The 117,659-nt window shown below is 49.1% G+C and overlaps 3 protein-coding genes and 3 long non-coding RNA genes across 16 annotated transcripts; 1 reads left to right on the top strand and 5 right to left on the bottom strand.

Moving 5' to 3' along the window:
* The first annotated feature begins 9,962 nt into the window (after nt 1–9,962).
* On the top strand, nt 9,963–67,450 carry GPR55 (G protein-coupled receptor 55). 6 transcript variants are annotated; one of them, XM_054478450.2, is made up of 3 exons: nt 45,236–45,375; nt 46,037–46,147; nt 60,269–67,450. In XM_054478450.2, the coding sequence occupies exons 2-3, from the start codon at nt 46,105–46,107 to the stop codon at nt 61,234–61,236; spliced, it is 1,011 nt and encodes a 336-aa protein (XP_054334425.1). In that variant the 5' UTR covers nt 45,236–45,375; nt 46,037–46,104; the 3' UTR covers nt 61,237–67,450. The 6 variants fall into 6 exon arrangements, with proteins under 6 accessions (XP_054334428.1, XP_054334425.1, XP_063504160.1 ...); XM_054478453.2 differs by lacking the exons at nt 45,236–45,375; nt 46,037–46,147 and adding an exon at nt 9,963–10,193 and having other exon boundaries at nt 60,143–67,450; XM_063648090.1 differs by having other exon boundaries at nt 45,236–46,147.
* LOC129031771 (uncharacterized) lies at nt 12,698–27,377 on the bottom strand. Of its 3 annotated transcripts, none has more exons than XR_010122895.1 (5): nt 27,218–27,377; nt 26,161–26,345; nt 18,988–19,108; nt 13,976–14,074; nt 12,698–13,156 (listed from the first exon to the last, which is right to left on the bottom strand). It is a non-coding gene; the product is annotated as an uncharacterized LOC129031771 (long non-coding RNA). The 3 variants fall into 3 exon arrangements; XR_008501116.2 differs by having other exon boundaries at nt 12,699–13,156; nt 26,509–27,377; XR_008501115.2 differs by having other exon boundaries at nt 12,704–13,156; nt 26,161–27,376.
* Nucleotides 13,150–13,903, bottom strand: LOC129031770 (cytochrome c oxidase assembly protein COX20, mitochondrial-like). Its single transcript, XM_054478455.2, is given in 2 exon segments — nt 13,150–13,241; nt 13,243–13,903. Coding segments are annotated over 2 exon segments (192 nt in total). The 5' UTR covers nt 13,393–13,903; the 3' UTR covers nt 13,150–13,199.
* LOC129031772 (uncharacterized) lies at nt 41,266–45,945 on the bottom strand. Its single transcript, XR_008501117.2, has 4 exons — nt 45,532–45,945; nt 42,574–42,650; nt 42,027–42,118; nt 41,266–41,569 (listed from the first exon to the last, which is right to left on the bottom strand). It is a non-coding gene; the product is annotated as an uncharacterized LOC129031772 (long non-coding RNA).
* On the bottom strand, nt 66,707–84,645 carry LOC129031773 (uncharacterized). The gene is made up of 4 exons (XR_008501118.1): nt 84,224–84,645; nt 75,627–75,834; nt 74,140–75,271; nt 66,707–66,833 (listed from the first exon to the last, which is right to left on the bottom strand). It is a non-coding gene; the product is annotated as an uncharacterized LOC129031773 (long non-coding RNA).
* A 7,285-nt stretch (nt 84,646–91,930) lies between these two features.
* On the bottom strand, nt 91,931–106,222 carry ITM2C (integral membrane protein 2C). 4 transcript variants are annotated; one of them, XM_054478424.2, is made up of 6 exons: nt 105,943–106,222; nt 97,557–97,697; nt 95,307–95,495; nt 94,194–94,304; nt 93,611–93,761; nt 91,931–93,153 (listed from the first exon to the last, which is right to left on the bottom strand). In XM_054478424.2, the coding sequence occupies exons 1-6, from the start codon at nt 106,060–106,062 to the stop codon at nt 93,062–93,064; spliced, it is 804 nt and encodes a 267-aa protein (XP_054334399.1). In that variant the 5' UTR covers nt 106,063–106,222; the 3' UTR covers nt 91,931–93,061. The 4 variants fall into 4 exon arrangements, with proteins under 4 accessions (XP_054334399.1, XP_063504102.1, XP_063504104.1 ...); XM_063648032.1 differs by having other exon boundaries at nt 91,931–93,761; nt 105,943–106,199; XM_063648034.1 differs by lacking the exon at nt 97,557–97,697 and having other exon boundaries at nt 105,943–106,169.
* Between the last annotated feature and the right edge of the window lie 11,437 nt (nt 106,223–117,659).

Below are 117,659 nucleotides of genomic sequence, written 5' to 3'. Positions count from 1 at the left end.
GAGTTCTCTATATGTTCTGGATATTAATTCCTTATCAGATATAATCATGGATTTTTTTTTACATGATTTTGAAACTTTTCTTCCTTGTAAAAGTTTGAGATATAAAGAATTCCCAGGTTGGGCATGGTGTCCCATGACTGTAATCCCAACATTTTGGGAAGCTGAGATGGGAGGATTGCTTGAGCCCAGGAGTTCAAGACCAGCCTGGGCAACATAGTGAGATCTCATCTCTACAAAAAATTTTAAAATTAGCCAGTCATGGTGGTGTGCACCTGTAGTCCCAGCTACTCAGGAGGCTGAGATGGGAGGATCGCTTGAGCCCAGGAAGTCAAAGCTGCAGTGAGCCATGATCATGCCATTGCATTGCAGCCTAGGTGACAGAGCAACACCCTGTCTCAAACAACAACAACAGCAACAACAACAACAACGACAAAAGAATTCCCAAACTGGGCTCTTACTGGAATGACTTATGGTCCAAATGTATAACTGAATTGTGTAACTAAGAATTAAGTAGCCATCCTAAAGTTTATTTAGCTTAATATTAGAAATGCAAGTACACCAAATAATTTTTATAAGGATTAGATGTCATAAAGTCTAATGTCTCTCATCATACTTAACAGTCTCATTTAAATCTTTATATTGTGTTGCACCATAGATGATACATTGCTCTTTTTTTTTTTTTTTTTTCGTGAGACAGGGTCTTTCTCTGTCATCCAGGCTGGAGTGCAGTGGCGCAACCTTGGCTCACTGCAGCCTTGACTTCCTGGGCTCAAGCAAACCTCCTACCTCAGTCTCCTGAGTAGCTGGTGCTAGAAGTGCTATTGTTCTTCTTAAAGTTATCTAGTTAACGCATTATCTTAACCATCAATCTACTTCCCTATTTATCTGTTGAGAAGCTCTTAATAACTGTTTTGGTACATAAAATAAATACCTTTCACAATCATCACTAATTATTGGCGCATTTTGTTCCAGCAATAATAATGGTGCATTTATATTTCAATGGACTGATAGAACTTCAAAGCCTAAAGCACATAATATTTTCTCACTCCTCGTTACAACTCACGTGCTCAACTATAATTCAAAGTGAATATGCAGCCTTACCACCGAATGGGAACGGCCTGCCTTGCTGGAGTAACTCCAGATGATATGCAGTCTCCATATCATGATCATTTATGTGGCCACCTGGTCCCTGATGGACTTCAAGGCAGTGAAGCTGTTACCAGTGGAGGGTGTCCAGGTTCTTGGCATTTTGAACAAAGAGTTGGACAAAACGCACAAACAAAGCTAGGAAAGAATGAAGCAACAAAAGCAGAGATTTATTGAAAATGAAAGCACACTCCATAGGGTGGGAGCGCCCCGAGCGTAGGGACTCAAGAGCCCAGTTGCAGAATCTTCTGGGGTCCGAATACCCCCTAGAGGTTTCCCATTGGCCACATGGTGTTCACCCCATGCAAATAAAGTAGTGGCCTGAAATCAATCTGATCGGTTGCAGAAAGCAACTCATCAGAGACTGAAGTGAAGTTACAAAGTTACACTTCTATGCAAATATCTGATTGGTTGCAGAAAGCAACCAATCAGAGGTACTTTCAGTTTTCCAGCAGAAACAGGTGGGCGGTTTTTAAAGGGAGTCGCCTCTGGTCCTTTTGCTACTTAGGTACGGAAAGTTGGGGTTTTCCTTTCAATTTGGTTCTAGGAAGTCAGTGTGAATCAGCCTTAGGTTTCCTGCCTCCAGACCCTAGTCTCCTGCCTCAAAGTGGCCAGTCGGCTCTCGGGCCTTCCCAAGGCAGAAGGTGGAGCTGAAAAGCAGACTTCCCTGAATGCTGAGGCTAGGTTGAAAATTGGTGTAGGCTCCGTGCAGCCCACCTGAAGAACAGAGGAAGGGAGCACCAGAAAGCTGCTTGGGAGCTGGATCTCAGGATGCCGGGCAGAGGCGTTTGAGCTTTACCCCTTGGGTGGTAGAGCATGGACCACTGCAGGCTCTCCAGGTCGTGAGTGGGCGTGGGTGGGCCCGCGGGCCTATTTTACTTAGTTTCTCTCACCCACACCATGGGAGCCATCTTCTCCTTCTTGTGACTCCCTGTCTTATAAACCAGGGAAGATGACTAGTGCTTATGAAAAGCACTCTTGTGCTGACAGGTGCCCTAAGGCCACCATCATCATCCGTGAGGATTTCTCTTTTTGTCAGAGCGCTGCAGCAGCTGCAGCCTTATTCAGGGTCTGGCCTCTGTCCCCAGGTTGCAGAGGAGAAAAGAGCCAACATAACATAGGCCGGGCACAGTGGCTCACGCCCGTAACCCCAGCACTTTGGGAGGCTGAGGCAGGCAGATCGCTTGAGTCGAGGAGTTTGAGACCAGCCTGGGCAACATAGTGAGACCCCGTCTCTAAAAAAAAAAAAAAAAAAAAAAAAAAAGCCAGGATGGGTGGCATGTGCCTGTAGTCTCAGCTACTTGGGAGGCCGAGGTGGGAGGATTGCTTGAGCCTGGGAGGTCGAGGCTACAGTGAGCCATGGTTGCACCACGGCACTCCAGCCTGGGAGACTGCCGAAACGCCCCAAAAACAAACAAAAGAACTACCACAGACCCAACAGTACAAAATCCAACAGACCTGAAAAAGGTATACCCTTCAAAATAGGTATCTCTCCCATTCTGTCCTCAGGGTTCCTGTTTTCTTTTTCCCTGAAGGCAACCGGGCTTCCAGCTTCTTACAGTGTCCTTGCAAAGAATTTTTTTTTAGAGATTGTCTGTACAGTACCTCTACAAGCAAATAAGGATAAATAAGGCCTTGGTTTCTTTCTTTCTTTCTTTCCATAAACTATAGTGTACCATACACATTTCTCTGTGCTTTCTTTCCACAATATATTTTGGAGCTTGTCCTACATTTGGTCATAAAGCATTTCCTTTTTCTTCCCTTGCAGCTGCATGGCTGTCCCATCATTTTTTAACCAATCTCTTAATGATGGACAATTGATTGGTTTCTGCTCTTTTTGTAATCAACAATGTTGCAGTAAATAACTGTGGATTTGTCATTCCACACGTGAGTATATCTCCAGGATACATTCTTCCTGTAGAACTGTAGGGTCAAAGGGCCTGCACAGCTATAATCTTGATTAATATTACCAAAATTTCCCCCACTAGGATTGTACCCATTTACATTTCCACCGATGATGCTTGAGAGTGCCATTTCCCACTTTACTCACATCATGTGCTATCAAGCTTTTGAATGGGTGCCAATCTGATAAGATGAAACTGGTACCTCAGTGTACTTTTAATCCTGCATGTTTCTTATTAAGAGTGACACTGAGGCCGGGCATGGTGGCTCATGCCTGTAATCGTAACACTTTGGAAGGCCGCGGCAGGCAGATTGCTTGAGCTCAGGAGTTTGAGATCAGCCTGGGCAACATGGTGAAATCCTGTCTCTACAAAACACACAAAAATTAGCCGGGCACGGGGGCACTCACTTTTGGTCCCAGCAACTCAGGAGGCTGAGGCGGGAGGATCACCTGAGCCTCTCAAGAGGTAGAGGCTGTGGTGAGCTGTGATGGCACCACAGCACTTCAGCTTGGGCAACAGATCAAGACCCTGCCGAAAGAAAGAAAGAGAAAGAAAGAAAGAAAGAGAAAGAAAGAAAGAAAGGGAAAGAGTGACATTGGTTGAGCAATTTTCTATTGTTTAAAAATCACTGTATTTCCTCTTTTGTGAACCGTCTGTCTGTTCATCTCCTCCTTTCCCCCTTTTCTATTGGGTTGTTAGCATTTTCTCACTGATTTGCTTGTATATAAGTGGTGAGAAGTTTTTTTTTTTTTTCCTTTCAGTTTGGCATTTATCTTTTGACTGCTTATGGTGGCTTTACAGAAAGACTTTATTTTTGGCCAGGCACAGTGGCTCGTGCCTGTAATCCCAGCACTTTGGGAGGCCGAGGCGGGCAGATCACCTGAGGTCAGGAGTTTGAGACCAGCCTGGCCAACATGGTGAAACCCTGTCTCTACTAAAAATACAAAAATTAGCTGGGCGTGGTGGCTTATGCCTGTAATCTCAGCTACTTAGGGGGCTGAGGCAGGAGAATGGCTTGAACCCAGGGGGCAGAGGTTGCAGTGAGCTGAGACACACCATTGCACTCCAGCCTGGGTGACAAGAGGGAGATTCCATCTCAAAAAAAAGAAGAAAAAAAGAAAAAAAAAAGCTCATAGAATAAGGATACAAAGAAAATATTTTGTGCAGCTCTATATGTTGGTGTTTTATGCTAAGTATTATTATAAAAAAGTCCAAATGTTTTTAAAAATTGAAAAGTTTTTAAAATAAAAAAGTACAGTAAGCTAAGGTTACATTATTCTTGAGGAAAGAATAAAGTTTTCATAAATGTGGTGTAGCCTAAATGTACAGCATTTATAAAGTCTACAGCAGTGGTCGGTAACGTCCCAGGCCTTCCCATTCACTCACCATCCACTCACTGACTCACCCACAGCAACCTCCAGTCCTGCAAGCTCCATTCATGGTAAGCGCCTTATACAGGTGTACCATATTTTTATTTTTCCTACCATATTTTGAAAGGTATTTTTCTATGTTTAGATACATCATTGTGTTGCGATTGCCTACAGTATTCACTACAGAAACATGCTGCACAGGCTTGTGGCCTAGGAGCAACAGGCTAACCCGTATAGCCCAGGTGTGCAGTAGGCTATGCCATGTAGGCTAACACGTATAGCCCAGGTGTGCAGTAGGCTATGCCGTCGTAGGAACCCTACAATGTTCACACAATGAAACTGCCTGACAATGCAGTGTATTAGCTGGGAATTCCAGTATGATATAGAAAGGACTGGTGAGAGAGAACATCCTTGACTTATTCATGATTTTACGGTAAAACATCTAGTTTTATACCATTAAGTCTAATGTTAAATGTAGGGGTTTTTTGTAGCTGTTCCTCATCAGGTTGAGGGAGTTCTTCTCTGTTCCTAGTTTGTTGAGGATTTTGGGTTGCATTTTTATCATGAATGGGTATTGAATTTTGTCAGATACTTTTTCTCCAGTTATTGATGTGATCATATGATTTTTCTTTTTGAGCCTGTTGATGTGATGAATTATGTAAATTGATTTAAGAATGTGAGTCAGATTTGCATACTTGAAATAAATCTCAGTGTTGGACAAATCTGACATTATTGAAAGACTTGTTAACATTTCATTGAGGATTTTTGCATCTTCAATTCTTTTCAACATGTTTATGTTCCATATATGGCACAGAATGTGGTCTATCATGGTAAATATTTCTGGTAAGCATGAGAAGAATGTGTATTCCACTGTTGTTGGATGAATTCGTTTACAAATGTCTATTATGTCCTGTTGATTGATGCTGCTGTTTAGTTCAGCTACATCCTTATTGGATCTGTCAGCTACTGATCTCTTATGTTGAGGTATCCAACTATAAGAATGGATATTTTAATTCACCTTGCAATTCTACTAGTTTTTGCCTTACATATTTTGACATTGTTAGGTACGTGTATGTTAAGAATTATTCTATTTTCTTGGGGAATTGATCCCTTTATCACTATGTAGTGTTCCTCTTTCTCCCTTATAATTTTCCTTGTTCTGAAGTCTGCTTTATCTTCAATTAATATAGTTGCCCCACCTTTCTTTGATTAGAGTTTGTATGGTACGATGCATCCCATTACTTCTTTCATTTATTTACTTTTTAAAAGTTAGACATTCTTATTGTGGTGAAATACAAATAATGTAAAAATTACCATCTTAACTATTTTTAAGTGTATAGTTCAGTGACAGTCATATTTTGTGCACCCATCACCACCACCCATGATGAGTTCATTTGGGAGACCGATCCATACTAGAGCGCCTCAGAACTCTTTCACCTCGTGAAACTTAAATTCTATACCCATGAAACAAAAACTAATTATACTTTTAATCTCTGTGAATTTGACTACTCTAGGACATTGGAGAAGTGAAATCATACAGTATGTCTTTGTGTGACTGGCGTGATAACAAAACTATCACAAAGGGCTCTGTAAAAACCAAAACCTTGCACAAAAGCCATTGTAACCTTACACAAAAAAATACTTCCACAAGGAAATCTGCCCAGCAAAGCTGCGTGTTCAACCTTGGACAGGCATCACCTTTGTTACTGACCCTTGTAGCCAAGGATAATCATTTCAAAATAATCATATTGAGAGGTGACAGCATGCTGGCAGCCCTCGCTCCCTCTGGGCGTCTCCTCGGCCTCTGCGCCCACTCTGGCCGTGCTTGAGGAGCCCTTCAGCCTGCCGCTGCACTGTGTGGGAGCCCCTCTCTGGGCTGGCCGAGGCCAGAGCCGGCTCCCTCTGCTTGCCGGGAGGTGTGGAGGAAGAGGCGCCGGCGGGAACCCGAGCTGCGGTGGCGCTCGCGGGCCAGCGCGAGTTCTGGGTGGGCCTGGGCTTGGCGGGCCCGCACTTGGAGCCGCCGGCCGGCACCGCTGGCCCTGGGCAGTGAAGGGCTTAGCACCCGGGCCAGTAGCTGCAGAGAGTGCACTGGGTCTCCCAGCAGTGCCGGCCTGCCCACGCTGTGCTCGAATTTTTGCCGGTCCTCAGCTGCCTCCCCACGGCGCAGGGCTCGGGACCTGCAGCCTGCCATGCCCGAGCCTCCCCTGCTCCGTGGGCTCCTGCGCCACCCGAGCCTGTGCTGCTCGGTCCCATCGACCGCCCAAGGGCTGAGGAGTGCGGGTGCACTGCGGAACTGGCAGGCAACTGCGCTTGCGGCCTTGATGCAGGATCCACTAAGTGAAGCCAGCTGGGCTCCTGGGTTTAGTGGGGACTTGGAGAACCTTTATGTCTAGCTAAGGGATTGTAAATACACCAATCAGCACTCTGGATCTAGCTCAAGGTTTGTAAACACACCAATCAGCACCCTATGTCTAGCTCAAGGTTTGTAAATGCATCAATCAGCACTCTGTATCTAGCTAATCTAGTGGGGACCTTTATGTCTAGCTAAGGGATTGTAAATACACCAATCAGCACTCTGTGTCTAGCTCAAGGTTTATAAACACACCAATCAGCACCCTGTGTCTAGCTCAAGGTTTGTAAATGCACCAGTCAGTGCTCTGTGTCTAGCTAATCTAGTGGGGACTCGGAGAACTTTGTGTCTAGCTCAGGGATTGTAAATGCACCAATCGGCATACTGTCAAAACAGACCAATCAGCTCTCTGTAAAACAGACCAATCAGTTCTCTGTAAAATGGACCGATCAGCAGGATGTGGGTGGGGCCAGATAACGGAATAAAAACAGCCTGCCTGAGCCAGCAGTGGTAACTCGATGAGGTCCGTTTCTCTAGTGTGGTAACTTTGTTCTTTCGGTCTTTGCAATAAATCTTGCTACTGCTCAGTCTTTGGGTCTGCACTGCCTTTATGAGCTGTAACACTCACTGTGAGGGTCTGCAGTTTCACTCTTGAGGCCAGTGAGACCATGAACCCACCAGAAGGAAGAAACTCCAAACACGTCTGAACATCAGAAGGAAGGAACAAACTCCGGACATGCCTCACGGCGAGGGTCTGCAGCTTCATTCTTGAAGTCAGACCAAGAACCCACCAATTCTGGACACAATATAATCCTCATTCTTCCTTCTTGAATATGCAGTTAACTGTGGCACACACATCCCCATTGCAATGCTCTGTTCCTAAATAAATATCTTTTTCTTTTAGAGAGCCTCTCTCTGTTATTTAGGTTGACAGTTTTTGACTGCCTTTTAGTATGCCTTGCAAATTTTGGTTGAAAGCTGGACATGATGTATATGATAGTAGGACCTGAAGTAAATCGGCTTTATAGTGTGAGGTTTTATGTTAATCTGACTAGTAGCTGGGCCATGCTTAATGTTTCCTATAGCTGTAGGTGCTAGAAACTTTAGTTTCCTCTAGTTTCAGGTGGTTTTTTTCTCTTCTGTTTTGGCTTTCCCTGAGAACTCTTATTTATTATTATTATTTTTTTGAGATGGAGTTTTGCTCTTATTGCGCAGGCTGGAGGGCGGTGGCGCCATCTTGGCTCACTGCAACTTCCGCCTCCCAGGGTCAAGCAGTTCTCCTGCTTCTCCTGAGTAGCTGGGATTACAGGCGCCCAGCAACACATCCAGCTATTATATTTTTAGTAGAGACAGGGTTTCACCATGTTGGACAGGCTGGTCTTGAATGCCTGACCTCAAATGATCACCCTCCTCAGCCTCCTAAAATGCTTGGATTACAGGCGTGAGCCATTGTGCCCAGCCAAGAACTCCTGAATAACTTAAATATTTTAAATAACTCTTTCAGTTATAGTCTACTTTTATTATACTGGAGCCTGTTCATGTAGGGTGGGTGTCCCCCTTAAATTCCTGTTCACCTGGAAACTCAGAATATGAGTTTATTTGGAAATAGGGTCTTTGCAGATGGAAGTAGTTAAATTAAGATGAGGTCTTGCTGGATTAGAGAGGTCCTTAAATCCAATGACATGGTCTTATAAAAAGAGGGGAGGATACATGGAGACGAAGACACAGAGGTGAAGGAATTCAGAACATTTCACCCCAAAATGTGTCACTCTGATGCAAGGATTATTTTGCACTAAAGGCACTTAACTAGCAGGTTTAAGAAGTTACTCTGGCCCCCCCTATTTTTTTTCCTAAAAGCAGGAGATAAAACCCTCTTGGAAGGCAAAACCTTCCTGGTAGGTAAAATCCTCCTGGAAGGAAGCTAAAACCTTCAATATGGAAGATGTCTTCCCTATACCAGGAGGAAAGTAACGTTGTTATCATCAAGAACAAAAAGTTGAAGCTGAGACAAATCTACACAAACAAACTTTGTTAACCTGACCCTTATCTTCCTAGTCACTTTTCTACCCAATTAACCACGCTAGTACAAGCCCCTTTGCCTTATCATATTTTCACAGTTTTACTATTCTGTGCCCGACTCAGTATATAAATGTTTAACTCTGATTACTTTTTTTGAAAGGTCTTCATGTCTGTTGTCCCCAAAAATCATATATTGGAAACATAATTCCCAGTGCAACAGTGTTGGGAGGTGTTTAGGTCATGAGAACTCCACTCTCGTGAATGAATTAATGATGCTGTAAAAAGCATCACCCACTCTGCTTTTCTACCGCATGAGGACCCAGCGTTCACCCCTCGGGAAGATGCACCACTCAAAGCGCCCTCTTGAACTCAGAGTCTGGACCCTTACCAGACAACGAACTTGCCGGTGCCATGATCTTGAACTTCCCAGACTCCAGAACTGTGAGAAATAAATTTCTATTCTTTATAAATTACCTGGTCTGTGGTATTCTGCTATAACAGCACAAAATGGACTAAGACAATTTTCTTATGAAGGCTCCCATGACACATAAAGCTTATATTAAATACATTTGTATACTTTTCCTGTTCATCTGTCTACATCTGTTTAATTCTCAGGCCCCATTGAAAGCCCTAATAAGGTAGAGGTCAAATTTTGTCTCTCCTCCAGAGAGAAGGCCATGTGATGGTAGAGGCAGAGGTTGAAAGGAAGCAGCTCCAAGCCAAAGAATGCGGAGAATTGCCAGCAACCACAGGAAACTAGGAGGCAAGGAGGGCTCCTTCCCAGCACCTTCAGAGGGGACATAGCCCTGACAACTTCCAGGCTCCAGAACTGTGAGACAATACATCTTTGTTGGTTCAGCCACCCAGTGTGTGGTACTTCATGGCAGCCCTAGCAAACTAATACCATAAGGTACTGGGGAGGAGAGGCATTGTGTAATCTTACAATTCAATCTCAGTGAGCCAAGTCCCTGCTGTGGCCTTTCTCTTTTTCTCCCCCGATGGAGACTGGAAGGCTAGAGGGGGGCTGAAGTTGTCTTATTGCCTGCCCTTCCCCTAGGGCAGATAAGGCCCTGGTAAGACAGTGTCCTTTGATGAGAACACTTAAGGAGAACAGAATGCTCCCGGCTTTCAAAATGGTTACTTTTCCGCTGGGCATGGTTTTAAATGGTTACTTTTCCTCTCCTCTTGCCTGAAGCCTGGGGATTTTTCTCCTGTCTTCACAGTGAGAAACTGGTGACCTTCCTGGAGGTAACCCCAGGAAAATGTGGGGCTTCCCTACTACAGGGACCCCAGGAGTTTATGACACTTAAGCTAGCCCAAACACTCAGCCTCCAGCAATTCATCAGGTACCACGTAAGTGCTCCTACAAATTGCCGGCTCCTGAGTGGCTTCTGCTTCTGGAAGGTAAGTTGTGGTTCTCTGTATTCCTCTGTCTTTTCTATTTTTAGGGTGGGTGCTTTGCCTGTGACTACCATTCTCTGCAGAATCTAAGAAAAGTTCTTGCTTTTCAGTTTGTTCAGCTTTTTTCCTTGTAAAAATGGAAGGAATGACGTCCAGCCTCTTTACTGTCAGAGCTGTCTTACGGTGATTTTTTTTTGTTGTCATTCAGAAGTATTCGTGGTTTTATACTGGGATTCTATCTCCCTACTAATTCTTTTTCTCCTTCCCAAGGTATTTTTTTTTTCTTTGCTAAAGACTATAGGGAAACATTTGAGTAACAAGAGTAAGACACAGGAAAGTTACAGAGGCCCAGAATCATAAAAACTCAGAGTAATGGCTTTCAGCTCTACGATTCTGACTTCCCTTTTAGAAATTACTGGAAGACTCAGTAACTTCTGTATCTTACCTTCCTGGCTGATGGTCAATCCTCTTATACTGGTACTGCACATTTCTTATCTTGTCAGTCTCAAAAGTTGTTTCCTGTATGTTTTTGTCTTGAACTTACTTTGTAAGCAACTTGAGGTCCAAGGCTCAGGCTTCCCTGACCTTGACAGCTTCCTGGAATCTTGTACAAAGCCAGTTTGTGATTAAGGCTCTGGGACAATGGGCCATTGGTTGAATTATATTCTTTCCTCCAGTTGATTTGGTGTAGAATAAGTCAAATATATTGCTAAATTGCCTCTTGCCAGCACCTAAGCCCAGGCATGTACTGGTGGGTCTACTCTATGATCCAGGCTGTGATAGGGACGGGCAACCCCCAGGGAGAGCTTTTCTGAGTCTGACATCTATGTCAAATACATGTCCAAACCCATATTTCTCTTTAAAAACACTTCATATATCTGTCTCACAAAACCAATGCATGTGCATTGTAGATAACTTGGGAAATACAGGTAAGTGTATAAAGACAAAAATGAAAATGATCTATAAAACCATAGTCACTATTTTGATGCCATTCTTCTGGCCTTTTGCATTGCTAATACTCAGAGAGAAGGATGAAGGGTTGTTTAGCAATCAACAAAAATCAAGGATTACTATTGCTGTGATTGTTTTCTGTGCATGCAAAAAAAAGTAATGCAGTGCTTTAGGAATGTGGCTGGGCAGGAACATGACTTTTGAAATCAAATGCATCTGAGTTCAAACCTCAAATCTGTCACTCACTGGATGTCCTTGGGCAAGCTGCTTCTCTGTGCTTCAATTGCCTCATCTGAAAAATGGGCCTGCTATCACCTACCTCGTAGGGTTGCTGGGAATAACTAAATGATTTTATGTATGTAAAGCAACTTTTTCTTTTTTTTTGAGACAGGGTTTCACTCTGTTGCCCAGGCTGGAGTGCAGTGGCGCAATCACAGCTCACTGCAGCCTTGACCTCCCTGGGCTCAGGTGATCCTCCTGTCTCAGCCTCCTGAGTAGCTGGGACTATAGGCGTGCACCACCACGCCCAGCTAATTTTTTAAATTTTCTTCTAGAGATGGGGTTTCACTGTGTTGCCCAGGCTGGTCTCCAACTCCTGGGCTTAAGTGATCGGCCCACCTTGGCCTCCCAAAGTGCTGGGAGTACAGGCATGAGCCAGGTGCCTGGCCTGTTTGAAGCCCTTAAACCACAACACTGGCAACAAAGTATTCGATACATGGAGCAGTTGGAGGAGAAACAGCATGAGGAGGAGGAAGAAAAGTGGGAACCAAAGCTATGGTGATTTCCATTTTTGGAACTGCTGTGACCTCGCATAGCACACTGTGCTTCTCATTGGATTTCCAGTGGGAGAGTTCCTGCTGCTTGAAATGTGATTTATGACAGTTATAAACCAAGATTTCAGCTTGTCTTCATGGAAGAATGCCGGCTAATAAAGATAGAAGGAATGATAGAATTAGATCATCACTATTTTGTAAAGACCCTCGTTATAACTGATTCAGTCAATATGGTCAACGTGTGCTAAGGCCGTAGGGTGAGAGGTCCTTGGGTATGGGATATTTACACATTACCAAACTACCATGTTGCAGATTATGTGTTAATTACAGTGGAGAAACCTTTTGGACATCATCTTAACTAAATGATCAAAATTAGGTTTATAAAATAAAAGACAAACATTGCATGTTCTCACTTACTTGTAGGATCTAAAAATGGAAACAATTGAACTCATGGAGGTAGACAGTTAGGATGGTTACCAGAGTGTGGGAAGGGGAGTGGTGGTGGTTGCAGGAGTGGGGGCGCTGTCAGAGGGAGGTAGGAATGGTTAATGGGTACAAAAAATAGAAAGTGAATAAGACCTACTATTTGACAGCACAACAGGGTGACTATAGTCAATAATAACTTAAATGAACATTTAACAATAACTAAAAGAGTATAATTGGAATGTTTGTAACACAGAGGATAAATGCTTTGAGGGGGATGGATAACCCATTCTCCATGATTTTACAATTGCATGTCTGTATCAAAACATCTCACATATCCCATAAATATATACACCTACATTGTACCCATAAATATTTAAAAAAATTTTTTTAAAGTTAGGTTTACAAATAATGAGACTAACATTATATGCCTGCTGATGTGATAACAGTAGTACTCTCTTATGTGTGGTTTCACTATCCTGAGTTTTAGCCACAGCCTGAAAATGTTAAATTTAAAACTCCACAAATAAACAATTCAAAAGTTTTATTTATTTCTCTATTTATTTATTACAACTTAAACGAACTTTATTTACTTGATTGAGAGCTTATTGTACATAAAATGTTTTATGTGGTTGAGCTTAGCTTTGTTCACACTGACTTCAGGGAGTCTGATTTTCTGTGCTCAAGATTGTTCAATTGCTGCTGTTGCCCTTGGTTTCTTTTCTTTCAGGATCAAGGTGGATACTTTCGTGTAACATCTTATTTTTAATTCCTTCTCTGGCAATTCTTTCCTGGATTCTTTGCTTTGCATAATTATACCTACAATGAAACCAGCATCCCAAAGTCACCAAGATAAATCCTCCTACTCCAACATCACATGATTTTCAAATTCTACTAGTTAACAAAAAAAAATGTCCAAAGCCAGCCACAACAGATCCTAATGAACCATACAATATTGAATCCCGGGCACAGGGAATATTTTCAACAACTGAAATGCCTAGGAGCTTAAAGAGCTTCCCCTTCGCGGGCTCGCAGGGCTCCGGAGCGGGGGCCATGGGGACGACTCCGCGCCTCCACCCGCCCAGCACGGCTGGCGCCGCGGGAGAAGGAAGACCGGCCAGCCGCGCCCCTCCCCGTCCTCCTAAAATTCACAAGTTTTAAATCACGCGCTGTTCTGAGCAGCGCAATGAAATCTGTCGCTGTCCCACTCCATCCTGCTCAGGATGTGAATCATCCCTCTGTCCCGCGTATCCATGCTGGAGACACCACCGGCCGTCAGTCACTAGTCCGCTAGCTGTCTAGCTTATCAGATCGACTGTCATGGTATCGCAGTGCCTGTGTTCAAGGAACCCTTATTTTACTAAATAATGGCCCCAAAGCACAAGCGTAGTGATGCCAGCAATTCGGATACGCCAAAGAGAAGACCTCAAGTGCTTCCTTTAAGCGAAAAGGCAAAAGTTCTCAAGAAACAAAATCTTTTGCTGAGATTGCCAAAATCTATGATCAGAATAAAATTTCCAATTCTGAAATTGTAAAGAAAGAAAAAGAATGTGTGCTGGTTTGCTGTTGTACCTCAAACTGCAAAAGTGATGACCACAGTGCGTGATAAGTGCTTAGTTAAGACGAAAAAGGCATTACATTTGTGGGTGGAAGACCTGAACAGAAACTTCTTCTGATTGGCGGCAGTCAGGCTTGGTACTCTTTGCAGTTTCAGGCATCCACAGGGGCATCTTAGAACTAGAAAAAAAAAAAAAAAAAAAAAAAAAAAAAAAAAGGTTAATCTGAATTACATCACGAGGCAGTAATTAGGCAAATAGAGATTCCAGAATAGTCCATTAGGCTCTCCAAGAATGTCAACGTCATGAAAGACGAAAAAAGGTGGGGAGACAGCTCTAGATGAAAAGGTATTAAACAGTCAAATACAAGGCGTGAACCCTGATTAGATGCAAGATAAAGATTTTTTAAAAATACAGATTATTAGATAATATTATTGTACCCATGTTAAATGTTAAATTTCTTCATTGTGATCATGGTATTGGGTTATGTAAGAGAATGTTCTTCTTTTAGGAGCTGCAGGTGAAGTAGTATTTAGGGGTGAAGTGAGCATATGTCTGCAACTTACTCCAAACGCTTCAGCAAAAATATATATATATTTAGTGAAGGGTAATTGGGTGTTTGTTTAACTGATTTTCAACTTTTCTGCAAGTTTGATATTTAAAAAAAATTAAAAGATGGCCAGGAGTGGTGGCTCACGCCTATAATCCCAACACTTTGGGAGGCTGGAGGCAGGTGGATCACTTGAGGTAAGGAGTTCGAGACCAACCTGGCCAACGTGGTGAAACTGCCATCTCTACTAAGAATACAAAAAATTAGCTGGGTGTGGTGGTGCATGTCTGTAGTCCCAGGTACTCGGGAGGCTGGGGCAGGAAAATTGCTTGAACCCAGGAGGCAGAAGTCGCAGTGAGCTGAGATTTTACCACTGCACTCCAGCCTGGGCAACAGAGTAAGACTCTATCTCAATAAATAAATAAATAAATAAATAAATAAATAAATAAAGTAAATAAAATAAGTTTGGGAATAAAATCCTGCCTTCAGGTAAATGTTAGAACAAGACCTCCCACTGTCCTAGCTATTGGGATTCTCCTAAGAAGAATTAGGAATCCTCTAGTTTAAAGACACTGTATAGTTGGGCAAGGCGGCTCATGCCTATAATCTCAGCACTTTGGGAGGCTGAGGAGGGAGGATCACTTGAGGCCAGGTGCTTGAGACCAACCTGGGCAATATAGTGAGACCCTGACTCTACAAAAAAAATTAAAATTAGCCAGATGTGGTGGCACACGCCTGTAGTCCCAGCTACTCAGGGGACTGAGGTAGGAGGATGGCTTGAGCCCGGGAGGTCAAGGCTGTAGTGAGCCATGATCACACCACTGCAGGCACACTCCAGCCTGGGCGATGGAACAAGACCCCGTCTCAAACAAAACAAAACAAAACTAAACAACAAAAAGACACTGGCATAATCTTTTCTGGCTGCGTTTTCCCATATGAGTCTCTTTTATGGTCTACCATTTAAGTATAATCCTTCTCTACATTTGAATTGTATTTGGTTTGCTTTACAATTCTAAGAGGTTTCCATTGAGCTGATGTTTAATAGGCCCTTGAGTAGTGATACTGCTAATGTGCTACTAAATTTAGTCACTGGAAATGTCTTAACAGGCTGAAGAGAATGTAAGGTGAGAAAAACCTGTGTCTGTGTTGTGGGAATTCTGTACAGTTATGTAAGGTGAGCAAGGAATCTGTGTGAAAGCCACTTTCTTTCCTGAGAGCATCTGATGCACTGTCACGTGTGCCCATAACAAGGACTCAGATATGCTGTCACATCAAGGAGACATGGAAAATAGGAAGTCAAGACCTTTCTACTGGGTAAAAATGAGAAGAAATTTCCTTAAGGAAATAACACAAAATCATTAGACAGCTAACAACATTTGTTGTTTGTATTATCTGACAAAATTTCAACAGTGGATTGTGAATGATTCTTTTCTTTGCCACTCAAAGTAGATGGAGATTATAATTTCACAGAAATGGTATATGAGTTGGGATGCTAACTCTTGGTGACAGAGATTACTGTCACATAGTAAAGGGATAAACATAGTGGAAGGAATTCAAAAGATGACTCTGTCCCTAACTGTAATTGCATCAAGGGATGACATGTTAGTTTCTTTTCACTTGCCAATTCCAATTGTTGGATGAGGATTGCTTAGAAGACTATATTAAGGATTCCTGGGACACTCCAGGCTCAGGGAGAAAGAGTACAGTAATTGATTAGTGATGTCTGTCATGACTTTTTTTGAAAGAGTGCAAGTGGCATGGAAGCCATATTTGCTAACTTTGAATTCTAAACACAAACTAAATTGAATGCTTAAAAAACACTAACACCTTCAGGAAAGCATGTATTAAAGTAATGATCATTGGCCTTGGTTAGTGGGTACAAAAAAACAGAAAGAATAAATAAGACCTAGTATTTGATAGCACAACAGGGTGACTATAGTCAATAATAATTTAATTGTACATTTGAAAATAACTAAGAGTATAACTGGACTATTTGTAACACAAAGGATGAATGCTTTAGTTGATGGATACCTCATTTACCCTGATGTGATTATTACACATTGTATGCCTATATCAAAATCTCATGTACCCCATAAATATATACATCTACTATTACCCACAAAAATTAAAAATAAAAAGTTTAAGGCCGGGAGGCTTCGGCCAGTGGCATGGAAAGGAGGGAACTAAGGCTGAAGTCTGAAAGCCAAGCTTTAAATCCAACAGAAAATGGACTAGAAGAGAGTTAAGCCAAGCCTTCTTCAGGACACAGAATGATAGCCGGCCCAGAGCAGAGGCTTGGCTCTGTCACTGTAGAAACACAGAGAAAGTTCTGGCTTGGATGAGGTGTTGGCAGTGCCATCTACACTGTGTCAGGGGAAGGGGCAAGGAGACCAGGTGCAAGGATGCACTTGGTCCACCTGACGCCAGGGGCAGCTGTTGTGGGCATGATTACGGGGCTGCATAGCCAGGGCTGTGAAACCTTTGCATCTCGGAACTTGCTCAGAAGCCCTCTGTTATGATTTGGCTTCCTGGGCAAGACAAGGTCCTGTTGATCAGAAGCCAGGGGGAAGCTGTGGTTTCCAGAATGAGCTCAGCTAACATAAGCTTGCTCCACAGGCCTGCTCATCAGACCTTGGAGCCTCTCAGGCTGAGGACTCGCCTTGGGAATCCCCTACCGGGAAGGTGGTTCCAGGAGACTGGGGAGGTGGAGGGGACTGCCAGCCTTCATCTCCTGGCCGTGTGCAGACTCACACCTACTCATGCTCCTGGTTTTTAAGAAGATCCACACTGGACAGATGTGTATCCTGGATGCTTCCAGCCTCTGCAGTTTCCTAGGAGATCCTGCTCTTTAGTGCCCTCCTGACAGTCAGCTGAGGGACACAGGATGTACAGGGTTTTACCAGGTTCTTGTCCCCTGATAGTGTCTGGGAAGATGTGTTTATTTCCCCTTCCTGCTGTAACACATTGCCATATATTAAGTGGCTTAAAATAACACAAATTTATTATCTTACAGTTCTGTAGGTTAGAAGCCCAACACAAGTCTCACTGGGCTAAAATCAGGGTGCTGGCAGGACTGTGTCCTCCTGGAGGCTCTAGAGGAAAACCTGTTTCTCTGCCTTTCCAGCTTCCAGAGCCGGTTCTTTCTGCAGCCCTTGGCTCATGGCCCCTTCTTCCGTCTTCAAACCCAGTAACAGTGGGTTGAGTCCTTCTCACATCTTATCCCTCTGTCTCTTCTGCCCTACTCTCTACCTTCAAGAACTCTTGTGATTACATTGGGCCTACCAGGATAATCCAGGATAATTGGCAACCTTAATTCCATTGGCAACCTTAATTTGCCATGTAATTTAACATACTCATCAGTTCTTGAGATTTGTACCCGGACATATTGGGATGGGGGAGATTATTCTGCCCACCTCAGAAGCCCCGAATGATGCTCCAGGATCCACACAACCACCGCCCCCACCTGGTTGCTGCTGGTCACTTTAGCCAGCCACCTCTCCTTCCTTCCTTCTGGCCACCTGGGAACTAGCTTTTCTGGGGTGCACATGCTTCCTGAGCCACTGCACCCAAGGATGGACCCAAGCATCACTCTACTTCTCCAAGGCCCAGCTGAAACAGAGGAAAACATTATCATTGTGACAACTGGCAGCAGAGGTCCTCATAGCTGGGGAAACACCTTGGCAACTGTTAGGGCAAATGGTGGAGCAGAGGACACAGACATCAGCAAGCACCTGGGCCACCATGCAGAGGCTTCAGCTGCTGTAAGGAAGGAAAAAGGAGGGGGAGAGAGAAGGGCCAGGAAAGCAGAAGGTGAGAGAAGCCTGCCCACAAGAGGCTGGCTCCTGTGGGGGCTGGCCTGAGGATGTTCCCCGGGGACAGGGTGGCCGTGGGCCATTTCAGCTGTGCAGATGCCCAATGGAAGCTTGTGTTTCTGTGATGTGAAATCTCCCTGTCTCTCTGCAGTCCTCGAGCTTCAGAAATGCCCATGACACCTTGTGGGCAGGGGGTCTCTATAGGACTCCTGGAAGAGGAGACAAGTAACTGACAAGCGGCACCATGGGAAAGGCAGAGGCTGTGGAGGTGTCAGCAGCCCTGCCCTGGGAATGTGCAGAAAACTTGGGAGGGCATTGGCCATCCCCAGACCACACAACAGGACATCCCACGGAGGGCTGTGGCCTTCCTTAGCCCTCTGGGCTCACAAGGAGCCAACCTCAACCTCATGTAGAGTTCAAGGCACGGCCAGGCTCCAGCTGACTTCTGGATCACACCTGCTAAGACCAGGTAGTACCTTTGAATCCAATATTATTACTGAAGGCTTGGGCATAAGAGGAGAGCACTTTAGTATAGAGGGAGCATTCCAAAGTGCTCACCAGGATTGTGGCTCCCGGCACACAAGCTGCGCTCGCCCTCAGGCTTTCCCTGTCCCTATAGGCCTTGGCCTGCTGCCTGCAGGAGGGTTTGCCCACATGTCCTGATGAGAGTTCAGGTGACTATGTTGTCTCTATCTTTGAGGTCTAGTAACCCCCCTCCCTCTCCAAACGTACCTTCTCTTGCCGGATGTGGTGGCTCACACTTGTAATCCCAGCACTTGGGAGGTTGAGGCAGGAGGATAGTTTGAGTCAGGAGTTTGAGACCAGCCTGGGCAACATAGCAAGACCCCCATCTCTGCAAAAAAATTAAAAAAAAAATTAGCCGGGCATGGTGGTACATACTTGTAGTCCCAGCTGCTCAGGAGGCTGAGGTAAGAGGATCACCTGAGCCCAGGATGTTAAGGTTGCAGTGAGCCATGATTGTGCCATTGCCCTCCAGCTTGGGCAACAGAGCAAGACCCTGTCTCACACACACATACACAAAACCCAATAACAACAAAAAACCCACAAATGTGCCTTCTCCGGGCCTAATGAAAGGGAAAAAATCCCTGCTTACCCTCAGTTGTCAAGATCCCAGCCAACTCCAAGTTGTGAACGGTACAAAGTGGAGCTGTCAGCCTTTTGAACTCCTCTGGGTCAAAGGGTAGGCTATTTTTAAGGCCCCTGGTATGCGTTGCCAAGTTGCCTTCTAGAAACCACATAGGCTGCCCTCCTCCCTAGACATCTGCCAGCACTAAGCATTGCCATCTAATAAATCTCTGCCAAGTTGGTATGAAAAAATCTCATTTTCATTTTTAGTTCTTTGATTACGTGTGTATATTTTAAAAATTTGCATATTGTTTCAGGGAAACACTCTCAAACCATGTTCTTCCTCTGTTCTCACACCACCACAACAACAATCATCAACACAGAAGAAGAATTCTGGGACCAGATGTGTGGGGGGTTGTCCCACCAAGCCGCGGACAGCAGCGGGGTGTCCTCCAGTTCAATTCCAACACTGTCTACCTGGGGATAGTCTTACAGCCCACAGGCTGAGGGCTCAGTCCCAAGACTATCCCTGACCCAGACACAAGTCTGGCCCTTTGGAACTTCTGACCGACCAGCTTCAAGCTGGGGTTCCCACAATGCCCTCTTTGGGTTTGATCAATTTGCTGGAGTGGCTTACAGAACTCAGGGAAACACATTCGCCAGTTGATTCTAAAGGATGTTACAAAGGACACAGATGAAGAGATGCACAGGGCAAGGTATAGGGGAAGGGGCATGGAGCTTCCAGGAACCTCTGTGTGCTCAGCTTTCCGGAAGCTCTCTGAACCCTGTCCTCTTGGGGTTTTTATGGAAGCTTCATGATGTCAGCGTTCCTTCTCTCAGGGCATAGGACAGAACCCTCTCCGGGGAGAGTCTTAAGACCCACAATCAGAAAGGCGGGGGAAGATACGAGTCCTGCCTCGCGGCAGGTGAAAGGAGAGCAGCAGAAGGCCAGAGAGATTTTGTTTCCTGAGGCCTAACACAGCCACTGTCATAACATGAGACTGTAACAAGGGCTATGGGGGTTCCGGGCCAGGAACTGTGGACAAAAGCCAACACGTGTGTACTTATCATAACACCACACATGTCACTTCTTGTGAATGATATTAGTAATAATGAAAAACCTATTTCCAGTGTCACGAATCTCTATTTAGATGTGAGAAAAAATGTTTGACTTATGTGAAACAGAGAAGGTTTCCTTACGTGTGCAGCTCTCGTTATGAGGTCTGAGGCTGGAGTGGGGGAAAGAAGAGCAAAACGAGAAAAACAAAAAAGAGGGGAAAGAGAAGATGAGAAGAAAATAAAAGTGGCAAGAAGAGATAAAAAGACAAAAAAGCCAATTGCTCTGCGTCTTGTCCTGGGTGCCATGCCTGGGAGACAGGCAGGTAGGCGATGGGCTGAGCAAGGTCTGCCCAGCTCACCCTGCATTCTGCCACATCATGTGCAGGCCAGTGGTTCCCAGACCATGTGGCTTCAGGACACCTTTACACTCTTAAAAAGTGTTAAGGATCTCAAAAAGCTCTTATCTATGTAGAAATCTATCAGTGTTTCCTATGTTAGAAATTAAAACAAAGAAACTGGCTGGGCGTGATGGCTCACGCCTATAATCCCAGCACTTGGGGAGGCCGAGGAGGGTGGATCACGATGTCAGGCGTTCAGCCTGGCCAGCATGGTGAAACTCCGTCTCTACTAAAAATACAAAAAAATTAGCCAGGTGTGGTGGCGGGTGCCTGTAATCCCAGCTATTTGGGAGGCTGAGGCAGAGAATTTCTTGAACCTGGGAGGCGGAGGTTGCAGTGAGCTGAGATTGCACCACTGTACTCCAGCCTGGATGACAGAGCAAGACTGTCTCAAAAAAAAAAAAAAAAAAAAAAGGAACTATATTATTTACATAAATAACATTTTTAATTAAAAATTATATTTTTCAAAGCAAAATAAATTTAGTGAGAAGAGAAGCATTATTTTTACATTTCCACAAATCTCTGTGATGCTGGGCTTCATGAAAGATGGCTGACCTCTCCTATCTCTATTCAATCTATTGTGGTATCACACAGCATAGAGCCTCCGGAAAACTCCACTCTACACTCACTAAAGGAAGACAGTGGAAAAGGAAATACTAACAACATTTCAGTATTATTATGAAAATACTTTTGACCTCGTGGATCCCGGAAAGTGTCCCAAGACCACCCTTCCCCACAGAGTGCTTGAGCCACACTTTGAGAAGCGCTGATCTAGGCCAGGGAATTGATGGAATCCACCCCATTCTTCCCAGGAAGGCAATCTTACAATAGCTATCAAGAGCTTTAAAAGCAGGATGGGCGTGGTGGCTCACGCCTGTGATCACAGCACATTGGGAGGCCGAGGCGGGCAGACCGCGAGGTCAGGAGTTCAAAACCAGCCTGGTCAACATGGTGAAACCCCTGTCTCCACTAAAAACACAAAAATTATCTGGGTGTGGTGGCAGGTGCCTGTAATCCCAGCTACTTGAGAGGCTGAGGCAGGAGAATCGCTTTAACCCGGGAGACAGAGGTTGCAGTGAGCCGAGATTGCGCCATTGCACTCCAGCCTGGGTGGAAGAGTGAAACTCCGTCTCAAAGAAAACAAAACAAAACAAAAAAACAAACAAAACAAACAAACAAAAAAACCCCAAGAGCCATAAAAGCATTAGGGCCTATTGATGTAGTGATTCCCCTTCGGGGACTATAGTTCATATTTATTAACTTTATTTTTTGAGACAGGGTCTCAGTCTGTCACCCAGGCTGGAGTGCAGTGGCACCATCCCAGCTCTCTGCAGCCTTGACCTCCCTGGCTCAGATGATCCTCCCACCTCAGCCTCCTGAGGAGCTGGGACTACAGGTGCACGCCACCAAACCGGACTATTTTTTGTAAAGATAGGGTCTCCCTAAGTTTCCCAGGCTGGTCTTAAACTCCTGAGCTCAAGCAATCCTCCTGCCTCTGCCTCCCAAAGTGCTGGGATTAACAGGCGTGAGCCACCTCGCCCAACCCTCAGGGAATATATTTTAAAACAATAATTCCCAAAGGGAGGAAAAACTGCCTAAATGACCTATAAATGGGGAATGGTTAAATGAATGCTGGCATATATATTTAATAGAATATTATGTGGTTTAAAAGGATAATGATGAAGACTCTGCACTGGCATGGAAGGAATAGCTACAGCTCTAAGTGAAAAAATCCGTATTATATAACTGACTGTTCACCATGCCTGCCAATCTCACCCTGGCTCTGCCTGGAAACAAAGCCTCAAAGGCAATGAGAGAAAGTAGGTTCTATTCCATATATAGGGTAGGGACTATGGGAGAATTTTTCCTTCTTTTTGGTTTATTTTGATCTATTTAGTATTATTATTATTATTTTGCAATTAGTGAAAACAAAAATCAGGACTCTCGAATCTGTCTTGCTTCCCCAGGTCAGTGTGGTTGGGAGGTGTGTGGAGAGCAGCCACCCAGACCCAGAGGTCGGGAGATGGGGAGGGAGGAAGGAGTGGGGAAGGCTCTGAGTGGGGAAGTCAGGCCCGGAGGGGCTGATAGCTCAGCTGGTTCTAAGTTCCCTTTTGGTGCTGACTGAGAAAGCTCTCCTAAACAGTTATTGTCAGAGGCCTGCGGGAGACACAGACCAAGCATAGGGGCTGTGCTTTGCCTCAACAAGGGAGGAAGCTGGGGGGCGGCCGGGGGGTGAGCGGTGGTGGCAACTGCAGCACCCAAGACCTCTTGGAGAGAACTGAAGTCAGGGGCCACACCCATGTCACAAAGGAGCCGGGCGGGCACTGCAGGCTTCATCCACTGATGGGGAGCTTGATAGACACCAAAGCCACCGTGGCCTGGTGAGGCGGGATGCAGAGTTTCTGCTTAGGTAGGACAGGGCCAGATTTGTATTTTAGGAAGCCTCGCTGTAGCTGGGTGCAGGCTATGTTAGGAGTTGGAGGGGGGCACCAGTTGAAGTTGAACACAGTGGTACTTAAAAAAAATAGCACTAAAAGGCTGGGTGTGGTGGTCAACACTTGTAATCCCAGCACTTTGGGAGGCCGAGGTGGGAGGATTGCTTGAGCCCAGGAGTTCGAGACCATCCTGGGCAATATAGTAAGACCTAGTCTCTACAAAAGTTAAAAATTAGCCTGGCATGGTGATGCGCCCCTGTGGTCCCAGCTACTTGGGAGGCTGAGGCAGGAGGATTGCTTGAGCCTGGGAGATCGAGGCAGCAGTAAGCTATGATTGGACTACTGCACTCTAGCCTGAGAGACAGAGTGAGACCCTGTCTCAAAAAAAAAAAAAGATCATAAAGTTGACCAACAGACACTCCCTACTGGAGTAGGGAGTATGGGATGGGCTTTATTCCCCTGATTCCCCTGAGCTAAAAATGTAACCAGGGTCCCAATTACACCTTGCAACTTAGATGCAATCTTCTAGGATTGCAAATGTGCTCTTTCATCGTGTTCTTGCCCTTTGCATTGGAGCCCAATTGGCTGGTGCAAGTCCAAGGTGCAGCTGGCAGGCTCCAGCTTTGCTGCTGCAGCACACCTAACCAACCTCAGTAAGATCGCCCCATAACCAACAAAACTCTGGTGGTGCTGACCAAGGAGAGACTGATACACAAACTGGGTTGTTGGCAGCCAGGCAGATTCCCCCACCCATAGTGGAAAGGAGTGATTTGCCAGCTAATGGCTGTTTCTGGCTTGGGCATGATGAAGGGATGGAAGGCGTGGGTCTGTGGTGTGGCCAATGTGATGGGGCCGTCAGAAAGTTGAATACATTAAAGTCAAACATAGGAAATGAGCAATAGGGTTAGTTCAGCATGAACCTATGTCAATTCTTATTTACTTTTCAAGGTGCACTAAAATATGATGTGATTAAGATGTTCTGCTCTCTAGTTTGGTGTGTGTCTCAAAGAACCCCGGTGGAGTCCTAAAGAGCCACATGAGCACCCCCAGCCACAGCTGCCTTGCCCTGGCCCCTGCCCCGGTTAGGCCCTGGAGGTCCCTAAAAGGTCTGATGGGCTAGGCCTGCTTTCTTCCAGCTCTGCCAGAGCGGAAACTTGGCCCCAGCTATGGCCTGGTCCGGGTGTGGGCTGCAGTGGGAACTTGTCCTGTGCTATTGGGACACCCTGCTCAGCTTCCACAACCATCAGCTTCTGCCAGCCTCATTTCACTGATCTCTAGTTCATTGATCTCTACCCTCCACCACTTACACTGACCTCGTGGCATCTTGGCCTAATACTACAGGGTGCATCTCTTCTGATGAGGACACTTTTTTCTCCACACTCTCCAGTCCCCAGCTTTGTTAAGGTACACATGAGAAAAATTGGATATGTGAATGATGAACAGTGTGATGTTTTGATATATGTATACATTGGGAAATGATTAAATCAAGCTAATGAACACATCCACCAATCACATAGTTATCTTTTTTTGTGTGTGGTGAGAACATTTCAAATTTACTCTTGCAGCAATTTCCAAGTTTACAATACAGAACTATTAACTACAGTCACCATGCTATTATATACAATAGATCTCCAGAACGTATTCCTCTTAACTGAAACACCTTTGACCAGCATCTCCCCATTCCACACCCTCCCTAGCCCTCCAGCCCCTGGAAACCCCCATCCTACTCCCTGGTTCTGTGAGTTTTGACTTCTTTAAATTCCACGTATAAGTGAGGTCATGCAGTATGTGTCTTTCTGAGTCTGGTTTATTTCACTGAGCATAATGCCCTCTGGGTTCATTTATGTTGTCACAAATGACAAAATTCCCTTTTTTTAATGGCTAAATAATATTTCATTGTTTATATGTTTTTAATCCATTCATCCACTGATGGACACTTAGGCTGATTCCCTATCTTGGTTATTGTGAATAAAAAGGACACTTTTTAATGCAACTATCGTGCCATCATCTTAGCTAACACAATTAAAAGTCAATCTGTAGACCGGGCGTGGTGGCTCACCCCTGTAATCCCAGCACTTTGGGAGGAGAGGCGGACGGATCACGAGGTTAGGAGATCCAGACCATCCTGGCTAACACGGTGAAACCCCGTCTCTACAAAAAATTAACCAGGTGTGGTGGCACGTGCCTGTAGTCCCAGCTACTTGGGAGGCTGAGGCAGGAGAATGGCGTGAACCCGGGAGGTGGAGCTTGCAGTGAGCCGAGATAGTGCCACTGCACTCCAGCCTGGGCAACAGAGCGAGACTCCGTCTCAAAAAAAAAAAAAAAAAAAGTGAATCTGTAATATCGTCCACCACGAAATCCATATTCAGATTCCTCCATTGTGTCAAAACTGTCTTTTTATGGCTGGTTTGTTCAAATCAGGGCTCAAATAAGGGCGCGGGTTGCATTCTTTCAAAGTCACCCCTTTTTTTCTCCTTGCCTTTTCATGTCATTGATTTGTTGGAGAAACTGGGTCACTGTCTGGGAGTGCATTCTCAATGCACAGCAAATAATTGGAATCCTCTGTCCAGCGCTTGCCCTTGGAAAGGCCTCCACGCAGGAGGCAGCTGCCTCCCGGAACTCAGTCCTCTCTCAGCCTCTTTCCACCTCAAATCCCAACCACACACTCGCCACCCACGTCCCCGCTTCATTCTGCGAACTGTCTTTCCTCTCCCTCGCCGCCATCTTTTTGCGCGGATCACCTTAGCCTGTCTGTCTTCTGTAGTCTTCTATCTGCTTTGTCCACGACCAGAATTTGTTACTACCAAGGAGGACCAGCACACACAAATCCTTCCCCTAGAGGCTGGTGGGAGGAAGGAAGGCAGCTCCCAGCCCCAGGGTGAGACTCCTGCTCCTGCTTCATGGAGGGCGATGTGCGGGAACCTTACCTGGTTCTTCCCCGGGCAGCGAGTGTGGGTGGCTGGGACAGCATCTACGTTCGTTGTCGCATCTGCAGGGCCTAGCGCAGCGCCTGGTACTTGCAGGGCATCAAGAATGATTCTTGGAGGGCTGAACAACCAGCATGAGGGCAGGCAATGGGCCTTCTCTGTTGTCTTTGATACAGTGGCCAGGCCTGAAGAATCAGGATGAACAAGCGGAATGTGAATTTGTTATTTTTGTTTTTAATTTTTCTGGTACATAGTAGGTGTCTGTATTTACGGGGTACATGAGATCAAAGTAAATTTGTGACAAAGCATTCAGTTATATTCTCTCCACTCCTGAAAGATTGTCTTCACCTTCAGCGAAAGCTAATCATGCTGTAGGACGTCACTGTTGAGTCATTCTCCGGGGGCTCCCAGAGACACGGCATTCTTGTTTTCACTCTGAGAATTAAATCTTGTGCCGGGTGTCACAGTCATCTCTGCTGTGGACATTTCCCTCTGAGCTAACCCGCGATGGTTACTGGAAATCACGGCTCCTCCAGCTCCCTCCACAGGCTTTCTCCCCTTCTCTTCCACACTTCCGGGGTTTGCCTGGGGATCCGAGTCTCTACACTGGTGAAGCAGGCACAGCTGTCAGGTCGCAGACTCACATGTGCAGGACCATAGCGTCTGGGTCATCAAGCTCATGGAAGCCCCGGGGACAATCATGTGGGCACACGTGGGAGGGATGTGGATTTGCCCCTTTCCACGCCACAGCTTTGCCCCGTCCAATGTCCAGTGGTGGGTAATTTCCTGGGAAGTCTCCTTGAGGTCCTCTCTGGGACCCAGCATCTGCGACCAAGATGCTGTTGTGTGTGTAATGAATGGCAGAAGGCATCTTCATGGAGAGGCTTCTCACTTGGCTACTCTTGCTGGTCCTCCTCCTGGGCTAGGGCCAGGGAGAAGAGGGACAGCCCGAGGGCCCCTTCCTAAGACAGACCCTGTGTTAGGCCATTCTTATGTTGCTATAAAGAAGTACCTGAGGCTGGATAATTTATAAAGAAAAGAGGTTTAATTGGCTCACTGTTCTGTAGACTTTATATGAAGTGTGGTGCCGGCATCTGCCCTGCTTCTGATGAGATCTTGCTTGCAATTTTGGCAGAAGGTGAAGAGGGAGCTGGCATCTCACATGGCCAGAGTGGGAGCAGAGGAGGGGTGGGGAGGTGCTGCACACTTTCAAACAGCCAGTTCTCGCAAGAAGGAACTCGCTACTGAGAGGACAGCACCAAGGGGAGGGCACAAGATCATTCATGGGAAATCCACCCCCATGATCCAACCCCCTCCACCAGGCCCCGCCTCCAGCACTGGGGATGACAGTTCAACATGAGATTTAGAGGGGACAACACCCAAACTCCATCAGACCCTGAACGGGGATAGCTCTTAGCTCTCCAGGCTCTTGCTCCGTGACCTACTCTGGCATTGTTGCCTCTCTTGCTTGGCCCCCCGGCTGGGGATGCCCAGAGACAAACATGGGTACTGCTGCTCCTGCCAGGAAATTCCTGAGCCCAGACGTCTGTTAGCACCCACGCCCAGGGCTGGCTGGGCTTCTTGGCCCTCCATGGAGGGGCTAGTGGGAGAGGGGAGGAGGTGCACAGGAAGGAGGGGCTGCTCTGGAAGGCGATAGCCAGCCAAGCTCTCAGGCAGTCTCTGGGCGGGGAGCCAGCCAGGATGCTGTCCTGCTAACACGGGATGGCTCCGGATGTAGATGGGCCTTGACCTGGCTCCAGCCCAAGCACTGCCCGGGACAGCCTCTGCTGGGGCCTCAGTTTCCACCTCTCTACAATGGGCACAGTTGTGCTACAGAGAGTGCTCTCTCTCTCCTCTCTCTCTCTTTCTCTCCTCTCTCTCTCCTTTCTCTCTCTCTCCTCTCTCTCTCCTCTCTCTCTCCTCTCTCCTCTCCTCTCCTCTCCTCTCCTCTCCTCTCTCTCTCCTTTCTCTCTCTCTCCTCTCTCTCTCCTCTCTCCTCTCCTCTCCTCTCCTCTCCTCTCCTCTCCTCTCCTCTCCCCTCCTCTCCCCTCCCCTCCCCTCCCCTCCCCTCCCCTCCCCTCCCCTCCCCTCCCCTCCGCTCCCCTCCTCTCCTCTCCTCTCCTCTCCTCTCCTCTCCTCTCCTCTCCTCTCCTCTCCTCTCCTCTCCTCGTCACAAGGACAAACCCTAGGGGAACAGAAGCAGGATGGAACTCTGACTTCAAAGCCCCAGGGTCGTGCTCTCACTCTGTTCATTGGCAATGATGAAGGAAAAATGGGTCTGCTTTCACCCAGCTGTCCCTAGCCTGCCCCTTCTCCTGCCGCTTCCATGTCTCTTCCCCCTTACCCCATTCTTGTGGATGGGGGTGGGGGGTGGGCAGTGGGGGGTTCCTTCCTCTGGGTCTGGTGCCCACCCTCCCCATCGGGCCCTTCTCAACCAGCCAAGCTCCCTTCTCTCACTGGCTGCCCCTGGCCTTTGGACCCTGCCACCCTGCAGCCCCCTGAAGTCCCTTTCCCCGTGGCCCACTCTCCCTCTGCTCTTTCGGCTTGGCTCTCTCTCTGCTCTTCACTCCTTCTGTGCCCTCGACCTCCCTTTTGGCCTTTCTCTGGCCTCCAGCCACCAGGGCAGATGCTCTACCGCCCCCTCCCGCTCTCCCCCGGCACCTGCCTCTTCCACCTGCCCTCCCTTGGCCTTTCCTGCAAACCGTCCTGGGGGCCTGAGTGGGGAATGGAGGCCGGAGGGCAGTGGCTGGTCCCTTGTGGGGTTGGTCTGGGACTCCTGCCCCTGAGGACTAAGGAATTCTCTCTCTCTCAGCTGCTGTGCTGGGGACACTCCCTGAGGGAGGCAGGGCCAGGAGGCCTGGCTGAGGCAGGAGAAAGAGGCAGAAGAAGGAGGCAGGCCCTTGACTCTGTCCTGCGCCCCCTTTCTGTGATCTTCTGGCATTCTCATGGGTCTGCCCAGCCCTGGAGTGTGAGTGTGGGGGTGGCCCCGCTGAACATATTTGTGCTGTTCTGTTGGTTCTGACAGTGTCCTTCCTGCCCCTTCTGGTCTGTGTCACATTCACTTTGATCTCAAAATGTTTTCTGAAATTGCTCAGAAAAGAAAAGGCCCAGTATAGCCCCCATTACAGGGAGGGTAGCTCAGAGGGGGCCACTACCCTGGGCATTAGGCTCCCCTGCACTCTGGATCCCAGAATGTCCAGGACCCCTGGGCTGGAGAACAAAGGGCCATCTCTCAATGATCAGTCAATAACTCATCAAATATTTATTAAAGAGAGCAGACAGGATCCCGTAGATCTTACAACGTAAGATGCAAATAGATATCAAGCAAATACTTGAAATGTTTTAATGTTTAAGATATTTAAAAAGCACAACCTTTGGAGGAAGATGAAGGCATGACATGAGCTGACAAAGGGAACCCCAAGTTGAGTTGGAGGTTAGGGAAGACCTCCCTGGGGGAATGATGTTCAACCTGAGACCTGAAGGACAGGGAGTCCCTGGGGATGTGACCCAGAGCCAGAGATGAGACTGGGACCTCATTTGTCCCTGAGCTTCCTCCAGCCACAGTCCAGCTCTGCTTGGTGAGAGCATCGCAAATAGGAAAGTCACGAGGTGGTAGGTGGTGGTCCCAGAGAGGGAAGGCCAGGAGACCGTGGGAAGTGGTGGGCACACAGCTCGCCATGGCAGAGGAGGCAGAAACACATGTGGCCATGGGAGAGCCCAGGTTGAGTGTCCTGGGTCTGGGAGAGGGGGCAGGCCCCCCGGGATACCACCCTGGGTTCAGGTTCAAATGCTATGCTCAGTCTGAGGGACTCCTGGTACTTGTCTTTCTTCCAGCAAAGGGCCCTGCTCACTGTGGACTCTGGGCACTCAGAGGGCAGCTGTGCTGGCCACCAGCAGCCAGCCAGGTCAGGACTGCACTCCTGCAGCCTCCCTGGGAGTGGCTGTGGGCTCCTGTGGGGTGCTGGATGGAGCATCTAGAGGGTTCTCTCTGAGCCTGGAGGCATCCAGGCATCGGGCCCTCCAACCCCTTCTTTCATACTCTTAGATCTGCCCAGCTGGGGTGAGGTGGCCACCCAGCAGCAGCATGGGCCCCCAGGGAGGCAGGTGCTGCGAGTCCTGGCCCAGTGACCCCTGAGAGCTCACAAACAGGGCACAGGGTGCTGCCCACTCTAAGGAGGCACAGTGTGGACTGGCTCCTCCCTAAGCACAGCCTGGTGTGTGTCAGGGTCCAGAATGATGCTGTCTTTGGCCCCTGGAGACTTCTCAGTCTTGATAAGCGCCTTCCTGCAGGACGAGTTCATGCTCTGGAGACACCCTCCACTATCTTCAGGGGGCTGCTTCAGAATTCACAGCAGTTTTAGGCCCGGGGAGCCTGGACCCCTCCCACTGATGGCCTTGAATCTGCAGATGATTATGAAGAGAACGCAGCCTGTCAGGAAACCCCAGCCTTAAGCTCTGAATTTTAATGCCAAGGGTGGGTGCCAGGAGGGAGGTGGCTGTGTAAGCGCCGCCCCCGCTGAGACCCCATGAGCGGTTAGCCCCCTTCCTCGCTTTCTCCATCTGGCTGCTGGGCCCTGGTCCAGGCGCAGGCTGAAGGGCCTCCTGCCTGCTCCTGCGAGGCTGTAGCTGCCCCAAGCCATTTGCATCCACCCCTCAGGTCCCAGCATCGCAGGACTCCAGGGGGCCACGTAGCTCGGGGCGGACTGGCTCTTTCTGGTGCCTGGCAGGACACTTTGGGCCTACTGGGGGTGGCAGTGGCAGGCCAAGAAGATGCCTGGGGTGGGAGGATTAGCTGTCCCCCCCCAACACACCCCTTCTCCCAGGGGTGTGATGTCTCTTCAGCCTGTGGCTGGCTCTCCCCGCTGCAGCCTGCTTGCCCCTGGGTGGGGAGGGATAGTGGCACTGGCCTCCTCCCGAAACAAGGACTTCCTCTGCCCATCGTGCCTGGGGATGCCGGCTGGCCGTTCAACTTCCGCACTATCTCCTCACCTGGTTCTACCCAGGCTCCTTGTTCCCTTTAGAGCAAGCACTGGCCTGCACGCCAGGCTCTCCCCCTTCTCCAGGGGTACATGGACACACCTGGCCCTGTTATTGCCAGAGACCCACAGACGCCTTTCTTTAGGGGTTGTGAATCCTCTGGCCTCCTGCTCAGGTGCCCTAGAAGACCCCCCGATGCATGTCTAGGGAGCCAGTGGTATGAGATTCCAGCTCTTGCAGCCCAGGGAGCTGGGCAGCCAGGGAGATGCCAACTTCTCAGGGCAACAAAGTGGGCCACTTCCGAGAACACCCCCAGACTACTGTCACCCCTTCTGGTTTGGAAACTTCCCTGGGAAGCATCTAGGGCTTGTCATTCCCTGGCTCCAAACTGCCCCACCCTTGAAGACCCTCCCTTCTTTCTATGACCTGCGACATCTCCCAGCTCCCCCAGGCACCAGCATCTCAGACAGGGTTGACCACGGGCAGAGCTGTGCCATGCCCACCCCAGTAAGGAGATCAATGGCACAGCTCCTTGGAGCCACCGGAAAGAGCCCTGCCCCCCAGAACTCCACAGCCCTTCTGCCCGCTGGGGGCAAAGCGGATCTCTCGGTTCTCTGCACTCAGCCTAGGCCCCAGGGCTGCAGGGACAACGGAGAAGTCGTGGGTAGGTTGTGGCGAGTGCTCATTGTTGGCTAGTCGGCTTCTTCAGTCTCCATCTCGAGAACTGGCCACATGGCAGGAGCCCTCTGTGCTAGATGTTTCCATACCCCAGGCGGCGAGGTGGGAGCCATGCTGCAGCTGACTTTCTTCTTGAAGTACTACTTGGGGGCAATGTTTAATGAGCTCTTTAAAAGGCCATGCCCTCCTGGAGTTGTTTACCGAGACCCAGAAGAGATGCAGCTAGACTCGAGGCTGTCATGAACAAATAATGAGGTTTAGAGGCTTTTTGTCTCCTGCCCTAAATGACATCCTTCACGTCAGGCAAGGTTCCGAGATGCCACGGAGCCCACATGGCTGCCCCAGTGCCTCTGCCAGTGGCTGGACAAGAGGCTCCGGCTCCTTGAGCCTCCTCCAGCCCTGCCCTGCCCGCTGCTCCAGCCTCCAGGACAGCCTCGGAAGTTCTGGAGCTGGTGAAGTTAAGCCAAATGAGCACCTGGGATCTTTATTTACTCTCTGATCCCAGCATCCCCAGCCCCAGTCAAACTGCCCCAGTCTTTCCTTCAAGTGAAGAGACATCAGGAAATACTAATATTTTTCTAAGCAATATAAAATATTTGTTAAAACCATCTCACAGTAAAACACGGTAAAAGACTAGGTTCTGTAGGAATGGCTCAATCATTTTTTTTTTTTTTTGGTCATCTGGTTACAGAAAGAGAACTTTGATTGTATTTCTTACTTAGTTTAGAAGGAGTAAAAGGTATCACATTGTCTTTTGAAGAAAATTGATTCCATATAAATCCCACCCTGATGGCCTCATTTCCTCAAATGGAAGTTAAGGGAGCCCTTGCCTGGCTGGCTTCTTTTTATGTGATGTTTTACACAAACCCCCAATTATTAGTATAAGAATGAGTCTAACCTTGGTTTTTTGTTTTTTGTTTTTTTTTTTTTTTTGAGACAGGGTCTTGCTCTATCTCCCAGGATGGAGTACAGTGGTGCGATCACGGCTTACTGCAGCCTCAATCTCCTGTGCTTAAGTGATCTGCCCTAGTAGCTGGGACCACAGGTGCACACCACCATGCCCAGCTAATTTTTTTTTTTTTTGGTAGAGATGAGGGTCTCAATATATTGCCTAGGCTGGTCTCAAACTCCTGAGCTCAAGTAATCCTCCTGCCTCTGCCTCCCAAAGTGTGAGGATTACAAGCATGAGCCACTGTGCCCCAAATTTTAGATTTAAGTATCTTGTTCTACTGAGTAAATTTTCTCTATTCTGTTTGGTGATTGTGGCAGCATCTGTGTTTTGTAGTTTACAGAAATTAGCATAAACATTCTTCTAGATGAGGTCTCTACTGCTTGTCTTTTTGAATGAGCCAGGGCAAGACTTTTTTCTATGGTTTACATGTTTACCCCAAATCTACAAAACAAATAATCACAGTTTATCATATAATAACATTTTTTTGGTGACTGTTGGAAATAAATGCTCAGTCCACAAAGAAGAATCAGGACTCCAGCAAAAAGCTCTCTCAGTAAGGCAATTTTCTTCTGCAGAAGGGTGCAACTTGCACCAGTCATGATCACAAGAGCACACCAAGTGGGGTAGGGCAGGGGTTTTTATCCCTAACGCAATTAGTTCTTACTGCTGTGTTTTTTCCCCATTGGCTGGGGTTGGACTGCATAATCGAAGCTAGTCTGATTGGCTAAGGTTTAAAATTGAATAGGGTCAATTAGGCAGGAAGGTAGAGGCTGCCCGTTACTGGGTGGGAAGGCATGCCTGGAGTTGTCTGGGTGCAGCAAAGGCAGGGAGGGTTGTTTACAGAACAGGTAGCTAGGAGACAAGGAAGTACAAGGAAGTTGGTCTTAAGAAACAAAGAACAGGGACCTAAACCTTTCTGAAGAGGAATTTATCATCTCTGACAGTGACAATGCCTCACTCTCTTGCCCAAACTGGAGTGCACTGGCACAGTCACGACTCACTGGAGCCTCTAACTCCTGGACTCAAGTGATCCTTCCATCTCAGCCTCCCAAGTAGCTAGGACCACAAGTGTGCACCACCACACCTGGCTAATTAAAACAAATTTTGTAGAGATGGGGTCTTACTATGTTGTTGCCCAGGTAGGTCTCAAACTCCTGGCCTCAAGCAATCCTCCCACCTCAGCCTCCCGAAATGTTGGGATTACAGGTGTCAGCCACTGTGCCTGGCCTAGAATACATTTTTACTTAATGTTTCCAGTCATACAGCCCAACGGAAAATCAGAATCATTTTATTCAAGGAAGGCTATTGTGTTTTAAAGTTTATTAATAAACTTAGGAGACTAGGGAGGTAAGAAGAAGACTAGGGAAGCGGTATTTGACATAGGAAATCTGGCTCAGGTTAGATCAAGAGTCCTGACTTCTATTCCTTTGTATACAAGCATAAAAAGAATAATCATAAATATAAATTACTTTCCCCTTAGCCTCCAACCAAACAACTTAGTCAGCTTTTGACAACTTGAGTAATAACTCAAGAGAAATTCTAATAATTCATTTTTGTGTTAAGACAACTGTCACCAGACTTATCTCTGGGGATCATCCTGGCCTCAAGGGTTTTTATAGACAACTACCTTTCATGAGCCTAAATCCACATATTGGATGCTCTCCTTGGTCCCCTTTGAGCCACTCCTGCAGGCAGAACCTCTATGTACATTGCTGCTATCCAACAGGATGTTTGTATCAGTCCATTCTCATGTTGCTAATAAACACATACCCAAGACCGGGTAATTTATAAAGAAAACCGGTTTAATTGACTCACAGTTCAGCATGGCTGGGGAGGCCTCAGGAAACTTATAGTCAGGTGGAAGGGGAAGGAAACATGTCCTTCTTCACATGGCATCATAAGAGAAGTGCCAAGCAAAGTGGGGAAAGCCCCTTATAAAACAGTCAGATCTCATGAGAACTCACTCACTATCATGAGAACAGGATGAGGGTAACCGCTCCCATGATTCAGTTACCTCCCACCAGGTCCCTCTCACGACATGTGGAGATTATGAGAACTACAATTCAAGATGAGATTTGGGTGGGGACACAGCCAAACCATATCAGTGTTCTTGCTTTCCTCTGCCAAGATTCAGTACTGGCCACTGGCTTACCTTCAAGGCTCCTTCACATACTGGCCAGCCTTTGTCTGGAATCTTCCTTTGGCTTTTGCAATTCTCCTACCTCTGACTAACTCCTTTCCACCTTTGTGCATTCCGGTCTCTCTGCCAACCTCTTTAATATTCTCTCCCCCAGATTCACTCTTTATTTTCTCACACTGCATGTTATTTGCTACAAACTCACAAGCTTCCTCCATCATCCTGATACTGATGACTCCCCAGTATATACAAGCTGGGCATCCAAAGTCCAAAAATCCAAAATCTAAAATACTCCAAATCTAAAACTTTTTGTGCACTAACATGCACTCAAGGAAAATGCTCATTGGAGCACTTCAGATTTTGGTTTTAGGATGCTCAGCCAGTAAGTATAATGCAAATATTCCCAACTCTAAAAAATCCCAAATCCAAAACACTTCTTTTTCCAAGCGCTTCTGACAAAGGATACTGAACCTGTACCTCCATTCCCCTGTGTCGGTATTCCATACCCTCTGGTCCAAAATGGAACCCCTCTCCTCCCAGCCCAATCCCAGAGCCCAGGGCTGTATCTCCTTTTGAATTTGGTCCCATGATCCATCTAGGGCATGCACATGTGGATCTCTGGGTGTGTGTGTGTGTGTTGACATCTGGATGGGTGCGCACAGTTCTGGCTGTGAGCCTGTGAAAGCCTGAGGGAAGACCACAACACACAGCACAATTGTGCGAGACCCTAGGACTCAACCAATTGGGCAAAACCCCTTTTACAGCCAAAGCAAGTCACTCACTCAAAGCCCCCTAGGAGCTTCAGAAGGAAAGACTTCCTGATGGAGAAAATAATGAACAGGTCCATGGAGCCCGTCAGCCTTCGCTCCCTGGGCCCCTCATCCAGACAGGAGGCTGCGCTGGGGCTGGGAGTGGCTGCCGGCCTGGGACCACACACTCTAGTTCCTGAGAAGCGCCTGCCTCTGTGTAACCTGAGGCCCCTTTTCTGATGTGTTCCAGGCAGCCTGAACTAACACGCAGCCCCTTTGTCTGACCACAGCGCCAGAAGCCTTTTCTTGGAAATGTGGTCACGATGGTGCTGAGGCTGGGGGTCCTGCCAGCCATCTCCGAGGGAGAGGAAAAGTGCCCCCCACCCCAGGTGTTTCCTCTGAGACCCATGTGTCTCTGGCATGAAGGGGCCTGTGTGTAGGAAGGAGGTAACCCATGTGTGTCCTGGCTGCCAGAGAGGCTCTGGGCACCTTGGGCACAGTCAGTGGAATGCAGGGGTCCTGGGTGGGGGTGGGGGAAGCCCAACCCAACAGGACAATGCCCTTCCTTGGTGGGTGGAGTCAGGGTAGGAAACCCCGAATGAAGACAGGGCTCAATCCCCAAAGCTCCCTTGCCCACCTGCAGTGACGTCTCTTCACTCTTAGGGACTATCCGGGTTTAACACTGAAGGTCCAGGGTCCCCCCAGGAGTCCCATCCATCCTGGGCAAACCAGAACAGATGGTCATCCTCACCCCACCCCGGATAGCAAACAGGGTCACCCCGAGGAGCCCGGATGCTAACCTTCCCCAGGGGAGGCTGACTCCTGCCCAGGGGTTACCACAGGCCCCAGCATGGAGTGGGCCCCGGGGAGGGAGGCGGCTGGGCTCTAAGCATTTTGCTAAGCACCTGGGCTGGGTCAGGCTGGCTGTCCCTGGTTCTTCTAACCTGTGTCCTCCTTCCCCTGGGACCAATAGCTCAGGGTTGGGGCTTTCAGTGGATACTCGTGCTGTTCACAGACGCGGTCATCTCACGTTTGGTCCCTGGAACTAACTCCCATCCCTGAGGGGTGGAAAGAGCAGCTGTGCTGGGGTCGGAGAGGCCGGGGACCAGAAACCTGGAATCGGTACTCGGTGCTCGTTCCACAGCTTTTGTTGAGAGAGGTGTGGAGAGGCGCTGGCCATGATGCAGACCGAGGTTTTGTGATTCCAGAGCCAGGGCTGGGTTAGAAATCACCATATTCTGTCAGCCTTTTGTGTTGTAAGGGCAGGTGGAGAAACAGCCAGTGCAGGGAGGGGTCTCTCCAAATAAGCGGCCCATATGCCGAGGCCAGTGCCCCTGGGGGACAGTCCAGTCTGTTAGCACTGGAAAGGAAGGTTGAAAAGGTGGGCAAGGAAAGCACCCTGAGCCCAGGTGACAATAAAGGCGAGGAGAGGGAGGCAGGAAGTGACCACAGCCTGACCCAGCACCTCTGGGGTGGCCACCAGAAGATTTGGGGTGACTGCAGATGTGGCCTCAGAAACTGAAGTCAAGAACTTCAGAGGCTGAGCTCTCGGGGAAGACCTGGTAATGCCTCTCCTACCGGACACAGCCCCTGCATCCTGCATCCCCCACCCCCCACAGCAGAGCTTCATCTCGCTGCTGCCACTGCCCTACCCAGGCAGCCTTTGCCCTGCCAAGGGAGCCCCAGCCCTGCCTCCTGGAGACGCTGACTTCTAGGAGTGGGGAATGCTGCCGGTGCAGGGGCTGCTGCTCCTGGATAAGAGGCAAGCCGTGTAAGGAGAGAGGCCCTGAGTCCCCTGAATCTAGCCACCACCTCTATGGCCGCTCTGAAAGCCTGAGGGGACTGAGGGTGGACACAAAAGGAGGTTGCTCTAGTTTCTTTGGCCTGTGGACCAACCTGAGGAGGGACAGCCACCCACTGCCACAGGCCAGTCCCCAGGTGGCTGAGAGCTCCCTTGGAGATGGGGGCTTCCTGGAGGGCCTGCCAGGCTGCCCAGCAGCTGCACACCATGGGCTGCCCCCTGCGTTCAGTAGGTTCCCGACTTCCCCTGGCAGGGACACCAGGCCCCAGGGGACGGTTTGCAGGAAGGGCCAACGGAGGGCAGGTGGAGGAGGCGGTGGACAGATGGGAGGGAGACTGGGCAGTGGAGTGGTCTGCCCTGGTGGCTGGAGGCCAGAGAAAGGCCAGAAGGGAAGTCAAGAGCACAGGAAGAGTGATGAGCAGAGAGGGAGGCCAGGCAGAGAGGGTGGAGGGAAGGGGGGAGCTGGGCGGGGCAGGGGACTTCAGGGGCCTGCAAGGCGGCAGGCCTTCCAGGTTCCAAAAAGTCAGTGGGCAGCCAGTGAGAGATGGGAGCTTGGCTAGGCCCACAGGAGGGGACAGCGCACAGGACCAGAAGGCAGGGCTGGAGGGTAGCAGGGAAGGGGGAAGAGGCAGGGAAGGGGCAGGGAAAGGAGTGAGCTGGGAGCAGCTGGGTGAAAGCAGACCCATTTTTCCTTCATCATTGCCAATGATCAGAGTGAGAACACTATCCTGGGGCACTGAAGTCAGAGTTCAGTCCTGCTTCTGTTCCCTTAGGGTTTGTCCTTGTGACCTCACATGTAGCGAATTAGAGTGAGTGCGTACGAGAGAGAGAGAGACAGCAGCAGTCCCGCCTGTAGCACAGCTACAGAGATGTGGAGACTGAGGCCCTGATGGAGGCAGTCCCAGGCAGAGCTTGGGCTAGAACAGGGTGTGCTTTGTCACAGGAGGTGAGGAGGTGGTGCGAGAGTGGGGGAGAGGCCTGGTTTAGGATGATGACCAGACACAAAGCAAGAGATTGGGGCTCATGCAGACACAGCTGGGCAGCTGGAAGAGGCAGGACCTGGCCAGTTTCAAGCCCCACATGGAGACTGTCCTTGTAATGAACATGTCCTTCTGTTTGGAGCTTTATGTACCTTTATCGTATAAACATTCACACCCATGCTGTCTTCATTTAGAAGAGGTGTAGATCCAACTATTTTAATGAACACTGAAGACTTTCCTTCCATAGTAGCTTCCCCTTTATGTAATGTTATGTGCATTATGTGACCGAATGTAATGTACCTTTAGAGAAATCTCTGTAATTTTAAAATGATATAATACATAATTTAAGACTTCTGGTCACCTTAGATGATAGAAACAGTATCCATCCAGCTGGTGGTAATTTTCTGCCTTCAGCACCAATTATGTAGGGAATGAGTTTTTAATCTTGTGAATTCGTCTAACATGTTTCCTGCCCTCTGGAGACCTCCCACAAACAGCCGTGACCACCTGATGGGCAGGTGCCCAGAGGAGGTCGGCGGGCTGGTGGCGTGGAGGTGTTTCTGTAAGCAGCAGAGACACCATTGTCACTTGGTTGGGTGCAGACTGCGGCTGGTTTGTAGGACAAGGGGCCGGAGCTTCACGCCTCAGAACCGAGATTTTTTTCTGTGAAGTTGGAGGCCAGGCTGTCTGGGGATGGTGAGGAGCTGGAGGAGGGTCTTGAGGTGTGGAGCGGCCTCGACAGGACCGGGCTGGGGTGGGGCTGCCCTAGCACCAGGGAAGGGGTGGGGGGTGCTGGTTTCCTGAGACTGCCATTTGGATGGTTCCCTTTGGCTCCTGGAGCATTGTCCATGGGCTCAAGGGGCTGGGGTGGAGTGGGCAAGCAGGGGAATGGACTGGGCCGGGGGTGGCCTGGGCAGTGGAGTGGGGCACCACTCAGGGTGTGGAAGGAAGGGGAGCATCCGCATGCTGTCATGGGGATGGGGCTAATGGGCAGGGGTGAAAGCAGCAGGAGATCGCACCGTGAGGCCAGACTGTGAAGTGGGGCCCTCGTGGGTGCAGCGGTCGGGGCCTGTGGCAGCAGCAGGTGCACTGTGTTCCTGCTCAGCGTCTTAACAAGTGGGCTTATCAGACGAGTTGCCAAACCTCTCAATGCCTCCATTTCCACCCTGTAAAGTGGGGGTGCCCGTGGGTCCTGCCTCACGGGGTTGGTGAGGGTTCAGCAAAGTGGGACAGGTAGAAATCGGCCTCTCTAGGTGCCATCTCCTAGGCCCAACCCCAGCTCTGCATCAAGCTTGTGGTGCACATTTGGGCACAGGGCTCCAGCCCTCTGTGCTTCAATTTCTTCCTCTGTGAACAAGGCTGTTGATCGTTTGCACCTCCCAGGGTGTTTGGAGAATGAACAGACTTAATTTGTAAAGTGTACTGCCCTTGGTGTGGTCCTCAGGACAGGCAGGGTCAGTTTTGGAGGGAGCGGTCACCATCGGCAATGACGTCTCCTTGAAGGGTCAGGAGGACTTGGGGTGGAGATGAAGACGGAGCCAGGTACTGGAGTGTGGTGTGCCCTGGAAGATATTTGATGACATTAAAGAGCAGAGGTGGTAGCTCTGCATGTGGGGTAAGGCTCTCAGGACAAAGCGTTTTGCAGGAGAATAGGGTGTGAGTGCTGGCACAGTTCCCGGGGGAGTGGCAGGTAGGTAGGGCAGGTGGAGACCTCCCCATAGCCTTCACCTGTCAGCCCCTCAGTATTGGAGAAGAATTTTTACCTTCCACCCCAATATATACTTTTTAAAAATCAGAATTAAATAAAAGACTTTCAGGAAGGAAATGAATGTCCTAGTTACTCAAACTATGGAAGGGTGAAGATAGGTTCATTATTAAAGTGCTACAAGATAATTCATGGAGACAAAGGACACAATTAACAATTTCCATGCCGCAAAACAAAAATAAAAAATGGGCCAAGCGCAGTGGCTGACGCCTGTAATCCCAACACTTTGGGAGGCTGAGGTGGGTGGATTGCTTGAGCTCAGGACTTGGAGACCAGCCTGGGAAACATGGCAAAACCTCTCAATGCCTTTGTATTTTGTACCAAAAGTACAAAAATTAGCCAGGCGTGGTGGCACGTGTCTGTAGTCCCAGAAAGTTGAGAGGCTGAGGTGGGAGGATCACTTTAGCCCAGGAAACAAAGGTTGCAGTGAGCTGAGATCATGCCACTGCACCCTACCCTAAGTGAGACTCTGTCTTAAAAAAAAAAAAAAGAAAGAAAGAAAAGAAAAACAAAACAAAAACCCAAAGATAAAAATGTCGTGTGTAGGGGAGGTGGGAAGGGATGAAGTAGGGAGAAAAGACTCAACACGTAAGAAGAATAGGAATTCAATAGCTAAAGTGTAAAACAGAATATTAGGCTCCTGATGGGCATGTGGACAAAGGAAATAGTACACTTTATGCAACAGGAAACATAAAAGAAAATAAATATTTCAAAAGGGTCCACCATCTGCTCACACTCCTATCCCCGTGTCCCTGAGAAATAAACAAGTGTAGCTCAGTAGCTGTGACCTGGTGGCCTGGACAGGGAGCTGCTGGGATGCCAGAGGGGGTACTCAGAGGTGAGCAGAATCCCCTCATTCCTTGACTCCTGGCCCCAAGGCCCAGCTGGGAGGCGGGGGGGGTCCTGGCTGCCTGGCGGGAGTGGAGGGAATGCTGGGAAGCTGTTGCCAGGGTTTAGCCCAGGACTCTGCTCCCTTGAGCGCCAAACCTCAGGAGGTCCTCAGGGGGACCTGGATGAGACAGAGCCAGAGGTGTTCACTTGGAAGCATTTGTTTAATGTTCACAAGACATTCAGTGGCTCCATGTGCCAGAGGAGCCGTGCGACAGGGTGGGCTTCCAGAATTCTCTCCTCCCCTGCCTTTGGCAGCAGGGGAAACTTGGGATGTACAGAGACCTGTGGTCTCTGTAACCTTCGTAGTGAAGGGCCTCCTCTGGATGCCGTGGGTTTTCGGTGATAAGACAACCATTGCATTTGAAGACCACCTTTGTCCAACTTCTGCACATTCTGGGGGCTCCAAGCCCCATCAGGGCCATCAACAGCCATGGGCAGGATGACTGCAGGGAGAAGCTTGGTGGCTCTAAAAGAATTGGCTGGATCATGACAAGAACAGAAGGCACAGATATCTGAGCATCTGCAACCTTCTCCTGTAACCTCGATGTTACATTTCCAGTGAGTGACAGAGGGGCATGTGGAGTGACATGGGAGGGGAAGGCTGCATTCTGGACAGTTGCTGCCCTCTTGCGTGTTTTACTCCCTCCTGCCTTGACATTAAGCGTCACTGACCTCAGCCACCGTGGGCCCACTTTCAAGGAGGCCAGACATCTTCAATTGCTAAGGGGGATTATCAGGGCCCCGAGTTGGGGGGCTTGGGGGCACGCACCTTCCTGTCTTTGTGAGCGCCTAGGGGGCATGGTGTCAGTCCTCAGGGACTTGGCAAAGGCTCCAGGAACGGGCTTTGTGTGGTATGGCACCCAGCTGACCGTGCAGGGGAGTCATCTGGGCTCAATGTTTAAGTGGGGCTTGGTGGCCGGATGCAGTGGTTTATACCTGTAATCCCAGCACTTTGGGAGGCCGAGGTGGGGGATCGCTTGAGTCTAGGAGTCCGAGACCAGGCCGGGCAACATGGCGAAACCCCATCTCTATTTTTACAAAAAATAAAATAAAATAAATAAGTGGGGCTTGGGAACAGAAGTGTTCCCGGCAGAATGGGAGGGGAGAAGCCAGATGGGGAGCCATAGGATGGGGCCTGGGGCAAGTCCCTGCCTAGCCCAGCTCCTGGAGCTCAACCCTCTGGGTCTGTCTCCAGGCCGCACCTGGAGGATTGGAGCAGAGCGTGGGGGTAGGTGCTGCTCATCTTCCTCTTTTTGCCTCTTCTTCCTGAGTTCCCCTACCTTCCTCTCTCTGTTGGGGCTTCCTCTGATTTTTAGGACCCCTTTTCCTTGGATCATGAGGGTCCCATTATCAATGTTACTCCTTTTTTTTTTTCTTTTCCTTCAAATAGACCCAGTATGGGAGACAAAGTCAGGCATAAATCAACGAGGAATGGGGGCCTCAGTCACCGCTTGAGTACCAGGCACTTCCTGGGTGCGCTTACTCCGTTACCACGCCGACTCCTAAAAACGTTTTCTGAGACAGGTGCTGTCGTCTGTCTTCACCACCACTGCCTGGTCCCTAGGAGATGATCCACAAACATTTTTTGATTGAATGGATGTGTAACTCCAATTTGCGACTGGGGAAATGGGCTCAGAGAGGTTAGGCAACCAGCCCAAGCTGACAGAGCTGCTTTGTGGGGAGTGGCGGCCGGAGACCTGCTGAGGCTATCTTCAGAGTCCGGCTGCCTCAGATGCCCTGGACCCTTCTTTCAGACACCCTGACGCACCCACTCCTGCCCTCATTCCTTCTTGTTGCTGCTGGTGCCCTCATCCCAACCCAACCCCTGCTGCCCCAGTGGGTCTGTCACATGCTGCTCCTGTGCTAAGCGTGTGTTCCCTGGGACCCTGGGGCGGCCCGTGCCCCTGGTTCCTGCCTGGACAGCTTCCAGCCTCGGCTCCTGCCATTCCCCCCTTACCCTGGTGCAGAGGGTGCCGGGCCCTCACCAACACCATGCCCGTCCTGCTCGTGCCTGCACCTGGGCTGCCCTACTCCAGCATCCTCCTCCCTCCCCGTGTCTCCTTAGGGTCCAGCTCTTGTCCCTGCCCCTGTCCCCTGACCAGCTCTCTTGTTCCTGCCCCTGTTCCCTGCAGGTGAAGTTGTCCCTGCCCCTGTCCCCTGACCAGCTCTCTTGTCCCTGCCCCGTCCCCTGACCAGCTCTCTTGTCCCTGACCCTGTCCCCTGACCAGCTCTCTTGTCCCTGCCCCTGTCCCCTGACCAGCTCTCTGGGGCAGGCTCGGGAGCACTTCTTGCACAGCTCTGGGCCAACTGGTCACCCTGCAAAGCCCCTGGTGGGCAGGTTTTCCCCTGGAGGGAAGGGATGCCCCACGAGGGCAGGGCCGGGCCTCTGGCTGCTGAAGGAGCGAATTTCACCAGCGTCAGTGGAGGATGTGGTGAGCGCCCAGCTATCCTGGACCCGCTCTTTGAAAAACACAGTCAGACTCACTTGTTTCTTGCCCTAGAAGAAGCTGGTTCCTGAAGCTCCGAAGCTGCCCCACTGGTGAAGTCGCAGGTGTGTGCCCCCAAACCCCCTAACTCGGGGCTCCCAGTCTGGAAGACAGGCAGGGACCCGCCCAGGCTCCCAAAACCTCCAAGTTATTCTGGATGGTGAGAGGGTGGGCAGGACTAGGGGGAGAAGTTTCAGGAGGCTTAAGGGAAATTTTCTGAGAAAGGTCTTCCTATTTATGACTCCCCAGGGCTGTGGCAAGGGGAGGCGAAAAGCCGGATGGACAGGCCTGAGCCGCAGGGTGGGGCCTTGGGCGAGTCCCTGCCTAGCCTCGCTCTTAGGAGCTCAAACCTTTGAGTCTCTCTGGACACATGTATCTTGGCAAGGGATCCCCCATATACCTTGGATATGCCCCAAGGTATCCAAGGGATACCCACAGGAGAGGGAGGTGGACAATGCCTTCTACTGCAGAGCAGCTCGTGTGGTGCTCTAGCTTTTGCGTCAAAAGAGGGAGAAAATAAGATCGCATGTGTACACGGGCAGGCACAGAAACTCTGGAAGAAACTTAACAGTGGTGCCCTGGGGCGTAGGTGAGAGCTGGATTTAGGAGTGGGATAGATATTTTCCTACATGTGTTTACATATGTATTTGAATCATGTGCATGTTTTCAAAAAATTAAAAATTTAAAAATTTTAATATTGCAACAGCAATAAAGTAGAAATATTCATTTCTTAAAAGAAGGTAGCCAGGGCCGGGAGCGGTGGCTCACATCTGTAATCCTAACACTTTGGGAGGCCGAGGTGGGTGAATCACGAGGTCAGGAGTTTGAGACCAGCCTGACCAACATGGTGAAACACCCGTCTCTACTAAAAATACAAAAAAAATTAGTCGGGCCTGGTGGCACAAGCCTGTAATCCCAGCTACTCAGGAGGCTGAGGCAGGAGAATCACTTGAACCCAGAAAGTGGAGGTTGCAGTGAGCCAAGATCGTGCCACTGCGCACTCCAGCCTGGGCAACAGAGCGAGACTGTGTCTCAAAAAAAAAAAAAAAAAAAAAGAAGGTAGCCAGAATGGGAGTAGACAAGGCTCCTTTTGAGGAGGGGCTGAGCAGAGACACTGCTCCCTGCAGGCCACTCAGTATGGACGCCTACCTGGGGCCTCACATTGCAGGCTCTGGGTATGGAGGTGGGTGCCAGACACCGGTGTGTTTCCTCCCTGCTGCTGTCCCAACAGGCTCCTGGCCTCCTCCTGCACCCAGGGTGCGGGCCTGGCTGCCCCACCTTGCCCAGTAGCCAGCCTTTGGCTTAGATTGGGCTGGTGGCCCAGTAGGGGGGCCTCGCTGGGGGCAGGACTGCCCAGTGCCCTGTCTTGGCACACAGGCCAGCTTGGGGCTCCATGGCCTGGAGCAGGCAGTGGACTTGGCACTGCCCATCGCACAAGCCCAGGTGAGAGCTTAAAAGTTGTCATGGTTCCGTCAACCTCTTCATCAGACAGTGGGAAGACCCAGCTCCAGAGGGCCAGGTGGTTCCCCTGCAGTGACTAGCAAGCTGTTATTTACAGAGGGGACCCATGTGTTGGATGAATCACCCAAAAAACCCAGGAGTAGTTTCTATTCCTGTAGACACCTGAAAGTCCCAGCACACATAACTTTTAAAAATAGCTTGTGCTTTGGTCCTCCGACAGGGCCTCCCAGCACCTCCAGGGCACGAGAGCTGCATCTGCCGGGGTAGTTTCAGCCCAGACTTTCCTGATGGGCTGGAATCTATGAGGGCTCCCAGCTAAGAGCCACCCAGGTCCACGAGTGAGTCTCAGCCCTCCCAACCCTGAAGGTGGGAGATGCCAGGGAAATCTCTGCTTGCAGGGCCCTAGGAAGCCACAGGCCCAAGGCTGCCCCAAATCTCTGTGCAGGCCTGGGACAGAGAAGCCGAGGCTGGGGAACCTGTGGGGCCCTACTGACCATTCTTGCAGACACACATGCAGTGGCTGAGGTCTCCTCCGAGGCTGGGCACGCAAGTCCTATCCTGCAAGTCCTAAATAGCACCACCTTCCTTTCCTTTCTGTGGGCAGCAGTTTCCAATCCTAAACCTCCGAAGTGCTGGAAGCCACGACGGCCTTTGTCAGGTGCTGAGAATGGCTGCTCTTGTGTGGTGCCCCTGTTAGGGTGTCTGGGGTGCGTAGGAGGCTTCCTCCTCCAGAGGCTTCCCAGGCCTTGACACATGCAGTGTGATTTTTGGCTTTTTGGCTTTTTGTTTTGTTTTTTGGAGCTGCGGGAGGGGGGCGTGCAGATCTTGCAAGAGGGCAGGAGAGTGTAGACCCTCCTCCTGGAAACCGCTCCCCATGTCCACACTCTAATTCCACGCAGCCTCTCTGTAGACCCCAGAGCAAGAGCCCCTAGGCCAGACAGGGTGACACTGGAGCGGCTCAAAGAGCATCTGGTCCCACCCCTTTATTTCACTCACAAGGAAGTCGAGACCCAGAGAGGGGAAGTGACTCTCCCCAGAACAGGCTGACAGCCAGGCCTGGAGGAGAAATGACATCTCTCAGCCCTCTCAGCTGCACCGGACCACCAACAGGTAACAGCCTCTGGGCCATTTACAGAAACTGAGGCATGGAGCCTCTAACCTGACCTTGCTCTTGTGGACTGCAGGTAACTCTCCTAAGATCAGTGGGGCTTGTGTGGGCCTGGGCTTTGTGCACACCTGTCCTGACTCAGCGAGCAGTCCCAAGTGTCAGGGCAGCGGCAGCCTCCAGGCAGCCTCCGTGACAACAGCAGCAGCAGCAGGCAGACCTGGTTTGTCCCCGATTACGAGTGACATTTTTCTACAAACCCTCAACTTCCTCCTGATCTGAGTCAGGGTTGCAGCATCATGTCGGGTCGGGAAACCTCCCCATAGGCAGCCTGGGAGCCTTCCCGGGGCATGTAGCTCGCGTGCCACTGCCCTCCACCAAGCCCGCCGCCCATTCCCCGGGATCTTGTTGGGAAACCACCAAGCGCCCGAGATGACACACTCTCAGGGATCATCCTGCAGCCCTGAGCAAGTGCTTATTGGGGACCAGAAGGAGCCTGGGAGCCCAGGCTCACCCACTCACCAGCTGCGTAATTTCTCTAGCCTCCGTTTACCTCTCTGGGGCATGAGGCAATACACGGTTTCTTCCTCACGGGGCGCTCAAGGGCAGTAAATGATGGGGAGGAGCGCCCTGGTTGCTATCCTATATTATAGCTGCATTGTTCTCGAACCCTAGCCAAGTGTCTCTTGGAGAGGCTGGGCGGGAAGACACAGCAGCACTTAGAACCCTGAACATTCTAGATTCTTCCCTGAGAGTGAGAACACAAATTCAGGACATGTCTGGCTGGCCTGACCTCACCTGGGCTTTGTGCTGCCCGAGGCATTGGGGATGAGAGGACAGGGCAGGGCAGCTCTAAAGGGAGCACCAGTCACTGTGGAGCTGCAGCAGACCTGGCCATTTGTTCCTTCATTTCTTCATCCCCTCTTTCATGCAATAAGAACTTCCCAAAGACAAACTGTATGTGAGGCTCGGTGATAAAGGTGAAGGGGACATGGTCCTGGTCCTGGGGTTGCTGGAGGACAGCAGGGACATGCTCCCCCTGGGATACACAGAGGACTTTTCAAGGCACGCACTCAGGACTGCACTGGGAAAACCACATCGGATGATGTGGGTGAATCCGGGAAGTGGGCATTTCAAGGAAGAGGTGGGATTTTTAGCAGTGGAGGAGAGAGTCCCAGGGCAAAGAGGAGCATGAGCACGCAAAGAAGTGAGGAGGGGGCTTGGCAGCTCCTGGATCCCAGATGCTCTTGCTTGTGATGCTGATGGGGGCCAGAGTGAGGGAGGAGGAGAGACTCAGAACATGAGTTCCAGCTGGTCCCTCACGGCCTTTTCGACCTTGGGTAGACTCTTTAGCATCTCTAAGCCTTACTGTCCTTATCTGTAAAATGGGCATAATTAGGGCAATCTCCTAGGAGTGTCCCGAGTTCCCATCATAGATCACTGAGCACACTGCTGGCCACCTCTCACGTCCCCAAGCCGGCCCCTCCCCTCTCCCAGCCCCACTCCAACCCCCCCGCCCAAGCTCCAGTGACATTCAGGCATCGGGGAGATTGTGGTCATGTGCTCTGTCCCCTCTGTGTCCTGTTCCTTCTTCTATCGTGGCCCCCAGAAGCCCAGCTCCGGCACAGGCGGATGACTTTATTCACACTATGGGGTTACTGGTGGATACGCTGTGTATTCTAACTGTGGCATTTTTGGGGGAGTATTCCAGGGCTCCTCAAATCCATCCCTGCGGCTGTGCCAATGCTGCTTTTTTAGGCTCTGGCCCTGCCATCTCTGAGGTGGCTGACGCTGCAATGCTCTGTGCAGATGACAGCCTGGCAGCTGCAGGAAGGGCCACCTTCTCAGCCACAAACCTCCTTAGGGTTGTGATCTTCTTGTTGCTTGTGTTCTCTGGAAAGTCCAGGCCACAGAGGGAAGAAAGGTAGGTCTGGTGTGGAGCCACATAGCTGGGTTTCGAGGTCTCAGCTGTGCAGGCAAAGCCACAGGGCTGCTGCAAGTGGGACGCTGGATCCTTGAAGGTGTGAGCAGATGAGGGTACCATGGACCACTGGCAGTTGCGGGAATCCCAGCTGCAGAATGTGTAGGGTCAGCAATTAAGAGCCAGCACAGGCCGGGTGCTCGGGCTCAGGCCTGTAATCCCAGCAGTTTGGGAGGCAGAGGCAAGAGGATTGCTCGATCCCGGAAGTTTGAGACCAGCCTGGGCAACACAGTGAGACCTTGTCTCTATAAAAAATAAAAAATCAGGCCAGGCGTGGTGGCTCACACCTGTAATCCCAGCACTTTCGGAGGCAGGTGGATCACCTGAGGTCGGGAGTTCGAGACCAACATAGAGAAATGCTGTCTCTACTAAAAATACAAAATTAGCCGGGCATGGTGGCACATGCCTGTAATCCCATCTACTCAGGAGCCTGAGGCAGGAGAATCGGTTGAACCTGGGAAGCAGAGGTTGCAGTGAGCTGAGATCACACCATTGCACCCCAGCCTGGGCAACAAGAGCGAAACTCCATCTCAAAAATAAATAAATAACTATAAATTTTAAAATCAAAAAATAAAAAATTAGTTGGGCGTGGTGATGCACGCCTGTAGTCCCAGCTACTCGGAGGGCTGAGGTGGGAGGATTGCTTGAGCCTGGGAAGTTGAGGTTGCAGTGAACCTTGATTGTGCCACTGCACTCCAGCCTGGGTGACAAAGCAAGATGCTAACTCAAACAAACAAACAAACAAACAAACAAACAAACCAGCACATTGAGGCCAGGGCTCCGGGCTCGGGGCTGAGCAGAGCCTAGAGGATGGAAGAAATGAGACAGAACCCCCCAAGCAGAGGGAGCTGGGAGGAGAAGCAAGGCCTCTGCGCTCCATCCCAGTCCCTTTCCACACATCATATACTTTCTCTCCTTTTCACCAAACATTGGAAAACAGCCTTATATTGAAAGAAGATTCTACTTCAGGGTTAAAAATCAACAAACAAAAACACCCTTCAGTAAGACACGGCTGTGTGCATGAATTCCCTCTACAGCACTCTGGATAAGCACATAGCCCTGCCTTTGCTTGCATACCTCTGGTGACAGAGAGCCCTCCACATGACGAGGCTGCTTTGCTTTGTCTACTCTCAGACACTCTGGCTGCAAGATAGGTTTGCTTTCTGCAGCACCTGGAACTCATTCCTTTTCTGACCCTGTGAAGTCTTATGGTGGAACACGTCACGAGCACTGGAGGATGGATGCCCTTGTGTCTTTCTTTCTAGGGATTAGGAGTATCTCTAGGCCTTTCTGCATCTTCTCCCATGCTGTGGTTCCCTAGCCCCTCTGAGTTCAGCCCCTGCAGACAGACAGCCTCGGGTCCCAGGGTGATCAGGGCTGTGCGTTGGCCATGGTCACTCCCACTCCACTTCCAGGGTCTCTGAGTGTAGCCTTGGCTCACCTCGTTTCTCCCTTTCCTGTTTAAAAGAACACTTAGGAATTCCCAATGTCATTTAAGTGGTGACTGCGTTTGTGTTTTGTGTATAAATATTGTTTCTTTCCAATATTTCAGCAATGTACGTCTGAATTTGTCTCCGACTCACATGTTAAGAGCCTATGTAAGAGAATGCATAGAAACGCCTATGTTTTTCATATCATGGCGCTGCCGCTAAGTGGTCAGGACCAACAAACAGCTATTTGCTTTGTGGTCTGAGAATGAGGAGTATAAAATCGCCATTGCCGTCGAGGACTTGCCTGTGCTCGGGAATGGGATAAATTTTGTGAAAGACACTTCTATTCTTCTAAAGAGAGCATAGACCCTTGATTTACGATGTACTTCTCCCTGATCTGCTAGTCTACCTTATTAATTGGGTTGTTCAGAGCTCTAATTTCTGTCTATTTGATCATGGATATTCTACAGGAGGGGCACTAAGGGCTCCAGCTACATTATATTTCCATTTTTTAAAATTTCTTTTGCATTTCCTGCATGGTCCCATTATGTACTTGTTTGCTGTGCTAATTGGAACAGAAATTGAGTGTTTTATGCTTTCATTATTTATTGTAACTTTCACTCTTGTGGAGTCTCCATGTTAGTTTCTCAATTCTTTTTACTAAAAAAAAAATTACTTTGTCCTATTTCCTTCCTTTCTAGCACAGAATGTGCCTGATAAACCAAAGAGTAAGCTATCATTTTACTCTGTGTCTTTTCATTTTCTTGGTGTTTTTCCTTGACAAAAGATGATTGAATTTTGTTTTTTTTTTAAATGGATGGTTGGTTTTAATAGATCAATATAGGGAGTATTAACAATTGTTTATAATATTTGCATAAACCTCTGTGAGGTTGCCCCTCTGTTTTCTATATTGTGATATTACAGTTTTTTCATTTTCAGTTTCTACTGTGAATCTTCTCTTCCTTTTGTCCCATCAAGATAGACAAGGTAATTTAACCTAAATATTCAATTTGGAAAATATTTAAGTTTTTAACTTCTTGACTCTATTGATAGCTTGCCAAGCTTTGGGGGAATTATATTTTAAATCTCTTTTCTTACCTTCACCTACTCTTCACTATGAAGCTGGCATTTTGTCTCTTTTATGTCGTCTTTTACTGCTTATGTAATACACATTTTTATGATGTGATGGCTGACCTGTGAACAGAGGAAACTTGTTTATTTTTCAATTTTTTTTAAAAAAAAATCATGAATCAGGTTCTTGTTGCTGTTCTCCCATCATTTGGGTGGGATTGCTGTCTCACTTGACACTTCCACATCTCTCTCTCACTTCATGCTTCGTTCCCAGACCCATCTTGAAATGCTCATCTCTGACCCTGAAAGGTCATGCCTCATCAGCTGAGCTTTGGTGAATTCAATGCATAACTTTTCATTTTGTGTAAACCTTGCGCCCTGCCATGCTTCAAACACAAACCCAGACCACAAGTTTTTTCTCTGATATAGAAGGAAAAAATTGAAAGCTATCCTTACTGGTCTCCTTTTTCCCCACCAAGCATTTTATATATATATATATAAATAAATATATATATATATTTTAAATCTCAGGTTTTCATATTATCGTTAATTAATTAGAAAAACACACCAAGAGAAAAGAGAGAGATAAAGATAAAAGATTTTTAAAATCACCCACTATCCAACTGCTAGAATGCAACCACTGGTTGGGATGTAGAAATCTTTTTTTAGGTTTTTTTTTTCCCCTCTATGCGTGGGTTTTTGTAATTTTAATCAGAGTTGAAATCATTCTGAATGTCTAATTCTATAGTTTGTGGGGTTTTTACTTAACATAGTCAGCATAAACATAACAGTCAGACAGAAAAATTTTCCATTGAGTAAATTTACCATAGTGAAATTAACCTCTTGTTGGCATTTAAATGTGTGTATGTATTTTTTACTATTAGAAAAAAAGTAATGTGGTAATACAATGAGGCAAGGAAAATAAGAAGAAAAAGATGCCAAGGTGGACATAGTTTTGTACACAATTTTTCTTCTTTCATATAATTTACTTAAGGTGAATTCTCAGAATCACTGGATTAAAGACATACGATTTTCATGGCTTGTAATAGAAATGATCAAATCCCAAAAGTTGTGTGCTACTTTGTACACTTACCAGCATATTGGTGACTGGTTTCACAGAACTCTTGCCAAATTCTTTGTTAAATTTGATAAGCAAAAATGTTATCTCTTTGTAAATCCTCTTCTGGGAACTGCCTATGTCATTGGCTTGTTCATCTATTGTTGTTCTTGATATTATTCATTTTAGTACTCTCTTCACAGAGAAAGAACATCATTTGTCTAACATTGGTTGTGTTTTGTTTCTTCGAGTATATTATTTGATGTTAAGACTTTTTAGCAAAAAGAATTTTTTTTGTGTAGTCAAACCTGTCCTGTTTATTTTCTGTTTCTGTGATTTCCAGTTATGCTAAGTTGACAAAGAGCTTTTCCCTTTAGTGATTTTATAAGTTGTTTATTAAATTTTCGTCTAGTTTTTCTATGGTTTGATTGTTTTGAAATGCAATTCCTTAATGAATTTGGAATTTCTTTTGAGATACTGTGTAAGATGAGACTCTAAGTTGGTTTTTACTCCCAAATTGTTAACTGACAATCTTAACATAATTTCTTAACTAAGCCTTCCCTTTGTATTTTTGTAGAATGCCTCATTTATTCTTGCTTCTGTTAAATGTGTTAGTGCGTAGTCTGAGATTTCTGGGTTAGTAAATGTCTGATTTCAACAAGAATGTCCCTATTATTTTACCATTAAATACCAAGTTGCCATTGGTGTGAGCAATTTACTGTTTGTAAGAAGTACTTTCCTGTTCCATTAGTTAAATAACTCGAAAAACTATTTCTACCATTGCATGATTTTTTATTTTTGCTTTAATGATGTGTTACAAAACATTAATTGATTTCCTAACACTGAAACTATCTTACATTTCTATAGTAAATCTGATTCGTCATGATGATTTACAATTTTAATGTACTGAATTCCACCTAGTAATGTTTTAATTAGGATGTTTGCATATATATTCATAATTGTATTTGAGCAAGTTTGTCTCTTTTGTGCTGAGTTTTGATATTTGGATAAGTTAATTTAATAGAAATTCATTAATACTATGTTCTGAAATACTTTATAGGGCACGGGGATTATCTGTTGCTTGAAAATTTGAAATAAGCTAGAGCCTATTTTAAGAGTAATTCTTTGATAATATTCTCAGTTTCTTTTATGGTTATTGGTCTAGTCAATAATTCTATTTCTTCTTGTGTCAAACCTTGTATAGATTGTGGTAAATTATTTTTTGCCCCCAAATCAACAACTACATCAAGGTTTTTAAACAGATCAACACACAAATAATAATACAGTTTCTTGCTATTTTTGCTCTCCTCTCTAACTCAGCTTAATGTCTTCTTTCTTATTTCTAGTTATGACCATTGAGTCCTTTCTTCTTGATCATAGTTGTTAGAGATACAGGTATTGCTTCATTAATTGTTTCTGTTCTGAAGGAACCACCTATTAAATGTGTTGATTCTGATATTTTCTCTTTTCTAATTTCTTTATTTCCGCTTTTATCTTTATACTTTTTTCCTAATTTCCCTAAGACATTTTTTCCCTAAATGCTCAAGTTAAGTGCTTAATTCATTTATTTAATTTCCTTAAAGAAAATTAATGCAGTTAGGGCAATGTATTTATCTCTGAGAATAGTTTTGGCTGTATCCCATGAATTTTTTTTTTTTAAAACAACCAATCCAAAAATTTCTTGCTATTCTTCACATGTATTTAGTTTTGTAGTTCTCACTTTATTTTTAAATAGTCATTGTTATTTTTATTATTATTTTGAGACAGAGTTTATATAAACAGGGTCTTACTTTGTTGCCAAGGCTAGAGGGTAATAGCATGATCACAGGTCACTGCAGCCTCTACCTCCTGGACTCAAGCTATCCTCTTGCCTTATCCTCTGCCTCTGAGTAGCTGGGACTATAGGCACAAGCCACCACACTCAGCTAATTAAAAAAAAAAATTTGTAGAGACAGAAGTTTCACTATGTTGTGAGGTTGATCTCAAACTCCTGGGCTCAAACGATCCTCCCTCCTTTGCCTCCCAAAGTGCTGGGATTACAGGCATGAGGCACTGCCTATTTTCTAGGTCTTTGTGTATGTGGTCAGAGAGTATAGACAAAATAATTTCTGAATTTTTTTAATGGATGGTTTTGTTCTTGTAAGGTAGATAATTCATTTTCGGCAAGTGTTTTTTGGCTGCTTGAGAAAAAAAATGGATTACCTATTTGTTTAAAACCAAACCCAAGGGCCATTAATTAAACTGTATTAATCATATTATTTATATAATTCTATGTCCTAATTTATATTTTGCCTATTTGTTTTGTTCTAATCTACAGTATATGAAAGTCTGACACTGCAATTTGTTTTTGCCAATGGCTCCTTGAATTCTAAGAATTGTACCTGATGTACTTTTGTATACCACCATTCGGTGTATAAGATTACTATATTTGCCCTCACAATTAAGTTTTTATTTTATTCTATAAAAATAAGCTTCTTAATCCTGATGAGCAATTTTGTTCTGCAATTCTACAAGGCTAGTTATGAATATTGCCTCCCTGTCTTTCTTTTGTTTATGTTTGTCTGTTCTATCATCACAGAACTTTTATGTGGAACATTTCTGTGTCACTTAAGTGCACCCTTCATAAGAGCAAACAGTTATATTTTATTTTTTAATTGAGAATATTAGTAAAATTTGATTTTTTTTGCACTTGTTGTAATTTCTATGCTGTTTCTTTTCCTATTATATTCATCCCTTTGCTATGTAGTTGGTTTTGTTTCTTTTCATCTTCTGTAGTAATTTTGAAGGTAGACATCATATTTTTAACAGTGGTTGCTTTTAAGGTTTTCAAGAATCTGACACATATTTCTGTAATTATTGAAGTAAAAAAAAGCAGAACCGAAATATTAGCAATAGAGCCTTTTGCTTCACCCCAGGCCTTTACTATTACCCTCCATTGTCCCCACCCCCTACAACATAAGAACATTCTTCCTGCTTTATTAATTTATCCACAATATTAAAACTTGTCTCTTTCTAGGGACACAGATCATCTCTCTTTTTTTTTTTTCTTAGAGAGAGGGTCTCACTCTGTTACACAGGCTGGAGTGCAGTGGCACGATCATGGCTCACTGCAGCCTGAAACTCCTGGGCTCAAGCGATCCTCCCACACAGCCGCCCAAATAGTTGGGGACCACAGGCACGAGCCACCATGCCCTACTAATTAAGTTATTTTTGGTAGAGATGGGGTTTCACTATGATGCCCCGGCGGGTCTCAAACTCCTGGGCTCAAGTGATTCTCCCACACAGCCTGCCAAATAGTTGGGGACTACAGGCACGAGCCACCACACCCTACTAATCTAAAAAAAAAAAAAAAATTTCTTTTTGGAGAGATGAGGTTTCACTATGTTGCCCAGGCTGGTCTCAAACTCCTGGGCTCGAGTGATCCTTCAACCTTGGCCTCCCAAAGTGCTGGGATTACAGGTGTGAGCCACTAGTCCAGCCAGATAATCTCTTCTGTTTTTCTTTTTCTTTTAATTTTAAATCTGTAACTATATTCATCATAACTTATGTCTCTTTCCATAGTTTCCTGCTTTCAATTCAATGCACAGTTCCAAGCTTTTCGATCTTGATGTTTTCATCCTTGCACTCTTCTTAGTAATGATCTCTTGGAGGTCTAAAGTTTTGAGGCGATTGTTTTTCTACAGGCCACATCCACCTGAGACTTGCTTTCTGCACTCTTTACACAAGAACACCTGGTTGGATATGAAATTCTTGCACCCAAATCTTCTCCCTCCAACCTCTTCTGGTGTTAATTATTTTTTCAGAGGTTTCCAAGGAACTTGGTTTGTTTATTCATGGATGTTTGTGAGGCTCTATCTTGGTGACATTTAAACATGTCAGCGGGACATTCAGAGGTGTCAGCAGGGCCTCTGGGAGTGGCTCTCTCCATAGCTTTTCCATGAAACGTGGCGCTTCATCTCCTGTATTGTCTCATTTACTCTATGGTTCAATTCAGCCCCACCTCTCAGCCACCGTGCTGCTGCTGACTCACAATGGTTTTGGGTCCTTTCATTCCATTCACAGATGCTATTTGCTTGACCCATGACCTTTGCCCACTCAATGCTATTTCCTTCTGGAGGAGGCTGGGACTGCCCCATTCTGGTCCCCTAGGAGGCGAAGGTGCCCACCCATCCCTGCTGCGGATGGTAGAAAGGCAGCACTCCACAGATGGTGCTGCTGGGGTGGAAACTGAGAACATCTCCACTGCTGCCTGTGACATAGATCCCAACATCAATGGCAGCACTGGGATGGCTCCTTGGCAGCTATGCAGGGATGCTGCTGAGGCCTCCCCGGAATTCCAGAGAACCCACTCCCAGGGTCCCTGACCACAGTCAGTGCAGCTCTGCTGCTTCAGGTCCATGGTGATGTTGATGCTGATGCCACTCTCTTTGGGCTACTCCTAGCCAGTGCCTGAGCCCGGCAGAGGCACTAGCCGGGGGCGATTTCTGCAGATGTGGGGCTCCTCCAACAGGCAACCTTTGCTCAGAAGATGCCCCATGGCTTGGCCAAGAAGGGCTGAAGTCTGCACTGCTGTCTGAAGTCCTTCCCACCTTGTCGTTCCTTCCCTCTCTCCTTCCACAGAGTCAGACCTGCAGGTGGTCTGAAGACTCACCCCACCTCCTCCTGCTCCCTTTCCCCACTATCCTTCATGGGAACTTCCCTTGTTTAATCTCTGAGTTGTCTAACACTGTCTTAGCATCTGCTTCTCAGGGGACCTGAAGGGACTCAGCCTCCCACCCAGCCAACTACAGTACCATTGCTTGATTGGGGTGGACCCCTGGGTTGGCCAGAACAGGAGCTGCTAATGGAATGGCCCCACACCCCAGGTCAAATGGTGCTAGTTGCTGTCCCCCTGCCCTGTTCCGCCCTCCACCCACAAGTAGACTGTTTTTTATTAGCAAACTTCTTTGAGAAGGATGACTGTTTCATCTCTTGCTGCAGTTTGGAATGCATTGATGCCTTTTTATCTTACTACAGTGAAGCTCCTGATTTTTTTGAAAAAGACTCTAAAAAGATGGTTTCCTGGGACTTTCAGAGGGAATTCAGATTAATTTTTCAGATTCTCTGCTCATTCTGCCATTAGCTGGTAGTATTTTTTCAACCTAATTTCTTCTTGCCAGCCCATAGAGTGCCTTCTCTGGCTTCAAAGACTGCCCTCTGAGAAGCTTCCACTTGAAGTCTGTCGGTAATTCAAATGTGACCTTTAGAATAATCCTACTGGAGAATACTGATGGCCAAATTGTGTCTATGAATATACCTGCTACTGTCAATGGAGACTCATCCCAGCACTCCAGGTTGTGTGCTTTCTGTCAGATGGCTTTCCTCCCATTGTTATTCGTTTTTTCCCCCAATTCAGCCACACATCGCGTCTGGGTTTGGGTTGGACTTTGAGCATCAGCGATTTTTTTCTTGGCCACTTCGAACCACCAGCAATACGGTGGATTCATCCATGGAGTCGGCTGGTAACAGCTGACAGTAAGGGCCTCTGAGTGTTGAGCTTTTGTCATTGGTGGCTGCTTTTTCTTAATTGGTTAGTGTGACCCAGACAAAGACAGATGTCCTCAGTTCCCTTTTCAAAATCTTATTGGCTCTCTTTAAACATAAACTTGTATTCACTCTTATCTTTGTTGTTCTTGGTTTTCTGCTGTTTCTGGTCTTGAAGGCAACTTCTCCAAACCAATTCCATCTTCCTCTTTGGTGTTGCAACATTTTACATTTAGACTTGAACTGGGCTTTGACCTGCTTTTCTCATCATTTTTGAAATTTACCTTGTGAGTTCCAAGCTATTCCAGTAATTTTTTGAGCTAGGCCTGTGGCCATTTCAGCATGTTTAGTGAGGAGGCGGCCACCCCGCCTTGCAGATTCTGAGCATCCTGAGTAGGACCAGTTACTACTACACACCCCTAGGAGGCACCATCCCCACAGACCACAGGACACCAAGGCTTTGAATAAGAGGAAGTACTTTTTCCTAGATCTCTTGTTACATAAATCTGTGAGAAAAGTTAACACGTTGGAAACCATAGAATCTTTGGAAAGCCACCAAATCAAGTAATGTATGTTAAATGTTTAGTGCATAGTGCTCAATGGATGATATATGTATGTACCTATAAACATCCATCTATATATATCGATTTTCTTTTTCATTAGGTATCAGAGAGGGCTTGGGAATGGTATTACATATAAGATCTTAAAAAAAAACCCAATTTTTTCCTCCCATGGGCCCCCAATATTGATGAGAAACAATAGCAGAATGAGAATTCTGTTAGCAATAGCTGCGCAGCAAAGAAATAAGTCATAGGAATGCTTATTGTGGAATTCATTGTTTCCTGGTAAAATACTAGAAACCTAAATGTTTATGAATAAGCTACTGGCTAAATGAGTTTTGGTATACCTACACAATGGGAGGCAAAGAAGTCATTCATATATGCTGATATAGACCAATGTCCAAGAAACATTGCTGAGTGAAAAAGCAAGGGACAGGGGCTGTAGGTATATTATTTCCAAATTTTAAAGAAGTCATACATGTATATGTATGCATGCATGTATTTGCATATATGTATCTACTTAGAAAATGTCTGGGAGGAATATGCAAGAAGCTGTAAGCCATGCTGTCTTTGGAAAGGACAGTTGAGGCCGTAGGGTACAAGGAGGCTGACTTTCCTACGCTTGTTCTTTTGTTCTGTTCGAATATCTTATTGAGCGCATGGAATACTTTTAATATTAATAAAAAGCTATGAAAAATAATAACAGAAGCTTTAATTAATAACAGAAGTTTTAGGAACAGGTGCAGGGCCTCCCACCTACAATCCCAGCACTTTGGGAGGCCGAGGTGGGTGGATCACCTGAGGTCAGGAGTTCAAGACCAGCCTGGTCAACATGGTGAAACCCCATCTCTACTAAAAATACAAAAAATTAGCCAGGCGTGGTGAGTGTGGTGGTGCATGCCTGTAATCCCAGCTATGAAGGAGACTGAGACAGGAGAATCGCTTGAACTGGGGAGGCAGAGGTTGCAGTGAGCCAAGATTGCGCCACTGCACTCCAGCCTGGGCGACAGAGTGAGACTCCATCTCAAAAAAAAATAAATAAATAAAAATAAATAGCTGCAGTGGTCACTAGTATGGGATTCTCTGATGGGAGTCCATGCTGATGTCTCCTCCCTGGTACATCGAAATCTTGGGATCTCAGCACCTGCTAGCCAGGAAGTCATGGAAGGTGGGAGAGGCACAGGAGGGCGGGTCTCACGGCAGGACCTGGCTGCACTTGCTCACCCAGCTGCTTTTTGCCGAAGTGGTTAAGGAAGATGCCAGGCATAAATGTCCTGTCCATGCCATGCCCCTGTGCTCTAGTGAATGTGGCACATTCCATGTCTAAGGCCAGTCCAAGTCAAGTACACCAGCAGCATGGCCTCACTTGTGGGGAGAGGGAAGAGTGGGTGAGAAAGGAGGGAGCAGGGAGGTGGACAGAGGTGGGCAAGTGGGGAGAGGGTGGAAGTTGGGTCATATTTGAGTCCTCTTTCTAGCAACCTGGTTCTGGATGCCTGGATTGAACACCTGGTTTGGTCCTGCTCCAGGGCTCCATACCTTGATACAGAACTCCACAATGGCACTCACCCCCTCACCCCAAATTGACCAGGCTCGGACCACACCCCTGTACAACCACACCTACAGCCTTGGTCTTCTTGTCCCTGAGGCCACTTCTAATTTTCTGCCTGACTAAAGGCCTTTCCTTGCCCTGTGGAGACCTCAGGGCCCCGCTCCATTCCCTCTGGGGATGCCATTTCTCCCATATCTGTCTATTTTCTGTCTGGTTTTCTCTTTGGGGTACAAGAGACTGCAGCAGCTGCAGACCTTATATCTTGGCAACTATGAATCCCTGACAAGGGACTCCAACCCTCTGCCTGGAAACCCAAGCAAAAGTTGTGTTGATTATCACGGCTTCTTGGAGAGTCAAACATCTGTCCCTGAACCAATGAACTAACCAACTACTGTGTCCAGGGGAATGCAATGCTCTGGTGTCAATCATCCCTGGTTGCAGGTTGACTGTGTCCAACCATCAGGAAAGTGGGTGGGAGGAGGACAAAGGGGACAAAAGGAGCTGAGTCCTGGAAACAGCATTTGAATCCCTGATCCAGCTGCTCCTGAAGTCAACCCTACCCTAGTTTTCATGTTTTCCATTATGTGAAACTGTCTCTTTGCTTCAGCCTGTTTGGGTCTGGGTATGTGCTGTTACTTCTTTCAACAAAAGGAGTTCTGATTTAAAAGACAGATGTCCATGCACAGCAGGGTTCTATATTTGTCAAAGAAGAATGTGTGTATGGTAGAAAGAGAGTGAGAAAGCGAGTCTGGAATGATATACACAAAAAGTAACAGTGGTTGCATCTGGGCAGCAGGATTAAAGGTAATTTTTCTTTTCTGTGTTCTAGTTGTGATTCAATGGGCATGAATTGCTGTGTGATGCTGGGGAGGTGTTTGTGATTCTTGACAAAGTCATTTGAATCCATCACTTCAAGAGAGTGAAAGGAGCCCCATCTGATCTGTTGGTGTTGTAGGAAGAAACATGAGTCAGCAAAACACCAGTGGGGACTGCCTGTTTGACGGCGTCAATGAGCTGATGAAAACCCTACAGTTTGCAGTCCACATCCCCACCTTCGTCCTGGGCCTGCTCCTCAACCTGCTGGCCATCCATGGCTTCAGCACCTTCCTTAAGAACAGGTGGCCCGATTATGCTGCCACCTCCATCTACATGATCAACCTGGCGGTCTTTGACCTGCTGCTGGTGCTCTCCCTCCCGTTCAAGATGGTCCTGTCCCAGGTACAGTCCCCTTTCCCGTCCCTGTGCACCCTGGTGGAGTGCCTTTACTTCATCAGCATGTACGGAAGCGTCTTCACCATCTGCTTCATCAGCATGGACCGGTTCTTGGCCATCCGGTACCCGCTCCTGGTGAGCCACCTCCGGTCCCCCAGGAAGATCTTTGGGATCTGCTGCACCATCTGGGTCCTGGTGTGGACCGGGAGCATCCCTATCTATAGTTTCCATGGGAAAGTGGAAAAATACATGTGCTTCCACAACATGTCTGATGATACCTGGAGCGCCAAGGTCTTCTTCCCGCTGGAGGTGTTTGGCTTCCTCCTTCCCATGGGCATCATGGGCTTCTGCTGCTCCAGGAGCATCCACATCCTGCTGGGCCGCCGAGACCACACCCAGGACTGGGTACAGCAGAGAGCCTGCATCTACAGCATCGCAGCCAGCCTGGCTGTCTTTGTGGTCTCCTTCCTCCCAGTCCACCTGGGGTTCTTCCTGCAGTTCTTGGTGAGAAACGGCTTTATCGTAGAGTGCAGAGCCAAGCAGAGCATCAGCTTCTTCTTGCAATTGTCCATGTGTTTCTCCAACGTCAACTGCTGCCTGGATGTTTTCTGCTACTACTTTGTCATCAAAGAATTCCGCATGAACATCAGGGCCCACCGGCCTTCCAGGGTCCAGCTGGTCCTGCAGGACACCACGATCTCCCGGGGCTAATGGAAGGACATCCTGTTCAGGGGAAGAAAGCCCTGGCCCTGAATTCTGGTAACGGATATCGCGTTCCAGGGTTTTGATGTGGTGGGATGATCCGCACCATCTTCACTGATGTGCTTCCCTTTGATGCCCATTGAGTGCCAGCTTTGCTCATTATACCCCAAAGGCCTTTTTTCCACTGCCCAGACAGCTCCACATATACCACCCAGTGTTCAGGGATCTCTGAAGAACCCACAAACCAGGTGAATTACTGATTTCTAAGTCCAAAAACTATAGAGCAGAAGAATTGAGAAAGAGAATGAGACCATGTCAACGAGGCTGTTTCCAACTCTCCCCATTTTCGTGTTCGACTGGGAGGTTCTGGAAAGAAAGAGAGAGAGAGAAAGGAGGTAAAGGAGGGAGCCAAGAGAGTCAGTGATGGGGGAGAGTGTCTTGGGCAGAGGTGGGGTGGTAGGGATGAATGAAGCCCCTTTTTAGTTTGGGTGTCCCAGAACGGAGCAGACTTGCATTTTCCAGTCCCTTCTGGAGCTGTGTTGCAAAAACCTCATGGAGATGACAGCAAGTAGGGGTGGTGTTGGGGCTGGGCAAGTAGCGTGGATCACCTCAAGTTTCCAGTGAGCCTCAGAAAGGTGAAGGAAGCCAGCCACATCTTTCTGTGCCTGTGAGAAGACTGCAGAATGACTGACTGGGGTGTTGATGACATCCAAGAGCCATGAGCGGGGAAGGGAAAGGACACTCCTGGGGAAGGAAGAAGACAGGCCCAGGGCTGGAAGCACACAGCCCCTCCCCCATCACCATCAGGGTGTCCACAGCATGGAGTGTTGGTGCTGGCCCAGGGTGAAGAGAGGCAGTGGGATACGGTCTGGGAGCGGGGAGACCCCGACCTGCTTTCTATCTTGAACAGACTGGGAAGTTGCTGATTACACCTAGCTTCCTTGAAAACAATGGCAAAGAATCAGGCCTGCCTTGGTTCCACCATAGGAGGGTGGAGGAGGTGCTGTCTTTCTCACCTGCATCCTGGCTGGGCAGCTGGTACCCATGGCACTGCCCATGGAGCTGTCCCTCCCTGGCAGCTGGGAGGGAGATGAGGCAGCCAGGCACAAGGGTGTGGCCTTGCGAAAGAAGGCAAGAGGGGGTCCCTGCAGGTCCCAGGAAACTGTAAACAACTGAGTCACGCCTGGATGGCTTCTCAACGGATCTGGAGGAGGAGTGCAAGTGACAGGGGAAGCCTCCCAATGACTCAGCTGCTCTGGAGAGTGAAATGATGAGAAGGATCCATTGTGGGGTGGTTTTGCATGACAGATTGAGTGGGATGAGGAGTAACTGATGAGACTTCATGTGAGCCAGGTCTTCAGGAGGAAAAGCAACTGCGGTCTACTTGTAGGATCTGGGCTCAGTGGGGGCCGAAGGGCTTGGGAGGGGTGGCGGCCTGAGGGGAAGAAGAGAAGCATTTGGATAAACCTGGGCCTGCGGGGAGGAGGAGGAGGAAGAGGAAGAGGAAAAGGAGGGGAAGCTGAGCAGTGGCCCTAGGCTTGAAGCCTGCAGGGAGTACAGGGTGGGTGGGGAACCTGGCTGAGCTGCTTCCTGCCTGAGAGCCTTTCCCGGCTGGCCTAAGAGCCGTGGACAGACAGGAGTCGCCTTCTCAGGAGCAGCTCCCGCTGTTGCTGTGCTCAAGTGGCACCCTGTACACCTCCTCCTAGGTGGACGGAGGGAAGGGTGAGGAAGAGAGCGTCAATGAAGGGGTGGAAGTGGATGTGGAGGAGTGACCAGACCAGACCAGACCAGACCAGAGGGATCGGAGGCTCAGGACCCCTGGGCTGGGCCTCTAGGAACCACAGCCACAGAGTCAGGCTCTGCAGACCCAGAGGTAAGGCTGCCTGGCTGTCCCAAGCCCCAGACACTCCTCTCCTTGCCTGCAGGCTGCCCTGTCCCATGGCCACCCTAGACAGAGACACCACCCGTGATACTCTGAGGAAGCCAGACTTTCGCACGCAACAGGGCATTTGGGGCTGGTTCGGGTCAGAGTCCACAGGTGGTGGATTTAGGGACCACTCTCCTCTCACTTCTTTCTCTGCATGAGGAGTTGGGAGCCTGCCTGGTGGAGTTGAGTGATGCCCTTCATGTGCACTTGGGTCTACCAATGTGCTTAGGGCCAGATGGGCTTCCTAAGAGACAGGGGTGGGTGGACCTAACCACCTATCATCCCCAGCGATGTCCAAACATAAAGTCTTATCTATGTGCAGTATGACTTTGTCCAGGTGACAGAAAGGGCTCTAGACAGCTGAGAGGAACTGATCATGTAGGGAGGGATGGGGAGGGGAGCCAGGACCCAGGAGCTGCATGACTGTAAGAGGAAGGTCCTTGGAGGGTATCAGCAGTCTCAGTGTGATGTGACAACTATGGACCTGTGGGTGTGCCCTGGGGACCCGTGACCCATCCCAAAACACTGTGGAAAGAAGGGCCTTTTCTCCGTGGGGACCCGTGTCTGTGGGAGTGGGCACAGGTCCGTGCTGCAGGCCACTATGGCTGCTCGGCAGAAAGGCCGAGAGTTTGGACCCACATAGCTGCAAGCCAAGCTGGCCCATAGTCAGCAGTGGGGCCCAGTGGCACAGGAGGGGCGGAGGGTTAGCATTGGAAAAAATGACTTGATTAATCTGATTCGCCAAATAAATAGATTCATGTGATGCCATGTGACCTTGTCTTGGACTAAGTTTACTGGCCCCGGAGAAGAGCAGGCCCCAGATGGCCCCTGCCAGGTCACCCAACAATCTTGGTCTCTTCAGCAGCCACCTGGCCACCAAGTGTGGGGCTGCAGGGAGTGGCCCTCCCTGCTCAGGAGCACAGCTGGGCCTGTCCAGGTGACCAGGAGCCAGACCCTTTGGGGCCTACTTGCCACTCCCCCACATCCACATGGGTGCTTGGTTCTCTGTGGTAGCAGCCAGGCTGCACAGACCCCGCATACTCAGCTGCAGTCGACCCCACCCTGCCCTTGCCACCTTGTCCCACCACCACCTTGTCGCACTGCCGCCGTGACACTGCAGCTGCTTCCACAGGCCCTGGCTCCTCCGCATACACAGGGGTGGGGGGCCCAGTATGAGAAACCTGCTGACCAACCTAGGGGCTGAAGACACAGGGCCAGTCTCTAGAGGTCCTCCACGGTGGCCCTTCCCTCCCTTCTCTGACCTCTTGTGGTGGGAATCCGACTTTCCAAGGGTGGATTCTCATAGGTTCTTCTCCGCGCTTCACAGTGAATTTTGCTAGCCTTTGGAGAGCTCCCGGAAGCTGTGCACTGCTAGGCTCTGGCCCGGGCCACTCTCTGTCCTGAGTTCTCCACAATCCTGAGCGCAGCTGATCACGGCATGGGTGCTGAGGGCCAAGGGGGGCATCTTTGCTCCATCTAACCATCTCCTACTAATCTAGGAGCCACCCCCCATGTAGGCCACGTCCCCTAGGGATAGTGACCACCTCCCCTTGGCCCCCAGGGAGGATTTGACTTGGAGAATGTCAGTTCACAAGGTGCATTTGTCAACTATATTCCTCTTGAGTTACCTCTCTGGGGACCCTCGGAAGCTGAAAGTCATGATACTAATACTATGTAATTGCCACAGGATACCAAAGACGTCTGGAAGCGTAAGATAACACCCTTGTAGCAAGTGACCACAAAGGGATGGAGATTGCAAAGGTGCTTGAAATGACTGAGGCCTGGTAACAGTTGTAGAGATTCCTAGAGGTGAAAAAGGATTCGGTTAATAGACCAGTGCGGAAAGAAATTGGGCAGAGCCACTGTGTGGGTGTGAGGAGAGGCTGGCGTGCAGATCAGTCAAGAGGTAGGGGTGGGGACATCCCCATAGCAGGAGGAGCTGTGTGGGGATGCCCACACCAGACCGCCCTTCGTCTGTCCTCAAGGGTCAGTTGTACTGTGGACAGCGACTTTCCAGGGCCAAATAAAGGCTGGCAGGGACCACTTGACAACCTTACCACTGTGGGGGGACAGAGGACTCAAAGACACGCCAAAGGTACCTTTTCTGGGTGAGCACTCCCCTGAAACTACCATCACAGTCCCCACTGGCTTTTTCTGCCCAGAGCTGGCTTCTCTGGTGAGCCCAGGGCACAGAGCCATGAACGGCCATTTGAGGGGGTGTGGATAGCAGGTCAAGAGGGACTCCAGGAGCCTGAAGTGGAAGGACAAAACAGACATCCCTCTGCCCCACTTCAGGCCTGAGTGCTCCCTCCCAGGCCAGGAGCCTGTAAGAGATGCCTTCCTTGCAAAGCTGTTGCAGAAAAGGCCACACGGTGCCTCAATCATGAGTCACCACAGAAACGTGGCCCTTTGTGCTTTGAAGTCTCGTGAGGTAGGATCAGAAGCACTGTCACTTCAAAGCCAGACCTTTGAGGCTTCAGATGGCAGCTTTGTTCCGGAGGCCCACGCCTGAGTGAGTGTAACCAAGATGCTGCCTGCAAGGGGGACCTGCATCTCCACCGGGGCCAGCACAGTTATGCAAAGGCTGCTTAGGGTGCATAAGCACCCTAAGAGAAGAAGAAGCCTCTCTTCTCAGTAGGTGGCTTCGGGCTGTGCGTCGTGCAGATGAAAGAGCATACACATGTGCGCGTTTCTCGTTCAAGCAGTGTCTTGGAGCGGCTCGCCAGTGGAGGCCACACAGAATTTAGGAAAGTTGTGCCAGAGTTGACTAGATCTGGCTAAACCCAGATTTTCCAAACAGCCGATTCCCCAAGTCAGTGCCTAGTGAATTGCAGACGGAATGACCCTGACTTGGGGAAAACTAATGTCCAATGACCCATTGATCGCCATGTGAGCCCCCAGCCAAAGCACAGTTCTGGGAGTGGGTGGAGGGGTTTCCCTGAGGGCAGTAGAGAAGCCTTGAGGCCAGTGGGCCTGGAGTGGTTAAGGAGGGCTCTAGAGGACCAGCTCAGGGTGGGACATGTTTGTGGGGGTGGGTCTCCAGACAGCATTAGGTAGGTGGAGAGACCTCTCCCTCCCCAAGATGGGCCATGCGTTGCTGGGCAGTGGGCACTGGGCACTGGGTGTGGCCCCCTTCGGCAGTAGATACCAGCCTCTTTGCTGTGGATTGCCTTCAGTTTCCTAAATCTTCAGTGCCAACTTCAAGTCGCAGCCAGGGCACAGCTTTCACCAAGGAGAATCAGTGTGAGCTTTATAGCAGAGCATGAGACCCAGAGATGCCTGGAGGGGGGAACCCACAGAAAATAGGACTTCCCATATTAATGGAAGGTGGGGAGCAAAGTCATTATTCTCTGAGTATTATTAAAGGGTATATGACCCCAAAGACAGGACTATTTCAATTGCATGAGCAAAGTGGGATGAAATTGATGGTTAAGAGATCTGTGAGTATTGATAGTTCTTCCCTGGGACTTTACACTGCAAAAAACACCCATATACGACAAGTATGTTGTCAGTCTACCTGAGCTGCCATAATAAAACACTGCAGACTGAGTGCCTTAAACAACAGGAATTTGTGTCCCACGGTTCTGGAGGCTGGAAGTCTCAGATCGAGGTCTGGCAGGGTCAGTTTCTGGTGAGGCCGCTCTTCCTGGGTTGCTGATGGCCACCTCCTCACTGTGTCCTAAGAGGCAGAGAGAGAGGAAACAAACTCTCTGGTGTCTCTTCTGCTAAGGACATTAATCCTACGGGATCAGGCCTCACCCTTCCTTCATTTTACCTTAGTTGCCTCCTAAAAGCCATGTCTCCAAATACGGTTACATTGGGAATTAGGGCTCCAGCATGTGAATTTTGGGGGGGGGACACTTCAAGTCACAGGAACGGCTTCTACGCTGACCTGGAGTAGAAGTCGCACTTCTCTTATTTCTTCAAATTGAACGTAACTTGCCCTAATTCATTCACCAAGGTTTACTGGAGGATGCTCCAGCTCCATTGTCACTGGAGCCCTTCTGCTCCCAAGATCCTGCATGGGTCCTAGCTGGGGCATACCTTGATGACTGCACTATTTGCAGAGAATCCTGGGTTTCAGTCCACACTGATCACAGCCACGGTGCCCATCGAGGACTGGGCCCTTCAACAGAGGCATCTGAATGACACTTGGGCACGCAGCTCACTCCTGCAGGCCCCAAGCCCTCCATGTTAAATGCTCTTGCACCTTCACGTCTGAGGCTCCTTGAGCAGAATGCTTGTCTGGGCTCTTCTTGGGAACCACAATAGCCCTGCACCTTCCCCGGCTGACCTTTGGACTCACAAACCTAGTATCCTTTTCAGGTAGGGCTTTAGGCAGCCTCTGAGAATGGTGAAAGCTCTGGCACTAGGTCTTTTGTTTTGTTTTTTCATTTGTTTGTTTTAAGACAAGATCTCACTCCTGTCCCCCAGGCTGGAGTACAATGGCATGATCACAGCTCACTGCAGCCTCAACCTACTGGGCTCAAGGGATCCCCCTGCTTCAACCCCCTGAGTAGCTGGGACTGTAGGTGCACACCACCATGCCTGGCTAATTTTTGTATTTTTTGTAAAGACAGGGTCTCGCCATGTTGCCCGGGCTGGTCTTGAACTCCTAGGCTGAAGCAATCTACCTGCCTTGGCCTCCCAAAGTGTTGGGATTACAGGCGTGAGCCACTGTGCCCAGCAGGCCATGGGGTCTTAATTCATCTCATGCCATCGATCCTCCTGCAGTCAGGAGGAAGCCTGTGGACCTTCCCCAGAAGGGAAGTTTCATATGCATCAAGTAAAATGCATGAAATTAGAGAGGAAACCAGATATATGGAAATGTGGTCACCAATGCAGCAATATATATATTTCTTTAGGCACTGGATAACAAGATCTAGTGATGGGTTTAATGATTATCATAATTTTGAATTTATGATGAGCTGAGAAGTTATTTTGAATTATCTGCAGCAACTGTAGTGGGATATGAGAGTATCTGTGATGTCTATTGGTGACAAGTCCTAGGAACCACACCATGTATCGTACTGTGGTGTGATGTCTACATGCATAATGGAAGGAAATGCTACCTTCAGTTAGTGATTAGTGAAAATAGCATGTAATATTTTCCCCCAACAAGTTCGTGACACCCCTGAATTCTACTCCTGATCCCCAGGTTGAGAACTTCTGGGTTAGGCAGAGACATAAGGAACCTGGGCACAGGTGTTCTTCCTCTGGTGAAGGATCATTTGTGTGCCCACTTTGTTATGCAAATGTGAGCCCCCAGGGTCCCATCCTCTTCTTCTTGGGGTTTGGGCTGACCCAGGACCTTTGTTTGAGGGGCTTAGAGAAGCTGGCCGTCCCTCTTTGTATGCTGCACTATAGGAAGCGGAGTCCCAGGGCCCTCTGAAAGCAAAGACACCCATATCCCAGTCCCCAATCTCAGAGATGCAAAGTCAGGGATACCTGTCTAGGAGTTGTAGGGCAATCCAAGAAGCTGTGGCAGGGGCAAGCAATGAGGCCCCCAAAATAAATCACCTTGTTTTAAGGGAGATCTCAGCTGATGACACTGTTCTGGCCAGCATGGAATGTGGCTGATACTGGACACCCCTTCAAACCCAGCCACCCTGCCCCAGGAGCCATGCTTTGGGAAGGGATGGCCGAGTGTGAAGTGATAACTAAAAAGAGTCTTAAGCCTGAACCTCAACCACCAAGGGCATCCCAGCCTCTCGGGCAGCAGCATCCCTCCTTGAGACACCAAGCTGCAACAGTGACACCTTGTGACAGCTTGGAGAAACAGCAGCAGAGGCTGATGGAACCCTGGCTCTCCTCCCTCAGGTGTGGAAGCAAAGGAGGCCCCTGGGGTCTTTGAGTAATTTGGGGGCAAGTCTTCTGCCTAAAAGACACATAGGAAAAAATAAATTAAGCAATAAAAGAAATTTGACCATTCTGTAATCTAAGTTGGTGAAGTAGGTCATACCAGTTTCACCATCATCATCGTCTTATATGATATTTTATTACTATCACTGCGTCCTGGCATGTATCTATGTAGTAAGTTCCACTATCAGAGTATGACCTTACCTACTTTTATGGTTTTGCTTTTTGTTTTTGTTTTGTTTTTGGGACAGAGTCTTGCTCTGTTGCCCAGGTTGGAGAGCAGTGGTGTGATCTCAGCTCACAGCAGCCTCTGCCTCTCGGGTTCAAGTGGTTCTCGTGCCTCAGCCTCCCGAGTAGCTGGGACTACAGGCACCTGCCACCATGCCCGGCTAATTTTTCATGTTTTTAGTAGAGATGGAGTTTCACCCTGTTGGCCAGGCTGGGCTCAAACTCCTGGGCTCGAGTGATCCTCCCACCTCGGCCTCCCAAAATGCTGGGACTACAGGCTTGAACCGCTGCACCCGGCTCCCTAAACTTATGTTATAAAAGTTCTTATGAAAGTACTTGGGGTCACCTAATTGTCACCCCATCAAGAATCTCCAAGGCCCAACCACTCCCAGCAGATTCTGCCTTTGACACGATTGTGAATTCCTTTCCCCAATTCCAAATCCCCTCCTGTGGTATCTCCCTGTCCCCACCACTGCAAACTACCACCCTTCCTCCAGCTCGCAGCCATCTCCTCCTGCTCTTCATCACCTGCTCTTAGGGGTCAGTTGCCTCTGGTATAACTTCTTGGCCAGGGTTGTACCTCCAAGGACTATATACATTGAAACTTGGAGCAAAGCTGTAGTTCAAACCAAGAGAGAAACGCTTTTATAAATACTGTATCTCCAGTGACTCTGAAACTGCAGCAAACAGGCTGCACAGGTGGGGTCCAGCACCGACTTCCCAAGGCTGCACTGCATCTGAAACCAACCAAACCAGGTGAGGGGGTGGCATAAGGGAAGGAGCACTCCCTTGGCAGGATGGGGCTGGGGGCTGTTTCCAGTTGCTGTGCATTACCATCCATCTCCATCACCCCTGGCCTTCAGGGAAGTCTCCCACCAGTTCTCCCTGGAGTCAGTTGTCCTTTATTGGAGAAAGGAAGGGGGAAGGTGCTCCCTGTGGGCTCAGATATACATGGAGGACAGTTCCTGTAGGACTCAGGGCTCAGAGGAGAATTTGGCAGTTTCCAGGACTATGATGGGAGATGCTAGGGTTCCCACTGAATGTGGAATAAAATCACAAGCCCTTCTGCTTGGAGATTTAAAAAGGGGGGGTGACCCCATAAATCTGGAGGAGTAGGGGCTAGAAACAGGTCTGTAACAAGACCTTGGCTTGAAGGGAACTATTGTGCAGACGTGAAAGCTGAGGCCCGTGGGGGCGTGAGCAGCACCAGCTCTCCGATGCCCTTGTAAGTGATTTTTGCATGGCACCCCATGCTAACCCCCACTCTGGGTCTCTGTGTCCTGGCCCACCGTGCCCACTCCAAAATCCTCTCAGGGCTCTTCAAAGATCCTGAGCCATCAAGGGGTGACCCATCTGCTCCCCAATAGAGGCTGGCACAAGCCCACCCACTGGCTTCCACTACTCAATTGCACCTGGTCGAGAACAACCTTATTCTCTCCTTGTCTGTTACACCTCATTTGGTCCTCCCTTGCACTGGTGTCCTAAGTAGAAATGCTCCTTCTTAATCATCTCTCACAGCAAGGGCTCATGGCTCCCATCCACCCTGTGTGCCTGGCACAGGCTGGGTGCAGAGCAGAGCTGATAAATACCTGGTGATTGACAGCTGCAGTCATCACCACTGCCCCAGACCTCGCTTCAGACCAGGAAACAACTGGAGGCTCAAAGACCCTGGGTCCTGGCCCCGTAGCACCAGCTAATGATAACAGACAGCTAGGGGCTTGCTCCAAGCCCCTTATACCTGGCTGTGTGCAGGAGCCCTCTGGTAGGATAGATGATAATGCCGGGGTGCCTGGTGTGCCCCAATCACCAGTTAAGAAAATTCTCATATTTCTCTCAAGGTTCAAATAACAACTTTAAGCCCCTCAACATTATGAGAAGGGGCACTTGCGGCTTAGATAAAATTTCCAGCGATAGCATCATGTGGGGATTTAAAAAGTGCTGAATCTCTGTAACTGAGAGGAGAGGGAGGTGATGTGCCCTGAAAGTCACTGGTGACTCAAACCCTGGTTCAGGGGTGATGAGGAGACAGACACTCAAGTTGCTGGTGACAGGTTGAGATGAAAAAATGTTCCCTGAAATGTGAAAGTGGAAAGGAGTTACCTTCTGTGGAATTAAAAGATGTCTTTAAAACCAAATGCATTAACTCCTACAGGAGACATTTAAACAATTACATGCACACCCCTAATAGTTTGTGTATTCAAGCTGGATCTTCTCACTTGGAAAAACGATCTCTTTTGTATGTGCATCTTCTTAATGGCCCAGTGGGAGATGCCGTATACTCAGGGTTGCCCTGGGTTTGAGCATAGATGATGTACACCCCTAGTTCCTGGTGAAACCCAGGTCTGGGTGAATGGAGCAAATCCAGATCCTTCTAATGGGATAGGGAAGCAGATTGGCTCCTGTTCCCTGTCACTGAGTGATCCAAAGGACCAAGGCCAGGGACCCTTGCACCAAACTGTGCTGTCAGATTCTGTCTCCCAGCGGGGGAGCCCGGGGAAGCCCAGGGCCACTGGAGTCACCTCCAGGCAGTGCACGTTGCTCAGCAACCTCTTTGCAACTGTGAGCTGCTCCACATCCCTGCGAAGAGCCTTCTTTTGCTTGAATTAGCTGGAGCTGGTTTCTCTTGCAGTGAACAAAGAACCTTCCTGTTAGCAAAATGAAGTTTCCTGCTTCAGCAAGAGAAAGGCTCCTTATGGGGAGATGGGAGAGGGGAGTGGGAAGACAGAAGCCCTGGGTATGGGTGCTTGGAGATTCTCTCTTTCCTGGGGGTGGAGGGGGAAAGGGAGAGGGAGATTGTATGGCCAGACCTCTTCCACAGCCTTAGGACAAGGGTGTAAGCCCTTTTGACCATCTCACTTGAATTCCTTGGGAAATACCAGGTTAGGGTGTTTTCTTGGATGAAAACTCGGGTGGTGCAGGCAGCAAAGCCCATCATCGACGGCCCCAGGGAGCCACGTGCAGATTCTTCCCTTTCCTGCAGTGTGCCCTGGGCTGCAAGGCCCTGTCTAAGGACACCGGGGTGGACTGAGGCTGCCACAGGACGGCATGGAGGGTATGGAGGAAACAGGAAAGCTGCTCGATTCATCGGCATCTGACAAAGTGTTCTGCCTACACCATGCCTGCTGCAGGAGGCACCTGGTCAGATGTTGGCCCTTGCTGCCCACTAAAGGTCAAAGAGGTGATGGGGATCCCTCATCTCCACATCACCCCAGGAATTCTCTGACTGTCCTTGGGTCTCTCTGGGAAGGCTTCTCTGAGCCCCCGGCCCTAGTTGGGGGTCCCTCCTCTGTGATCCCATGGCACCCTAACTTTCCACAAGGAACTGGGGTGATTGAGGGTCTCTTGGGTGCAGGGAGCTCCTTCAGATTTATTATGGGAGCTGGGTGACAATGATGGTTGCACAACTTTATAAATTTTCTAAAAATTACTGAATTATTAAACAAGAAAGAAGGAAACAAAACCTGTTTTGTTGAAGGATGTACATGGAAATAAAGAAGACAGGACTCTCAGCTCCGTGCAAGGCTCCCTGGGTCCCCAGGACAGGCTCACAGCAAGACCTCCCTGGAGGTCTCCATGGGGCCTGGAACACAGCTCAGGTTTGGAAGGGCTCGAGGGTCCAGGGAAGTCTATTGGCTCTGCTCTACCCTTCCTGCCTTTCAGTCTCTGTCTCCTACCACCATTGTCCCAGCTGGCGGCCACTATCTCTGCGGGCCTCTCCACTCGTGTCCATCACTGGCAGCCTGAGGATGGGCTACCTGTGAATCACGTGCTCCTCCCTGGTCCAATCAACCACGGCGGAGGAGATGGGGCCATGTGAGATGCCGCCTATGGGGCCGCCTGGAGCTGCTACCTTCAGCAGGGGCCTGGCAGGTGCTCTGAGGCTTTGTGTGTTTTTCTCCACCTCTGTGCCAGGAGGCTGCTGCCCTTCAAGTCTTATGGGGACACAGTCATGTCCATTCACACTGTCTGCAGTGGCTGCTTTGGAGCTACAGCAGACCAGAATAGTTATGACAGAGACTGTATGGTTTGTAAAACTGAAAACACTTGTGATCTAGCCCTTTGCAAAAAATTTCCCTAATGCCTGCTCTGAACTATAAACTCTTCAGGGAAGGGACTAAGTCTTGTTCATCTCTGGATCTTCAAAACTTCGCAGAGTGTCAGACACATAGTAGAAGCTCAGTAAATTGTAGGAGCTCTATTAAATAGATAGATAGATGGAGTCTGGGCTGAATCTGTGCAGTCTATGTCCTTTACTTTAAAAAGAGGCTTCCCGGCCAGGTGCAGTGACTCACACCTGTAAGCACTTTGGGAGGCCAAGGTGGGTAGGATCACGTGAGCTCAGGAGTTTGAGACCAGCCTGGGCAATGTAGTGAGACCTTGTCTCTATTAAAAAAAATAATAATAATAACCAGGTGTGGTGGTGTGCTTGTCATCCCAGCTACTTGGGGGGCTGAGGTGGGAGGATTGCATGAGCTCGGGAGGTTGAGGCTGCAATGAGCTATGATCCTGCCACTGGACCCCAACCTGGGTGACAGAGTGAGACCCTGTCTCAGAAGGGAAGTAAATAAAAGGAGGCTTCTCCTAGACAACACTCTCCTCCTGCTCTTGCTCATTGAACAAGGTAACCAAATGTCCCAGTCTGTCCAGGACTGAGGGAGTCCAAGGCTATTCAGTGTTAAAGCTTGGAAAGTTCCAGGCAAACTGGGATAATGTGGTTCCTTATATTGGATACCTGGCCTCTCTATATATTGAAGCACCTGCCTGCCTCATTTGGACAATGAATCCACTGTAGTTAGCCAGGTAGAACCATGCATGCCTAGTAGAAATAGGAATACACATAACCAGCTGCATAACAGATTCAAACAACATAACAACAGTGTAAAGGAGCAAGGCAGTACCTGGTGGTAGCAGTTGTGCTGAAGATTCTGGGTGTTACCAGTGAAGCGGGTAAGATCCCGTGAGGCTGGGATGGTGGAGAAAGGCTTTCTGGGAAGCTGGAGTCCATTCAAGTCTTGATTGGATGAGACAGAATCATCTCTGGCAGAGAAGGAAGGCAGCGACTTTACTGGTGCATGAGGTCCCTGGTGTCCACGTATCAGTCCCCAGGGAAAATTCAGATTGGTCACATGTCAGTTCCTGAGCCAAGTTCTGTGGCCAGAGGAATAAGGCACTGACTGGCCAGCCAAGATCACACGCCCATCTCAGAGGCAGGTTGGGTGCTGACTGTGGTACTAAGAGGATCCCGTGAAGTGGAAGTGGAGCTCTGGAAGGAACTCAGAGTGGCTTGGTTTGGGTTTCTTGGAAAGCAGAGTGGGAAACAAAGGCTCCTGTGCCCCTCCTTTGGTAGGGAGGTGACCCCAGGGAGCAGGCGTGAGAGAAAGGGGAGTGTAGCTGGGAAGGAAGTGGCGCCAACTCCAGGGTGTGTTATGGAGCTGGCCACGGCTTGGTAACAAACATTACTGCTTGCTCAATCCCAAGGACCATCTTCCGGGAAGCTGCACAAATGTTTCTCGGCACAATTCTTTTGGGAGAAAGGGAGAATAATTTGTGCACAGGCTCCCAGCTTGCGTTGGGTCGCCTGAAGGGTGTTAATTGCCTCTACTTGCTGGTTGTGGATGGATGGATGCAGTGTCTCCCATCCTAGTATCCAGGCAAGCCTAAGGGGTGCATAGCTGGGACCTGAGGCAGGGGCTGCTGGGTGTGCCTGGGTGAAGCCTGTCTGAGTCCATGCAGAGTTGGTGGTCTCAGCTGTGGCTGGGGCCAGTGGCCAATGGCCCACAGATAAGTGAGAGGGTCCAAAGTAGCACAAAAGAAGTGTCTCACAGAAAAGGAACTTGAGAGCATGGGGTCAGATAAAACTGAGTCACCACTGTCCTCCTCAAGAACACCTGGTGTCCACGCCTCTAACCAGGGCTTCCTGGTGTTTGCACAAAGAGATTATCAGGTGGCCGGGAACGATCAGACTGGAGAAGTCATTCGGTGGAGGGAAGGTCAGCTGTCCTAGTGAGATCCAAGGACAGTCCTTAGCCCCTGCTAAAAGGAAAAGGTGGAATTAGTTAGTCCCCTCTGTGGAATCCAGAAAGCTCCTCTAAAAGTTGCTCATCAAATATTTAATGAAGCTGAACAGAAGTCATAAACCCCAGTTCCCTTGTTTTCTTGCCTGTAGCGGAGAGTTTCTGACACAGCCAAGGGTGTGGATGTGGGTGGAGCTCCAAGGTCAATCAGCGTGGTTTGAAATTTTGCCAAAGGACCTGGAGAGGGTGGCAAGCTGCTGGGTGGCAGAACATCACGGAGGAACCATGTCCACCCAGCCCCAGCCCCTAGCCAGAGATGGACGAGGAATGTGGCCTCAAGCCTACACCGTGCAGGAGTCTGTCCAGCTTACCGTGTCCGGGTCAAGCCCCAGCCCTCCTCTCTCTGCAGGAGCCAGAAGGTCATAAATCCAAGGAGCTCAGTCCCATTTCTTGGCCTTCAGGGCTGGGGAGGGAGAGGGTGACCGTCAGTGGCTGTTTATGGGGCCGGTCATCATCTACCTGAACAGGAATAGTCAAGTCTTCTGCAGTCTGACGGGAACATTGCCAAGGTCAAAAAACCTGTGAAGACATTGGCCTTGGTGGCACAGTATGACATTTATTTATTTATTTACTTATTTATTTCTTTATTTTGAGATGGAGTCTCCCTCTGTCACCCAGGCTGGAGTGCAGTGGCTCTATCTCGGCTCACTGCAACCTCTGCCTCCCAAGTTCAAGCAGTTCACTGCCTCAGCCTCCTGAGTAGCTGGGATTACAGGCGCCTAGCCCCACACCCAGCTAATTTTTTGTATTTTTAGTAGAGATGGGGTTTCACCATCTTGGCCAGGCTGGTCTTGAACTCCTGACCTTGTGATCCACCCATCTTGGACTCCCAAAGTTCTGGGATTACAGGAGTGAGCCACCACGCCCGGCCTAGTATGACATTTAATATGAATCAAACACATAGGTCCCCTTGTTTTCTTGGTTGGTCTGGGCATACCTGTCCCCACAGTGCCCTGGAACTCCCCCATCCCAACACTTAGCACACTGTCCAATAACTTCCAGTTTCTTCTTCTACCCGACTAGACCATCAGTCCTGCGAGAGTAGGGTTCGTTTCTTGTTCGCCTTTCCATGCCCAGCACACAGCCCAGGCCCCACCACCCTGCCCAGGGCCCACCACCCTGCAGACTCCGCAGCAATGCTCCAAAAGCCCGTTTTATGTCTTGGTCTAGACATCAGGTCTACCCAGACAAAGAGGCAGAAGAGTCTGGCCCATCTTCGGGATACCAGGTCTGTGAGCTCCTAGAGGATAGGGGCAGCATGCTGCTCCTCTCTGTCCCCAGTCCCCAACAGGGCCCAGAACATAAGAGGGCTCAAGAATATGTGTTGAATGCATGACTGACTCACTTCTCCTTACTCACTTCTGTTTTGGTTCCATCCCAGTCTGCAGCCTGGGTGAGCTGAACAATGCCATGCACAAAAGAAATTCTCTTAACAGTTTGGAAAACTGTGACACCTTCTCTGTGCAGAAACGGAAGTGGAAGTGGTGGGGGGTGTCTTCACGGCTCCCAGCCTCGGGACACATGGTGTGGGGTGTTTGCACCTGCTGTGCACCCGAGACCCCAAGGAGGGGGGACCATGTGTGAAACTGGTGAACACAGCCCTCCTGAGCCAGGGCATCTAATTTCCCAGGCTCTTGGCTGCCCAAGTGGGGCTACTGAAACTCTGAGACTTGGCATCAGTCACCGAAATGCTGTTCTTTCCATTCTGTTTGCCCCAATTCTGGTAAATGTGAGTTTTATTACCAGCAGCAACAACAAGAAGACAAAGTCAGAAGCGATCCAACTGGAAGCCTTCCTGGGTTTGGAGGCACAGCCTCTGCTCAGCACAGCCTGGCCTGGAGAGGCCTGGGGACAGCAGTCTCCCCGGTAACAGTGGACCAGAATCAGGAGCTCAGCGACAGCTCTGCTTGGGAGGGGTCACCTAAGGGAGAAACAACCTGGGTGGGCCTGTGTCTCAACTCGGGATTGCAGGCCTGGGAGGTGGCTGCCCCCTGGGTGGTCAGGGGCTAGGATACCCTCCATGATGCCTGGAGAAAGGGGCACTCCTGAGACAGGACACATTTCATCCCCTCCCACCCTCCTGCTCTAAGGCCCCCCATCGCCACAGCTCTCTAGGCAGCCCAGGCCTGCCCCGGCCCACATGAACCAGGCATTTCTGAACGCCTAGAAAAATCAAGTTTTATATTTTAAAATAGAAAGAAAGGGCTTTTGCTTCCCAGACCAGCTAGAGCTGCCCCATTTCCCAAATCACACAGTGCTCCATCTGATTGCTGCAACTACCGCTTCTAATTGTCTGAATCCAGAGAGGCCTGGGGACTACCCCAGGACGGGTAAGCCCTGCCCCCCACTTCCCACCAAAACTGCATGGTCAGGGCCTGGGCTGGGAGCCTGCAGATGGGCACCCAGGCTCGCAGTGGCTGCCGTGCGCTGAAACTGCAGCGGATGTGGCTGCCCAGGCTGAGGCTGGGGCTGGGGCTGGGGCTGGAGCTGGGAGTGGCCTCCTCTTAGAAGCCTTCTTCTTTTCCCTACCTCTACCACAAAGGGGAGTCCTCCTGAAGCATCCAAGAAAATGAAGCTGGGGAGTTCACCTGCATTGAGGTGCAGCTAGCGGTGAGGACGGGGACCAGAGACTCTCATGGAGCACGTGGAAGCTGTAGGTTTACAGCACTGGCTTCCAGTTAGTAGGAGCTGGTGTGGGGGGCTTCGGGTCAGGAGCAGAGGGCAATGAGAGCATTATTCTCTAGGAGGGGGCAATGGGTCCCAACCTGGGAGACTCACTGCCTAAACACCCTGCCCAGAGCCAAGACCAGATTCCTCTGTACTGCTGCATCTCCAGAGTGACTCACAGGAAGAAGAGGAGAAAAGGCTGAGGGGATTTGGGAGGTGAGGATACTAGAGGCAGGGAGGGAGCAGAGATAGAGGAGGTAGCAGCGGCAGGTGCTGAAAGGACTTGTGGTGGGAGAAGTTTTCCACCATCGTCTGGATGCTGTGTGTGCTCAGGATTGTCTAAGTTAGACAATTCGGAATTCTTTTGAGCTGTGGGCTGTACAGACTCATGCTTCTGACTGTTGTGAGCTCCGCTGAGAACTTCTTTAATGCTATCAACAACCACATGAGATAGATATTATTATTTCCAGTTTATAGAGTAGGAAACTGAGACTTGGAGAGATTGAATAACTTGCTCATGCTTGCTGTGGTAGCTAGTATCCAAAGATGGCTGCAGACAATCTTGCCCTCCCTATACACACACGGCACTTCTCCCCTCAAGAGGTGGTGCTTATGTCCCCTCATCTTGAATCTAGGATGGGCCCCCAACTTCTTTGGCCAAAGAATGCAGGGGAAATGATGTCCTGGGACCTCAGAGCCCAGGCATCAAGTAGGCTTGACAGCGTCTGCCTCCTCCCTTTTGGGACCCAGTCTCCATGTTGTGGGGAAGCCCAAGCAGGAAAGAGGAGAGGACTATTTGGAGGAGAGTTGAGGCTCTCAGCTGACAGTCCCAGCTGAGCTCGGAACTGATAGGATGCTATCGTTGAAGTAGATCTTCTTGCCTCCCTAAAGACAGCTCAGATAATGACACACAGGGCACAAACAAATCATCCCTGCTCAGCCGTTCCAAACTGTAAAATCTTGAGCACATAACTACTCTTTTTTTTTTTTTGAGATGGAATCTCACACCGTTGCCCAGGCTGGAGTGCAGTGGCACGATCTGGGCTCACTGCAACCTCTGCCTCCTAGGTTCAAGCGATTCTCCTTCCTCAGCCTCCCGAGTAGCTGGGATTACAGGTGCCCACCACCATGCTCAGCTAATTTTTTGTATTTTTAGTAGAGACTGGGTTTCACCACGTTGGCCAGACTCGTCTTGAACTCCTGACTTTGTGATTCACCCACCTCGGCCTCCCAAAGTGCTGGGATTACACGCGTGAGCCACCACACCCGGCCGATTACTCTTTTAAGCAACAAGGTTTGGGGTATTTGTTATGCAGAAATAGATAACCAAAACAATCATCCAGCCAGTCAATGGCAGAAATGAGATTCAAACCCAGGTCTGGTAGTCCAGAGCCCACTGTCTTGCCACCAAGCCCCAGGGCTGCTCTACCACCACTGACGCGTAGGGTATCATCCAAAGCTCTGAGCCTTCACCCCAGGTTGAGGCTGCTCAACTTCCTTTCATGTCCTGTTCCCTGAACTCCCAGCTCAGCTGAGGGTTAGGGGGGTGCAGGTGGCCTCAGGTTCAGACTCCCCGTGGCAGCCCCTCCTCCGCTTAGAACCAGCTGCCCCAGATGCCTGCTGGGGGGCCTGCAAGACCTAAACCATCTGTCGACCTAATGAGACTTTCCTCTCCTTTTCCCTTTCCCCACATCTCTTCCTCCAAGTCTAGATAAAGACTTCACAAGTCCAGGGAAAAAGAAATCAGATGCTGGTGAGGTAGCAGGAATGGGGCGGGGGGTCCCTGGGTCCTCTACGCCTCCATCACCGGGGGTTAGCTCCAAGGAAGAGACTTGTCAGCCCCTCAGGGATCTGAGAAAAGAGGGGGATTGTGCCCATGAGTCAGACATTCCAAAATAAAGGACATGCAAAGGAGGCGACCTCAAACCAACTGTGCAACTCTTGCGCATCCTCCACTCCTGGCTGCTAACTGAAGACCAAATAGAGAGAACATTTCCTTTTTTTTCTTTTTTAGAGACAGAGTTTCACTCTGTCACCCAGGCTGGAGTGCAGTGGTGCGATCATGGCTCACTGCAGCCTCGACCTCCCAGGCTCAAGCAGTCTTCCCAAGTAGCTCGGACTACAGGTACATATCACCATGCCCAGCTGATTTTTAATTTTTTTGTACAGACAAAAAATTTAAACAGCCTGTGTTTCCCAGGCTGTTCTTGAACTCCTGGCCTCAAGTGATCCTCCTGCCTCGGCCTCCCAAAGTTCTGGGATTACAGGGGTGAGCCACGTGCCCAGCCAGAGAGAACATTCCTAAGGAGAGAACGATCACAGAGTCCAGCGCACCACCCCTCTGCCTTATGCCTAGTGAGAGGGGCTTCACTGAGACTGCTGGGAGACCTGGACATGGGGCCTGGGAGTAATTTGGAAGGGGGCCCTGTGGACTGGGTGGGGGCCAAGCCCCTGGGGAAGCAAGTAGTGAGAGGCTGTGGCTGGAGCTGCCTGCTTGTTGCTTGGAGCACAGGACAAGAAGAGGTGCGTGCCAGCAAATAGCCCATTCTGCTGGATTCTGTAGCATCAAAGGGTGTGTGAATGTTTCAGAAGCTGGTCTGAGTTACTTAGATCCAGTCCAAGAAAATGAAGCTGAGGGAGAGTTTGCCTGCATTGAGGTGCAGCTAGTGGTAAGGACGGGGACCAGGGACTCTCACGGAGCATCCACCTGAGGGAAGGTGAACTGGTGATGCTAGTGCTACAGTTTGGATCAATGTTGGAGGTGGGGCCTAATGGGAGGTGTTCTGGTCATAGGTTGGATCCCTCATGAATAGATTATTGCCTTCCTACAGAGGCGAGTGAGTTTCACTCCGTTAGTTCTCACGAGAGCTGGTTGTTAAAAAGAGCCTTTGCCTCCCGTGTCTCTCTTGCTTCCTCTCTCTCCACATGATCTCTGCGTGTGATCTCACGCCAGCTCTGTTCACCTTCTGCCACGAGTGGAAGCAGCCCGAGGCTTTCACTAGATGCCCAGTCTTCCAGCCAGCAGAATTGTGAACCAAATAAGCCCGTTTTCTTTATAAATTCCCCAGGCTCAGGTGTTCCTTTACAGCAACGCACACCGCCTAAGACAACTAGTGACCTCTCCTGCTCCGACGCCCGACGCCAAGCCCTCATGCCACTGTCCCAAACTTGGAGGCACCGAGGAGCCTAGTGAAGGGGAGGAAAAGTAGAAGCATGAGGCAGAGGCATGGAGGAGAAACCCGCTAAGCTCCCCACGCACCTTGTAGGCTTCCCATGTGGGCAGGTCTGGGATGGGGCAAGGGAGCTGTTTTAACTTCAAATGCCACCTGGAGTCTCAACTGTTTTGATAGTTAGATGTTGTAATTACTGAAATTGGATTTGTGTGACTAAAAGTTACCCAAGGGATTTTTATTATCTTGGATGGACCAGAAAAACCAAGAAACCTACCTTCAATTTCATCCAAGGTCAGAGGAGAACCCACCCCACCGACCAGGTTTGAAAAGGTAGTGGGGAGAAAGAATTGTTTTCTGATTATACTCTACAAGGCTCCCTTGTTCAATAAAACTGTGACACAAACACTGGGAACAATTCTGGTGAATTTAGGAAGAAAGGAATTGATCGACGGGACACTGGGTGGCTCAGAGTCACTGGGTGGGCTGGAGAAACCACTTCAGCAATTGGGAGACCACAAAGGGAACCGTGGGCTCCAGAATGTGGAGAGGATGCCACCACCTCCCTGATGCCCACAAGACTCTGTGTTGCTGTTGTCCCCTCTACCAGGATGCATTTTTCACTGTCCCCCTTCCTGAGTCACTTGTCCCTATGGCATGGTCTGGGTGTGATATGGTATGGCTCTTTGTCCCCACCCAAATCTCATCTCACACTGTAATCCCCATGTCAAGGGAGGAGCCTGGTGGGAGGTGATTGGATCGGGAGGCAGTTTCTCCCATGAGTCATCACTCATGGGTTCTGGTTGTTGGATAATTGTCTGGCACCTCCCCACCGTGCTCTCTCTCTCTCCGGCCACATGTGAGACTAACACGTGCCTTGCTTCCCCTTTGCCTTCAGCCATGATGGTAAGTTTCCAGAGGCCTCCCCAGCCACGTGGAACCGTGAGTCAATTAAACCTCTTTCCTTTATAAATTACCCAGTCTCAGGTAGAATCTTCATTGCAGTGTGAACATGGACTACTACAGAGAGGAAACATCTGATTGGCTGAGCCTGGTCACATGCTTGACTCCAGCCCCAAGGGGCACTGGGAAAAACAGATTCAGCTTAACAACAGGGATACGTCCTGAGAAATGCATCGTCAGGCAGTTTCATTGTGTGAACATCGTAGTGTGCACTTACACAAATGGCATAGCCTACTGCACACCTGGGCTATACGGGTTAGCCTGTTGCTCCTAGGCCACAAGCCTGTGCAGCATGTTTCTGTACTGAATACTGTAGGCAATCGCAACACAATGGTGTGTCTAAACATAGAAAAATATCGTTCAAAATATGGTAGGAAAAATAAAGATATGGTACACCTGTATAAGGCGCTTACCATGAATGGAGCTTGCAGGACTGGAGGTTGCTGTGGGTGAGTCAGTGAGTGGATGGTGAGTGAATGGGAAGGCCTGGGACATTACCAACCACTGCTGTAGACTTTATAAACACTGTACATTTAGGCTACACCACATTTATGAAACATTTTTTCTTTCCTCAATAATGATGTAACCTTAGCTTACTGTACTTTTTTTTTTACTTTATAAACTTTTCAATTTTTAAAAACCTTTGGACTTTTCTATAATAATACTTAGCATAAAACACCAACACACAGAGCTTCACAAAGTATTTTCTTTGTACCCTTAGTCTATGAGCTTTTGTTCTTTCTTTTTCCTTTTTTTTTTTTTTGCGGCAGAGTCTCCCTCTTGTCACCCAAGCTGGAGTGCAATGGTGTGTCTCGGCTCACTGTAACATCTGCCTCCTGGGTTCAAGCCATTCTCCTCCCTCAGCCCCCCAAGTAGCTGGGATTACAGGTGCACGCCACCACGCCCAGCTAATTTTTGTGTTTTTAGTAGAGACGGGGCTTCACCATGTTGGCCAGGCTGATCTCGAGTTTCTGACCTCAGGTGATCCGCCTGCCTCGGCCTCCCAAAGTGCTGTGATTACACCACGCCCAGTCCCCCTTTTTTTCTACTAAAATTTTTTTTTAACTTTTAAACTTTTTAGTTAAACACTAGACACTAACACACACATGAGCCTAGGCCTACATAGGGTCAGGGCCATCAGTATCACCATCTCCATCTCCACATCCTGTCCCACTGGAAGGTCTTCAGAGGCAATGCATGCATGGAGCTGTCACCTCCTATGATGACAATGCCTTCTTCTGGAAACCTCCTGAAGTACCTGCTGAGTTTGTTTACAGTTAACTTTTTTTTTAATAACTAAAAAGAGTACACTCTTATTAGCAATTAAAAACACAGTGTAGTAAATACGTAAACCAGCAACATAGTTGTTTATTATTATTAAGTATTAAGTACTACACATAATTGTATGGGCTATACTTTTATATGACTGGCAGTGTGGTAGGTTTGTTTACAGCAGCATCAACACAAACACATGAGTGATGTGTTGCACTCCGACCTTACAATGGCTGTGACGTCACTAGGCAATAGGAATTTTTCAGCTCCGTTGTAATTTTATGGGACCACTGTGGTATGTGCGGTCATTGTTGCCTGAAACGTTGTTATGTGGTACATGGCTGCATAATAGTAGGTGGCTTGTGTCTCCCATCAAAACTGTTTTGGAGGAGCAAATCCCGAATACAGGAACATGATTCAGATGATGGCCCCTGGTGGGGAAGGGAGGGCAAAAATTAATATCTTTGAAAAGGGCAAACTGAAGTGATGACCGAGTTTACCTAGAAATTATCAAGATTACACATTCTGCCACCAGACTAAGGGAAGGTTTGAAAACTAGATTATTACACAAAACACACTATTATACAAAAATAAAGATACCAATAAAGATACTTTGGACACCTGAGTTTGTGGCTATGAAATTCATACTTACCCCAGAGATAATGCGAGACATGAACAAAAGTAATCAATGAAAAACTGCCGGCATACTGACTGCTTGAACACTGTGGGTACTCGCTCAGTGTGGGACAAGGGTGCTGGCTAAAGTCCCTCCCCTCCCCTCCCTCCCCTCCCTGTCCTCCCCACCTCCCCCTGCCTCTCACCCCCCACCCCATTACCTCACTGCTGCCAGCCTTCCCTTTCCCATCAGTCTTCCGTTAGGTGCAGAGCCCTGGCTCCTGAGGGGCCAGGCTGGACGTGGCTTCCAGTGACAGGGCCCTTTGTCTCACAGGTGGGAGGCTGGTGTGCAACCTTCATCTGCTCCCACGTCTCTGCCTCCGTGCTCTGGCAGCTGGAGTGGGTGCAGCATGGAGCAAGGATACGGAGATGCCATGGTGGGCCACCGTAACTGCCAACCCTTCTAGGACTGCACCCCTGTCAACCCTTGCTGCCCCAGGCCCTAGAGTCAAAGCCTCTCTTCCAGTCCCCACAAGGAACAGGGCCCCAGGAGGAGAGCAGGCTGCCCCCGTGCCCCTGGCCCTCAGAGGGTGAATTTCCCTTTCGTGTTATATTTTGCCCACTCTCTGACATTCCTCCTCCCCACCTTCAAAGCTCAAATGATTCCCCAGGAAGCCCGCACTAGTCACTCTGATCTCTCCCTCCTCTGAACCCTGTGCTGCCAGGTCACATGCAAAACACATGTCATTAAAGCTGGAAGAGACCTTCAGAATGACTTGGTCCAAACTCCCCATTTTACAGAAGGGCAAGTTGGAGCCTGGAGACGGTGTTAGCCCACCACAGCTGTACAGCTGCACCAGGGGACAATGGCAGAGTCCAGATACCCTGGACCTCCGGACACAGGACCCCCTCCTTACTGCGGGGACCCTGCATGTACTGCCTTGGGTGGTCTGCTGTGCCTCCCCATGAGGGCATCTCTCATGGAAATGGGCTCTTCTTCTTTCCCAGGCAGAGAGCTGGAGGTGCCCAGGGCCCCACACCTGACATGGCCAGGGTGGGCAGGGGCCAGTCCATCATCATTCCCTAAGCAATTATTGGAGCTCTGAGGTCTCTGATAAGTAACACTCCAGCACCAGTGGGTGGTAACTCCTTCAGGCAGAAGGCTGAGCACGGTTTCCATGGAGACCGCCCAGGCTCTGGTTTCCAAGACAACACTTGCACGAGGTTACAGAGCTTCCTATTTATGTCAACTTAACATTTCCAACTGCTCTATTCTTCTGGCCAAACCCGGGACCTAATGCAAGGCCTCCATTCTAGGATGGGTGACAGTCCTCAAGGGCTGGAGGGAAGTGGCTGAGACTCTGTGCAGTTAGGTGAAAGTGAGACATTGCAGCCAGCAGGGCCTCCTCAAGCCCAGGGGCAGGTGTACAGAGACCAATACACGCTTATGCTCATGAATTATAAAAAGGTGTGGAAAGAGACATAGTCCTACAGCTTCCTGCCATCCCTGCTCTCCAGAGGGAACTGGTGTTACAAGGCTTTGAGTGCGCGTCCAGAAATAGCATATGCACATCCATAGCGCTATCACTTAAGAAATTCACAAACGGGATAGAGATAAATATATACTCTTGCTCTTGCCACCTGCTTTACCCTAATTATAGATTTCGGAGAACTTTACACATCAGCACAAATAGATCTACCTCATTCTTTGTAATGGCAACAAAATACTGTACCTTTTTAAAAAACCAAGTCTCCAACTAAGGGACATTTGTCTTTAGTTTCTTGCTATTATAACAACAAACATGCTTGTACATATACTTTTGCATATCCTGTGGAGTACATCCATAGGATACATTCTGGGTCAAAGACATTGCATTTTAAAATTTGATATTGCCAAACTAATTTACTCCCATTACAGGCCAATGTTACAAAAAACATATATCTAAAATTCCTAAACAAAATGTTAGCAAATGGAATCCAGTAGCACAGATATAAGAAAATACCTCATGACTAAATCAGTTAGCAATATTCGCCACATTAACAGATATGCAAACATATGAATAGATGCAGAAAAAACATTTGATAAAACAATTTAACATCAATCCTTGATTAAAAATAAAAACACTTTGAAAACTAAGAATAGAGAACTTCTTAAATCTCAAAGAGTATTCTTCTAATATTTACAGCTAAACTGTATTCAAGGTGAATTTCCTTTTAAATCAAGAACAAAACAAGATTTGTGGCTATCACCATGGTACCAGAGCTCCTATCCAGTAAGATAGGACAAGAAAAATAAAAGTTTTAATTATTTGAATGGGAGAAACAAAATTTACTCATAATCAATTACCAGAATTTCTTGTCTACAAAGCTCAAGGCTGGGCACCGTAGCTCCCGCTTGTAATCCCAGCACTTTGGGAGGCTGAGGCAGGCGGATCACTTGAGGTCAGGAGTTCGAGACCAGCCTGGCCAACACGGCAAAACCCCGTCTGTACTAAAAAGACAAAAATTAGCCAGGTGTAGTGGCATGGGCCTGTAATTCCAGCTACTCAGGAGGCTGAAGCAGGAGAATCACTTGAACCCCAGAGGCGGAGGTTGCAGTGAGCCTAGATTGTACCATTGTACTCCAGCCTGGGTGATAGAGTGAGACTCTGTCTCAAAAAAAAAAAAAAAAAAAATTTTCCTCAGAGAACTTTGTGGAATAAGAAAGACAGCCTGGCAAGTTTGCTGGATCAATACTCAAAAATAAATTATACTTCTACACATTGGCAACAAAGGTATAATTATTAAATATCATAACAACAAATATAAGGGACATAGGAATCAATGTAATGAAAGATTTGTAAGACCTCTACTGAGGAAAGTCTAAAACTATGTTGGAAGACATTAACAATGCAGATTTTAAAAATACCATGCTCATGGGTGAGAGCACTCAATATCCTGATTTCAGTTCTCCCCAAGTGGATCTATAGATTTCATATAAGTCCATTAAGAACCTCAACAGAAGGCCAGGCATGGTGGCTCACGCCTGTAATCCCAGCACTTTGAGAGGCCAAGGTGGGCGGATCATGAGGGCATCGAGACCATCCTGGCTAACATGGTGAAACCCCATCCCTACTAAAAAAAATACAAAAAATTAACCGGGCGTGGTGGCGGGTGCCTGTAGTCCCAGCTACTTGGGAGGCTGACACAGGAGAATGGCGTGAACCTGGGAGGCGGAGCTTGCAGTGAGCAGAGATCATGCCACTGCCCTCCAGCATGAGTGACAGAGCGAGACTCCATCACCAAAAAAAAAAAAAAAAAAAGAACCTGAACAGAATTTTCCGTGAAACTTGGCAGTTGTTTCTAAAATGCATATGAACAACAAAGGGCCAAGAATAGGCATGGCACTGCTGGACAGAATCGAAGTAGGAAACTTCCAGCACCAGGTAGCAAGACTTACTTTAAGTGTGGTTATGGTCCGACGGATAGACCTGATGAACAAAACAGAAAGCCCAGAAGTAGACCTTACACATAGAGAAACTTGATCCTTGCAGACATATACTGTAGCTCAGTAGGGAAAGAAAAACAAAAACAGAACAAATCGTTATTCCTACCTCACACCATACCAGGGATTAAATTCCTGGGGATTCAAAAATGTAAAATACAAAACTCTAAAATGAATAGAAGAAATTGTAGAATAATGCCTCTTCAACCTTAGGATGGGAAAGATTTCTGAAATGATATGCAAAAGGCCCTAACCACAAGGAAAAAGATGAATAAATTTGACTACATTAAAATCAATAATTTCTGTTCAAAGTGACCACAAAGAAAGTGAGAAAGCTATGTACACGTGATGCTGATTGTAAAAAAAAAAAAAAAAAAAAAAAAAAAGGTGAGAAGGCAAGCCATGAACTAACTTGGGTAAGATACTTACCACCCATCAATGAAAATATGTAAAATATAAAATGTATAAATATATAAATAACTCCTACAAATTAGTAAGAAAGCAACCAATAGAAAAATAGGCCAAAGGAAGCAAGTCGGCATTTTACAGCAAAGGAAATTTGAGGGTTCAATAAACGTGTGAAACTGGCCCCACTTTTCTAGTAATCAAGGAGACAAAACTAAAACCATAATGAAATACCATTTTATTTCCGATCCATTGGCAAAAAACGTATTGCTAACGTGAAGTGTTGACAAGGATGTGGAACGAGTAGAATGTCTATGCGGTGCAGCTGGAAGTGAAAATTGGTTCAACTTCTTACAAAAAACAATCTGCTAGAATTTTATAAGTTGAATATTTGCACACTGTGTGACCCAGTGCTGAGGTGCCCCAGGAACCCCATCAAAGAAATGTTCATGAAAGCATTCTGATTGTAAAAAAAAAAAATCAGAAAAAAATCCAAAGAGCCATGGTTAGTCATTGTTTCATAGGTAGGTAATTAAGCTGTATATTCATATAATGAACTAATATACAGCAGTAAAAATAAATGAAACATTACTATAGGCTTCCACATGGACACGGCTTAAAAGGTTTGGAGGGTGGGGAAGCAAGTCAGAGAATATGTGTATTTTGTTACCACTTTCATAGGGTTCAGATCCAAGCAAAACTTCCTTAGGGGTTCTTGGATATATGGTACAATTAGAAAGCAGAACAGAGAAACCCAAGATAGGAATTACCTGGATTGCCTAATTAGTAGAGTTTAAGATTGGCTAATTTATGGAAAATTGACATATTTTCAAGATTGTCTTTGGTTCTAAGAATAGGTGTGTCTTTGCACTAATTCAGGCATTTAATGTCCCCCACGAAATCCCAGGGATGGAGGGGAGTGCTTGGATGATGTCTGAGTTTCCAGCAGTTCTGGCATCCCTGAGCACGCAAGCAGCTTCCCATCTGCAGGGTCTTTCCCTCCCCTTGAATTTGAACTGGTTGTGTGACTTGCTTTGACCAACAGAATACAATGAAGTAACATTCTGAGATTTGTGGTGCCAGGTCTTAAAGGACAGTCAGGCTCTGCTTCCCCTCTTTTGGAGCTCAATTGACAAGCTGTAAGGAGGGCTGGGCTAGACCATTAATGGTTAGAGGCCACGTGGAGCGAGGCCCTTGGAGAGTGAGAGGGCATCTTGGTTGCTTGGGCCGCAGCTGAGCTCCCAGATGAACATAAAGCAGAAGGTGCGGTTATCCCACGGGGACCCCTCGGTCATCCAGCTGAACTCAGGCAACTCACAGACTCGGGAAAAATAATAAACCACTGTGTCAGGCCACTAAGTTTTGGGATGGTTTGTTATGCAACAGGAAGAGGAGAAGAGCATGCAGAGACTCTCAGTGGTATTTGGTAGTCTTTTGTTTCATAAGTTGGCTGGTGGGTTTCCAGAGATACGTTGATTAATACATTTTATAACTTACACACTGACTTACATGTAGTGTTTTGTATACAATACATGCTTCACGGCTGGGCACAGTGGCTCACACCTGTAATCCCAGTACTTTGGGAGGCTGAGGTGGGAGAATTACCTGAGGTTGGGAGTTCCAGACCAGCCTGATCAACATGGAGAAACCCTGTCTCTACTAAAAATGCAAAAATTAGCTGGGCATGGTGACGCATGCCTGTAGTCCCAGCTGCTCAGGAGGCTGAGGCGGGAGAATCGCTTGAACTTGGGAGGCAGAGGTTACGGTGGGCCGGGATCGCACCATTGCACTCCAGCCTGGGCGACGAGAGCGAAACTCCGTCTCGAAAAAAAAAATGCTTCACAAACATCCAACCCTAACTTGACCTGTAAAAACACATCTCTTGGGCAGGTGCGCGGTGGCTCACGCCTGTAATTCCAGCACTTTGGGAGGCTGACGCAGCTGGATCACCTGAGGTCAGGAGTTTGAGACTGGCCTGGGCAACATGGTGAAACCCCACCTCTACTGAAAATGCAAAAATTAGCTGGCATGGTGGCGTGTGCCTGTACTCCCAGCTACTCGAGAGCCTGAGGCACAAGAATCACTTGAACCCAAGAGGTGGAGGATGCAGTGAGCCGAGATGGTGCCACTGCACTCCAGCCTGGGTGACAAAGCGAGACTCCATCTCAAAAAAATAAAATAAAATAAAATAAAGTATCTCCCTAGTTTTGATTTGTAGAACTGTTTATATTATTTGCTCATTTCTCTATTGGGTTGTTCATTTTTCACAATGGTTTATAAGAACTTTGCATATTAAAATAAAATAGCCCTTTTTATGCCTGTGTTTGAAAAGACATTTCCGTTTACTGCTTATAAACCTGTTGGCTTTGTGGTATACATTACTGTATATAAATTCTAACTTTTCGTAACCAATTTTTTCCTGGTAGATATCATGCTTAGAAAGGCCTTTCCTCCTCCAAGATTATCTTTTAAATAACGTCTTCAACTACTTTCATAGTTTCATTTCATAATAAAATCTCTGATCCATCCAGCATTAATGTTGCTTTAGGGAAGTAGAATCCAGGTTAATTTTTTGTCAAAATGGCTAGCCCGCTGTTCCATTAAAAATAACCCACGTGGGCCAGGTGCGATGGCTCACACCTGTAATCCCAGCACTCTGGGAGGCTGAGGCGGGAGGATCACCTGAGGTCAGGAGTTTGAGACCAGCCTGGCCAACACGGTGAAACTCCGTCTCTACTAAAAATACAAAAATTAGCCAGGTGTGGTGGCACACGCCTGTAATCCCCAGCTGCTCGGGAGGCTGAGGCAGGAAAATTGCTTGAACCCGGGAGGGGGAGATTGCAGTGAGACAACATCGCCCCACTGTACTCCAGCCTGGGTGACAGGAGCAAGACTCCATCTCAAAAAAAGAAAAAAAAAAAAAAACCAACAACAACAAAAAGGCAAATCCACATGTCTCCCACTAACTGGAAATGCCGCCATAATCATATATTAAATTTCCGTGTAATTTAAGTCAATGTCTGGGCCTCTGTTGGGTTGCACTGGGCTCTGCCTTTGCTACACCGAACTCCTTAATTATTATGGTATATAACGCTTTATATCGGAGCCCGGGTGACAAGAGCGAAACTCCGTCTCGAAAAAAAAATGCTTCACAAACATCCAACCCTAACTTGACCTGTAAAAACATATCTCTTGGGCAGGTGTGCGGTGGCTCAGCCTGTAATCCCGGCACTTTGGGAGTTCTTTACCATTTATAGGATCTACCTGACTATTCCCTGTTTACTTTCCTGAAAGAATTTATTGTGTCAAGTTAAAAAATAAAGTCAGTTGGCATTTTAATTGTGATTGCATTGCATTTCAATCAGCAAATGTAAAAAAAAAAAACACTGATGTCTTTGCATGATTGCCTTTGGATCTGGGAACAAGGTGTGTCTGCACTAATTTGAGTATTTTATGGCCCTCACTGGGTACTGAGGCTTAACAGCACCAAGCGGGTGGGCACCCATCCTGGTCCCCAGGGCAGGGTATAGGTCCCACCTCTGGGGTCCACCTAGACATGGCTCTGGCCAGCTCTCCTGCCGCTTCCAGAATTCTCTGGAGAATGTGACCCTGTGATTATCACACCAAACCTCACTTCAGATCCTCCAGGAATGGTTACAAATTGTCCAGACGTGGTGGAGAATAGGACACCGCCCTTGTGCTTAAGGACATGCAATAATGATGTCATCTGCCAGGTAGAACATTACAGGGTAGTTTACAGGCACTTAAAGCAGCATGACCTTGGGCAAATCGGTAAGCTCTCCCAGCCCTGTTCCCTTCCTCACCCGGAAAGTGTGAACTCTACCTGGCTCAGATCCAGGGTGCTACGAAGGGGATATCCTACACTCCTTGGCTGAATCCAGGATGTCCAGCTCTTTAGGGGCCAGATGTCAAGGTCTGCAGGCTTCTCCCTGCCTGCTGCTCCCGAGGTCCAGCTCCTCGACTCGCCCGGAGCACACCTCCTACACCCATCTCCCCTCCAGCCACACTCAAGTCAAGGTCAGAAGTAAAAGATTTTTATTGTTCTATAGACACTTCTGAAAAGAGATCTAATTGAGAAAATATACAAAGCATGTAAGAGTTTCATCCCCAGAGACTCACTGAAGGCGTTACAGCCCTCCTCTCCAAGGCTCAGGGCTGAGAACGGTTAGCATATCGAATGATCAGTAACAACATGCAAAAGTGAGAAGGAAAGGGAAAAAGGTGCATTCCCCTAAGCTGAGGGGGATGGAATTTCAGAACAGAGGAGGCAGGGTGGACAAGTACCAGGTGGCTCTCCCTTTCCCTCTGTGTTATCTTTCAAAACAGTTCCAAGCTTGGAGAAAGCAATGAGCTCCACCTACTCAGCAGAACCCACGGCTCGTTGCCCGTGGACGTGACTGAGCAGTCACCTTGCCTGCCCCGTTCCTCAGCGGCCCATCCCACTGCCTTGACTGAGGGGACCCTGCTTGTGCTCCTGGGGGGCAGGACTGGGGGTCCTAGCTCCTCGTTTCTTTGGTTCCACTCAGAGAACAACTGTGCTTGATGGACTCATCCCCACTCCCCAAACTCCAAGCTCCTGCTGGTGGGCTGAAGGCACTGACAGGAGTCCCCGGGACACCCCCAGGTAGCCACCTTCCCTTGTGCTCTGGTGGGTCCCTCCCTGGGCACATCGCCCATCCTCAGCTCAAGTCCCAGGTCTAGGAATAGGGACAGTGAAGAAAGTGTACCCTCCAAGAAAAAGCTTCTGAGGACTTTTCTAATTGTGCAGATACTTCTGAAGCCCATGCCGCACCCCCCCAGCGCCATCCCCTTGCCCAGGGCCTCACATGCCCAGCTCCCACTTGAGCTGCCAGTGCAGCTGTGGGCCCAGGCTTTGGCAGGCCCAGCTTCAAGACAGTGGGACACAGAAAACATTTTGCAGCATCCCCTCTCCCTCTGCCACACCCAGGTCAGCAGAGATGGGCCCCCCACCGAGAGATCACAGCTCTGGTACAGGGAGGCGGGCAGGGTTGGAGAGGAACGGAGTGACATGTCACCTCTATAGAAACACGTCCAAAGTACAAGCTAAGCAGGGGGAAGGAGGAGGGCCAGAGAGCAGCCGGAAAGAAGAAAAGAGGAAGACGGCAGGGGGCTCTGGGGGAGGAGGGCCTCACACCACCCCGCAGATAAGCGTCTCCACCACGAAGGTGTTCTCGAAGTGGCGGATGGCGTTGCAGTTCTTGGCCCCACGCTTGTTGATCCCTGGGAGGAAACAGAAAAACCCCAGTGAGCCCTGCATCCTGGCTGAGGCACAAAGACCACCAGCCTCAGCCTGAGCCACAGGAGGGCCAGCAAGTGACACCATTCACCCAGATTCACCCAAAGAGCACAGTGAGAAATGGGGAGAGCTCGAAAGCTGGAGTCAGCCTGCCCACGTCTGCCACCTCCCTGCTGTGTGACCTCCAGGGTGTTAACCTCTCTGCACCTGTTTCCTCATCTTTAAAATGGGCAGCAAAAAGAATAATGAGGATGAGAATGACTTACACTCTTAAGAGGTCATAAAGAGCACACAGCATTGCCCGGCACACGGAAGTGCTCTGCTAATGCTAGCTGTTATTGCTGCTGCTATCTGAGCTCTCTGACAGCTGGGCTAGGTGTGAAGATAACTGTGGTCTGGGGCACGGGACAGGGGCTACTGTGGGTGAAGCCAGCCACTCACGCCTCCGCGTTGCCTGGCGCCGGAGCCGGTAGGTGTCTTTCCCGTTGCACAGATGGTAGATGAAGGACCCCAGGGCCTCCTTGTCACTGACGTGCTCCGTGACCACCATCTCCTCCTGGATGATGTACGTCTGTGGGAGGTAGGTCCCCCTCTGCAAAACGAGGTGGCCGCTGCAGTGAGTCAGCCCCTCAGGCTTTCCTCCAACCCCTCGCCCGAAATGCCAGCCCACCTCCCTCCTCCAGAGGCTCCTGGGCTGGCCCTTCTGATGTCCCCAGGCACTTCCTGCCTGTGCCTGGTGCCTGCGCCTGTGCTGCCAGGAGCTATGGTGTGTGCACGAGTCCGCACCCAGGGTACAACCTTGAACACTAAGGAAGCCAGTCTCGGGGCATTGACTCTGGAGATGTGGAAGCAGGGGGATAGCAGAGGCGAGACCAATCTGGGTACAAGGCCCAGGTGCCAGCAATGTCTCTCGTTCCCCCAACCCCTGACACAGGAACTTCCTGTACCTCAGACCTAGCCTCCATGAGACAGGGGGCAAAGGAGGGACAGGACACTGCAGACACCCCCCCAACCCCCAGCGCACCTTCACGTTCATGAGGAGCTCCCAGAAGTTGCGAGGGGGCAGCACAATGGTGGTGTTGAGTTCGATGACATAGCACTTGTCCAGGGAGATGTCATGGTACGCAGTCAGACCCTGGCAGGAGAAGGGGTTGGGTCAGTCTCTGCAGGAGGTGACAGCTGACCCAGGCAGGGCTACAAGAAGCTTTGGCCAGCCGGGGGCGGTGGCTCACGCCTGTAATCCCAGCACTTTGGGAGGCCGAGGCGGGCGGATCACGAGGTCAGGAGATCGAGACCATCCTGGCTAACATGGTGAAACCCCGTCTCTACTAAAAATACAAAAAATTAGCCAGGCGTGGTGGCAGGCGCCTGTATTCCCAGCTACTTGGGAGGCTGAGGCAGGAGAATGGTGTGAACCCAGGAGGCGGAGCTTGCAGTGAGCCGAGATCGCACCACTGCACTCCAGCCTGGGTGACAGAGCGAGACTCTGTCTCCAAAAAAAAAGAAGCTTGGCCAGCATGGACAGGACTCCCACCATGCCTTCCTGGGGCCCTGGGCCTTCAGGAGCAGAGTCCACTCCAGACTCAATACCTGGGTGGGCACTCCCTTTTCCTGCTCTTCTCTTAGCCTGTTGTAGAAGGTGCCACATGATAGAGGAAAATAGCAGCTGTTTGCTAAATGCCTCTGTTGTTATAAAGCTTCTTCTCATGTTTACAGAGCTGAGGTTTGGGGAACATGGTAACATCCCAGCTGTGCATTTATGAAACCTGTGAGGGCCAGCCATTCCTGGGACAGCCTGGACCCCAGCGAGAGATGCCCTGTCTCAGGACCCATGGGGGTTACATGAATATGCATGAGACACACTCTGCAGAGACCCACTGAGCTGTACACACAATGCACTGGCCCTGCCATGACAGCCAGCGTGCAGCTGGCAGGAGGCTGAGGAGCAAATCAGCCTCGGCTAGTTCATACTCAGCAAGAACCATTGTTGCTAACAGGAGAAAAGCAGCGTCTTGAAGACCCTGGTAAGCCTAACCGTAGACACCTGCTGTACTCCGAGGAGTCTCCTTTCTCCCCTGCTCCCCTTGCCCTGGGTCCCCGGGACACCCTCCCACCCCCAGGCCCTGGCCAGCCTCACCCGCTGGAAGTCATGGATGATGTCTGCAGGGTCACCGCCGCCAAACTGGGGCACCGGCACGTTGATGCGCTCGTAGTTCTCGTCGAGGTAGATTTTCACATCCTCTTCCAGCTCCATCTGAGTCCGGACCTGGGAGGACAGGGAGTCCTCATACAGCACACCACAGCGGAAGAAGTTATCTCGGGCCAGCTGAGCAAGGCGGAGAGACAGACAGACAGTCAGAGAGGCTGGTCATACACGCACTCCATGAGGCCTACACATCCGCTACATGCCCCAAAAGCCTGCGGAAGCAAGAAGAGCGGGGACTGTGAGACCCATTTCGCAGATGGAGAAACTGAGATGTTGGGGCATCAGGTCAGGGTCTGGGGCTGCCAGTGAGGAGATGAGCTGAGTCTTGGGCAAGGCACTGCCCAGCTTCACAAATGGAAGGGAGGATGAGCTGGGTCTGCCAGGTCCTAGGTGGCAGACCTCTCTGGGCCTCAGTTTCCCCCTCAGTAAAGCATGATGATCCCTAAGGTCCCTTCTGGCCTCCAAGTCCTTGAGTCTGTGACTGGGAAAAGGGGTGGCCCAGCAGGACTAGGACCTGGCCACCTCTGTGCCCTCCACAGAGGTGCAGATACCAGAGAAAGAGCCTGGGGTTGGCAGGGGGTCCTCAAGGACGAACCTAAGAATTGGGCACCTAGGTCTGTGCATGCCTGCCTTTACTGTCACCTGCTGTCCTGGCCTGCAGACCTGGAGGGGCCTAACACGGCGGGTGGGGAGGTGGAGCTGGAGGCAACACTGTTAAGAGTCTCATGCCCCTACCACGGTTACCTCCACATCCAGCCTCGGACAAGTGCCATCACCCTTCCTGGACATCCCTGACCCCTTGACAGACATTGGAGAAACCTTGACAGACATTGTGTCTGGTGGGCCAGTCCAGTCACTCCATCAGTAAGGGAGGCCAGGCAGCCTGGCGCGATCCCATCAACTGAATGGCCGGGCGGGCCAGTCTGCCCACTCTTACTTTTGGAGGGGCTCCTGGAGGGGCCTGTAGATACATGCTCGGGTCTGCCTGGCCTGGGATCGGCAGGATTCCACCATCTGTTTGATTCAGTGCAAGTTCTCCAGGGAGGATGCGTCATCGCAGCATGGGGGGCTCCTGTGGGCTGTGCAGGGATGAGAGCCCAGGGAAGGCGAGGCTCCGGGGCTGCATCCCACAGTGGCTGGACACCCCGAATACTGTCCCAGGGCACAGACCCAGGGGCTGCTGGGAGGTGTCCACACAACGAATTGGGGTGTGGGGAGAAGGGTGTGAGTCGAGGGTGGAACAGAGGAGACCAGGAAATGCTGGCCCAGGTCCTAGGGTAGGGCCACAACAGGAAGAGGCCTGGGGGAAGGTCCCACACAGGACCCTGGAACAAGGTGGACGCAGGCTGTGGAGGGAGTGGGGCGGGGCAGGGGGATGCTGCACAAAAAGGAAAGTTGACGGGTGTGTGTGAGCTGAGCTTTCAAGGGGAAAGCCCCATGAATGCAAACTCTTCAGCAATTTCCATCGTGGAAAAACTGGGGGACAACAAAGTTAAATGGTTAGGAGTGGGAGGTCACTTGGGTCATAAATGACTGGCAAGTCCCACCTTTTTGTCACCCTGAAGTTCTCTGTGAGTTGTACGTAGGTTTATCCTTTTAATTTACCTGCCTTCATTTCCAACCACACAGCAACACTCCCTCCCTCCCAGGTCTGGGTTGGCCCAGCTTTGTGCCCAGGTCCCCTGGGGAGGGGGGTGATAGGTGGCAGCAAAGACACCCTCTTGCTTCTGGAAGGAGGTGGTGGAGACTGTCTGTACCCACCCGTCTCCCTCTCTTGTTTGGTAACCCAAATGTCCATGCACAAGCACAGTTAGGTCAGCCTTAAAGCGTGACTTGCAGGTGCAGGGTCTGAGCTGTGGAGGGGTATTGCAGTTCCAGTTTCTGCCAGATCTGAGTTTCTGGTGAGAATTCCCCAGGGTGACCCTGTGGGGCAGGCCCAGTGCTGTCACCTGGATTCATGCTTGGCTCCCCAGGACAAGGGGCTAAAGGGGGGACTGGCCTGTATCCAAGGAGGCCCCAAGGAGGAGGGGGCACCCCAGTCTTGTGGGCTGGCCGGGCACTCGCTCCCACCTGAGGGCACGTCCGGGGCTTCCTGCTGCCCCCTTGTAGACACTTCCCTCCATGCCTCTCTAGACGTGATCCTTTCTCGAGGCCTTGCCCCCACCTGGCCCGGCCCCTCACCTGCGCAAGGAAGAAGTATCTGTAGATGTAGACGGAGGCAAACACCAGGCCCATGAGCAGCACGACCATGCCCATCGACAGGTAGCACACACCGCCCACTGAGCTCCCCCTCTTGGATCGATGTTGTGGGAGCTGCTCCTCCTGCGGATGGCAATGCTGGGTCAGTGGGGGCCAGGGCCCCTCCCCTGGAAATCCCCCCTTCCCTAAGTCAGACTTCACCCACTGGCTGGGCCCAGAGGGAGTCTTGGGGGAAAGGGAGGGAAGGAGATGACACCTAGAAGGGAAGGGAAGGCCCACGAGGGTTGCCCGGACTCGTCCTGGCTAAAGAGAAACCGAGACAAACCTCGAAAGAGAAACTGAGACACATCTTGAAAGAGAAACCAAGACACACCTGGAAGCTACCGAAAGGGATGCAGTGGGTTCAGCAGGTGCGTTTTGAGTTATCTGAGCTCTTAGGCCTCTTGCTTATACCAGTTGTGACCATGGTATATTCTTTCAAACAGAAGATAGGGGATGCGCTGACCTGGCCTCAGTGACTTTAGGGACTTAGAAATCTCTATAGGAATCGAGACACACCAGGCAGGCTGGGAGCCGCTGCTCTGGGTGATGGGGAGCCTGGGAAGGCTTTTGAGCTGGGGAGTGACAAGATTCACTCTAAAACCAAGGTGCAGAGGGTAGACTAAATGAGGTGGGCAGGCTGCGTAAAGGCTGCTCAACTCCACCAAGGAGGCTGTGACTGATGGGGGCAGGGGCTCCAGGAGCCCCATGGGGTCTGGCCATGGGTGCTTGTCCCCAGCCAGGGAGCTCTAGGCCTGTGATCCACACTGACCCCCCACAGGCACCGACCAGCAGTCAAGCAGGCTGTTAGAAGTGGCGTAACAGCTATAGGATGAAGCCCGGAAGCTTCCATACACCAGGGAGCTCCTGCCAGGAGAGAAATATGGCTGTCCGGAAGGCCAGGCTAGAAGGATCCTGGAAAAATTTGCTCTGGGAGCCAGAATTGGGCTCAAGATCATAGCTGCAGGGCTACCAAGAAGCCAACCTAACCCATCTCCAGGCCACACATGTGTGGGGTGGTGGACGTAGGTGTGTGAGTATAAAATTCAACAAAACTGCTTTACCCAGAGCACTGACCGAGAGCCAGCCAGGTGAGCTTGGTCAATTTCCTGTCTCTTCTCCTCCCTACCTCCCATGCCTTTCCCCCAGGCCCTTGCTCACCCTTGGAGATATTGCAAAAGCCCCAGGGCCAGTCTCTGCCTCCCATGTTCACCATTTAATCCTTCCTCCTCGGTGTCCACATACGGCCAAGAGTGAGGTTAGAGGTCAGTCCCTGGGGACTGCCGCAGTATTGGGGAGGGGAGGGGATCCAGCCCCAGAGCCTGAAGCTTCTCATTCTGGCTCTGCCACTACCTGCCTGCTTAGCACTTTCTGGGCCTCGGCTTCCCCATCTGTAAAATGAGCAGGTCAGACCAAGTGATCTCTCAGGCCCTTTCCGGCCAGGCGTTCTGGGATGGGAACACATTTCCTTTCTCCCTTCCCCCGGAGGGGGTGATTCAGGCCTAAGTGACTCAGGACAGGCCCTATCTCTCAGCACAGCACAGGGGTCCTGCCCTGGGGGCGCCTGCTGTGCTCCTCAGGTTTCACCTCCCATCCTTTTAGAGCACAGGGGAGTGTGGGGCCTGGGCCCTGGGAAGCTGAGGGTCTGACCCGCCCTGCTTAGGAAAATGACAGAAAACATCTGGAGGACCCCACTTCACTGGGGACATGCGTGAGCAGGTCAGCAGGCCCCCAGCATCCTCACCATGGGGTGCCCCTGCCTGTCCTGCACCCTGACACTCAAGTCTGCCCGCAAGGGAGCCTGCTTGGCAGGTGTGGGAGGTCAAACCACTGCCCTTACTGCCTGGCCCATGAGGAGGCCTGGGGCCTCTCCCCACCTTGCCCTGCTTTAGGGGTCCCGTGATCATATGGACCACCTACCCACTGTCATCTCCTCAGCAGCCAGGGGCACTAACCAAGGTCACCAGCAAGTGACGGGCATGGCCACAGTGCACAGGGCCCTCAGGGACAGCTGCTGGCCACAGGGGGTCGGGACTAAATGGCTTTGATTTTCCAATGGACTCCCGGGAGCAGCAAGAGATGGGGGTGACACATTCTGCTGGCATCTCCCAGGGATCGAACCACCCAGGAGCTCTTGCAAACCAGGCGCCAGGGATGCCCTCCTGCCCTTCTGGCGCTCCTGAGCAGGTCTTAAGGAAAGGTGGCTGACCCTGACACAGGCCAGGCTGCCTACAGCAGCTGGGAAATCTGCCCTCAGGACACAACAAACACCAGGGCTCAGATTGTATTTAGGGGTCAAGTGGGGCTACAGGCCCAGCGGGGCCCTGCAACCTCCCCCTTCTCGGGTCTCCGGTGCAAAATGTGAACAGACTCTGCGTGACAGGGGTTTTGCTGGGATTAAACGAGACAAAGAACCTAAAAGCCCTTTGTAAAGATCAAGTGCTAGATAAAAATAGCAGATCTTTATCAGCCGAGCCTTTCCTTTTTAGGGCTGCCTCTGTGGACAGCTGTTGAGGCTGCACTGTGGCCAGACTTTTGCTTCTGCATTCTGGAAAACCAGAGAAGCTAGCTTGTGAGATTGCTAACAACCAGAAAGACAGAAAAGGAAAAAAAAAAAAAAAAAAAGTCAAAGCGCTACATGGGAGAGCCCGAGGGCCTGCTCCACAAATCAAATTCACCGACAAGGTGAGGCCTGCTACCTTTATGGCAAAGGGCAGCCTCGCCTTTCCGCCTTTCCGCCTTTCCGCCTTTTCGCCTTTCCGCCTTTTCGCCTTAATGCTGGTCTGCAGAACACGAGCTGTGTCTCCCTGTCCTGGGGGAGGGGCTGGGCTTGGAGGCCCCACAGAGGGAGGTTAGAGAAGACAGAGCAGGGAGAAGGTGAGGCTTCCATGGCCCCAGCTGAAGAGCAGCAGTGGCAGGTGTGGCTGAGAAGGGCAGGGGCTCCTGCCAAGACCCCTCACTGTGAAGGCTGGGGATCCCCCACCTTACCTAGACTGCGGGTGGGCACTTCTCTCTCATGGTCCTGCTGATGCTCCCCAGCACACCCCCGGGCTCAGCCACGCTGCCACCCTCCCAGCTCCCCTGCAGCCTGCAGAGCCAAACCCTCAGAGGCACCATCATGAGCAGAAGTGCAGAAGGCAGCATTACAGGCTACCAGGGAGTAGACCAGAAAGCACAGATGTCCCCGCTTGGAGGCGAAGGCATTTCCTCCATAAAGCCCCACACAGAGGGAGAACCCCTAAATCCCACCCCAGCGCTGCCTCTGCCTACTGTGCCCAATCAACACTGAGGCTCAAACCCCAAAGCCCTGGAACCCTCACTGTTCCTCTGGCCCTCAAAGCAGCCTGTGATCTCGGGGTGTTTACACCTGTCTGGGGACAGTGGGGCATCAGGGAGCCTGGGCTCAACTCAGAGCCCTGGCCCCTTGGGATCCCTGGTGCCCAGCTCACTAGAAAGATGGCCAAATGGCCCGCCTTCCTGAGACCCCAGCTGCACCACCTATCATGCTGGAGACCCAGAAAAATGTTGCTACCCATAGGAAGCAGTTACTGACAGCGAGGCATCTGGGGAGGGGGGCTCCCATTTAGAAAGTAGAAAAATATTGCATCTTGTTTCCAAGGCAACAGAGCTCTCTGAGCGAAGGGCGCATGAGCCAGAAGTCCAGGGACCTGAGAGAGGCCTGGGCCTCTCCCTGCTGGCTTAAACTGAGACCCACAGGGGCACTCATTAAATGATTTACCAAAGCCAGGGCCAAAATGGTCAGGGGGAAACCAGCCAACTGTAGCATTAACTCGGCAGACCCCCACAGCTGGAGGGGAGCGCTCCCTGGTCCCATCCCCCAGTAACAATGTCCAAATTAACTGCAAGCGGATTTAACGATGATTGCAGATTGCAGCCTGCCTGGTGGGGTTCGGCAGCCAGAAACGCACTCCTGAGGCCCAGGCTGAGAACAGGGAAGATTGGGGTTGGGGAGGCAGTCTCATCTCACCTCCCCCACATCTCTCCTGGTCCTCAGCAGCTTTCTTTCCCAGGCTCCAGACCACAGAGGACAGGGCACCCATCGAGTGTGTGTGTCTTGTATGTGTTCAAGACAGAGCCTAGCTGGGGGAGAGGAGAGTGGGCAAACACTGTCCACCTGAGCACACAGAACCCAGTGGTCCAGAGGCACAGATGCCATCTGCCAACAGGGTCGGGGTCCCCATCACTCTCTTGTCCTCCCTTCCAGACTTCAGGCCCCACGGGCAGCATCTGTGCAGATGCACTCTCGGCTTGGCTGGGCAAGGTGAATTCTCTCTTCTCTTCCATCCCTGATAGTCAAGGCATCTCCAGACAACAAAAGCTCACTGCTGGAAGAGCCCTCATGGGGAGAGGGAACTTGGAGAGTGGGGCGGGGGACAGAGGGGCTGGCCAGTTTGTGCCTCTGTGATTTCACCATAAACATTTTTTCTCTGCAGTAAGAGAAACTCATCCTCACTGGCAATCTGCTGACGGTCTTGAAATATGCAAGGACTGCTGAGAGAAGGGAGCAGAAATGAGGGAATGGAGAGAGAAGCAGCAGGAAAGCAGAGAAGCCACCGTGGGGCCTGCCGGGGCGCCAAATCCCAGGAATGGACGACAGCCGTGAAAGTCCCCACGCTGCCACAGGGAAGGACCTGGATGGAGCAGGGCTGCTGCTTCACAAAGTCCTTTTGGGCCAGGCCTTCTTGGCCAGTGGGCATCAGGACACTGGGGTAGGGTTAAGCTGGCCAGATTTGCCCTCCTGGCTGGCAGGGGACCTTCCCCCAACTGCTCCAGGAGACCCAGCTCCTCTTGCCAAGGGCCTGAGGCCAGGACACACAAGGAAAGTGAAATCTGATCCCCAGGTATGCAGGCTGGGGAGGGGGTGACACAGGACCATTAATCAAAGGCAAATGCCAAGGAGAAAATTACAGAGGTAAGAAGATGATTGTATTTAACTTGTTTTTCTCCCCTTGCAGCCCCCAGCTGGTGAGCCTCTACATGCCCACATCTGTGCGTGCGTGTGTGTGCATAAGTGTGTGTGTGTGTGTGTGTGTGTGAACGCAGGCACAGGCAGGGTGTGGGGAGAAGGGGTGGGCTAAGAGGGGCACGGCCAGCCAGTGGGCCCCCAAAGGGGAAGAGGGATCCAGTTGGCGCTGTGAGGGGTCCCAGGGGGTGCTTCCGGTCCAGCCCACTTCCCAAGCTGGCAGTGTCCCAGCTCCTCATTATCTCAGAGTCAAAACACCACGTGGGGAGGCTGGGCAGCTGGAAGCCCAGCTGGCCCCCACCCCCATCCCTCCCTGGCCCACTGAGGCACTTCCTTCCAGTCTCAGGTCCACAGACAAAATCCTCCTTGTGTCGCAGTTTTTGCTCAGAAGCAGGGGCAGTGCCCACCGAGAGGATGCTCCTGCTGCCTCACCCTGCCCCCACCCCACCCTCACTCTGGGTCTGGACACAGGTCAAGAACTGCCCCAATGCACAATCATCTGTTCACCGAGTGCTCCTCCCACGGATCACTTTTTAAATCTTGTTTTGGGCCGGGCGTGGTGGCTGATGCCTGTAATCCCAACAATTTGGGAGGCTGAGGTGGGAAGATCACCTGAGGTCAGGAATTTGAGACCAGTCTGGCCAACATGGTGAAACCCTGTCTACTAAAAATACAAAAATTAGCCGGGTATGGTGGCAGGTGCCTGTAATCCCAGCTACTTGGGAGGCTGAGGCAGGAGAATCACTTGAACCTGGAAGTGAAGGTTGCAGTGAGCCAAGATCGTGCCACTGAACTCTAGCCTGGGTGACAGTGAGACTCTGTCTCAAAAATAATAATAATAATAAATAATAATAATAATAATAATAAATCTTGTTTTGGAGTCCAGTTCAGACACCAAGGAGGGTTCTGGGGTCACTGCCAGCCAGAAGAAATGTTTTAATAAGCTTTCCTGGGCATCCCCAACAGTACGGGACAAAATCTACACGCCCTGCCCTGAGAAAGCAGCCTCCTGGCTGCCATCTCTCGGCTCACTGAGCTACAGCTGAGAAATGGGCCTCCTGCCTGCTCACTGCTGGGGGCAGGAGAGGAGGCCTGGCTCCTTGCCAGAAACTAGGTGAGGAAGAAATGTGCGGGTTGGCCAAGTGGGGCAACAGGAGGCCCGCAGAAGTGAACTGTTTCCAAGGCTCCAAATCTAGCAGGTGATGGGCAGAGCCAACTTGCAACACCTAAAGTCCCTCTGCACCACGCCAGGGCCTCGGGAAGCTGTGAAAGTTTACTAACATGGAGTTCTGTCCTAAAGATGCCAGGATTCTAATTCTTTCCCCAGATCGCATACTCCTAAGCTCCCCCTTGCCAATTAGAGAGGGAGGGGACCCTGCCCAACTAACAAAGTTTGAGGGAGGAGGTACTCAGCAGGCTCAAGGCCGTTACAAACAGCACGCAGGAAGATGTTGGTATTTCCATTTCATGCTGGGTGAGGGGAAGAAAGGATTCTCAATCTCAGAGCCTCATGAGAAGCCAGAAGCTAGGATGTCAGTTATGCCCCGAGATGCAGGTCTCTGTCAGACTGCCCAACCCCATGCCATCAGCAGGCTGCGGCTGGAGAATGTGCCGCTCCTGCAAAATCTGGGGGACCTTCTGATGGAGTTGGAATAACACCCTCCCACTGTCTGACCTGGTCCTCCCTCCTCAAATATCTCCAGGAAGAGGTGGCCAGGAAAAGAGATGGGCAGGACTCCTGCCCCCATCCCCGCCCCTCCCCGGGCTGAGTGGAGAGTAGCTTCCCTTCCAAAGAAAAGGAGTGTTGAAGAACCCCTTGCAAACTTTTAAAGCTGCAGAACCATCTTCAAATATGGAGCGCCCCCTCCACCTAAGCTTCAGATGAAGGGGGGAGCTGCTCTGATGGGGTGCACAGCAACCCCCAACCTCGCCTAGGTGGTTGTTGAACTCTTGTGCTCTGAGCCACTGGTTGCTGCAGTGACCACCATAAAAGGGCAGGGGGTTCTCAGTCTCCTGGCATTCCTCACTCAGGGTCTCTGCCCAGGCTGACACCCAACTCTGACGGCCCTCTCCAGCGCCCCCTCCTCCAGGGTCCAGGTCATCCTCTGCAGGCCCCTTAATGCCCCAGGCAAGACTGAATCTGAGCCACAAAACCTGGGGAGGGGGCTAGGCGTTCAGGAAGACTCTTCAGAAGCCTGCAGCGGGAAGGGGGGAAGCAGTGGACAAAGACTTTCTCAGTCCTGCCTCAATGTGGGGTGGGGAGGCGAGGAGGACATTGGCTTGGTGCGCCACAAGACCGCTGGGGGCGGCGCCCACGTAGACACCTTTGTCGGGCACAATAGAACCTGGCTGGGCCAGCTCTCCCTCTCTCCCTGTCCCTGCCCGCCACACGTTCTGCTCCCTGCGGGCCCTTCCCGGACACAAGGCACGCAGCTCAGACAGTTTTCCACGGCGGAAATGCCTTCTCTCCCCCCGGCCAGAGGGAAAGTGGAGGAAGCCGGGGTGGGGGAGGGGGGTGACAGGGGAGGGGGGTGACAGGGGAGGGGGAACGCTCACAGAGCCCGGGGACCCAGGATGCAAGGGCACTGGGGCAGTTGGGAGCCCTCCCCGTGGGGTCGGGGGACAGCCCAGCGAGAGGCTGGGAATGGAGAAAAGAGAGAGGAGCAGGGAGGCCCAGACGGCAGGGCGTGGGGTGGGAAGGGGGCGCCCGGCCTCGGACCCCCGACGTCCAGAGGCCGCAGCCCCGTCGGTTCTGGCTGATTTCCATTTCATCACTTTCTGGTCTGTCAATTCCGGTGCAAGCCAGCAGCGCATCCTCTGTCCCTCGCAGCCCCCAATTTCGGAGGAAATCAACGGCCCTACCCTCTTCGTTAGTACCAGACCCCCCCACCCCCAATTCCCCAGCCAATCAGGTCCCACCGCCCTACTTTGGAAAAACTACGTCTAACCCTCCTCCCATCCCCCACCTGGGGACTCGACTCGCGGCTTTCCCACTTGATTGGAACCAGACGCGTACCCCCCACCAACATTCCTCGAACTTCTTCGGACTAGCCCCCTCCCCCTATAAGGCGGCGAGGGGGCCCCCACTTTTGGAAGAGACCTCGAGCACTTCTCCACCTGAAGACCAGAACCAGACGCCTCCCACTCTTCGGACTTCGGCTTTTAGCTGCCGCTTTAGTACGGGACTTAAGCCCCCTACTCATTCTGGGATAAGCAACCATTCGAGACTTCCCAACTCTGCTCCATCCCGGGCTCTGGGGCCTTGACGCGCCTCAGGCAGTCCCCAGGGCCGACGGGGCGCGCCTGGGTCCCCCGCCCCACCGCCTGAGCCCCAGACCCTCTCACCCTAGCCGGCGTCAGCAGGATCTCGGTGGCCGAGGCCGGCGCAGGGGCCGACGCCGACGCCTTGTCAGCCTTGTCGCCCTTGACGCCAGCCACGGCGGGCTGGAAGCTAATCTTCACCATGGCTGCGCCGGTCCGCGCGTCCGCCCCGCAGCTTCTGCCTGTGCAGCCTCGGTCTGTGCCTCCGCCGCTCCGAGCTCTGCAGGCACCGGAAGTTTGGATCCCGCTCGCGTCCCTCTCTCTAACCCCACCCCCAGCCCTCCCCGCTCCGTCCCCGCGGGAGGGCCCCGGCGCCCGCCGCGCCTGCGCCCCCTTCCCGCCCGCGGGGCCCGCAGTGACCCCTGCCGGGCGCGCAGCTCCTCACCTGGAGCGGGTCGGAGTTCCCTCTGCCGCTCGCTCGCACAGTCACTCACTCACTCACTCAGTCGCTCACTCATTCATTCAGGCGTCACGCTCGGATCCGTTCTCCGTAGCATAATCCCTTCGCATTCCCTCTCCAAGGCCAGCATCCCCGCAACGCAAGTCTTCGTTAACCCAGTGTTTGCCAGGCACATGCAGCTTCCAGACAACTCCCCTGTCTCTCCTGCCCCACTTCAGGTCTTCCCCTTTAGAAACGCTGGAGCCTTCGCTGTACCTGTCCCCACGCCACCCTCCTCCGACCTGTCCTTGACGCGGGGAGGAGGCTTTGAGACAGGAGCTTAACTGCTGCCTCCGTCTTGCCTTCTGAAGCCATCCACGCCTCCTTCATCCTCCATCTTGCTTCTGCCTTCATTCTTTATTCCTGCAAAACCTTCTTGGGGGGCCCTGGGGTGCACGCTGGAGCCGCCTGGAGTGGAGAAGGGAAGGCCGCCCCGGCTCCCTGGCTCCTTCGTGTTGCTGCGACCTCAGTTATTGGGTGACCTTCTGAACTGCCCTTGTCTCACTCACCCAGGAGGACCCTGGCGAGAGTGGTGGGAAGACCCCCAGGACGGGTGTCAGAGGCTCGGGTTCCACTCAAGACTCTGCTCCTGCCAAGTATCACGGGTACTGGGGAAGCAGGGGCTTCTGTTGCTGGGATGGCTGCTCTTGGCACTAACGCCCTGAATCTTTCCTCTTTGTTCCTGGTCCAGACTGGGCCAGGAAAACACAACAGGTTGTGCTGAATGGTCCGCTTTGGTTCTGCTGTTGGGCTGCCAGTGGAGGGCAGGGGAGTCCACCCGCTTCTTGAGGACAGTCCGGGGTCCTCCACTGATCTCTCTTTTTACCTTTCAGGTCTTTTGCAGCTGCCTTGGGCCCTTAGCGCCCACGTCCCAGACCCGGACATCTTGGCTCAGATCTTGGATGAACCTAGCAGCCTTGAGGACAGACAGGTGGGGAAAGAAGAAAGTCTAACCGATGCTAAGGCCATCAGCCTGGGGAACTGGGGGAGGGAATGGGGAGGTGGAAGAAGACAGATGGTTTGGAGGAGACGAGGAGGAACCTGGTTTGGCACAGAGCCAGAGAGGAAGGTGTTATAGACCACCGTTCATCACCTGCTCCAGATCCGATGTGAACCCTGGTGTTTGGAGAAGGCAAGCTCCGCGCCTTGCTTAGGCCACACCCCCAACATGCATTCCTTCACTCAGTGTTTTCCAAGCATCCCTGTGTGCCAAGCATTGTGTTAAGCTCTGTGGCAGAAAACAGAGATGCCCAAGACACAACCCGGACACCAAGGATGTGGTCATGTGAAACCTTCTATGAGTGGCATTCTTTCACATGCATTCAATTGTTTAATTTTCATCACAGCCTCTGTGACCTACACATTAGCCTCATGTTAATAGTGACAGAAGGTAGCATGACTAAACCCAGGGTCGCAGAGCTGGTTTGACACAAATCTCTGGTCAGCAAGACAGGGCCACCTGGGTGAAGCATCCACGTGCCTGAGATTGGCAGGCGAGAACCCCACTTCCCCTGGAAGGCCTTCCCTGACTGGCTGGGATAAGTCCCTTTCCTGTGCACCTTCAGCACTGTGCACATCCCCCTCGGGCCTCTCCTTACCCTTGACCATGGGCTCAGTGCCGGCCAAGTGCTGGGCGCACAACCTAGTGCAGTGATTCCTAAATTTTTTGGTTTCAGGACCCCAAGAGCTTTTGTTTAGGTGGCTTATGTCTATCAACATTTACCGTATTAGAAACTAAAACTCAGAAAGTTTTAAGACACAAGAATACATATATTCCATTGGGCATCAAAGCTTTGTCATCACACATGTAGTCTCTGGAAAACTCCACTGCACGCTAATGAGAGAATGAGAGTGAAAAGGGCAAAGAACGTCTTATATTGTTGCAAAAAATAGTTTTGACCTTGGAGACCCCCCTGAATGGGTCTTGGGGAGCATCATGCTCTGCAGATCACCTGTTCAGAGCTGCTGCTCTGGTAGATGCTCAGGAATCCATATTCCATGGATTCTAAGAAACACATTTCTTCACATTTTAACATCTTGATTCTCAAGATGTCTTTTACAATTATAATTGGCAGTGATTAAGTAATGTCTTTCACAAGCGATAGCATCTTACATTTGATGGAGTACAGTGTAGCCAGTCAATAATCCAAGGGGTGCCAGGAGGCTGCGGGAGGTCCATGTCGCATACTGAGTTTTGTGGACTCAGGGAAGGACAGCAGGGTGAGTGGGGTTGTGGTGCAGCCCAGGCTCCATGCAGACAGGAGATTTGGGTGGGAACTGGAAAGACACAGGGTGTGGACAAGTGAAAGGGAAATGAGAGTCCGCACTGGGAGTGAGGAGAGTGACTCTGGGCCAGGAGCCCTCGGCTCAGTCTGACAGCCATTCTTGCCAGCACCTGAATCCTCTTTGTTCTGTTCTTGCATCTTACCCAAGTGGCAGAGCTTCTCCTGTCCCCCTCTCTGGTTCCAGGTTCTGCTCAGGGACTGCTAAGTTCTGTTGGTGAAAGTGACGCCATCATGCCCCTTGGGACCACCATGCTACCTCCTCTTGGAGGGGCATGGTGGCAGCCATGTAAAGCGGTCCCCTTGGAGCTGCGGGGTGGGACAGCTGTGGCTTCTTTAGCCAGTCATTCTCCAAGCAAGGACTTCGGCCAGCAGCCCCAGCAGCACCTGGGAACTTGTTAGGAAGGCAAACCCTTTCTATGTCTATTCCGAAACTCAGGGTGTGTTCTGGGCACACCAAGCCCTTAGTGATTCTGACGCACACTCAGGTTTGGGAACTGCTGCTCTGTCACTCTGTCCACACTCTCAATGGCCACATCCTACCCTCTCCAGACTGCCGCACACCTCTCAGCGGCTCAGCTGCTGAGAATCTGGAAGCCATGGCTTTAGGTGGCTTATGTCTATCAACATAAGAATGCCCTGCTGCCTGCCAGCACATCCGCCCCCATCCACAGCTGCCCTTCTGCCCACTGCTCCTCTTGCCACTCGCCGTGGAAGAGGCGCCTGTCTTTTCTCTCCAGCCACTCTCTAGATGAGGATTCCACCCCTCCCCTCGTATCAGACACCTGAGACATCCATCAGCCCCCGCCTCCTAACCTTCCAGCTCTTCCTATCAGCTCTGAAACATGCTCGTATTAGCCTTAAAACAAAAACAAACCCCTTCTTTGACCCCACGTCCTCCTCCACTTGATAGCCTGTTTATCTTATTTTCTTCTTAGCCAAACTTCTTGAAAATTCAGTCTCCATTTCCTTATCACTCCCCACACTCATCCTAGCTCAATCTGGCTTCTATTCCTCCACCTCCACCTGGCTGAAATCTCCAAGCTGCTTTTCAGTCCTCATCTTCCTTGTATTGATTTTGAGCCTCTTGGCTGAGCCCTCTCCATTAACTCTTCCCTTCCCTCATCAACTCTGGTGTGATTGGCTCCAGTGGGAAGGGCTGTTGGAATCAATCCTGCAACAGTTCACTTTGAAAATAAAATCCCAGGCTGTGCACGGTGGTTCCTGCCTGTAATCCTAGCACTTTGGGAGGCCAAGGTGGGTGGATTGCTTGAGCCCAGGAGTTCAAGATCATCTTGGGCAACATAGCGAGATCCCCGTCTCTAGTTAAAATAAAATCAGAAATGTGAACTTTTACATGTATTTGCCTCTTTCTCAAAATTTAGAAGTTGAATGTTGTTTGCAAAGATATCTAGTTTATTACAATTTAAAGCACTGGTTATGTAAGACTTATGGTTGTAATGAATCCATAGAGGATCTTTCTGGATCCATAGATTAGCTTTCTGGAAATGTAATGGGCTCAGACAAGGGTGTGCCCATTGTCCTCAGAGTTCTTCTCCAGGAGAAGTGTGCTCCATCAATCACATGCTCTGAGTAAGGGAGTGGATGAGTTTGAGATCCTGTTCTTGTGACAAGAGCAGCAGCTATCTTCAGCTCCACCTCCCCTACCTCCACCTGCCCGCTTCAGAGGCCCCTCTTTTCCACTGAGGAGCTAGCTGAAAGATAAGTGTTGAAGGTAATTAAAAAAAAATTTTAGGTAAAATTAAAAACTATTTTACAAAGATATATATTCATGCATCCAACAAACCAATCAAGATAGAGAACATTTCCATAATTCCAGAAAGTTTCTTCCCATTCTTTTCCAGTAAATCCCCACCACCACTGGCAACCACTGTTCTGATTTCCATCACTATAGATTAAGTTTTATCTGCTCATTAATTTCTTTTATTTTCTTTTTTTTGTTGTTTGTTTTTTGAGACAGAGTCTTGTTCTGTCACCCAGGCTGGAGTGCAGTGGCACCATCTTGGCTCACTGCAACCTCTGCCTCCTGGGCTCAAGCAATTCTCCTGCCTCAGTCTCCCGAGTAGCTGAGACTACAGGTGTGTGCCACCACACCTGGCTAATTTTTTTAAAGGAGGTTTTAATAGAGACAGGGTTTCACCATGTTGGTCAGGCTGGTCTTGAACTCCTGACCCCAGGTGATCCACCCACCTTGGCCTCCCAAAGTGCTGGGATTACAGGTGTGAGCCACCGTGCCTGGCCATGTTCTTGAATTTCATATACTGTACAACATGTATTCTTTTGTGTCTAGTTTCACTCAATATGTTTATGAGGTTCATCCACAATAGTTTGTTCTTTTTACTTGCTGAGTAATATTCCATTTTTTATATACACTACAACTTGTTTATCCATTCTCCTGACATGGACATTTGGGTTGCCTTCAGTCTTCCACTATAAAATTGCTGTGGACATTTCTTTACATGTATTTTTGTTTTAATTTCTCTTGAGTAAATAGCATCAGTGAGTATGAGGTAGAAATGGCCCGCCCTGCAAGATAGACGTATTTTATCACTGACATTGTTTAGAAATGCGAATGCATTGTGATAATGTAAAGTAGATCAATTTTCAGTTAGTTTTATTATCATTTTTAAATTCTGTGCAGAAATTGCACTCCCTTATTGCCTGATCTGGACAGACCATTCACATGACTCTCTCTCCATTTCAGTACAGCCCTGTCAACATATCTGTGCTATTTTACACTCCCACCAGCAATGTATGAGAGTTTCATTTGCTCCACAACCTTACCAATATTTGGTGCTGTCAGTTATTTTAATTTTAGCAATTCTATTTAGTAAAATTTTATTTTATTGTGGTTTTAATTTGTATTTTTCTGATGACTAATGATGCTGAACATCTTTTTATGTGGTATTGGCCATTTGTATATCTTCTTTTGTGAAGTGTCTGCTCAAGTCTTTTGGTCATTTAGATTGTCTTTTAATTATTGATTTGTAGGAATTCATTTTATATTGTGGATACAAGTCTTTTGTCATGTATATTCATTGTGAATATTTCCTTTCAGACTGTGGTATTTCACTTTTAAAATTTTGTCTTTTCATGAGTAGAAATTTATAATTTTGATCAAGCTGAATGTATAAATTTTGATTTTATTGTTAGTGCTTTTAATATCATGTCTAAAAATTCTTTAAACACCCATGTTCAAATTTTGAAGATATTCTCATATTCTTTTTTTCAGAAGCTTTATAGTTTTAGGTTTCATATATAAGTCTGTGATCCACTTTTAATTGATTTTTTAATGTAAGGTGTGAGGTAGGAATTGAGGTTTATTTCTTTTCCATATGGTTATACAGGTGTCACAACACTATTTGTTTAAGAAATTTTGTTTTTCTCATTTAATTGTTTTGGCATCTTTGTCAAAAACCAATTGACAACGTTTAATGGATTTATTTCTAGACTCTTTGTTCTGTTACATTAGTTTATTTTTTTCTATCCTTATGCCAATTTCACACTATCTTGATCGCTTTAGGTTTCTAATAAGTATTAACATCAGACAGTATGAGTACTCTGACTTTTTTAAGACTGTTTAGCTTTTCTAGATCCTTTGAATACCCAAATAACCATTTGAATTGGTTTATCAAATTCTACAAAAGAAAACCTGTTGGTATTAATTGGGCTTATGTTAAATCTATAAACCAATTTTGGGGAAAATGATATCTCAACAATTTTGATTTCAAATCCATGAACATGGTATATTTCTCCATTTGCTTAATTCCTCTCATGAATGTTGTGTTCTTTTTAGTATAGAGAATATAGAGGTCTTGAACATCTTTTGTTCAATTTATGTCCAAGTATTTCATGTTTTTGATGCTATTGCATTTATTTGTTTCGTTTTATAATTCTTTATTGGCAATGTATAGACATACAATGGAATTTGGAAAATCGACTTTGTATTCTTTTTTTTTTTTTTTTGAGACGGAGTCTCATTCTGTCACCCAAGCTAGAGTGCAGTAGCACGATCTCAGCTCACTGCAAGCTCCGCCTTCCAGGTTCACGCCATTCTCCTGCCTCAGCCTTCTGAATAGCTGGGACTACAGGCGCCCGCCACCACGGCTGGCTAATTTTTTGTAGTTTTAGTAGAGACGGGGTTTCACCATGTTAGCCAGGATGGTCTCGATCTCCTGACCTCATGATCCACCCGCCTTGGCCTCCCAAAGTGCTGGGATTACAGGCTTAAGCCACCACACCCAGCTGACCTTGTATTCTTTACAACCTGTATATATTCGTTTTTTAGTCATGGTATTTTAAATAGGTTCGTTGGGTTTTCTATATACATAATCGCATCATCTGGGAACAAAGACAGTTTTACCTCTTTTCCTCAATCTTTATGGCTTTTCTTTCTCTTGGCTTACAAGTAAGGGCTCCAGTACAATGTGGTATAGATGTGATAACGGTGAACATCCTCACCTTGTTTCTGATCCTAGAGAGCAAGTGTTTGCTGTTTCACTAGGAATGTTATTTAGTGGCAAGTTTTTCATAGATGCCTTTTCTAATAGTTTCCTAGGGCTGATGTAACAAGGTACCCAGGTCAAGCGCCAGAACATTAACAGATCCACTGATGGCCCCTCATTCCTCTTCCCATCACCACTTCTTACCCATGAGTAACCACTATCCTAATTTCCTGTTCATTGAGGAACTTTCTCTATTTTTTAAAACTTTACATTCATGAGGCTCACGCTATGTGCTGTCTTCTGTCTGGCATCCTTAACACTATGGTTGTGAGAGTCTGTGTTGAAAATATATTGGCAGTTGGTTCATTCTCATGATTGTAGGTATTCTTTCGTGTACTACAATTTGTTTATCCATTCCACTGTGGATAGATAATTGGATTGTTTCCAGTTTGGGGCTATAACCAACAGTGCTGCTACAAACATTCTGGCACGTGTCCTCAGTGAATGTATGTGCACCTCACTGCTGAGTACATACCTATCTGGGAACTTAGTCTCATTTGTTTTCTTTTTTTAGGGATAGGGTTTTGCCATGTTGCCCAGGCTGGTCTCTAACCCCTGGGCTCAAGTGATCCGCCTGCCTCAGCCTCCAAAGTACTGGGACTACAGACATGAACCACCGCACCTGGCCTTCAGAATCTTCTTTTCTTTTCTTTTCTTTCTTTCTTTCTTTTTTTTTTTTTTTTTGGATCAAATCTCACTCTGTTTCCCAGGCTGGAGTGCAGTGGTACAATCTCAGCTCATTGCAACTTCCAGCTCCCAGGTTCAAGCTATTTTTGTCCCTCAGTCTCCGGAGTAGCTGGGATTACAGGTGTGCGCCACCACGCCTGGCTAATTTTTTTGTATTTTTAGTAGAGACAGGGTTTCACCATGTTGGCCAGACTGGTCTTGAACTCCTGGCCTCAAGCAATCCACCTGCCTTGGCCTACCAAAGTGTTGGGATTACAGGGGTGAGCCACTGTGCCTGGTCCCCAGAATCTCATTTTTAATGTGTCACGTTCACTTCACAGATGAGGAGGTGAGATTTTCATAATGGTAGGTCGGGTTTCATACAGGAGCCACCATGGGTGACAGGTGTGGTGGACAGAAGGAGGAATAGAGTCCTTCATTATCAGCTCAGAAGCTTCTGTTATACCTTTCGTTGATTATCCTGCTGCACATGTGGTCTCAGGGTGAGCCACAGAGCTAGATGTGATGCTGAAATTCTTTGGTGGGAAGAGCTTCTTTGGAGAGAGGTGATTTAGTGATCGGTTCTGGAGAGATAACCCTCGGGACTGAATCTCTATCCCCACCAATTCCTACATCCAGGGGCTTCTTCACATGAGATTCTCACTCTCTCCAGATACCTGGACTGCAGGAAGTGGAGGCTGACCTGCAAGGACCCTACTAAAATGGCTGTCTGCAAACAGCCCCAGCCACCCAGCTGTGGGGACACACACCATCACAACGTGCAGCTGGAAGCACGATGATGGTAAATTACCCCTTTCACAAGAGCAACTACAAATGTAGCATTCCTAGGAACAAGTTTATAAACAATATAAAGGAAGGGACAAATTCTGCTGAGGGGAAGAAGCCAAGTAAGTGAAAAGACAAACCATACTTCTAGATAGGAAGATTATGAAAATGTCAATTCTTACTCAAACTAAAGTAAATCCAATCAAAGTCCTAATATACTTTTGTGGACAAGTAGAAAAATCATGCTAAAATTTAGTTTGAAAAGCCAATACTTTGCAGTTGCCAAGAATTTTAAAATAAAAGTAGTGATGACTGAAGATTTCACTGTAATGGAAATAGCAGTGCTAGAAGAAAACATTGGTGAATATAAAGTAGGCACTTTCCAAAGGCAAGAAATCATGATGGAAAATTTGATGTATTTACATATCTGAAAATGTCATGAATGAAATACAGAGGCGGGTAAAATGCGGTGGTTCATACCTGTAATCCCAGCAGTTTGGGAGGCCGAGCCAGAAGGATAGGAGCCCAGAAGTTCAAGACCAGCCTGGGCAACGTGGCAAAACCCCGTTTCTACAAAAAGTACACAAATGAGCTGGGCATGGTAGTGTACACCTGTAGTCCCAGCTACTTGGGAGGCTGAGGTGGGAGGATCACTTGAGCCTGGGAGAATGAGGCTGCAGCGAGTCATGATTGCGCCACTGCACTCCACCCTGGGTGACAGCATGAGACTCTGCCAAAAAAAAAAAAAAAGAAAAAAAAGCAAAAAGAAAGCAAGGGGCACATGTCAAACTAGAAAAATTATAGAGCTAAAGAATGAGAAATGTAGTCTTTTAAACTAGGTAGCAATGAGCTCAGTTAAATCAGTTCCTATTACTAAAGAAGAAAGGGAAATGGGTAATGGGACTCAGCAATCCTTGTGAAATCCATAATTTAGCCGGGTGTGGTGGCTCACGCCTGTAATCCCAGCACTTTGGGAGGCCAAGGCAGGCAGATTACCTGAGGTCAGGAGTTCAAGACCAGCTGGCTAACATGGAGAAACCCCATTTCTACTAAAAATACAAAAAAATAGCTGGGCATGGTGGTGCACGCCTGTAATTCCAGCTACTCAAGAGGCTGAGGCAGAATTGCTTGAAGCTGGGAGGTGGAGACTGCAGTGAGCTGAGATCACACCATTGTACCCCAGCTAGCTTGGGCAACAAGAGCAAAACGCTGTCTCAAAAAAAAAAGGAAGAAAATCCTTAATTAAAAAAAGAATGTATAATTAAAATAATAAAAATAAAGCAAATGACTTAAGTATTGACAGCCAAAAACCCAGGGAGGGAACAACAAAACAAACCTAAAGAAAACAGAAGATTTGAGACCAACCTGGTCAACATAGTGAAACCCCGTCTCTACTAAATATACAAAAATTAGCCAGGCGTGGTGGCGGTCACCTGTAATCCCAGCTACTCAGGAGGCTGAGGCGGGAGAATAGCTTGAACATGGGAGGCGGAGGTTGCAGTGAGCTGAGATCATGCCATTGTGCTTCAGCCTGGGCAACAAGAGTGAAACTTCGTCTCAAAAAAAAAAAAAAATACAAATACAAAAATTAGCTGGGCGTGGTAGTGGGCACCTGTAATCCCAGCTACTCGGGAGGCTGAGGTAGGAGAATTGCTTGTACCTGGGAGGCAGAGATTCCAGTGAGCCAAGATTGCGCCACTGCACTCCAGCCTGGGCGACAGAGTGAGACTCTGTCTCAAAAAGAAAAAACAAATAAATCAAAACAAAACAAAACAAAACAAAAAACAGAAGGAAGAAAATAAATGAATGAGAAAATAGAAAATCTAAAGAACTGATAAGTATATGAAGAGGCAGTTCTTCTGAAAAATATCAATAGAAAGAGACGAATCTCGGGAAAATATAATGAATAAATAAGAGAAAAAGCTATAGATAGAGTGGATATGACAAATTATAAGATATTTTTCTATACAGTCCTATCTAATGAATATAAATGCCCTGATGTGGGTGAGTTTATGAAAAAGTATAAATGGCCAAAATGGACTCAAGAAGAAGTAGAAAATGATAATACCCTGTAATCAAGGAAACTACTGGAAAAAGTTATCAAGCAATTATCTCCAAAAAACAGCTCTGAGCAGCCCAGCCATTTAACTGGATGGTTCTTTCAAACAAAAGGCACTGCCAATTCCATTGATGCTTCAATTAATTTTAGCATAGATTATGTATTCTAACACAAAAATCTGACAAGTAAAAGAAAAAAAATCACTTAGTTATGAATAGAGATTTTAAAAATCCAACAGTACATTAGAACAGCAAAGTGCTATCAAGTAGCACTTCTCCTAGGAATAAAAACATAAATTTCATGTTTGAAAATCTATTTGGGGCGAAATTGCTTTGTAAAATAATGCTTAAAAGTAAGAGCTATTCCAACTTGAAAGGCAGAGAAAAGCATAAAGAACAAAACACAACTATTATGACAAAACCCATGATAACCACTATTAATATTTTGTTATTTTTCTTCAAGAGTTTGTAGTGTACATATATAAGAGCATGCATGCATGTTTGTGTGTGTGTGTGTGTGCTGTTTTTTACAGAATTAGGACCACACTGTGTGTGTGTGTGTGTGTGTGTGTTCCCGGTTGGGGGCGATTTTGACCTTCCTCCACAGGGAAATTTAGAGATATTTTCAGTTGTCACAACTGGAGGGTTGTGTGTGTCACTGGGCTCTAGTGGGTAGAAGCCAGGGCTGCTGCTGAACATTCTGTAATGCACAGGACAGTCCCCACGACAAAGAACTATCCAGTCTAAAATATCAATAGCTCCAAGGTTGAGAAACCCTGATTAATATCCTGCTTTTTTTTCTCTTGAAGATAATTTCAACATTTTCTCCTGTGGAAGGCAGAATGACTCCTCCTTCTCTCAAGGATAGCCATATCCTAATCTCTGGAACTTGTTACCTTACATGATGAAAAGAACTTTGCAGATGTAATTAAGTTTATGACCTCGTCTCTACAAAAATACAAAAATTAGCCTGGCACAGTGGCG

The sequence above is a fragment of the Pongo pygmaeus genome, chromosome 11, assembly GCF_028885625.2.
Source record: "Pongo pygmaeus isolate AG05252 chromosome 11, NHGRI_mPonPyg2-v2.0_pri, whole genome shotgun sequence".
NCBI lineage: Eukaryota > Metazoa > Chordata > Mammalia > Primates > Hominidae > Pongo > Pongo pygmaeus.
This window is presented reverse-complemented; position numbering and strand designations above follow the sequence as displayed.

What these genes read in the sequence shown, in the direction of transcription:
- GPR55 (XM_054478450.2), top strand. Translation starts at nt 46,105, where the DNA reads ATGACATCTCTCAGCCCTCTCAGCTGCACCGGACCACCAACAG. An exon ending in CTGCACCGGACCACCAACAG is followed by an intron (nt 46,148 to 60,268) that starts GTAACAGCCTCT and finishes TTGGTGTTGTAG; the next exon opens with GAAGAAACATGAGTCAGCAA.
- ITM2C (XM_063648032.1), bottom strand. Translation starts at nt 106,062, where the DNA reads ATGGTGAAGATTAGCTTCCAGCCCGCCGTGGCTGGCGTCAAGGGCGAC. An exon ending in TCCTGCTGACGCCGGCTAGG is followed by an intron (nt 97,698 to 105,942) that starts GTGAGAGGGTCT and finishes TGCCATCCGCAG; the next exon opens with GAGGAGCAGCTCCCACAACA. An exon ending in TCATCCATGACTTCCAGCGG is followed by an intron (nt 94,305 to 95,306) that starts GTGAGGCTGGCC and finishes TTCTCCTGCCAG; the next exon opens with GGTCTGACTGCGTACCATGA.